We start from the raw sequence: 144,179 nt of genomic DNA on the forward strand, positions 1-144,179 counted from the left end.
AGTAGAATCTTAGTAGCAATCTGAACACTTTGGGTTAAGGGTGAGAAGCAATGCCCTATGCGGGGGAGAAACAGATTATATTTTATTTATGACTTTTCAACTATTCTCTTGAAATGTCTCAGAAACTTTTCTGAATCATGGTAACTCAGATATCAATGTCAGATTTTTTCACCCTGGGGTCCATCCCCCTCTGTATTTTCTAAGGCTGGAATGAAGTCAAACCAGAGGTGAGAGATTCACTGTCTTGTAGATTACCTCTTGGTGAAAAACCTAAGCTTCAGCTCCTGAGAGCAAAGTTCTTTGAAAGGTACCAGCCATACCTTCAGCACAAAGCTATTTTCCAGCCTGTAATTATGAGTAGCACCAAGGATAGCCAATGGAGAGGATGGTGAAGGTCTCAGTCAAGTGTCTTGGAATAGATGCTCGTGTACAAGATATAGCTAGAGCTAGTAAAACCACAAGACTAAAGCGTGAATGGAGGGGAGCCATTTTTAACACAGACCAATTTGAGGTTAGCTGTCTCTTCCATAGGAGTACTATTGACTACTGGGAGTTTGGAGTGTGATATCCATTGAGCAGGTCTTCAGTTTATAATACATTCTTTCTCAGGTAATATAGTGGACTGCAACACAGTGGCCAGATTTGTTCTTTATCCCTCTGCATCCTTGGCCATAGCTGATTCTAGGGCAGTTGTCCCCAAACTTGAGTGTGTATCAGAATCTCCTCGTTAGAACAGGACTTCCTGGGTCCTGTCCCCAGAATTTCTGATCCAGTAGGTCTAGGGTGGGGCTTGTGAATTTGCTTTTCAGAAAGTTCCAAGGCATCCTGATGCTGCTGGCCTGGGAGCATACATTAACAATCACCCACCTAGGAGTAGGCAAGTGAGCTACCTCTGTATTCTTTCTTCCAACGCACCCATCTACCCTCAGCCTTTTTGTGTGTGTGTGTTTGCTGGATATAGTTTCCATTGCTCACAAATAAAATGATGTTAATGAATACTAGAGGGGGGAGTCTTGTCTTTATCCTGGAGAAGAGAGGAGTCAAAGGGGGAAATCAAGGTTTTCTCTAACATCTTAAGATCTGTTGTGTCAAGATAAGAACAGGAGGTGAATCTTACCAATTCTCCCATTTTGTCTCAAACTAAGCAAGACTTTTCTTAACCATTTAAATTATGTAAAAATGGGCAGTTTTGGGTTAATGATGATAGATTGAACATACTCATTTATCCCTCTTCTCACTTGAAACACCAATAAAATGACAGTGACTGGGTTTTTAGCATAATGTATGGCATCAACTCTCAAAGACAAAAAGAAAGGAAGAAGGAATGGTAAGAACACTGGGAGCTAGAAAAAAGATAGACAACTGGTCCCAATTGATTTTAGCAGACCCCAGAAGCCTGATTCATAAGCTGGCAAATGCAGAAGAACAAAGAGGTTTACACTCTAGAGCCCCCAAAAGATTCTGGATTCTGGGAATTCCGAATAGGGTGAAGTTGAGCCTTAAAATAGGCAAAGTGGTTGAAAATCTGTAAAAGCAAAGGGACCTCTAGATCACCCCCACCAACCACATCAGTCAACATATGCTCCTATGTTCTGGCCCATAGTGGGAGGTTTACTTTTGAAGGAAGCCAATCAGGGGGACTCTGGACAAGTGGGTACCAGGTGCAGTTGGAAGAAGGGGTACCTTAGAGACAATGGGTGGGAGATGAAATGAAAGTCAACATACGGAACTTTTATACTCCAGTCCTCTTCCCACACTGACCTCCCAGAATCGTGACCTTCAATTGTGTGCCTTCCAGATGGCAGTATGGTGTTGGGATTTAGAAGGTACTCAACAACCTGGAGCTATTATACAAAAAGCCTGGGAAGGGATGGAGGGGGTTTGAGATGCAGGGCAGGGCTGATGAGGGTGTCCAAACTGAGTTCAAGTCAGCCCTGTTTACTGAGCAGCTGTACCTGCACCAAGTAACAAGCTCTGAGTTCTCATGATTCAGTTGTGTGATTCAGTGTGCCCATCACCCGTGAACTAGAGGGGAAGGTTGGGGGAAGGAACAGCTTGTACAAAGGCTAAGCCAATAGTGAAATAGCATGCTGAGTTTGTGGAATGACGAGCATTCAGTATTGTTGGCTTGGAAAGTATAGACACACAGGGAGTGTGGGAGGAGGGGAGGCCAAAGAGATGCCATTAAAGTTTACGACCCTCTCTTTCTTTCTATGCGGTCTCTCAAAATATATGCACATATTTTGAATCTCCATAAATGTATCCATTCTGGTTTTCCTTTTTTTTTTTTTCCCCATCAAGGGCAATGTTTTTATTTTATTTTATTTATTAAAAAATATTTTTTAAAGATTTTATTTATTTGTTTGACAGAGAGAGATACAGAGAGAGAGGGAACACAAGCAGGGGGAGTGGGAGAGGGAGAAGGAGGCTTCTGGCAGAGCAGGGAGCCCGATGAGGGGCTCGATTCCAGGACCCTGGGATCATGACCTAAGCCGAAGGCAGACGCTTAACAACTGAGCCACCCAGGCACCCTATTTTTTAAAATTTTAATTCCAGTTAGTTAAGGACAATGTTTTTAAGATCTATCTATGTTGCTATGGCAGTAATCTAAACCATTCTTTTGAACTCCTGCCTGATACTTTGTGGTATTTTATGGCATGTAGTTACCTACTTTTACCTACCCATTGTCCCAGGGAAGGACATCAAAATCATTTTCCATTCCCTCCTCTTTCTTGCTCCCCTCCCCTCCAAAAAACCCCCAGCAATAAACATCCCCAGGCATGTTCTCTGATGAACCTGTGTGAGAATTTCTTGTGCTTTATACCCTGGAGAGAGATTGCTGGGTATGTGTATATGTAATGGGGTGAAATATTGATACTTTGCCCTCCAGGATGGCCCATCACTGGGACATTAGTATTTTCACATTCCTGCAAATCCAGTTTTTTTTCTTTTCTTTTCTTTTTTTTTTTTTTTACTCCAAAAGTGTTCTTGTACCTCTTTGGGTTATCCTTACTATTATTTTATAACAACACTTACAGTGAAATGAGACAGATTCTCTAAGTGCACAATATAGTATTGTTAACCATAGGCACTGTGTTTTATAGATCTCTAGGACTTACTCATCTTGCATAACTGAAACTTGATCTCCCATTTCCCCCCCTCCCAACCTCTGGCAACCATCATCCTATTCTCTGCCTTGGTATGAGTTTGACTATTTTAGATATCTCATATAAGTAGAATCATGCAGTATTTATCCTTCTGTGACTAGTTTATTTCACTTAGCATAATATTCTCCAAATTAATCTGTGTTCTTGCATATGGCAGGATCTCTTTCTTTTTAAGGCTGAATAATATTCCATTGTGTACACACACACACACACACACACACACTACTTTTTTTTATCCATTCATCCATCAGTGGACATTTAGATTGTTGCTACCTCTTAGATGTTGTGAATAATGCTGCTGTGAACACGGGAGTGCAGATACTTCTTCGAGATCTCGATTTCAGTTCTTTTGGGTATATACCCAGACGTGGAATTGCTGGATCATATGGTAATTCTATTTTCAATGCTTTGAGGAACTTCCATACTGTTTTCATAGCAGCCGCACCACCTTATATTCCCACCAACAGTGTATAGGATTCCAATTTCTCCACCTCTTGTGCCAACAAAATTTTTAAAACACAGTGTTATAGTTGTTGCTAGTGTGAAATGTTTATCATTTTTCCTGGGTCCAAAATGTCATTTGTGTTTCTTTCATTGCTGATGATTTTGAATACCTTTTTTTTAAAAATCAGTTTCTGAGCTTTTGAGGCTTCCCCTTCTGAAATTGACTGTTCACATCCTGTTGCCATATTTCTATTGGGGCAGCTGTCTGTTTCTTGTTGATTTGCATGATTTTCTAATAGATTTTAGATATTAATCTCTTGTTAGCTACTTAATGAATCTACTCGTTAGCTGGGGAATGCCCTTCAACCGCAAGCCCTGCCTCAAGATACAGCCATAGCTTCTCAGAAACAGAAAAACGACCTTGAGACTTGAGACAAAATAAACTGCCAGTGATCCTCTGTGTGACATGCACTTGCTTATGATCTCCAAGGGTCACTAGGGTCGTCTTGTCATTGAGTCTTCTAGCGTCTGACATCACTCACAAACTTTCCCTTCATCACTTCCTTCACCTGCCTAATCTTTAGCTAAGCACAACATACTACCATCATTACCATTTCACCTTTATTACACAGGCTAAAAAATGTTCTGCTGTTGAAAAATTGGAAAATATTCAAACTGATAACAAATAATTAAAAACCATCCGCAACTCTGCTATTGAGCAATGATGCCCATTAATCTTTTAGGACGGATCCCGCTCCCTGTAGAGAATGGCTGAGAAGACATAAGCATCATTATGATCCATGAGCCTCCTCCTAACCCTGTCTCTCTTGTAGAACTCGCTCCATCTTACTATAATTATTTGTTCAATAACTATTTGTGAATAACTATTATAGCTATTTGTTCAGAGGTTCTTGGGACAGGAGTCAGTGGACTCATGTTTTAGTTCCGTCTCTGATTTGCCAAAGCTCCTCTTTTTTTTTTTTTGTTTTGTTTTGTTTTTTGTTTTAAAGGAGGAGAGCTTGCAAATCATGCCCAGCAGTTTTCACTTTCTTCTGGAAGTGAGTAGGAGCCACCGAAGGATTTGAAGTGGTGAAATTAGCCAGATTAATTTTGGTAGAGGAAGTTCTCCCTGGAAGCGATGAGACATAAGTGTAAGTGAATGAAGATGACATTAATCATGTACCAGCTGTGGTGCTCCAGGCATATTATCCATGGCATTTCAGTGGATCCCTTCAGTATCCAGTGTAGGGAGAATCCTCCACAAGTTAGAGATGGCAACTTGTAACTCGGTGAGGCTAAGCAGTGTTCTCAAGGACACACAGCTACTAAGTGTGGGGGACTTAAATCCAGCACCATCTCCTCTCGAGCATGATTTCTTTCCAGGCACAGAGGCCAGTTCAGAAGGTCCTTCAGTAGTTTAGGCGGTATCAGTTCCTACTTAAGAATGGAGTTCAAGTGCCTAGCGAGCTACATTTTTATAGCAGCAGCATTACTTAGTTGGTGGCGGTCCCCAGGGGTTTTTCCCTATGACTCATACACAGCAGGGGAATCCTGAGGGAAGCTCAGCTTTTACTTCTTGAATTTCAGTCTTGGCAGATGCTGTAGTGACCTCAGATAGCCATTTGAGTCCTTGCCAACAAAGAGATTGGAGGAGGGATCTTGGGTAAGTCCCTTCCTCTCTGGACCTCAGTTTACTTAACCACAAAAGATGAAGGATCTCTGAAGTTTAATTAGAAAGAATCTCTCATAGCACCTAATGTGATGCTGAGTTCTTGTGGAGCTTAATAATGATATCGGTGACTTGTTGGAATTAAACCAACAGAATACCAGTACACGCAGAAGTGATTGAAAATCGGCTGTAGGAAGGGCATAGAAGATACACATTCTTAGTTAGTTAACTTGCATATTCACTCGACTGTACGATTCATGTGGGAGGGATGTGCCTGGGATGGTATGTTTGTTCATCCCACATCTTAGAATCTGTCCCTAGTGCCTTCTATATAAGTGGCCAAACTATTTTGTTGAAGGAAAGAATGAAAAGCAGAAAGGCTACTTGTCTCTTAAGATCCATCCTCCCCTTCTCCCTCAAAAATGCAGGATATAAAAGTTACCGGAAACAGTAGCCCAGGACAAAACCTCATTCCCCAGACATCCTTGTAAGTTGGATGTGGCTGCGTTATGAAATTCTTACCAATGGAACGTACATGGAATTGGTGTTGACATTTTTCTCAGGAAATAGTCTTAATGAGAGAGACATGATTTTCTCCTTCCCATTTGTCCTTCTGGCTGACTAAGATAAAATAGATACATGGAAAAGAGGTTTGGATCTCGGATCACAAGCTGAAAGCTCGGTGTTGAGAATAGCAGAGCAATAAAAGGGATGGAGTCCGGGTATCTGATGATATTCAAGCCTCTGCAGAAACATTAAACTGCTCTGTTAACATAAGCATGAGAGAGAAATATATTTCTCTTTTGTCTTAAAAATTACTGCTTTTAGTATTTGTTGCAGCTGAGCCAAATATAAGGGAACATTCAAATGACACATGATCTTCATAATTTTTCTTTCAAAGAGCAGCCGATAAAAAAATATTTTGAGCCTGGTTGCCATAAACTTCACAATTATATGGCATATCTGATTTGGGAGATGGCCAAGGGATGCCTACTCAGTTGGGAATAGTTGATTTTTAAGAGGGCCAGTAATTTTTGTATAAATACATGCAAGTTTTGCTAAGGCAATAACTTGAATATTTTATATTCAATTTCTAAACTGATCCTTTTACTTTCACTGAAAAATTTTATTTATTTATTTATTTATTTATATTTTTATTTTTTTAAGATTTTATTTATTTATTTGACAGAAAGAGACACAGCGAGAGAGGGAACACAAGTGGGGGAGTGGGAGAGGGAGAAGCAGGCTTCCCGCTGAGCAGGGAGCCCAATGTGGGGCTCGATCCCAGGACCTTGGGATCATGACCTGAGCCAAAGGCAGATGCTTAACGACTGAGCCACCAGGCACCCCTCACTGAAAAATTTTATATGTCTGTTCTTTACTTGAGGTTGTTAATATAAAAGCAACTCATTTGCTGTGAGTGGAGCGGGGTTGAGGAAACATAAAAAGATAGCCAGTTGTTCCAAACCATTTCTTTCATAGGATATATATATATTTTTGCCATGGATTTGAAAAACACAATTGTCATTTATTAAATTTCTACATATTGGTAAACATTAGAAGAATAATGGCTAGGAATTTTATAAAGTTGATAAAAATATAAATCCAGAAATCCAAGATGGTTAACACATCTTCAGCTGGAAAAACACAAAGAAAATCACACAAAGAAACATACTAATTAAATTTGTAAAAACAAGTGATAAAGAGAAAAATCTTAAAACTGCCAAAAATATGTATAGCAGAACAAATATATAAATCCAATTTCTCATCAGCAACTATGCATGACAGAAGAATGGAAAGTGTTGGAAGAAAACAGAAAATAAACCTATACTTCTGTATGTGAGAAGAATATCTTTCAAAAGTGGTAGGCCTGGATTATAAGAAATGTTAAAAAAAATAAGTTCTTCAGGTTGAAGGAAAATGGTAACTGATGGAAATTTGGATCTACAGAAAGGACTGGAAAGCTCTATGAATGGTAAATATAAAATACATTTTTATTTGCAAAGTTCATTAAATGTCTGTAAAAATCCTCAGTGAGTGAAAGCAAAATCATACTAAATGCATACTCTAAATCAGTGTCCTTTAAATGTTACTGTGTCTTCAGAGGTAGAATATATGGAGTAGTAACCAAAGGAGTAGCCAATGGGAGTATCCTTGCCTGGAGAATTTATGCACACATTATGGCAAATCTGAATTCTGAGTGTTTAGGGGTCTTGGTTTTCAAAGGAGAATACTTTCAAGGGAACACAGGGAGAGACCCATTGAACTATCCCACACTGTTTCCAAGGCGTTTGGGGCTCCTTGTGCCAAAGGACCATCACACAAGAAGAGGAGTTGCCATGATAGGGACAATTATTTCTCATCATAGGAGGAGGAATTGCTCAATGGAGGTAAGAAGGAATGTTTGGTCTCCATGTGATCCACTTTGGCATTCCCTTGGTGTTCCTTTGCCCCGTCTAGATAGTAAATGGACAAATGCAGCAGTCGCAGTAAGAAGGGCATGGTGGCCATGGCCTCAGACCCTTCCAGAACTAGTATTCATGCCATTAGCTAAGCCACCAAGAGTGGTAGAGGTTCTAGCTGAGGGTGAGGGGAATCTAAAATGCATAGCAGAGCAGGGAATTATGAGTATCACTTAAAGTCCCAGAAAAAAAGCAGTGTGTAGTGGCTGTAGTTTTCCCATAAACCTTTTAGAATCCTGAAGTCCTCAGAACTTAACATGAAGAAGTGGATCCAAGCAGCACAAGCAGCAGAATCTAATGAATGCCGTGATAAGCCTGCAACCCAGATCTCCTGTCAGGACTGAAGGACTATTTCCTCACAAATGAGGAATCCTGCTAGGAGACAGAATTCAGCTGTCAGCCATCGCCTGCGATTGGCTTCCACAAGAAAAAGCTGCCTCACCCAGGGTCAGGCTTCCTTCCCAGGGGCAGACTGCGTCCAAGGGGCTTGGTAGGAGCTCAAGAAAAAAAAAAAAAAAAAAAAAAGCATGGCTAAGCTGTCGAGACTGGGAATATAAGAGGATTTTAGAGGGGTGTCTGTACCTCTCTGTCAGTGAGGAAGAGGAGAGGTTGGGTATATAAAGGAGTGGGGGAGGAAGGACTAGAGAGATGGTCTGTGGCTGAGAACTACTGGGGCGGGGCGGGGCGGGGCGGGGCGGGGGGGGGGGCAGCCAGAGCCGTTAGCTGCAGGTTCTGCAGGTTACCATTGTTGATGCTGGCTGGCTGAGGGGGCAGGTTGGGGCTGCAATGAACCAGTGCTCTGTTCTCCAACCCTTGGTCTATGACACATGGAGGGGGTGCTTCTATGGCCCAGTGGTGACCCTGGGAAAAAGCATCCCATGGGAATTCCCTTGGGGCCCCTTGGGGCAGGGTGGACATAAGAAAGTTTCACAAGGGACATGTTTAATGTTCAATCTGAAGTTGTTGATACGTAACCCTTTACCTATCTCCTAAGTAAGTTTGTTTGTTTTTTTTTTTTAAAGATTTTTATTTATTTGAGAGAGAGAGAGCGAGCAAGCACAAGCAGGAAGAGGGGGAAGGGCAGGGGGAGAGGAAGAAGCAGGCTCCCCACTGAGCAGGGAGCCTGATGTGGGGCTGGATCCCAGGACCCTGCGATCATGACCTGAGCCGAAGGCAGACGATTAACTGACTGAGCCACCCAGGCGCCCCTCTTCTAGGTAAATCTTCAAGTAAGTGTATCATACTTATCAGCTCTGTGCAAGATGCCGTGTGTGTGTGTGTGTGTGTGTGTGTGTAGAAATTGAGGAAAAGTTGGATTTCTTGTCTGGGTTGTAGCGATGTAGAATAAACAGCACTTGCAGAATCAAGAACCCAGACTTGGAGACATCAGAATATAATCCCTCTTCCCCAGGAAATCTACAGAAACTTTAGCCTTTGCTTTTCCATGGAGCATGGAAATAATGATTTGAGCCACTTTATCTGGATTTTAAAGGGCAGGGAGGAAGCAAGTGGAATCAAGATTACATTTCATTGTTCTGGTGCCTCCAGCAAGATGCCGTTGGTAAGTTTATTTTATGGCTGTCTCTTGCTCAATCAAGTAAGCTGCTGGTGTATTGCTGGTACTTTACACAAATCGTTGAGGCTTTAAGGAAGCAGTTTAAAACAGCAATTATATGAGCAAATGGAGATTCTTATCTCTTGGATACACTCGCAAATAGTTCACTTATGTACTGTATCTTCTGGAATGCTTTTTTATAGACTGTAATTGGATGAGCTAGCTGAGTACAATGCACGGTATGGAAAGGTAAACAGTTAGAAGCCGTGGGTTTAACACCCAGCTATCATGCTAAGTTACTGTGTGAATTTGGATCCTTTAGCCCTCTCTGATATGTAATTGTCCTGTGATATAGATGTGTTAAAGAAAAATGGTCTTCAGGATCTGTCTTAATTAAGACTAAATTAGTTGAGTGAAACAGTGATTTAAATAGGATAGAAATGTCCTCTTTCCTCATGTAGAGGTCTCAAGACCCTTGGTTGCCAACCCATATATTCTACCTTTAAAGACGCAATAATATATAAAGTCACTGACTTAGAGTATGCATTCCATATGTACTGCAAAGTGTCTTTACTCAAGGAATCCTCAAGAACCCAGGAGCCTTTTGTTTTGTTTTTCCAGAAAGAGGAAATATAAAGAGCCAAGAACATACCACTTCTAATGATTAAATATACAAGCTGGAGCCTGCACATACCATTTCAACTCACATCTTGTTGGCTGGACCTTTGTCATATGGCCTCACCCAGCTGCAAAGTTGACTGGGGAACAGTTTTTATTCTTAGCTGCTACAGTGCCAGCTATAACTGAACAGAATAAAAAAATAAATAAATTTTAAAAAATAAAAAATAAGTCAAAATACTTGAGAAAATGTAAAAAAGATAAAAAGCATTTGCAAATTTGGTAGGAAAAAAATAAATAAAACCTGGGGTTCCCTCACTCTGAGAGAAGAGGAGAATGGATATTGCAGAACAGTTAGAAATCTCTGCCAAGAGTTCCTTCCAGAACTCACAATCTAGGATTCTAGGTGTTATCTACAGATTGGGTGATCAAAAATCAGATCATCCTCCATAAGGGCCTTCCTCACTGAGTGATATAGTCAAGATGCCTTGATCACAGAATTAGCAAGTAGCATGTAACTGGGGCTATCCCAGAGAAACAGAACGTGAGCCACACAGACATTTTTTAAATTTCTAGTGGCCAGAGTAAAGACAGCAAAAGCAACAGGTGAAATTAATTCTAATAATATATTGCATGCAACCCAATCATGCAATCAATGGAAAAAGTTATTCATGAGATATTTTACATTCTTGTTTTCATACCAGGTCTTCGAGTTTATAGTTTACACTTAGAGCATCTCAATTTGAACCAGCCACATTTCCAGTGTGCCAGAACCACATGTAGCTAGTGGCCACCATGGAAGACGATACAGTTGTAGATTGTGTCTACTAGAACAATAGCACCATTGTATGCACACATAAATTACTTTGTTATAAAAAGACTCTGCTAATTAATTCATGCAGATTTAACACAGTATTAAAGTCTATGTGAATACGAAAGAGAACATTCTCTTCTCTCCTCCCCCTCCACCCCCCGAGGATTTCTATGGATAAGTGATGTTAGCTATTGGCTTTCTGGATCATCAGAGGTCTCACAGATGACCATACCAACTACCCAAGTCAGGTCAACCTGGCTGGAATCCAGCTCTGCCACTTACCCTGTATGTCACCAAGATTAAGATGTTGAGTTCCTCTGAGCACAAGTGCCCTGCCTGGAAAAATGTTGAGGTGTCTTTTTCTTTTTCTTTCTTTTTAAAAATTATCTCTTGGAGGCTGGACTCAGCAGAAATAATACTGGACCAAGAATAAAGAGTTTGGATTGCAGCTTTACCTTTCCTCTGACTCTGAGACTATCCATCTTGTCCTTCCTCTGGATCTTACCTTTCCCATTTTGGAAGCTAGAGGTGGGGGTGGTATTTTAGATGCTTACCAATTTGTCTTTTTTCTTTTCAGATGAATCACTGCAATTTAAAGTAAAGCTAAAATAGTCACCTTTCTAGGATACGACTAGGGAGATGATTGCTTTCTCAACTTGTGATGACTTCCAACAATTTCATAAAAGAGAGAATTGAGATTTGGAAGGTTGAGATATCCATAGTGGTCCGATGTTTGTAAACAGACAAATTCTTTGGAAAAAGGAGTGGGAGGGGTCAGGTAGAAATACCTCTATGGTAGGGACAGAGCCTTTAGCGTAAGGGTTGCAAATAAACTCTGGGTGATCTCAATCATTGCCGGTGAAAGCGTATATTGAGGCATCTTTCTGGAAGGCAGTTTGGCAACATGTATCAAAAAGACAGAAAATGTGTACATCCTTTCACAAAATAATTTTATGTTTTAGCATTTACGGAAACAATCTGATGTTCACAAGGATTTGTTTATTCATTCAAGTGTTCTTTGCTCTATTACTGACATTTCCATGAAATAGAAATACTCTGACTGTAAAAAATAAAGGAAATAGTCAAAAAGTTAGGGTATAGGCATATGTGTGGGTATTATTAAACCACTAAAAGCCATGTTTTCCAAGAATATTTAGTGATGTAGGGAAATGCTTAACTACAATGTTGAACCAAAGATCACCAACAATGCATACAATATGGTTCTAACCGTCTTTGAAAGTTGCCTTCTTCCCAGAGGGTCCCCCAGACACCCTGTCCTTGTTTTCCTGTCTTCTGACCCCTGTTTTTCCCCTCCTTTCTATGTCCTCTGTGAATCTTCATTTTTTTTTTTTTTTTAATAGCTCAAGCTTTCTTAACCTTGACACTCTTGATATGGTAGGCTGGATGATCCTTTATTGCAGGTGGGGGCAGGGCTGCCCTGTGGTCTGCAGGATGCTGAGCGGCATCCCTGGTGTCGCCTCACTAGATGCCAATGGTACCCTTCTTCCAGATGAGACGACCAAAAATGTCTCTAGACACTGGCAGATGTCCCCTTGGGGACTAAACCACACATCTCCTCCTCCAGTTTGTGGTTAGCCAAGTTTGGTGATTATTCAACTCCTCTTGCCAGTGAGAGGTGGAAATTGAAGATACTTCCTGATTACCATCCCCTCCCCCAGCTGTCTCCCTGTCTCTCTCTCTCTGTCACACACACACACTCACATGCACCTTCTCTCTCACACACACCCCACTCCAGCACATCCTTATACGCTCATATTCATACAAATAGTAATTCACTAAGACAGCTCCGTCCGTGTGCACACTTGGCATTTCCTTCCATGGAGCATTTCCAGCATGATCTCTTTCCACCATGAGAGTAGAGCACTCTTGGAGCACTCTTTGCTCTCTTGGTTCATCCTCTGGTTTCCAGAGTAAATGGAGAAACTCATGCTCCTAGAGCTCAGTGATCGGGAAGTGAAGCTGAGGCCCAAGGTGACTTTACCATTTGTCCCAGGAAATTCTTGTCCAAGCAGATAAAGCTGTAAACCAATAAATGACTTCATCATTAACCTCAGGCACCTCGTTAAACCCATTTATCCTGCTCTGGACAATTGGATGCTCATCTGGACAAACATCCTTCTCAGGACAATAGATTGCTCAGCTGGGCAAACGTTCTTGCTTATCAAACAGCTGTTTACTCATCAACATTCCGCTCAGGGCGCTAGATTTTCCATGACCTCTAATCCTAAACTATTAGGACAATCTACTTGAAACACTCAAATCTGGATCCCCAGACACTATAAATGTTACCCTTGACCTGCCCTTTCGAGACACACAAATACTCCCTCAAGATGGCGTTCTCCCTTATGCGACCAGTAAAAACTCAGCTTTGCCCAATAAATGAAAGTCTCTTTGGGGGAAAAAGCAGTCCTCTGGGGCCTGTCTACTTTTAAAGAAGGGGGGCCATCATAAAGCATGGGCCCAATGATACTTACAAAAAGCCCAGGGGGAAATTTTGACCTAGCAGCTTCTCTGCAGCTTTGGTCAGATAAGATTCCTAAGCGATGGTGTTGCACTGCACTCCACTCCACGAGTAGAGAGAAGCCAACCGGAAGTTTATGGTCTTCCTGCCCACGGCATGTGAGTGCAAGTGGAACAGAGTGAGGGCCACAGGTTTCAAAAGCAGAGAAAAGAGAAAGCACAGAAACACACACACATACTGTGGAATTACGGCTGATTTCATTTTTGTACTTTTCTGTATTACAATTATGATCTTAATGAAGATGTCTTCCTGTTCATCAAAGTAATTACTCTTCTGATTTTATTTTATTCATTTATTTGTAAAGATTTTATTTATTTTTTTGACAGAGAGAGAGACAAAGACAGAGAGAAAGCACAAGCAGGGGGAGTGGCAGGCAGACGGGGAAGCAGGCTTCCCGCTGAGCAGGGAGCCCGATGCGGGACTGGATCCCAGGACCGGATCCCAGGACCCTGGGGTCATGACCTGAGCTGAAGGCAGACGCTTTTGCTTAACCTACTGAGCCACCCAGGTGTCCTACTCTTCTGACTTTAGATAAAACAATAGGTTAATAGAATTCTCTCCTAGAATATTAAAGGGAGATACAGGATATTGGCTTCAAGGAAGGGCCAAAGAAGTCAGAGACTTAGTCCTGGAGATTTTCCTTTTTCTGCATGGTTCAGAAGAGCACTAGCAAAAATAACTATAGGCTTTGGGGGTGTGTCATTTGGACCAAGAATTACTTTGAAGTACGAATGAAAAAGATTGCAATTACTCACCCCCCCCCCATATTTCTTTAATCACCTCATGGCTACTAGGAGATGCACTCAGCAGTGAGAGGGGATAGGAAAGCCATGGGGCATATGACAGGATATAGTGACTAGGCACTAAAGTAAATCATACGGCCGATACCCAGTGACATGGATGGATGTAAAAACTGAGAATGCCCTTGACCCAGTAAGTCCCTATAAAGAAGAAGCCTCTGGGGTTGGCTTCAATCCTACTTAGTATTTTGTGACCATGAGCAAAATGCTTCACCTTTTCACAATAGTTCCTTCACCTGCAAAGGCAAGATACCTGGACCTTGTCCAGGGAACCTCATGGGTTTGTTGCAGAGATCAAGAGCCAGAACGGATATATACATGTTTAGGAGACAGTTCAAATGCAGGGCATTGTGAGAATATCTCTCAATGTTTCAAATGTCTCATTGACTGATATTAACATAGTTTAAGATATTCAGCCCACACTCAATGTAAATGCCAGAGCTAGTTAGCTCTACGGGACTGCTTGAGGCAGAGATAGAGGCATTTGGGGATCTCCACCTTATCTCAGAGCACCCCGGCCTGGCACGGCACCAGAGACCTGGCTAGAGGCCCCCAACTTGGAGCCTGGTTCCCACAGGGCTGTGTGGGGACTGCGTATGCCCATCAAGAGCAAACCTAGAGGAAGGCTTAAGTTCTTAGGAATGCTGGCCGCAGCTGCCCACCATCCATCATTAACAATTCAGGCCTAGCATGTAATCCACAAATCAGATTTTCCAGGGTGGAGTCCGAGAAATGAGAGGAATGAGGAGGAGCAGAGGGGGAGGCACATCTCCTGCATCTGCCATTTATTTATTGCGTGTCTACCAAGGCTGAGTACGTGTTATCTCATGGAATACCCGGAACCAACACGCCGATGAAGTCCATGTGGTGCTTGTACCTATCACAAGCTTCAAGGGTTCAAACAATTTGCCGCAGGTCACAGAGCTCACCGAGAACAGAGCAAGAATTCACACCCAGCTGCACGACTCCCCTTCTGCCTAACTCCAGCTGAGCCACCCAAGGGTAGGACAGCGTCACCAGTAGATTTCCTACTAGAAATTCTCTCCATCACTTGTGCATCACCAGAGGGCAGAGGGCAAAAGAAGGTATGAAGAAATGAGACCTCTAATGTTTAGTGCTCTTATTTCTCCCACATAAGCAGAATTTATGCCTAACTATGCAAAATGCTTAACTATGCAAATCATCCCAGAAGTGGGTTAGGTTTTTATTGGGCAGGTCCTGGGGCTAAATGCTTTTGACTTTTTTTTCTCTGCCACTCTCCACATTTTGATTTTAAGAATCAAATAATCCAAGAATGTCATAATTCAATGTTAACTGAATGACACATGCATGACATTTCACAAAAAAAGACTAAATACCCTTTTTGAGAAAAAACTTAATTTGGGGTGGGATGACTTGAGGCAATAACTTCCCACTTTCCTTTGGCTTTTGAAATACAAAGTGGGGAAAGTCTGTCAAAACAGAGTTTGATAGGTTGGGGAAAAGATTTTTCTAAAATCCCTCTGACATGCTCAGGATATGAATAAGGTCACAGTCATCATTGCTTGTGAACCCACGTGCCCACTAGAAGGAAATGTAGTATTTCTTTCCTTCTTTTTTTTTTTTTTCAGACTCCCCGAATTCTCCAGATCTTCCAAGAACCTTAGATGCTTATTCAATTCCAACAGGATTAGTTCTTTTTCTAAATTCCAAGCCCTAAGGGAGAGCTGGGTTCTCAGCCCCTGCTTCTCCCCACCTCACGGGGGCGCTGCGGTAGCTCAGTCCTGCAGAGCCCGGTGGCCCCTCTCCCTGTCCCCCGTGAGGTGCTTGCTGGTCCAGCTCCTTGTCTGGGCTGCAGATCTTACGTGGTCTTCAGAAGGAATCGTTCTCTTCGGTTACATCCACAAGCCTAGGCATTTTTGTCCACATTGCTACGGTTTTCCCCAAGGGCTGTACCTGTCCTTGTGCTAACTGTGCATGTGGGCTAGCTTGTGTCTCACTTTTCTACAGCTCGCTTTGTTTCTGGTGCCTGTTGCTTGTCTCCGAACCTCTGATGAGGTTCCTGTCCTTACCTCCCTCCTTTTAGAGTTCTTTCTCACTTCGGATCTCAGTGAGCCGCAACGCGGTCTTCTTATCCCTCCACTTCCAAGAGACCTGCTCGGTGCTCCTCGGATGAACTGAGCCCTCTCGTTCTTAGCGAGCTGCTCTGTGGACAATTAGCTTCCATAAGTAACAGCTCTGATGCAAAAATACAAGATTCTGTCCCTGATGCCCCATACCCCACAGTATCGTCTACATTTATGAAACTCAGGGAGCCCAGAACACATTTCTTCTTAAGTGATTTCTTTTTCCATATCTAAATAGAAGAGGGACTAATTTTAAATCCATCCCTTCTGATGGATTCAATCCATCTGATACCCTGTTTGATGTCCTGACAGCACTATATTGGTGATATATTATTCCATGACACTGTGAAAAAGCGTGGCATTTGCAGTCCAAGCGGTCCGCCTTTGCAGGCCGGCTCTCTGTCATCACTTAGGTGACCGAGTCATTGTTACCTCAAAATACTGTTATCTCAAGGATGCCTTCCCTTGCCTCCTGTTTCCCCCTCATGGATCCAACCTACACGCTGCAGCCAGATTGATTTGTCTAAATTACTGCTCTGTGTGACAGGCTTTTTTTAAAAAAAAAAATCCCTTTCCTCTATTTCGAGTTTTCTGCACTGATCGTGCATTCCTTTTGTGCTTTAGAAAATAAAGCAGGGAATGCATAAATAAACCACGAGGGCATACATATGGCAGTTAAAATGGAGCGAACTAGATGTAAATGCAACATCAAGGATAAGTCTCCAGATCTTTTGGATGAGTGAAGAAAGCATGGTGCAGAGACGTTCTGAATGGTTCTGTGTATGTTCCATTTTAGACACACAGAGAGTACAATGAGTTGAGATTTGAAGGGTCCAGGAAATAGCACCTCCCTTCCCTGCCAGAGTTCAAAACCATCCCACTGCAGGGGCCACAGGTCAAGCTCTCTGTGTAGCCTCTTGAAGGGCTCTTTTTTGGGGTTGAGGTGGGGGAAAGGGCATCCTCTGTCCCTTCCCTATGATGGAATAAGCGTGAAGAAAAGCAGAGCACCCTGGCAAATTCTTTCTTGAAAAAGTTCCTAATTCTTTGATTTCTTTTTCCCTCAGAAGAATTATGAACTCTTTCATAAAGCCTGCAAGTGAGTCATGGGGCCTTCTTGGCCAACTGTCCTCAAGTCTTAATGCAGAATTTCTACACTTCAGAATATGGGGCATTTGATAGGCTTGGCAGGTATTGCATTATAGGTGGTTTCTGCACAAAGTCCCAGGTAGTAGGAGACAATCTTGTTAACATTAGACACTGCATTAAGGCCCAAAGTTTTCCCACTGGCGTTCATTCTATACCCAGCTCTTCTGGGTCCAGCCCTATGCTGGGTGCTCAGACATGAACAACACCAGACGCCCAGCTTTGGGGCCTTCAAAGCTGGTTGGAATTACCTCCCCGGTCAGTTCTCTGCAACTGGCCTCTACACACAAGCTAAGCCCCCCAGGTGTGCTGGCACCTGTGTGGAAAGCACGGCATACTTCTCCACCTCCAGGCCTTTTCTAGCGGTTTCCCTCTGCTTGCAGTGACCTTTCTTCCCCCAGCGAACATATGCTCACCCCAAAGGCTGGAGAAACTTTGCCGATGCCTGGTGCACGGCATTTCTCCCATCCTGACTCGAATCTCTCCTCTGTGCATGGCGAACCCTTCTTCCAGTCTGCCTGGGGTCATCCGTGTCTCCCCCATCAGACTAGGAGCTCCGTGATGGCACAGCCCTTGGCTTTTTATTTCTGTGTTTTCTAAGATGCCAGATGCAGTGACTGGCCCTGGTCGGCTGGATGAACATCTAAGTGTGTCTTTTGGGCCACGAGCTGCTTGGCCCTTAGTCCATACAACTGCCTCCCCTCCTTCCTGAGGGTGTCCCTTATCCTGAAGGCCCTGGATTCTCAAGGGGTCTCAGGAGGGGTGACTGTCCAGACGTGTGGAAAGAGCACTGGGCAGAGCATTAGGAGGCTTGGATTTTCATCCCTGCCCTGTGAGCTTCCTGCTCCAGGGACCATTACTTTCCATGCCTGGGCCTCGGTCTCTGCCTGCGGAGGGCCTGTGGCTCAGAACTCTGAACATGTCTCTTGCTATGTGCTGTGCTGCTTTCGGATCAAAGCTCCCCTGTGTCTCTGTCTCTCTTTCCCCTCTGTCCTTCCTCTTAGGTGCATAATAAACCAAGAGTTTACAGTAAAAGCACAGGAAGAGCCGAATGATGTGTTCTCTTCAGGAAAGTACCTGGTCCCCCAGGGAGCAAGAGGCTGTCTCAGGAGCCCCATGCCTCCCGAGCTGTGGCTCCTGAGGGCTTTCAGTGTAGACCTGCCAACCCAACTCTAGACTTTGATGTGGCTTTGACTGTGCATGATACACCAGCCTGCCTGATTCAGAAAGGCGGAAAGGCGTGCTGCTCTCTGCCACAGACCCCAGGGATCGAGCGGTGGCAGTGGTGGTGGTGGTGGGGGGTGGGGTACAGACAGAAGGGCCACCGAAGAGACGGCAGAGATCCTGACTCTCAGCAATCACACCCCACCTGATCCCCAGACTCCATGCAGGACCAACCTCTTGTCCACCGAAGCTCTCCTCAAGAGGAACACAGACATGCTCTTAGAATCTCTGTGCACTTTGAGAAGCCAGGCAGTGCTCAGAGGAAATCCCTGGAGACACAACACATTGAATAATCAGCCCCCGAATCTTCAGAGGTGTCTGTGCTCTTATGAAGAACTGAGGAATCCCCAGTTTGTTTATTTATGTCTTGTTCTTAGTAGAAATGAAGGCAGTGGAGGAGGCTGAAGATATGGTTGCAACTCATGGCTTTCATTCAACTCATTCATTCATTCACTCATTCACTTACTTAGCAAAGATTTGAGGACCTATGTTATACACGGCACTGTGCTGGCTATCGGGGGTACAAGGGTTTTAGATAGATGAGAGATAGAGAGATAGACAGATGAATACGGACACAGATACAGATACAGATCCAGGGATACGGACAGAACTGGGCCCTTGCAAAGCTCAGAATCTGGTAAAGGACACAGCATTCTACAAACAGGCACAAATAATTGTGGTAATTGCCCAGAGGGAACAGACTGGTGAACCACAAACCTATAAAATGGGGGAATTGTGATTTATCTCAGGGGTCAGGCAAGGTTTTCTGCATCATCATTTGCTTGCTGAGCTCCAAGGAAAGGAGGCGGCCAGCCCCCCACCCCCTACTACAAACACCTGTCAAACTAATTGTCGTGTGGGTTCTGAAGTCAGACTGCTTGAGTTTCTCGTTCTGTTTCCACTCCAAAGTAAGTAGTTTAACAGAGTCATGGACCCGGAGTTCCTTCGTTCTCCCTTCCCAGCTACAGCCCTAGAGCACTTTGTTTCAGGTGAAGGGAATGTTGCTTCTCCAGGTGTCACGACTGTTTTGGGGTGCAAAGAACAGAAGGACCAGATCCCAAAGGGGGGCATTTCCTTTCCAGGAGGCTACCCAGGGGCTCTAGCCACTGGATTCTGCCTACATCTCATTGGCCAGAACTGGATCTTACCACTACTCCTAGGGGAAGGGATGTCTAGGGGGAGGCAGGAGGATTTTACAGTGGATGCTTTGCCTCTTTGAGCCGAATCAGAGGAGACTGGGTGGGACACCAACTGTGTCTGCCTGAGCTTGGACTTCTTTTTGGACTATGGACTTCTTTTTCGGTAATCTGTATCTTTTCTGCTCTTTTGTCAACACTGACCAGATTTTCTTTCTGGAAATGAACCTGCTCCCAGGATAGAAGTTCCTGATGTTCTGCCTTCTTGAAACCAAAGAAGGGACCTTTAGGACTTGGAATCCCGAGCAAAAGAGACCAAGATGGAAAAGAGTTGTATATTTATTCTAAGGCCTAGTCAAAACGACTGGTTATTTCCTGTTACCCAGAACCCTGGAATTGCCCAATTTCTGTTCTTTTTACATTGGGTTTTCCAGTCTTCTCCTAGATTCAGTGAGCTAAAGCCTCTGCTCCCTCTTCCTGGAGCAGAAGTGCCCTTTCCCCCACCCCCACCTCCTCTCCATCTCCCCCCACCCCGACCCCCAGCCCCCAGCTCTCCAACTCTTCACTAGAAACTCATCCTAGCAGTCAAGTAGGTTGGCTTTTCTGCTTTAGGTCATTGCCTGTACGTCTGTGCCCCCTGCCTCCACTCTTGACTGTAAGCTCCTTGAAGGCAGGGATGGGTTGAATTCACTTTCAGGTCTAACACCTAGCACAGTGATCAGCGTGTGGGGTCTCTTGATACGTGCTTATTACAGCCGCAGCAACATACTGGGAACTATTACAGAACAGACAAAGCAGAAGGCAAGAGTCTTGGCCATGGAGAGATTCCTGACCATGCCTTCAGAACTTTTCCAGAATCCTACTAGCTGTACAGACTTAGTGACTCCTTATTCTTCAGTAAGTTTTGACTCCTGGAGTCACCCTCCCCTCTATATTACAACAAATTCTCCTCCCCCTCCTCCCCTCCTTTGTTGTCATCTTTACCTTCATCATCATCATCGTAGACTTACATTAAACATTAACTATGTGCCAGGCCTGTTCTAAGTGTTAGGTAAGAGGATGAGCCTCTTGCCCAAGATTATAGCTAAATCAGGGCAGGGTTAGGACTCAAACTCAAGTCAGTTTGACCCAAAACCTGTGTTCTTTTTTTTTTTTAAAGATTTTATTTACTGACAGATAGCGAGAGGGAACACAAGCAGGGGTAGCTGGAGAGGGAGAAGCAGGCTCCTCACTGAGCAGGGAGCCTGACATGGGGCTCGATCCCAGGACTCCGGGACCATGACCTGAGCCGAAGGCAGACGCTTAACGACTGAGCCACCCAGGCACCCCCAAAACCTGTGTTCTTGACCCCCCTTCTCTCAGCTGCAAAGGCTCTGGGGATGGCGGCTAACTTCTCTAGCCACGGTCCCCTTTAAAGTCCTCCCACGAGCTCTGCAGGGCCAGCTGCGTGGTGCACACAGAGCTGTGAGCCTGAGGACCGCGCTCCCGACGCTCAGCACCGAGCCATCCTTCACCCCGCCCTGCCTCTGTTCCACGTGACTCGCCTGACGGTCTGACCCAACCACCTGCCCCGCGCACCAGGCATGCGCCGGGCATGCGCGCTACGTTCTCGCTACCGCAAACGCCTTCCCCCGATCCACTTGTAGAAATCACACCCTTCGCTTAAGACCTCTGTCAAGTGATAGGGGCACGTGAAATCCTCCTGGATTCACGCTCCCTTTAAAAGTTAGGCTTCTCTCTTTTCTAACCCTGCACAGAACGTCTTGGGTCTAAGGAAGCCATGCAGGGGAGGGACCAGGGCCTGGGGAACAGAGGCTGTTGGAACCCCTTACTAGCTTGATGAATTTGGGCAAGTTACTTGGCCTGAGTCTCTTGGTATCTGTAAAAAGGAGATAATAATATATACTTTGAGACTATGACACAATTCTCATAAACGGGCTCATGCCCTTGCCCACCTCACCCCTTTTGCTACCTCTGCCACCCACCCTCTCTCTGAGGCCAACTTCCTAAGCAGCCCACAGGCCTGACTTTCTATTATCTTCCAGAGAATAGATCATCTTGGTGATAATGGCATTAAGAAATGACACCCCTGGCTGTTAATCACTTCTGTCTCCTTTGCGAGAGCACTCATTGACCTCGGAGTAATTTTCTGGCCTCCTGATATCTCGGTGCCTCAGTGGCTGGTGAGAAGCACCCTGGACGTGAATGTCTGCCCCACCGAGGGTGGAAATCCTATCTTGATGGCCTTGCCACAGGTTTATCGGTAAGTCAGATAAAGGGCATTACAGACCGTATGTGGAAAGGGGGAGGATGATGACCTCGGTTTAGTTATGGGGCTTCCTCTGATTCACTGTGTGTTTCTATCAAGGTTCTGCCCCCTCTGGCCTCAGTTTCCCATCTGTACAAGGGGACGGAGGGACTCAATTCCTAAGCAGTGTCTACCTGGATCAACTCATTAGGGTCTGTGCATCTGTTTCAGGGGAGAATGCCTGGCTTTAGAGGCCCCACGGCTTTGGAGGAGGCGTGATGATTGGTGGTGGAAGGGTGATGAACTAGAGGAGTCCAGGATGTGTGTGGGGGTGGGTGGGGGGACTATGACCAATTCAGGGGTCTGCTATGGGACATCTACCTAAGGACAGTCACTGGGAATTCAGTACCACTTTGAATTCTTGAAGACACTCTAGATAGCCTTTGTAAATCACTCTAAAGGCAAGCAGTTGATATTCACTGAGTATCTACTGTATACCTATGTGATACTGATAGGAACTTTACATTTATATTTATATTTTTTATATGGATAGTTGAGTTACTCAAATATTTTATCTCGGCACAGTATGATCTTTGGTCCAAACAGCCTTTCTTATTTTAATTTTTATATTATCAATATTATTTTTCTTCCCTGCTCTCTCACTCCCCTCTCCCATCCTGCCCACACCCATCCTAAAAATATGTGTATATTTTTGAACATGTGTAGGGTTTATGGTGAATGGGTAAGCTTTTAGTTTATATATATGATGCTGTGATATGTATCTCAGACAGTTTCTTCTTCCTTCACTCAGCATTTTAAGACTCTATCCAAGTCATTGGGTATCCTTCTAAGTTGACATTTTTCACCGCTACATGATATCTCAGTGTGGAACACCACTTTGTAGTCTTCATTCCCCTAGAGACTGCAGATATATCACCCCTAAATTCCCAGAAGCAGTGATGCAGGTCTTTCCTGCTAGGGTACTCAGCCTTTTCCCAATGCTTTCTCAAGTCGGACACTTGTTGCTGATGGACATAGTTTTAGCGGCTGCATAGTGTGGCTATTCATCACATGGGATTATGTACTACATTGCATCATGAAGATCCTATCAGTTTGGTGCTAGTAAGTTATTGGTGACCTTTTATGCTTGCTAAATTTCCCCTTTTTTAATAGATCAGGAGCAGACCTCAGGCTAACATTTTCAGGCAGCACACTCTAGCTGAAATTTAATTAAAATGTAATTTTAAAAATTTATTTATTTAAATGGCTTCTTCTATTTTTAATATGCAACTCTGGTTTTCTACTTAAAGAAATGACATTCCATATTTAATAGAATCTAAAATGTGGCTGATTATAAAAACAACATTATTACATATTCCATTAAGAAAGGAAAATAGGGGCTCCTGGGTGGCTCAGACGGTTGAGCATCTGCCTTCGGCTTGGGTCATGGTCCCGGGGTCTTGGGATCAAGCCCCACATGGGGCTTCCTGCTGAGCAGGGAGCCTTCTTCTCCCTCTCCCTCTGCCTGCTGCTCCCCCTGCTTGTACTCTCTCCCTGTCTAATAAAAAAATAAAAAATCTTAAAAAAATAGAAAGGAAAATAATTCTACTAATTAAACTATCATATATCACTCAGGGTAAGAAATATGCCTGCTTTCAAAGATGTTAAAATGTGAACAAACATGCATCCACTTTTGTTTCCTTTAGCAAATAAGGTTATTTAAGCAAAGAAGAGAATTGATTGAATGAAAAAAATAGTTAATAAGTGACAATAGCCATGGTAAGTGAATTTGGTAGAAAGGAGGATGCAGATGCAGGAGTGACTGAAGTCTGGGAAACAATGAATTGTTAAGAGTAAATCTATACTCTGTAACAATAAAAAAAAAAAAAAGAAAGAAAGAAAAACATTAATTTGAAAACAGATATGCACCCCTATGTTTATTATAACATTATTTACAATAGCCAAGATATGGAAACAACCCAGGTGTGCATTGATAGATGAATGGATAAAAAAGATATGGTATATGTATATACATAATGGAATATTACTTAGCCATAAAAAGGATGAGATCTTGCCATTTGTGACAACATGGATGGACCCAGAGGGCATTATGCTAAGTGAAATAGAGAAAAACCAATACCATATGATTTCACTTATATGTGTAATCTAAAAAACAAATGAATAAACAAACAAACAAAAAGCAGAAAAAAAAAGAGAGTAAATCTATACTCAGGCAGGTAGGTCAAAAGTTCCTGCTCCCAGGTACCAGAAGTTCCCAAGTCTTGTGACCTGACTTCAGTGTGGCCACTCTCCCACCCCTCACCTCTGAGTGGCCTTGGGGAGTGCCCAGATCTTGTCCTGTTTCCCTCCCATCTTGAGTCCTTCAAAGCACCTGAATGCTTTCACGTTAGCAACACCTTCACTTTTGCCTGAGTATGAAATAGTGGATCCTGGCACTTTCCTCACAGTAGCCAACTTATCCATGAAGAAGTGAAATGATGAGGAGTGGACATTTCTGACGTTGAGGCACCCACTAAGAGATGTATGTTGACATCAGAGAATGTGCTAGTAATAGTGGTAGAAATAATAATTGCTTTGTTAGCTGTAAGTTCTTTCACTTTTATTTTTATTTGGCCCTTACCACAATGATGAGTAGATATTCTCCCCCTTTTTCAGGTGGGAAAACTGACAATGTTAACTTGTCCCAAATGACACGGTAGTAATCGGCGGAACTGTAAGTAGATCCACAAAGTTACTACCTTTCTATTTATTTATTCATTTTAAAGATTTATTTATTTACTTGAGAGAGAGAGAGAGAAAGAGTGGTAGGAGGGGCAGAGGCAGAGGGAGAGAGCAAATCCTCAAGCCGACTCCCTGCTGAGTGCTGAGCCTGATGCGGGACTGGATCCCAGGATCCTGAGATCATGACTTGAACCGATGTTAAGAGCTGGTCACTTAACCAGCTGAGCCACCCAGGTGCCCCTCTTTCTCTCTCTTTTTAAATTTTTAAAAAGTTTTTTAAAATATTTTTTATTTGTTTATTTAAGAGAGAGAGAGAGAGCATAAGCAGGGTGAGGGGCAGAGGGAGAGGCAGGCTCCCTGCTGAGCAGGGAGCCCGATGTGGGGCTCCATCCCAGGACCCTGGGATCATGACCTAAGCCGAAGGCAGATGCTTAACCAACTGAGCCACCCAGGCGCCCCACTTTCTCTCTCTCTTTTTAAAATTAAACTTCTATTTTGAGATAATTGTAAGTTCACTATTGTAAGAAATGCTAATATAGAGAGATCCAGGAGATGTGCCGCATTACTGGATTTACCACTTTCTCCCATTAGTAACACCTTGTAAAACCGAAGTCCTGAATCACAACCAGGACGCTGACATTAATATAATCAAGATGCAGAACATTTCCATAATCTGTCGCCCGCCTGTGTTGCCCTTTTAATAGACACCCCCACCTCCTTCTCCTGCCCCACTCACCTCCCCATTCCATCCCTGACTCCTGGCAACTCCTGGCAAAACTTCTGTTTTACATTTCCATAATTGTGTTGTTTCAAAAACGTTACATAAGTGGAATCATGCAGTATGTAACATTTTGAGGTTTTTTTTTTTCACTCAGCTTAATTCTTTGGAGATTCCTGCAAGTTGTTCAATGTATCAGTAGTCTGTCCCTCTCTGTTACTGAGATCCATGGTCTGGATGGACCACAGTTTAACCATTCATCTAGTGAAGGACATCTGCCTTCTTTCCAGTTTCTGGCTATGACAAAGCTTCTATGAAGAACCTTGCAGGTTTTTGTGTGAACATAGTCTTCATTTAAAAAAAAAAAAAAGATTTTATTTATTTATTTTGAGAGAGATTGTGTGCAAGCATGAGCATGGGGAGCAGCAGAGGGAGAGGAAGAGGGAGAGATGCAGACTCCTGAGCAGGACCCTGATATTATGACCTGAGCTGAAATCAAGAGTCAGACTCTTAACCAACTGAGCCACCCAAGCGCCCTCCTAAGTCTTCGTTTTTGAGGGATAAATGCCCAAGAGTGCAATTGCTGGGTTGTATGGCAGTTGCATGTTTATTTCTTAAAAGAAACTGCCAAACTGTGTTCCCTTACCACCAGTGTCCAAGTGACCCAAATTCTCTGCATCCTCACTAATACTTGGTTTTGTCACTAATTTTTATTTTGACCAGTTTGATAGATGTGTAGATATATCTCACTGTGGTTTTAATTTACTTTTCCCTAATGGCTAATGATGTTGAGCATCCTTTTCGTATGCTTGGTTGTTGTCTGTATACCCTCTTTGGTGAAATTCTGCCTTTTTAAAGAAGAAATTCTTGAATTGTCTTTCATTCTTCCCCAGTATCCTTTCTTTTAAAAAGATAAAATTGTCCTGAGATAATTGTAGATTCATGTGCAATTGCAAGAACTGATACAGAGATCAGTAATAAAAAGATGAATAATGCAAGCCATGGGCAAAAGATTTGAATAGGCATTTCTCCTAAGAGAATACACAAATAAATGGGCAAGATGCACATGAAAAGATGTGCAACTTCATTAGCCATCAGGGAAATACAAATTAAAACCACAATGAAATAGCACTTCACATGTCCTAGGGTGGTTATAATAAAGAAAAAGACACAAGATAGCAAGTGTTGGTGAGGATATGGAGAAATCGAAACCCTCGTACACTGCTGGTGGGAATGTAAAATGGTGCAGCTGTTTTGGAAGACAGTCTGGCAGTTTGTCAAAAGGTTAAACATAGACTTACCATATGATTCAGCAATTCCATTCCTAGGTATATACTCAAGAGAATCGAAAAGAGAATCACACAAAAACCTGTACATGAATATTCCCACTAGCATTATCCCTACTAGCCCCCAAATGGAAACAACCCCAAATGTCCATCAACGGATGAACAGACAAAGAAAATGTAGTCTATCCATGCAATAGAATCTTGTTCATCAAAAAAAAGAAATGAAATATTGATGCACGCTACCATAAATGCTAAGTGAAAGAAGCCAGTCACAAAGGACCACCTAAAGTATGATTTCAATTACAAGAAATATCCAAAACAGGCCGCTCTATAGAGAAAAGAAAGTAGATTAGTAGTTGCCTAGAGCATGGGTCACGGGGGTATTAAGAGATGACCGATAAAGGGAGCAGAGTTTCTTGTTTGGGATAATTAAAATGTTTTAAAAATATGGTGACGAATGTACAAGTTTGTCCCATGGAATCGTACACTTTACACAAAGAAATTGTATGGTCTGTGAATTGTATCTCAATAAAACTGTTTCTGTTCTTTAAAAAAAATTTTTTTTGAAGATTTTATTTATTTATCTGAGAGAGAGAGAATGAGAGAGAGAGAGAGAGCCCATGAGAGGGGGGAGGGTCAGAGGGAGAAGCAGACTCCCCACTGAGCAGGGAGCCCGATGCGGGACTCGATCCCGGGACTCCAGGATCATGACCTGAGCCAAAGGCAGTCGCTTAACCAACTGAGCCACCCAGGCACCCCAAGTTCTTTTTTTTTAAGCTTTTATTTATTTATTTTAGAGATAGAGCGCACACAAGCAGGGGGAGTGGCAGAGGGAGAAGGAGAAGCAGACTCCCCACTCAGCAGGAAGCCAGATGCAGGACTCGATCCCAGCACCCTGAGATCATTACCTGAGCCCGAATCAGACATTTAATGGACTGAGCTACCCAGGCACCCCAAACCTGTTTTGTTTTTTTCTTAAAAGAAATAATATAGAAATTCTGTGTACTCTTTACCCAGTTTCCCCCATGGTAATATTTTGCAAAGCTATAGTACGATATACTACTGAGACCAAGATGTTGAGATTGATACAATCCACAGCATCTTGCCCATTTATTTGTGTTATTTAGATTTCCCCAATTTTACTTGTACTCATCTGTGTGTGTGTGTGTGTGTGTGTTTAGTTCTACACATTTTATCACACGTGTAGATTTGTGTATCCACTGTCACAGTCAAGACACCGAAGGGAATATTGCCTTTAAAGCTGGGGTCACCCTAGATTCTGTCTGAAGCTGTGCTCCAAAGACCTTTAGTTTGCCCTCCCTGTTACTAACCCAAAGCAAGGAAGCTTGCCTCCAAGCATCTCCTCCTTGCTTGTCAAAGGGCAAGAGTCACAGAAGGCCATGAATTCCCACCCACACCGGAAGAACGGAAGGTTGGGATCACAGGCACCATTCATCTAGATTCTAGAATCACCCACACTTCTGAAAGAGTAGGAAATGATCTTACCAAAAGGAAGAATGTGAATTCTGGAAGGGGGGTACGCCTCCGTGTCTTCACTCCCCGCTTTCTCCTCCCACCAATTTCAAAAGCCATCTACCTCCCAGGCCTGGTGGGTAACTTGTCAGCGCTTTCGGAGATCCGGTATTTATCGGCTTGCCCCTAGCAAACACTGTCAGGGAGAGGACTGGCAATGATTCATCTGTACTAATCCCTGTGTTTTCATCAGCCTTGGGCTGTTCGAGGGGACAGCCCCGGATGCTCTTCCACATCATCATCACTTTGGTTTCTCTCAAAATGTTTGCTCAGAAAAAGCCCAGAGTTTGGCCTCGGTTCTTTCTGGACTTCCAGGGGGATTTCCCATCCTTCTCGGACTCCAAGGGTGAATTTGCTAGAAGGTTTGCTTCTTACCTGGCAGGGCAGAAGGTAAAGTCTGGCTTCTGCATGGATTGTTGTTGTTGTTATTGTTGTTTTTAATCAAAGACAAGCTTGTTATGATCACATCAGTTGGGACAAAGAGCTGTGGGAAGACGTAGCTGGTAACTACTCTCTGTCTCTCAACTGTGATCCCATTGCCCCCAAATCACTGGGCCTGTCATAGCTGACCACCTGCCAGTCCCAGCTCTCCCCTCCACCTGGATTTTATGACTCAGCCATGATTTGACATCTAAAACTTAGCTTATGCAGATCTGCTCCATACAACCCTAACTGTGGCCCATGAACACAGACTTCATTATCTGACCTCCACCCTTGCAAAGCCTCAAACTCTGACACTTACAATCTCTGTTGAACTTCACACTGTGACTGGACGTATCTCCAAAACTGAGTACTACTACTAATTATAATAATAATATCTTGATTAGTTGAGCAACTTTGTGAGACAGATAGAAGCTCAGAGATGCCAAAAACTTGTCCAAGATCACACACTATGGTGATAAAATTTTATAATAACAAATGTAAATTTCTCCCCTTTAATCATGGTTTCCTTGCAACCCCCTACTTCCTTCAAGGTCATTATCCCAGAGGACAGGTACTTGACCTCCTCAGTAAGACCACAGCCTTGCAAACTGGACCTTATGGAGAAGAAAAGGATGATCAACAGGCTGAAGATTCAAGGAGGAGTTGACATTGAAGCTTGAGACTGAAGGTAGTCTGCTGACAGAATTCCCTCTTCCCTGAGGGAGGTCAGTCTTTGCCTTAAGGCCTTCACCTGATTAGATGCAGCCCACCCACATTATGGAGAGCAATCTGCTTTAATGAAAGTCTAAATGTTAATCTTATCTGAAAAGTACCTTCACAGCAACATCTGGACTTGTTTGATCAAATATCTGAGTACTGTGGTCAAGCCACATTGACACATACAATTAACCATCACAGCAGCCAAGAAAAGAAAAGCACTTTAGATAAATGAAAGAAACATCCAGAACAGAAGGTGGTTCTTTCTTCCACTCTCTGCTTGGGGAGCTACCCAGCAGAGCCATCTTGCAGGACATGATAGGGCAGCCATCTCAAAATAATCATGGCAGTGTAGTGCCTGTGAGGCCCAGGGAGGCTTAGAGGGTTAGGGTTAGCCCTCTCCAGCTGCCTTTGGTTCCCGTGTGCTGCAGACAGCTGGGTGCCGGTTAGAAGGTCCATCGTAGCAGGACCTTCTAACCAGTTCTGTACAGAAGGCTGCAGAGATAACAAACCGTGTGGGCTAAAGCCGAATTGGATTCACTGCCAGGCCTCAGAAAGGTCTAGAGGAGGTGGCCCTGAATCAGCCAGGGAGCACCCAGACTTTGCCCAAGCAGAAAGAGAGAGAGAGACACACAAACAGCAGACCTCAAGTTTCACTGGTTGCAGACTTGAGATGCAAGCTCTAGGAGGTCGTCTGCATTTAGGTGGATCAGGGGTGTTGCTTCTGAAACCAGCATTGAACTGGCTTTGTGCCTGCAGCCCCAGGGTTGCCCTTCCATTGTGAGGTTGCATAAACCACGCCCAGGCGCCATCTTGGAGAGGAGTGAGGGATGGCAGGCAGAGAAGCATGATTTAGAGATTGGATCTGTTTCCCCCAGAGAGACTGAGAAGTTCCTAAAGAGTCTACTTAAACTATTGGCTGAAATGAAGTATAAATTATATAGAATTTAAAGTCCACCTTTTATCTGTTAACTAGCATGAGGAACTAGCTTCATGAGAGACGGCAATAGATTTCAGAATTGATGTGTGATTACAATTGTGACCTTGTTATATCAGTAAGTGGTAAATCCAGGCATGAAGACCAGCTCTTCATTTCTCCAAACCAAAGTTTCATGCTGACCCCCAAACAGTGTCACCATGATCAACTGACCCTCTCCATGAGCCTCTGTGACCACTGGCCAACTCCTGCGAGGCTTGATCTTGTCCCCTGGCCACCCCCTTCTAGCATGGACTTACTCTGAGGTCAGTTTAGCCTAACTGAGGGAAGGACATTTTCATCATGCTTTGTATAACCCACTGCTATATTCTGATTACTTTTATTTTGATAAATTTAAAAAAATACAGAAAGGTATAAAGAATAATATCACACGTATTAACACTGTCCAAAGCAACAAATAAATGCTAAGGTTTATCATATTTGTTTCTAGTTTTTTTTTTTTTTTTAACATGAGCAAACCATTACAGATGAAATTACTGTCCCCTTTGACCTTTACCCCTAGACCCATTTCCTTCCTACCTTCCCCAGAAGCTACCAGGTTCATGAGTTTGATGTGGATTCTTCTAGTCCATTTAAAAAAAAAAAAACTTTTATACATACAATTGCACACATCTGTGAAAAATACAGAATATTTGGTGTGTGGTTTTAAAATCCAACCAAAGGGTAACCAAATTATATATAATCTGATAACTACATTTCCCACTCATTCTTAATGAGACTCCATGGTATTGATTTATGTGCTGCATTTTATTTGCTCTCTTATTGATGGACATTTAATTTTTTTTCCTACTTGTTAAATTTGTAACCAGAATTTCAGTGGGCATCTCTGTACATGCTTCCATGGGCACCCATGGATGTCTCTCTAGAGCATGTTCTAGAAGGGGTGCTGCTGGCTTTCTTGTACATGTGTGAGGTAGTTATCACACTAGGGGATCAGTAACTTGTGTGTGCATCTATCTTCTTTCCACCCAGACGTTGAATTCCTTGAAGTCAAAGGCTATGTTTTATTCATCTCAGCGCCTGACACACCATGTTGAGAGAAATGATTAGATGCATGAATGAAAGAAATGCTTCCATCCCTCCCCCTGCTTTCCCAAACCAGCTTCCCCCTCGCCCGAGCATGATGACAATGAAGGGAACTCTCTGCCACAGCTTACAATGTGTGTTACTTGCATTGTCTCATTTAATTACCACAACTTTGTGAGAAATGCCGCTTCACCAGTGATAACACGGAGACTTGGAGAAGTGAGCTCCTGCCAACGCACAGTCATTAGGAGTAAAGGCAAGATTTGAACCAAGGTCTTTCCAAATCAGAGCCTGTGGCCTCTCCCTTCCCTCCGGCTACTTCTCAAACAATGGGATGGGCTCATAATGGAAAGAGTCTGATGTTTTGCCTTCACAAACATGACATCTGCCTCAACAGTTCTCTCCTTTTCCACAAAATCTTTGTTCCCTTAGAGTCTGGGGAAATCACCGTCATTAATTATCCCACAGCTTTGAGTAATTAACCCCCATCTTTCCCTCTCGGGCCTTGAATGCACACGTTAGAATCCTGAAGTGTGAGTGGTTGCTTTGGTATCCGTGAGGGCAACCCCACAGTCCTCCAGATGGGAAAGCGAGACCAAAAACTGAGGAAAGTGCTCAAGGGGACATAGCAAATTAGAAATCCAGCTGAGGTCAGGACCAGGTTTTCTGTGACTGGGTCTGGTGCCCTTTGATCTGGCTTTTGGATTATCTGATGAGGCTGGCTCTTCTCCACCAGGGAGGAGACCTGGGCGGTGCTCAGCTCTGCTGCCTCGCTGATTTCAAGGGCACTGGGCAAGGACTGGGGCCAGGAACAGACATCACAGAAACCAAAGAATGTGCGTTCAGTGAAGTCCAGCTTGGAAAGCACCAGATGCAAGCTCCAAGTGATGCTGAATCCACCGGACTGAGGTCAGAGGAGAAAACCGCCTTGACCGCAGAGGGACTCTATGAGCCAAGCTTAGCTGACTGCTGTTAACTCCATGAGCTCCCTGGCAGAATGCTATAGAAATGCATTGCTTGGGGCGCCTGGGTGGCTCAGTTGTTAAGCGTCTGCCTTTGGCTCAGATCATGATCCCAGGGTCCTGGGATTGAGCCCCGCATCGGGCTCCCTGCTCGGCAGGAGGCCTGTTTCTCCCTCTCCCACTCCCCCTGCTTGTGTTCCCTCTCTCGCTATGTCTTTATCTGTCAGGTGAATAAATAAAATCTTAAAAAAAAAAAAAAAAGAAATGCATTGCTTGCTCGCGTCATGGAACACTGCCATGGGTGGATTTGATCTCTGCTCTGTGCGGTTGTTCAGGGAATCAGGCTCCTTCCACCTTTGGACTCTTTCTTCTCCAACACCCTGCAAAGGCTGTGTCCCAGGTGTCTAGGGAACCAGGGGGGAGGCAAAGCCACTCAGGGGCAGAGCTCGGGCTGGAGCAGGCATTCCTGACTCCGAGGCCAGGGGCTGGTATTTCTACCACACTGTCCTGCCTCTCAACATCTCTGATCCTGTTTGCTCCTCTCTGGAATCGGGGTCATGTGGCCTGCTCTCATCATCCTCGGTATCGTGATTTCAAGGAGTGGAATATGTTTTATAAATGGGGGTGTGGCTGGTAGAGATAAGCATGGCTGTAGGTTCTTTTCTAAATGACAAAAAACTAAGCATTCTGCCCACCCCAACCTGGAGTCCTTTCCCTTCGGGCCCTGAAAGTAGGTGACGTACCTGAGAAACACTGTACACGAATGGAAGGACAGCTACAATGTGACCACAGAGGACACGGTCACTGTGGCTATGAGTCGGAGGCACAGGGGGCATCTGTCCCCAGGCAATGCTGGTGAACCCAGGCTATGCATGCATTCTGACGCCTCTCCCAGCTCCTCCCGCCTGCAGTCCTCGAGCTTACATCTGCAAGGTCAGTTGTTGACCTTGAGCCTGGACTGCAGTACCGTTGGATCTATGCAGGGTAGTTGGTTGGCTGAGGCCTGCAATTTGGAATCCTAGAACTCTGGATTCAAGTCTTGGTTTGAGTGCCCAGTGAGCTCACTTTCCTCATCTATAAAATGGGGAGAATGACTTATATGGTTGTTTTAAGAACGAAATGAGCTCATTATGAAAACTGCTTAGCAGGTTGAAAATAGGCAGCACTCAGGAAAGCTGTGGTTATTTTCATGCCAAATCCAATGTGCTAGTGATATGTTCTGGGCACTGGCAGAAGGGTTGAGTCAGACCTTCACCTTGTGGCTTCCCTGGTGGCCCCGTTTTGGTGAGCGGCCTTCTGCATCAATGTCCCTGCCCATCCCAATCCTTTCCCTGAATCTTCGCTGGCTTAGCAGAGGCCCAAAGACTCCATCTGGTCCTGGTGAGGCCAGATCCCCGGCCACCACTGCCACCGCAAGGCCCGTTGGCAGGATTCCCAGGCTAGGCTCCACCATTTGACTGCGCAGACAATGGAGTCTGAAATCTAAAGCTTTTCCGTTTCCTGTTCACCTTCTGGCTCATATTAACCTCACTGACATGATCTTACACAGCACTCCGATTCTCACTGTAACTATGACGCGTTTCTGTCTCAGCCCATCAGGCCTAAAGCAGAGCCTGAGGCAAGAGCTTGCGAGATGACCCCTGGATGCAGGAGTGAGGGCGAGAGCAGGGTGAGACAGGGAGGAGGGATGGCCAACGTGGGCTTTGCTGTTCGGTTCCCGCTGTGGACAACTGTGGCTTAGTCCCACTGGGGCCCCCGTGAGAAGGCATGCCGAACGTGTGTCCCTCTGTGAAAGGAGAGGGCCCGGGGGCATTCATCCGGTCATTCATTCCTGTCCTTCCTTGGTGGAGGGTCCCCAGGCCTGCCCCACCTCCCACTTGGAAAATGTCCTTGTGTGAGATGGGAGTAGCTTCCCAGGCTCTGAGGAAAGGCCCAAGGCAGAGAAGGGGCGATGCTGAGAGGCAAGCTTGCAGGAGAGCCCATGGCCTGCAGCTGCGCTGACGTCAGGGACCAGGGAAGGCCCTGGAATGTCTGCTGAGGCCATGTCCCTTAGCAAGCAGTTTCCCACTCCCGGCCTTTTTGCACTAACAGTCGCCCTGTGCCATCCCGAAGGGCGAGGTGCCAACATCACCTTCCTAGCTGAAGGAGCCTCCCTGTGGTCCCTCCTTCCCATGACCCCATGATATGTTTCTTTCCGTGAACCTTCTCTGGCAGCCTGGCCAGTGTAGCGTAAAGCCTCCCAGCTCGTGCGTGTGTCCTTGTGTTGGGATCAGTTCAAACAAGACCCGTGCGGGGCTCATTACAGAGAAAGCGAGTCAAGTGTCCACGCCAGGCCGGGAAGCGGGCACCGCAGGCGTGCTCAAGCTTTGGTTGCTCGTCAGGTGTCGGGGTCAGATGCAGCAGGCAAGGCAGGCAGTGAGCCAAGCGAACCAGGCCGCGGGACGTGGGCGCTTCGGGGGAGGCAGCAGGTGCCCTGGATTCTGCAAACTGCATCGTGCAGGCAGGAGACTCTCCCGGGAACGGACGAGGTTCCCCTCCTGGTCCTGCTGGGCCATTTCAAGGGCGCTGCCGTGTATGTGGGTTCCACTCCCGCGGTGGCCACGCCGATGACGTCATTGAAGTTTGGGAGAAGGGGTGACTTCCATGCACACCCCCACAAGGATGCATTTCCACCGGCTGCCGCTCACTCCGAAACCCTGGCGGCAATGGGATTCTGGGACTTGGAGGGAGGTTCTTTTTGGGGTTTGGTGCAAAGGCAGTGTAGCCTGCCGTGGCCCCTGGGATTCTGGAGACTCCGGAGTGCGGAACGGCTGGGCAGTACCTTCTGCGGACCACAGTTTTCCAAGCCACAGGTGAGAGCAGCCACTTCTCTCTGAGACCAGCTCGGCAGGACCGGCTCGGCTGCACACAGTGTGAGTCACCCTCCAGCCCGTGGGCAGGAGCTGGGGCTGCAGGTTCTCCTTCCTCACGATCCTGGTCTCCATTCTCCACGCTGGGGGCGAGGCGTTAGGTCGGAGGGAGCTGGTGGAGTGATGTGTCTGCCTTGCAGGCAGAGAAAACATTAGGGTGTGTGCCCTTTTACCTTAATGGGACTTTTCTCCTTCCAACCCAGTTACAGCAATAAGTAACCTCTTGGCTTGCTTTGTTTCTACCATCGGGTTCTGCCCCTCCTGAGAGTGGAATGTGAAAGGTGGAAGGAACATCGGATTTACTCCTGATCCTGACACTTGGTGCCGGCGCTGTGTGTGATCTGACTCCATCACCAGCATCTGGAGTGTATTCATCAGATTCAGTCGTCTTCCTGGCTACCAGATGACGAGGTTCTAAATTAAACGTTCCATTTTCATTCTGATCACCTTCAATAAAGCACAACAGTGTGGTTTTGAAGTTTCCTAGCCTTCCCGTGCCTCAGTTTCCTCCTCTGTGTAATGGGTACAGCGATATCACTTACCTCACGGGATTTCAGGTACTGTTTTCAGACTAGGAAGGTCTAAATTGGGAATCTGTGTGCCATTTTATATCTGTGATATTCTTCTCGCTTACCCTTTTTTGTTTGTTTGTTTGTTTCAGAAAGACGTGTGGATTAAACAGAAAGCAAGATCAGACCGTTGGGACAAAAAAGAGAACAGAAACCGGTGGAAGAAACTAGAAGGAATAGATTCGCCACAGACCTGAGCCACGATGATTGGAGTAAGTGGGCAATGAGTTTGCCCTTACTGTCCTTGCAGCTAAGGCAGTGAGGGGACACACTGGGTGACATGCATTTCACTTCCTGATTGCAGCATCAAATACACATTCATTTGCAGAAATAAATTCTTGGGTGCAGTGAGGGGGACTAGATGCAGTACGAATTTATTACGTGGGCCCTTTAAGGATAAATGGCTTTGAGTACAGTTTACCGTGTCTGTATGTCCAGCTTTACTAATGAGAAGCTGCTGAAGGTGTGAATCTTCTGTGAATCCTCCAGAAGGTCCGGGGACTTTGCCTTTAGCAGCTGAATGTCTAAGACGAAATCACGGTGTAAATGAAAGACAAATGGGAGTGTTAGCTGTCTTTCCCAATTAGCAGAGATATACTTAATTTTGGATTTCCTTCTCTCCTTCTGCCCCAAACTCTTCCATGGGGCAGCCGCCTGACCCAAGGCACATGACCTCACCTGTCTGTGCCTCCTCCTCAATTAACTGAGTTCATATTAGTTCCAAGTATTGATCAGCCAGGCAAATGTTTACTGATTATTTCCTTTGTGTGAAGGTTGGTCCTAGGGAGTAGAAGGGGCATGCTATTTTGCTGAGTGCCTACTATATGCAAGACACTTTCTGGGACACTTTATTCTTTTCTTTTATTTTATTTTACCTTTTATTATTTTTTTATTTAAATTCCATTAGCCAACATAGAGTACCTCATTAGTTTCTGGTGTAGTGTTCAGTGATTCATCAGTTGCGCATAACACCCAGTGCTCCTCACATCACGTGCCCTCCTTAATGCCCATCACCCGGCTCCCCCATCCCCTCACCCACCTCCCCTTCTGCAACCCTCAGTTTGTTTTCTGGGACACATTATATGCATCATGGCATTTATTGAAATCATACAAGGTTAGTTACTATCATTTCTGATTTATAGATGAAAACATTTCAAGCTCCTAGAAGTTTCACAGCTCCACCAAGCTCACAGTACTAGTTCTGTAGCAGAGCCAAAGATTGAAACCATCGATCAATTGATTGATTCATTCATCGATTTAGCATAGTGCTATCTTCCTCGCCAGGGGCTGCAGCTCCAGAGCTGGCTAAGAGCTGATTCTGGCTCCAGCATACCCAGAGTCTGGCCAGGGAGGCACTCGCCCGCCTCCGTGACTAGCGGTCTTGTTATAATCAATCTCCAACCTCACCATGAAACGCATGCATCATACGATGTACATGAAGTCGCTTACATCCCCCTTGAATGCTCTCAGCATTTAGATTAAGTGGGAAGAAAGGGTTAAGGGGGAGTGATATTGGGGGCCAAATGTTAACATGAGATCCCTGTTTACACTTAAAATCTCCTTCCCAGAGACTGCCGCTTTGTGCAAGCCTCTTGGAACTTCCTAAGTGAAGTTAGGAAGGGGAATCTGACCCCAAGCAATCTCCTGTGGTCAATATCCCCGCCAAGGAGGCGGTGAGATTCTCCGGCAGTGGCTCATGGTTGCAGCTTCAGGTTTCTCTTTCTGTAAGGAGCTTGCTTCCAAGAAACTCTTTAAACCTTGGATTTTTAGGAGATTTAGGGTTTTGCCAACTTGCAAGTGTGGCTCCTTCCTGGCGCATTCCCCAGAGGAAGGGCTTTGAGGAGAACAGTGAACACTGTGTTTATCTCCTGTCTCCCCGAGGGGCTGCCTTCTTTCAATAAATCTGTGTTTTGTGGTCTCTTAACTTTGTCATGATGGGCATTCCTTTTGCTGCATTTGAGACTCAGGCCGGAGGCTGAAAACCTGGAGCAGAAGCTTTTGGACAGCTTGGATGAGACAACTAACTGAGCCAGAGGGGAGAGTAAGTCCATTTTGGGGCTGGAAGGGACATTACAACGCTACTTTATTGAATATGTGAACCTCAAGACCTAGGACCAGGGTCAGGAGCTCGCTGCTTCTCCGATGGCTTGTCTGTTCCCTGGATGGTTTTGGTAGTGACAAGATCTCTTCTTACTTGGGTGCCATTTGTCCCCATGTAGATTTCACCAGGGGACCCTAGTTCTTCCTTCAGTCACCCAATAGGATGAGTCTGCTTTCTCTCATCCAGGACGTGCCTGCAGAGATCCTGAGACCGAGGAGATGTCCCTGCTCGTTATCCCATGTTTTCTCTCGAAAGATACGGTGTTTTCAGTCTCTTCACAATCCGATTGTCTAAGTGAGCACCATTCTAAGGATAGAATAAGATGAATAAGACATCTATTAAGTGAGGACAACTCTCTTTCATCCTGGGCCTGGTTGTGACCTGAGAGCCCTTCCTAAGGACTTGCAGGCAGTTATTGTGAATTGATATCTCAATGAAGAGGTCTTGATTGTGCAGCTACGATGCTCCCGCGCCATGTGCTGTGGATTCGGTGCTGGACACCGCAGAACAAGCCAGGCTCTCGTGCAGCTTAGAGCCTGCTCCAGACCCAGCCCTGTGCTGCACTCAGATGAGAGTGCTGCCTTAGGACTGGGCCTTTGGGTGGAGATGTTTTTTCAAACCCAAACTCTGAGGCTCCCTTGCAGGGTATCCAGGTGGAGTGCGGTCCTCAGCCTCTGCTGAGCTGGGTCTACTGTGTAGGCCAGACCCCTCTCACCCACCTGGGGCCTGCTCCACCCTCTCCTCTGCTCACTGCTTAGAAGGCCTTGATTGTCAGGAAATAGTTGTACTTCTTTTTGGAGAAGCTCTTGAACCCACAATAGGTGAATTTCATTTATGATGCTTCTACCATCCATCCCTGGAAAACTACTCTGTCTCTGTCTTTGTCTCTGCCTCTGCCTCTGTCTCTTTCTGTCTCTGTCTCTCTATCTCTGTCTCTCTCTCTCTCCCTTTTTCTCTCTGTCTCTGTCTCTCTCCCTATTATTTCAGTAAATCTTTAAACTCATGTAAATAAAAGGGTCGACAGTCGCTAATTTTACACACTTCCCATCAACCCTTGTGAAATGATGGTTCTCAGTGTGGTGGTGGAGGGGGAGGGCACAGAGCCTTTGTCCAAAGTTGAAAGGATACCCTCTAAGAGACCACATGTGTGGAAAGTCCCTGGACAAGCAACTTCAGTTGGATACGCACGATGCTCTGCTTTTCAAATGCCTGATATTTATGGTGTTTTCCATTTAAATATCCTGCTGGATTTCTCCCTCCTTGGCTGTGAGACAGTCTCAGCCCCTAGCCTGTCCCTCCCTAGGAGAGGCTGCTGCCTGGGGCTCTCAATAGAGCAATTGCTCTGCTGTTTCTTTAAACCACACGCCAGGTTCTGACCTACTGTGGTAATGATGTGGGTGAGCAGGAACTGGATTTGAATCCATACTGGTTGCATGACAACTTTGAGAAAAATCACTTATCTGAGTTTGTTTCCTCTTAAAATGATGATCTGGGGACAGAGCGAACCCTCCATGAGTTAAACAGAGAATAAGGTGAGGCGAATAGGGCCTGCTTGCCTCTCTTCCTAGGTCTGGTCATGTATTCGGTTAACACGTAAGGACCGGGAGACCACAGAACGGGCTCTGTGCGAGGTGCTGGAGATACAGCAGGGGGCAAACACATAGAAAGTCCCTGTTGTCACGGAGCTTAATTTCTAGAAATCATACCCGTAAGTAAGTAAAGCAGCAGTGAGTCAGGTGGAAATACGAGCTCTGGAGAAAGAGAAGAGTACGGGGATGGGGGGGGCTGGTGTGCGTGTGCAGAGGTTTGCACATGTGGAGGGCACGCGTGTGTGTTCAGGTGGGGTGGGGAGGGAGAGCTCTCATGGAGTGGACGACATTGGGAAGTTGCCTGAAGGCAGTGAGAAAGCCGGCTGTGTGCGTGTGTGCAAGAGCATTCCGGGGAAGGCTCTGCGGTGGGAGAGCGCTGGGTCTGAAGAACGGCCGGCGGGCCGGTGCACCTGGATCGTCCTGAAACGGGGCTGGCATCCGGAGTAGTACTGACGGACAGATCCCTCCGGGCTTCCAAGGCCACGGTCACGTCTCGGGGCTTTGCTCTAAGCCAGAAGGCAAGCTTGGAGGGTTTGGGGCAGCGGAATGAAATGACATGACTCAGCATTTTAACGGATCGCTCTACACCTCTTTGAGGGTGTAGACTGACTCAGGGAGCTAAGCGTTGGGGATGCAGGATCACCGTCTAAGCCAGGCTTTGAGGAGAGAAAGTCAAACAGTAGCAATGATAATAGGAAGTAGGTCCCATTTCCAGAGGGGCCTCGCTCTGTGCTGGAACGTTAAGCGGTAACAAAGGAGAAGTCCTGAGGCTGAAGGGCCAGGGACAAGCCAGAGGAACCAGCCTAGGACAGTAGAAATTGTGGGGGCTTGCCCTTCACTCCCAACAACAAGGGATTCATAATGGAAAGTAAGTTAGTGAGGACACATCACTACAGTGAAGCTGTTGAACATTCCGGAGACGGGTGGTGGTCCTGCAGAATATGCATGGGGATTGGACATGTGGGCCCGAAGCCTTGCCTCCCTGTCCCCCACATTCCTATTCCCTGCACCCCGGTGTACATTTGCAAGAGGTGATAAGCAAGAGGGTTTGTGGTTGTTCACATAAGGTTTTGTGCAGCCGAGGGGGAGACAACAGAAGAGACAGCCCCCCATGCCCTGCTGCCCGTGGACGGGCAGATTGGAGTAAAGGTGGAGGTTTCCCTGGAGGTTTCTAAGAGCCTGGGTCTCCAGCCACCTGAACACATCGCTAGGAGCGCCTCATTGAGTGCCCTCCTAAAGCCAGGGGAGACTGCCATCTGCTGGCTGACCTGAGTATTTTACCCTGATGCTCAGCTTTGAACCACTGTCTATCCACTTCAGAGAGAGAAATGTGTGCTTGGCACTTTCTCCAGGCCAGGTGCTGTCCATTTTTCTCTTTCAGATCATCACAACTTCTCATCAGGGTATATCTTCTTATTTCTAATGTTTAAGGATACTCAGAAAAATGAAGCAGCTCGACCAAGATCAGTCGGTAATTGGAGAATGGGATTCAAGCTCAGCTCTGACTGCAAAGACGATTACTTTAAAGAAGTTATAATCAGGGCGCCTGGGTGGCTCAGTTGGTTGGGCGACTGCCTTCGGCTCAGGTCATGATCCTGGAGTCCCGGGATCGAGTCCCGCATCGGGCTCCCTGCTCTGCGGGGACTCTGCTTCTCCCTCTGACCCTCCCCCCTCTCGTGCTCTCTCTCTCTCTCATGCTCTCTCTCAAATAAATAAATAAAAAACCTTTAAAAAAAAGTTATAATCACATAGGCTTTGCAAACTGTAAAGTGTTATGAGGGAACAAGCTATGGTGGGTGTTCCTCGTGTACCGAATGGAAGAATGGATAAAAGGAATAAATATGCCAAGAGATGCTCCTCCAGGCACTTGGCCTAAGGGGTCAGATCTAAGATTTCAGTCCTAGCTCTGGCACTTCAAGATCAAGTGAACCTCAGAGAAGTCGTTTCACTGCTCTGAAACAGTTCCTTTACCTGCAGCTGCGAAGGTACGGGGCTAACGCAGGAGCTGCTCATTTTGACTGAGTGTGTTGTGTGTGTGTGTGTGTTTCTTTCTGTAACACACTGGAATCTATTTTCCAGTCTTGGTGAGGCTGGAGTGATTCTCAAGAGGAGAGCCTTTTCCGACTTCCTTCCTGAGCTTTAAATTCACTTGCGGTGCTGGCCACGGAGAGAGGAGGACAAGGGGAGGGAGCCCTCTGCTGGCCACAAGTATACCACACGCGCCTGAATCGTGGTGGGGGGCACCTGTGAGGACGTCCAGCACCCCACTGAGGCCAGAGGACAGGCTAGCAGGAGCAAATACCTTTCTAGTATGGGAGTGAGCCTTCCAAAGAGCAATGCTGATTTTGTCACTCCTGCCCTAAACACCATCAGCACCTCTCAGCTGCACTTAACAGGACATAAAGCCTTCAGGGCAAGGCCCCCCACCACCTTCACCCTTTGCCTTCTGCCACAGCCTCGCCTTGGCATTAATCCCATTCTAACCACAGTAACCTGCAAGGAGCTTCCCTGATTGCCGCCCCCCCATCCAAAGTCCAAGGAGCGATGCTTAGTACGATGGGACCCTGCAGGCCTCCGGGTTCCTGGGGCTCATGGAGCCTTGACTCCAGCTCCGCACACCCCTACTGAGACAATGGAGTCGCATCTAGAAGAGACCCCCTGCAAAAGCTGAGAGCAGTTCCGGAACTGGGGTGCGGACGTGGAGCAGCTCTCTGGGACCCCAAGTCCTATGGGTTTTTCCTTCTAAACGTCTCTCAGAACCGTATGCCCCATCTCCACGACAACATACCTACTCAAACCCCATCACCTTTCCCCTGGGCCCCCGCGGCGCCTCCTGTCTTGCAGGCTGCAACACAAAGATGGTTTAGAGAAAAGATAGGATCATAATCCTCCCCTGCTTAGAATTCCTTAGCAGCTTCCCATTGCATTTAGGGAAAAAGATCAAAATCCTTATCCTGGACCAAAAGAACCATCAAGACGGGATTCCTGGCTGGCTTTCTGCACAGCTGGGCCATCTCAGGGCCTCTAGAGATACTCTGCCCTCTGCTTCCCCTGCCTTCTTCCCTAATTAACGCTCACTTATCGTTTAGGTCACGATTCAGATGTTCTTTCTCAGGGAACCCTTCCCGGTCAGGGTCAGGTCCTCGTTAGATATTCTCGTAGTGTCTCGGCTTTGCTTCCCAAGCATACCCTCAGTTGGCTTGTCCGATGTGGTGGCTGTTGCCAGCCTGCCCCTGGCATGGAAGCTGCTCGAGGGACCAGGGCCCATGGTTATTTTGTTCATCTAGTGCTGGGCATATGGGGGGCATTCAGTACTGACTTTTAAACAGAAAGCGAAAAGAGAATCCTGGGGGAGAAGAGAGCCAATCAGCACAGCCCACAGGGGCCCCCACCCTGTATGTGGAGTTGGCAAGGAATGGTGGGAAGAAGAATGGCATGGGAGGGGCAGGCTGAGAAAGGGAGAAGGTGGGATGGATTGTCCCGAAGGACGGGGATGTGTGGGCAGACACTGTGGTGGCCGTGGGGAAGCCAGTCTCTTAGGCTCTTTGATTTTCATTCCTTGTTCAAGGCTAGAAGTCCCTCTGCGGGTATCCATTGGGCAGGGCTCGAGGTATGTGCCCCGGCTCCCACGGGGAGGAGGAGGGAGTGTTTTCCGCTGTGGCTTCCATGGTGGGAGGCCCGAGGGGAAAGAATGGCGTAAGGCCAGCAGGCAGGGACAACAGGGGCGCCCGGAGAGTGGGCCTGTCTGTCAGGGTCCCCGGGAGAGGCAGGAGAAGGACTGTTTCCAAAGGTGCAGGTAGGGAGGAGGAGAGCCTGAAGGGCTCAAGGGGGGACAGTTACCTGACACCTGGACAGAGAGCTGAATGGGCACGGTCAATGGACAGGCGCTGTTCCTCTCCTGGGAGGGAAACTGTCAGCCCCCTGTGATGCTACAGAGGTAGGGCTGGAAAATAAGGACCTTGACACCCCCCCCCCCCATACCCCACTGTCCCAGCACTTCCCATTTTGATAGCCAACCAGAAGCCTGAGGGCTTGTGGGTCCATTGGTATAATCCATGCAGGGTGGCCTTGAAGGGTACAAGCAGGGGGGAAGGGAGGGGAGCAGATGGAGGAAGGACAAAGGGAAGGCCAGACTCCCTGGAAATCCATTCTCAGTGGAGCGCTTCCTGGGAGGCCGCAGTGGAGTAGAATTTCCAGGAGCCCTTTCAGGAGGGAGGAAGTTGCTTGAACAAAGCCAGAGCCAGCGACTGAAGGACTCCTTTGAGGACTGTGAGCTCATGCCTTGACCAGGATGGGGGCAGCATTGAGCGTCTTGGCTCGGGCCCTTCTGGCTGCCCATCCCCACATGGGGGCATCTGCAACCTTCCCAGCGCCCTGGGTTAAGGGCTCCTGTTTGATGGGGAATTTGATTCTGGTGTGGCTTCTGGGAAGAACCTCACCCACTTCATTATGACTGCATTTGCGGGGAGGGGACAGCAGCGGGGCGCAGGGCCTCCCAGGGGAACCGTCAGCAGCGGGTTAAGCCTCTCACTTGAGGCTTGGTTGTTGCAGGAGCCCGTCTGCTCAGGTTTACACAGCAAGGCGAGTTTGCTATGGCGGAGTTGCAGAGGGTGAGTCTTATGATCTGGAACAGCCAACTGTGTATATGACGTGACAGCATTTACTAAAGCAAGATAAACTCAGCAGCGAAGGATCTGGCCCGAGTCGTAAATTCTTCTCATCCTCATGTCTGAGCTATCACATTCCATTTGAATGAGGCCTATCAGCCCAAACATTTTCATTAAATAAGTCCCTTTGCTGAAAATCCCCTAGAGAATTAACTGGGAATTGCTCTCCCCCCACCCCCAACCCACCCTGTTTTCAAAGACAAATGTGTAACGTGTGGTTCTAACTCGATATTTGCCGAGTACGAGCAGATCTGCTGTGCTGGGCAGTGAGTTCCCTCCACCACTAGATGCATTCAGGCCGAGGCTGGGGGACGTGACAGGGGGGCTCTGAGTGGGGGAGGGGGAGATCTTCCTAACAGACATTCTTTCTAGCTCTAAGATCTTGGGGTTGTAGGAAGGATCCAGCAGGACTTCCCCACACTCCATCATTCTGCAACTCACCGCACACATTTCCTCAGGGAAGGAGGGATTTTCATCAGGGTCCCGAGGGAGAGCAAGAATACTCGGGCCAGAGACTGGAGTTGAAATCCTAGTTCTATGATTAATTGGGTGGGTAGCCTGCGGGCAAGTCATTGCACTTCTGTGAACCCCAGTCTGTCATATATAAAGCGATCGTAGAGACAGCTAACACTTATTGGCACTTACTCTACACCAGGAGCCATGTTAAGGGCCTTATCTAGATGATATTTATTTTTTCTGCAGAAATGCTATGCAGTTAAGAAGTGCGAGTATCCCCACTTTATTGATTGGGAAACTGAGGCACAGAGAGATTAGGGAATAAGGGGATGGTGGAGCCAAGATCTGAACTCAGGTAGTCTGCCTCTGGGCATGTCAATCCTTGCTGGATAACAACTGTCTTCTCATCTATATCATGGAATTTCTAGAAGATGGGTATAAAAGCATCTTTGAAACCACACACTCTTAGTCTTAAAAATAATGAGCAAGAAGCTGAATCTCAAGTGGTAAATTTCTCCCAGCCTCGTTCAGCCTTGTTCAAAGAAGTTCTTTCTTCTCTCCCAGCGTGTACGCCCCCTCCTTCTTCCCTTCCTCCTCACTGTTCCTTTCCGTTCCTTTCCAGCATTTCTCCCTCTGTTCAGATACGTTGCCTTCGGTGGAATTCAGGCTCGGCAATGAAAGGCAAAAACAACAGCCGAATTTAAAAGTACTTGTGCTTTTATTAAAAAAAAAAACAACAACAACATACAATCAGGTACTGTCCAGATGTGTTTTGGAAAGGAAGATCTCTTTAAAAATTCTTAGTTTTCATCATCATTATTATTATATTAATAATATTAATCGTATTCTTAAAATCGAAACAGTATTGCTTTTCTGGTTTTTGTTGCATGAAATGTAAAAAAAGGGGCGGGGGACGGCCTCCCATGATGCACACCGAATCATTGCGAACAAAAATAATGATACTCATACAGCTTTGTGTAAAATACAGCTGGTTCTAACACAAACTACCACTGTACAGCCTACCCCTCTCCCATTCCCAGAGCCACCCAAGAGAAGGACAACCACCATGACACCATCACTGGAAGATGTTTGCTGATTCAAACAACAAGCAGACACCTGTGGAGACTGTTGTCTTTGGTGCGTAGGACGTACTTGCAGAGTAGGTGGGGCCAGCGCTCCTGCCATCGCCCCGATGATCCACGGTCAGCTTTAGCTCCTGCCAAATGCCCGGGTGTGGCTTGATGGTTGGATGGGTTTGTACTGAGACTTTGGTAAAATTTGCTTCTTCCTCTGGGCCCTACTCCTCTCCCACCCAGTTAGTCGTTCCTGGAATTTATGCCCGCTTGCGCCTGCCTTCGAGATTTCGGAAGTTGCTGGGTCTCAACTTCATCTCAGCAAACTGGATGGAATATTCGTGGCCCTTCCAATGGAACCAGTTAACGCCCTGTGAAAAAAAGAAGACCTCAGATAGGTTCCCACTAGGCGAGGTGCTCACTGACCACTGCTTGGTCGTCGGGAACAAAGGGAGATCTGTTTGAACCTGACCATTTGGTAGCTCACAGCTGTCTCTTGCCTATCTGTCTGTTGCTCTGTGTAGTGAGAACTTGGAAAGGAGCTGGCTGAACCTGACTCGATTTTTTAAATTTCAGTCAGAAGCCACCTACACTTGCATTGAGCTTTGAGCTGCCGTCATGAAACAATACGGTGGCTAGTGAAACTTGCCATCAGTAGGAACAGGTGCTGAAGGAATTCAGGTCATGATTGGAGGTTCCAGAACTGACTAGCTAGATGCAGGGGAGTCTCTAATTCCCAGGATTCCTGTGGAGTGTTTTAATAAGGGTTTGTGCGGAATGGCAGGAGGAACACAGGCGGAACACCAATCTTACAACCTGACATACAGGATTCAATCTTAAGGCTCTTACTTGAGATATAAATGGTCTTGAACCAGTCATCAAACCTTTTTGGGCCTCAGTTTCACCATCTTCCACCCCCCCCCACCCTTCAGGGTCTGACGGTGCCAACCTTGAAAGGATGCTATGAGGATTAAATGAGTTTGTAAAGGGGTGATCATAGTGCTGGGCACATAGTAGGTGCGAAGCAAATACAACTTCCCTCATCTCCAACAGGGAAACGATTTTTTTTTTTCTCAAGAAAAGATTATATTTGGGTCTGGGGCCCCTAATTCCCTGTGTGACTCTCCCACAGAGTCTACAGATGGTAGAGTCTGCCGTTGACTCTCCCACAGAGTCTACAGATGGTAGAGTCTGCCGTCGAAACCGACAAGGCCCTTTGCCCCACCAGGGCCTCGAGGGGGGTCCACTTCTGCAAGAGCTCCTAGGAGGCCACCACCTCACTCTGACCCCTCTTCTCGTCAAGCAGCGTGGGGCTGTGAGGGGACATGCAGGAGTTAATAGCTGGTAAAATGAGGATTTACTTTATAGGATTCTAATTGTTCAGCGGGCACCGATAGCAGGCAGTCTCTGACTGACGGGCAGGTGGGGTGTGAGAATGGCTGGCTCACCCCATGGGCAAATGTGTCTGTAACTACTCAGTGCTGGTGAAGTACTTGGTCCCCGCACTGCCTTCCTCTGCCCCCCGTCCTCCCTCGGACAGAGGCACCCAGGGGGACGCAAGCCCTCCTTGTTCTATGCTGGGGACGGAGGCTGGAGAGGGAAAGTGACATCACCGAGTCCACAAGGCTGCCGGAGCAAAGCTGGAGCACGGACGGGCTCCCATAACTGCTTCGTGGCCTTTCACATCAGCCCACATTGGAGGGGAGGGGGATGGAAAAAGAAGTTTCCTTTTGGGCATGAGTTTTTGTTTTTGTTTGTTTGTTTTCCAGAAGGACTTTGTGTCACTCTGGTGGCAGGGGACGAGGAAAGAAAGGTGGTACAGTAATGCTAGAGTGAAAGCGTCCTGGGGGCAACATTATAAGACACCCCACTTACATCCCTGCGTCACCTAAACGCCTCCACTTGAATCTGCTTTCCTTCTGGAGTTCAGACAAAGGCTCTGTCTGAGGAGAGCTTTCTGTGTTTGGAATCCACCTGACCAGTGGTCTCCCTGGGACATTCACGGGTTAGCATGTGCTGTCTCGAGGATTTCACCTGACCTGCAGTGTCCCCGAGGTTCCTCCTTGCTGGGAACAGATGTGACACCAGGTCCCGGAGGCTGCTGTCCCCTAGTCTCAGCCAGGACCGACGGGCTGGGGTGCCCGCCTGTCACCCGCGACCGGTTTCCTGAGCCCTGCCCCCGACCCTCGCACTTGGCTCACCTGACTGTGGTTGTTGTCCCCGTACCTCCCCATCAGGTTGACACGGTGACAGTTCTTATACCAGAAAGCCCCCTTGTAGGATAGGGCGCAGTTGGTGATGGCTGAGTCCGTGTCCTTGTCGAAGGTGGAGAAGGATCTGCCGTTGTGGTAAGCCATGGAGTCACCTGCGGAGAGGAGATAATGGATCTGAGGAGTCCCAGTGTGGGGGGGGCGGTTTCCTCGTGGGCTCGGAAGGACAGAACTGGGGTGGCGACTGAAAGATCCTGGAGGGTGGGCTGCCCTTGAACCCTGGACCCAGGATTAGTATCAAACACAGGACTGGAGTGGTCATGAGAGCTCCCCCCGCCCCCGAGGGCTCTTCTTTGCTGTAAACGGTACAATGTGGTAGAAAGAGGCTTGTGGGTGGCTTTGAGGGTCCAGCTTTCACACTCCCTAGTGTGACCTGGCCCACGTCAGGCCTCTTGCTGAGCCTCAGCTGTTCTATTCTAGAAAATGGAACTAGCACATTGATCCCATCCACCTCAGTGTGCTGTTGGGACAATCAATGGATATGAAGGTAGAGGGGTATGCTATATAATAGCTGTGATTGTTGTTACTTTTATCATTTTTTTTTTTACATTCCTTTACATAACGGAGCACAGAGACGGAAAGGCAGGACTGATATTTTGAAGCAAGGTACAAAGGGTCTCAGATGCCTTTTTAACGAGGAAGTGACCAAGAGCAGGTAGGGATGGATGAAACAAGATGCCCTCCTGTGGAGAGCTGGCTGCCACCAGAGGATGCAGCTCTACCAGGGTCACCTTAGTAAGGGGGCTTTGGAAATCAGTGCAGAGAGGCGGTGGAGGCCGCATTCCCGCTGCTCAGTGACTCCCCCCGGATCCCCCCCCAACCCCCGCCCCCGGTAACAAAAACCTTCTTGCCTGAAGCCACTTCACTCAAACAGATATTTATTGCCAGGTAATAAAATGTCAGAATTCTTTGAGGGACGCAAGAATGAAAACAATGTTGGCCCCTGGTTCTCTCTCTTCGCCACAGCCACACTGATCTCCAAAGAGCCTGGTCTCTGCTTAGATGGCCAATCTTTCTCTGGAGGCTCTCCCTATTATGGATGTTTCCTCTCGGGGCTCAGAGAGGCTGGGAATGTACCATAGCTTCTGTCTTTTCTGTTTTCATAGACATAACTGGACGCCACCCCAAAGCAGGGAGGGGTGGTCGTACTGTCAGACCTGGCCCCTCCTCGTTACCAAGCACACCTGTCTGCCACCAAGCCTGCCCCCTGGGTCCACCTCAGGCAAATCACCCAGGTTTTCTGGGTCTCAGTTTCCTCATCTGTGTTATAGCAACAGTGGAACAGTGTCCGTGAGAACTGGAAGGGGGTAACACTTGCGGAATATCCGCCAAAAGGAGATGCTCCCTCATAGGCCTAAATGCGTGTGGCTTCCTTATTAATTTCTCCTCTAATGTGGAGCCGGAAAAGCACACAGAGGTCATTTCAAGGCAATGACATCTGCAAGATCTGGATCTGAGCTAGGTCATGTATCAGACAAGGACCGGAAGGGCCACTTGGCAGGTAGTGAGCTTCTGGTCATGGGGGTCTGTGGGCTGTGGCTGGATGACCACGTGGCAGGGATGTCTTTGAAAAGATGCAAGCAGTTGGGGGATGGAGTGGATTGCCTGCTACTCAAAGTGTGGTCCACAGACCAGCAGCATCCCCAACAGTGGCATCTCCAGGGAACCCGTAAGAAATGCAGAATCTTGGTGTGTCTGCACCAGCCCATTAACAAGATCCCCGGGGGTCATATGTACACAAAAAATTCGAATAAATAATTTAGATGCACTGGATTAGGTGAGTCTTTGGGCTCCCAAGAGACTTTATCCATCTAAAGTTGATATCTAAAAATGGGTAAGAAAAAGACGTATTGTTCTGATTCCCAACCCTACTCTGTGTTTTGGTGACCAAAATATCTACCCCCCTCTGCCCAGTTGCAGCTCTGGATTAGTACCTAATAAGGATTCAGATATTTGTTGATCTGATAAGCGGATGGATTCGAGAAGGAAGGAATGAGGGAGGAATGAGCTAAAAACCCAAGGAACGCTTTTGTGGTTTCGGAGGCGGGGAGTGTGGCTGCCCCCTACCTGCGGTCCCGCTGTAACCCTCCACCTTCAGCTTGTAGCGGGTCTTGGCGTCCCCCACGCTGAACTTGTCGTAGACGGCGTACGCGGTCATCCCGTGGTCGCGCAGGTCCACCCGCAGCTCGTACTGCCCTTGGGCTGTGATTTTGTGCAGGTTGTCCAGCCCTGTGGAGGACAGGCGAGGGTTAAAGAAGCAGCACAAGTGACTGAGGGCGATGCTTCTACCGCATCCACCCTGCGGGAGCAGCGGCTGGGCTCTATAAAGAGGCTCGCCTCGCATAGACCGCGTCTGGCCGTTTGCGCTCTCGTTGGCACAACACCAGGCGAAATATAGGACGTTTCTGAGCCTCAGGTAAAATCAGGGCGACATCTTTGCCCTGCCCACCTCCTAGGGCATTGTGAAGCTCAAAGGAGGTAAGGTGGAGAAAGCACTTTTAACCTCCAAAGCTCCTTGCAGGAGAGAGGCAGTGGACGCTAACGGGGTGGACATTCCCCAGTGTAGGCATTGGAGCGCGGAATAGTGACCCCTGCAGGGAGACTGTGGGAAAGTAGGAGCTACATGGATGGACGGACATATGGACCGACGGACGGACGGATGGATGGATGGATGATGGCTTTGTGGTGTTGCTTGGGGAGATTTCAAGTGGCAGCTCTACTGCTTATTGGCTAGATTCTTGTGAGCACGTGACTTCATTCCTCTTTTCCCACGTGTAAGGAGGGAATTTTCTACCTTCCATAGGTGCTGGCGGGCTCAAGGTTATGGCTATAAGGCCCATCTCAGCACCTGGAGCCCAGGACGGAAATAGTTAATAGTATCAGTGAGGATGAGTCTGTAAGTGGTTCAGTGAATGACTTCAGGCTAGGCTCATTCTTCAGGTCTGGTTGCGGGCTCTCTCTGAACCAGATTTTTATTTTTAATGACCTAGGGACTTTAAAGTCTTTTCTATGGAAGAGTTGATATTCCATGTCTACTACCAGAGCTACTGTTTCCTCCTAGGCCTTCTCTCCCACAGGTTGCTGTGGGTTAGGAACAAGGAGGGCAGATATGGGCACTTGGGACACACACAGTCAGGGCTGCATTACCAAGCCAGAATTCTTCTCTGTGGTCCCCAAACCCAGCAGCATAGGCTTTCCAGTTGCGATAGAAATCCTCACGTCCATTCTTGCGTCTCAGGAACACCTGGAACATAACCAATGAATCAGGGCACACTTCAGCTATCGGAAGAAAGAGAAGGCATCTTTCTGAGAGGAAGAACATCAGAACTGTGGGAAAAGCACCAGTCCCCAGCTCTGTCCATCACTAATTTGCTGTGTATCTCTGGGCAGGCCACCTCCACCTAAAAAATAGGGATTAAAAATACCACCCAGCTTTGGGTGATTATGATGTGTCAAGGTCGGCTCATCACTTGTTCTAAATGCACCACGTGATGTAGGATGTTGATAGGGGGAGAGGCCATGCACGTGGGACAGGGAGTATGTGGGCACTCTCTGCACTTTATGCTCACTTTGGCTGTGAACCTAAAACTGCTCTAAAAAATAAAGTTTATGGGGCGCCTGGGTGGCATAGTCGGTTAAGCGTCTGCCTTCGGCTCAGGTCATGATCCCAGGGTCCTGGGATCAAGCCCCGCATCGGGCTCCTTGCTCAGCAGGGAGTCTGCTTCTCCCTCTCCCTCTGCCCTCCTGCCTGCTCTTGCTCTTTCTCTCAAAAAAAAAAAAAAAAAGGTTTATTAATTTAAAAAAAAAATACTACCCAGCTCAAACAGTATTGGGATTGAAATAATTCACATAAAACTCTTAGCACAGTGCGTGGTAGATAGCAAATGCTAATTAATCCACATAATGGGCTCCACGACCACCATCATTTTTATGCATCACAGAGCTGTTTGAGGATCAGATCAGATAAATTACAAGAAAATTATTTTCTCCTGGTTTTTATCCCCGGCTTCCTCCTCATTCCTTTGTTTCAGAGATGGTTCCTGAGCGTCTCTGGATGACAGGCACTATCTTGCAAAACCTCCAGACAATGGTGTGTGAGTGCAGCCCCGGCTGCGCCCTCTGCCCCCAGGCCCCAGGCCTGAGAGCTCCCAATACTCACGATCCATCCACCCCCATCAGAGGTCATGTCGCAGAAGACTTCCAGAGCCTGGGCCTTATCACCATTCAGGTAAATGGTGTAGAGGCCAGAGGTCGTGTCTCCATTCAGCATTGCTTGGGAGCAGTCCCTGGGGAATGGGTACAGGAGTCCACCTGCGGGATCAGAAGGAAGAGTGGCCCTCTTCGAGGAGGAACATTGGTAGGAGCTTTCAGATTGCAGCTCCACTGCGTACTGGCTGCATGCCTATGAGCAAGCAACTTAACCTCTCCGCAGCTCTGTTCTCTTGTGTGCAAGATGGGGGTAAAGCCTATTTCGCAGGGGTGCGATGAGACTTTTGAGGTTATGGATCTAAGGCACCCAGCTCAGTCTCTTATACTCATGGAAGTCGCCAATGATATCGGCGGGAGGAGAGCTGAGCCACTGTGAGGAGCGAGTATCAGGCTGACCTTGATCTACCTTGAGCAGCCAGGCAGCACCTGCTGAAGACCCAGGTACTGGCAGGATGGCTGGGTCTCTAGCACCAGTCGGTGGCTCGCTGTGGATCAGGGCACTCGACGGGGCATCTAAAAACCATGCGTCCTGACTTCTTCAGAGGATTTGGGAGCCAAAGACAAGAATTCTAGTCTTGACTTTGCACTCCCTTGCCTCGGGACACTGGAGAAGTCATTTAACTGCTCTGAGCCTGGGAGTCTTAGAGGGACCCAACAGAACGCCTGGAGAATCTCCAAGTGCGCTAATGTGATGTAAAAACAATGTAAAACTTGACAGAAATGGACGGTCTTGGGGCTGTGCTGAGCAGGTGGGACAGGGAGCTGGTGGTTCTGACCTGACCCCCTTCACCTGAGGCTGCGTCATGAGCTGTGCCCTTGTTTATGTCCCGGCCCTGGTCTGGGAGCTTCTTTAGGGCACACTCATGTGTCTGTGCTCCCAGCACCAGCTGTGAGGTCTGGCAAAGGGCTTTGGCTTCTGCAGCTCCCTCAGCAGGGAGAGTGACTGGAGAGTGTGCAGTGACTGGAGCCAGACGCAAAGGGCAGGAGGCGGCCGGGGATGCACACCGGATATCCTGCGCTCAGGGCTTTCCAGAGGCCCACTCCTCCCTTCCTCAGGAATGCGTGCGTCCTCTTAGTTCACCAGAGAAAGGCCTCACACGTTGGCCATCTGCGGACAACACCCAGTGGCAGGGCGCAGGGCGCTTCCCAGGGCCCGGAACCCCTGAGCCCAGATCTGCCTCTCACTCGTGCTAGAGCCTGGAGTCACTGAGTCTCTGGGAGCCTCTGCTTCCCCCGCAGAAAATGGGGCCCGATGATCCTGCCAGCTCGGTGGGAGGACTGGTTTTGATTTCGACTACGGACAGGCTTTGTTAACAGGACCCGGCTTCCAATGAGCCCGGCCCATGGGCCACACACTGGGGCTAGGAGTTCAGACACTGCACAGGGTCCTTGTGAGGAAGGGCTACTGTGAGTCCCACTGTATAGATGAAGAAACTGAGGCTTGCAGAGTGGCAGTAACTTTCCTAAATCACCCAGAGCAAGTGGTGGAGATGGGGCTTGCATCCAGAGGTCTCACTACTGGTCCTCCTTCCCTTTCACCACGAGGCCCTTAACCTCCTGCACCCACATTCCTCGGGCTCTCAGAGAGTGGCAGGCACTGATCATTTTAAGAGATTTGAGGGAAAAATTCAGTCATGGTCAGAGAAGTGGAGGGTCCGTCTTGTCTCACAAAGTTTGATCTCAAGGCCCCGCTGCACTCTGAGCCCCTTACTTGTGGTAAAGACTGTCTGGATCAGCTTGCTCCTCAGGGGCCCATTCAATGCCTGGATCTTGGCCGTGTAGTGGGTGGAGGGGCTCAGCTCCGCCAGGCTATAGGAGGTGGTTTCTGGACCCAGAATGACTTCCTAAGGGCAGAAGAAAGAATGTTACAGTTTTTTTGCCACCCAAATCCTCAGGGTACAGATGACACATTCATTCATTCACCCATCCATTCATTTCTTCATTCAAAAGAATCCACTGAGCCTCACTCTATGTCAGGCTCCATGCTCATTTCTGGGACATCAGAGATGGGGGGAGTGCAGCATAAAAAAGGCACTGAGGCCAGAAGGGGCAGAGGAGGAGGTAATGACCTACCTGAACCACACTTGGTTTTGGGTGGCGCTGGAGTGGTGGAAGAAGTAGGCAAAGACCAGATTACAAAGGGCCTTAAGTGCCAAGCTATGGAATCTGAAGTTTATCATAATAAGGAATGCGGACTCCCAAAAGGTTTTTGAACAAGTGAATGAAGTGAACCCAGCTTAACATGGTAGCAAGAGGAACCACACAAAGGACAAAAGGTTTAGGTTTTCAGACCAGTTATATCAGCGGTCCCTAATATGGCTCTTTTTCACAGGCCTCTGGGAAGCTTTAAGATAATACAACGCCTGGGCGCCATCCCAGACTGGCGGCATCGTAAGAGCCAGAAGTGGGGCTCTGCCAGGTGCATATCAAAGAAGCTCCCCGAATGATTCGGATGCAGTCAGTGTGGGGATCTCTTGAGTCAGGGGATGACTGCAGTAGCTCAGCAGGCACAGTGGAAGCCTGAGCTGACCCGGCTTATCTCTTTCTAGAACAGAGATGTCCAGGAGAGGCGTGCGTGCGCCTCTGCGGCCAGACTTCCTCTCACCCCCCCCCGTAGTTTGTGACTGCTCACGGTGTTACTGTCCAGAGAACATTAGTTCCAGCTTCCAGGAGGTCTTCCTCCTTTCCAAATCCTCTTTCTAGCTTCCCATGCCTGCAAATTCACCTTTTAGCAGATGACCTGGGTGTCTGGGATTGGAATTCAACCTACACTGCTAGCAAACCCAACCCAGCGGTGCCTGCTGCCTGCAAACACGGCCGACAAGCTGTGGGCAATAGTGAGTCAGGGTGGAGGCCCCTGCAATGCTCTCTCGCATCCTCACGCTGGGCAGGTGAGGTTATCCTGATGCTTCCCATGAGGGGTGGGGGGCTGACTTCCAGAAAAGCTGAGGGACTCACTCTCACTCCATAATGTGTTGGTGGCAGAGGTTGGTCCTACCTCCTATCTCCCCACATCCTGTCCAGGACTCTCTCCTCCTACATCAGGTTATTTTCTTGAGTGAAACATACACAGTTGGGGACTGGACATGCAGGAAGGTAAGTCAGTAGGCTGACATCGGTGACCTGGTGACCTTTATGTTGCCCCCAGGTCTGGTCCCTGGGGAAGGATCAGGTATAAAGCTGGGTTCGTTGACTTACTTGGGGATACAATTACCGCTCAGCTCTCTAGGCTGCTGTGCAAAGTCCTTTTCTAGGTAATCGGGGTAGACTGAAATGAGGCTCAGGACTCAGGTAAACTCAGTCCTAGAATGCCTGCTGGGAAGCAACTTGTAAGGCTGGTGAGTCCAATGCACTCATTTTACAGATGGGAACACGACACCCAGAGAAAGTAAAGGACTTGCCTCCATGCATACAGTGAGTTAGTTCGTTGTTATGCCAACTCAAAGAAGGGCCACGGGAGTAACTAGAAATGTGTGTCCACTTCTAGTTAAACATGGCGGATTAGACATGCCAGTTTAGCTCTACTTTCTTCTGAAACCCCCTGCAATGAGAGTGAAGGGATAGGAAGCACAAGTCCATGAGGATGAAGCAGATGACAGACGAGACAGACAGAGGCATGCAATGTCCACAGAATCCTGATGGATGGAAAGGGATGCGGTGGGGTGACAAGTGAGGGGGCAGGCTGGGGATAGTTGGCTGAGTGGGTGGGGCCATCCTGAAGCTGGTTGATGAATGCTGCAGGGCCTAGCAAGTTCAGGAATGGGATGTGTACAAAAACAAAGATGCCTTTGAAGGCCAGTGTGGGACATGGCTGAACAAAAGTTTGTTTAACAGCTTAAATAAGGAACAGATTCCAAGCTCTCCCATCCCCCCCACCCCCACACCAAGTCTGGATGACTGTCCTTCCCAGTCCAGATGAAAGGCTGAGGTGTACTCTCTGGAGACACTGAGCCAGAGAGAAGACTCTGGATTCAAATCCACCAGGCTCCGTGGAGCTACACTGGAAACAGAAGGGAAGGTGTGTACACAGCGGGGGCCCAGGCTCTTCCTCGGGCTATGGTCCTGGCAGCTTGGTTTGAAGGGGTTGGAGGACCCTCTAGGGAGGTGGATTAGCTCAAGAGAAAAGGCTTACAGAACTGCTACTTGTGAGTCCCCCAACAAAATTGCTGGGCACTTGCTTACTCTACGGTGAGCCTCATTAGTTGACAAGCCCTGTGTCTGCCATCGGAACTCCCAATAAGCTGTTTCATTCTTGGCTCAAGTACAAAAGGACCATCGGACATTGGGCGGAAGTCTCCAACATGAAAGATAAAGACCCAAACCAAACAATAGCAGTGAAACAGAAAGAAAGGAAAAAAAAAAAGGAACTTGGAAGAGACACTATGCAGGTTGTAGAATAAAATATCATCCATCTTAGAGATAAAGAGAAGAAGCGGAATACAAACAATACGCTAGAGAAAGATGGATGAGCAGGGAATAAGGAAAAGATCTTAGAAATGTAGAGTGTGATGACCAAAATAAAAAGTTCAATAACAAGTTCAGAAAATAAAGTTTAGAGATCAAGTTCACTTGTGTGAAAGGAAGGGTTAAAGTTATTTTGAATTGGAAAGTAAAAGAAAAGATGTTCATGGGTAGAGAATATCAGTAACAATTGCTGTAAATAGCATTAACAGTTGTTGTCTTAGGAGCGTGGTGATGTATGTTTCAATATATAATGGAATGATGCCATCTGCGAGATTGTATATATGGCAAAGATGCTCAAGAAGCCTCTGGCTTTTGCTCAATAAAACATTAAAAGACCAGCATCCAGCTCCTAAAATGTCCTCAAATCTTGTGAGCAGTGGTTCTTGACCTTGGCGGGCAATCAAAACTGGAGTCTGGTTAAAATGAGACAGGGAGGCTGGAGCATATGATTCAGAAGGTCTGGCATGGCATCCCGTCCCTGTTAATTTTTTTTTATTTTCAGCTTTCTAGCTGCACTGAGATGGAGAAACAGCCCCGGGGTGATTCTTCTCTCCGCTGAGGATCATGTACATGTTTCAAACAGTAGCGGGGAGTTTATATACTTCAAGATACCTTGACTGTACCATCGATGGATTCATACACCAATAGGTAGCCGGTGACAGATGCCCGGGGGGGTCTCCAGGTGAGGAGGGCAGTTTCTGACTGAACCTCAGTAGCAGTCAAGTCTCTTGGAGAATCAAGGTCTGCAGAAGATAAGTCATTTGTTAGCAAATGTGTCAGCAACTCTAGGACAAAACTCCCTTGGCTGGGTTATCAGGAAGCCTGGCTTCAAGTCCTTTCCCTACCATTGACCTATATGACCTTGGGCAGAACCTTCCCCACCCCGTAGATGAGGGGGTTGAATCATGCGATCTCCAAAGACAGAATTCTCTGTGGTTCGTTTCATCCCAAGGGCCAGATTTTCCCGAGCCCAACACACTCTTGATTGGCCTTGGGTGGATTTGGGAAGAAAGACACAGCTGTGAACATAATTCCCAACCTCTCTTGCTCCTCAATAAGTGGATAGATAAATGCTGATATTGGCATTCATCCCTACTGAGAGGATGCTTCTTCTCTTTCCCTGCCTGCTACAGTTTGTAAAAAGATCTCAATGTATAAAAACCCAACGGACATTTAGGAAAACGTGCCTGAAAAATCCTTCTCTTAAAAATATTTCCCTGCCTAGAACAGGGATCATTAAATACTGGGTTGAGGGCCAATAGGGACCGGTTTTCCACTTTAAAAAAGCCCTCCTCTTAAAACCGTTTCTTAGTCCGGGGGAGAACAAGGTCATTTCAGTTCAAAAGGAAATGGTGTGTTTCTTAAGGTCCCGATTGAGTGGGCACTGGTGAATTTAGCTGATGTTGATGTCATCACATTGCAAGGACCTGACTTGAGAAAGAAGGGGTTGGAGTTTAAGATGGAGGCCGTGGGTGGGCGTCTTCCAGCTCCTGGCGTCTTCATACCTGTTGTGAACTTGGTAGTGATGACTGAGCTCTTCTGGGGCCCTTTCTCTGCAAAGATCCTCAGCGTGTACTCCGTGGCAGGCTCGAGGTCGGTCAGAGCGTACTCCACCGTGTTCCCGGACACTGTGCGTGTAATTTCTGGCACTAAACATGAAACACACCGAGCGGTGACCACTCCCCGTGTGAGCCGTCAGCACGCTTGGCACACGGCGCACACACCTACTTCTAGCACAAACTTTCAGTGACCCTGTAGAAAAGCAGGTCTGATTTCTGAAATGACTCACACCCTGTTCTCTCTCTTGAGCACTCACCTCATACACAAAGGATTTATCATATGGAGACTGGATTTTTCCAGGCACCAAATCAGGAGGAAGGGGGCCTGGGGGTCAGGAGGTGTTTCCACATGGTGCTGGCCGGGGGGAGCTTTGCAGTGGAGGTGCAGGAACGAGAGCTGCAGCTAACGTCTCCAAGCCTCGGGCTGCCCAGATTTAATGTGTCTCGTTACTTGCTTTCCCCTCTTTTTCACTTACTCTCATGTCCTTTTATAATCTGACAAATGTTGTTAAATCACGAGGCTGGAGAACCACAAAAACTGGGCAGCTGCAGACGCTCTAGAGCCTGGTTAGTGCCTCGCAGACCCACTGGGTCAAGTCCAGTGGTGGAAACCAGAACATGGCGCCAGGTGCGTGTGTTTATTTCCTGATCACAGGTGACCGACCACCTTGGCTGGCCAGGGACTGAGAGATTTCCCAGGGTGTGGGACTTTCAGTGCTGGAATTGGGAAAGTCCTGGGTATCCTGGGATCAGTTGATCATCCTGTTTATCATCCATGAGACCCCATCTCCTGGACCAGGCCCCTTTCTAGGTCTGCATCTACTAATCCCATAATCCCTGTGAACTATGCTCTGGTTTACTGTAGATACAACATCACCAGCTTCCCTGACTCGGAGGAGTTCGCTCATGGGGAATATTTAAGAACTGAAGAGATGAATGAATAGAGGAGTAAAAAGAATAAACCCTGAAATCTCTCTTCCCTCACTCTCCAACTTGCTCTATGCTCATAAAGAACTCTCTTAGGTAGTGGTCCAGGGGGGGGAATGCAGATTTTCAGAGGCCCCAGGCACAGGTTATGGCATCCCTTCATGTTGTCACTGCAAGTAAAACAATCCTAAACCATAAAATAGGAAACTTACACGTGCTTTGGGATTCAGATAGTAAAGTCTTTTTCTAGGGTAGCTCATTACAAAAGCATGAATTCATTCACTGAAAAACAATCTCTTTCTCCTCTCTCTTACTTGTATTTGATCTTACGTTTTGGTGGCCGTGATGTGTTGGTGCCCCAAACAAGTGTTTAGTCGGCTAAATAAGTATATTAATCAGCACAGATGTCTGCAAGGACAAGGAGAAATAATTTCTGATTTCTCAATTGCATCTGTTAACTCCTCTGTAGCCTCTAAGAGGCCCAGCCTCCCCAGTGCCTCCTGAAATAGCCTGTTTAAGACTCTAGATTTTGAACTCATTCTTTGTAAGAGATGGGAGCTGCTGCCTAGAGAGGGAGGCTCACGGTGACAGGCAGGGAGACTAGCAGGAGAGGGGGGGACAGGCTAGGGAAACGCATGCGGGCTGGAAATGTGCCCTTTGTTTTCCTTTAAATGGCCTACCGGCCTTCCTTGGTATAACCACAACATTGATGCTCTTCACTTGTCAACAAGCAGAGGAGGATGGGTGAGGCTTCCCTTGCCCCCCTCTGGCCAGGCCCTCCACACCGACGTACGCAGCCGCGGCTTCAGCCCATTAGTCTCTTCTGAGAGCCTCAAGAACATCACTGGCCTTTCCAAGCTTCCCGTGTATTTTTGCTTTCCTGGTCCAAACGTGACAGGGAGGAGGGAACAGCAGGACAGACACTCCTCCTGGTGGGGAGGGTCTTAGACATGGCCTTACCTTTCTCCCCTGTGTAGGAGATGACATAACTATCCACGGGGGCAATGGCTGGCTGCCACATGGCCAAGGCTTCTGTGTCGCTGATGTTGGCTGTCACCAGGCCAGATGGGCCATCCAGAGCTGCAAAGAAAGATGATGATATATTGAAGAGATAGGCAGTGGTGGGGTCAGACACCAGCCCACAGCTGCTCGGCTCTCTCACTGCCCCTGGACTCCTGGTGTCGGGACATGGCGCCTGGTGCGCACACAGTTCACGTCCTGAGTCTGGAGCCAGGGCGCCCTGGCTTTGAGTCATGGTTTCTTCCCTCGCTGGCTTCTCTTGGGTCTCTGTTTCCCCACTTGTACAATGGAGATCCTCATTCTGCCTGGCTTTATCCTCAGGGTTATTCTGATGCTCACATGATAGTATAGGTGGAAAGGAGCTATATAAACTGGAAAGGGCTGAATGTATGATGAGGGTTATCATTATAGTTCATCACTGTTCCCAGGGAAAGAACTTACAAAAACAGGGAGCCTCCCAGAGTCAAGGCTGCCCGAGGCTCTTCTGGGCTTTGAACGATAGCTCCAGTTAGGGGGCTGGTGGGCAACACGGAGCCAGGCCCCAGAGGCTGGCGGGCCCCGGTTCTATCGTGGCTTCTCTGCCTAGCGTCTGTGTGCCCTTCTCCAAACCTCATTTCTTCAGGTGTCAGAGGGCGGCTGCTAGAAGGATGAACGAGACCTTGCGTGTGTGAGATGTGCTGGGGCAGCGCTCACTCACGGTGGCTGCTATTAGTAACATGACTATTAACGTTACTGGAGTCTTCAATATGATTGCCAAGTGACTTGTACTGACAAAGGGCGCTGGCCCGTTTAACCGACCCCTGTGATGACCCAGCAGCCCTTTCTCAGAAACTAACCTAAAGAGGACTATTATCCTCTTGCATTTGCATTTATGACTCAATTACTCTAGGACAACGGCCCTGGGAGGCTGGAGGTCAGCTGTCATCAGCTCATTTCAAAGATGAGGCTCCTGAGCCCCAAGAGATGTGATGACGGCCCAGAGAAGCAGAAGGAGGCAGAGTACTTTTGGGAGCCCACATGGTCAACTCCAAGCTCCTTCCTGCTTCAGGCTGTCTGTACAGAATCTCCTTTAAATGCCCAGGACAATGGGCCTTGGGAGGGAGTGCATCCAGCATTTGCAACCGGAAAGTCCATGAATGAAAGGTTTCTATGGGGGAAATAAGGGCCTGTGTGGCAGGGCGGACAGGACTCTGGGTTCAGATGGGATGTTATAATTGCATATAATCAACTTTTTTCGACTATTAGGATATTTTTAAAATTTCCTATGAGGCCCATTTTTTGGATCCCTTAATGGATTAGACTGGATAATTGCTCGCCTATCAAAGGATAAATTGTTCAGAGACATGGCTGCCTGAAGAGAAATTTTCCACTTCATTCTCCGTCAATGCAGTTCATTATTTCCCCCTCCTTACAGTATGCTGTACAAATCAGGTTATAATAGGAAAACAATCCTCTATTTTAGAAGAACACAGGGTTTGGAGTGAGACTGACCTAAGTTCAAATTTGCTTCAGCATTTACTTTACTAGTTAGGTGGCCTTGGCCAAGGTATTTCATTTCCCTGGATCTCAGTTGTTTCCTCTGTAAAATGGGAATGATGTAGGCATTTGCATGGTTTAAATGCAAAGGGTTTAGGGACAGTGCCTGGAATAGCTATCACCATTACAGAGGGTTTCCTCTATAGGCAGGGAGGGAAGGAGGTGGATTAACGTGCACAGTCATTTCCACTTACAGATGTTTTACATAAATCATGTCATGTGATTCTTATGGCACCCTGCAAAGAAAGCAGAATTGTACCCATTTTACAGAGAAGGAAACTAGATCCTAAAGAAATTAACTGACAGCTCATGTATCTAGAAGTGGTAGACAGGGCAGTATGACTCCCAAACGTGTGTTCTTTCTTCCACACTAACCCAAGAAATGAAGGCCCAGGGCAGTTAAGGATGAAATCAAGGGTTCCTGCCTATAACAGGCCAGGGACGGGCCAGAAATGAGGTCTCTGGTGCTCCAAATTCAGTCCATTTTCCACTAGGATTTCCCAAATAAAAGAAATTTTTTCCAGTTGCTGAGTCATGAGCAATAATGCGGAAGGTGAGAAAAACACCTGTGCTGAACGAGCCTGAGACTGGTTCGCTTTCCTCGAAGCCCTTCATGGCGATGACGCTGACAAGGTACTCTGCTCCAGGTAAGAGCCTCAGCAGCCTGGTCTGAGTCTTGGTTCCATCCACAGTTACCACTGACGGTGTCCCTGGAACATGGCAAAAGCAAGATCGGGAATGGTGAACCTCACTGAAACTTACTGTTGCCCCAAGAATGGGTGTATCCGATTTGGAAATGAAATTATATCTTGATCCAGTACCATTTTCTTGACTTCCTCTCATTTGCTCCTATCCTCTGGCATAAGAGAAGAGGTCTTACTTTTTGTATAATGCTTTTTTTCCATCCGTGCAGATGCCAAAAACCAAGCCAGGAGGGGAAGAAACATGAAGTCACAATGTGCTAAAAATGGCAAGTTTCCGTTCGGTAGAGAGCTGGCATGTTTTTATTTATTTATTTTTCCCACAAAGAATATGAAAAGCTCACTATGTAATGTATATCTGGTCTATTTAACCCATTGTCTTAGGTTTGGGTTAAGCAGATCTGACGGTGCATCCCCCCTGCCCCCACCACGGTCTTTGTTGTGGCCCTTGTGCATTGAACTAGAACTCCCACTTCTACTAGCAAAGTCACAACTCCCCATCTCTACTGAGACAGACAGATTTGAGGACCAAAGGATAAAACCTCACATACATCCAGGTCAGGCTCAGCTTTTCAGATGAGTGTGCTCAAAGAGAAAAGGACCAGTGTATTTAGAGTCTCTGCCATTGTGTGAAAACAACACTGGGGTCCATTTCTTATAGGAGTCGAGGGTTTCAAGGCTGGAAGAGGGTCTTCATAAAATGACCCTTCGCAAGGCAGTTCTTCCAAGGATCTTACAGCACTTTACAAATGAAACCTACAGATATGGTCTCCAACAGAAGGAAGTAATTTTCTTTGGTCATATTTGGGAGGATGGGAGTTATCAGAGTCTCCTCACTACCCCACTCAAACCCTCCAGGCTGCTCCTTCCAACCCCTCCTTCCAGGGCCCTACCTCCTGCAATGGGCACGTAGGTAATCCGGAAGTTCTCCACCTGGGCAGAGGGCGCCATCCAGCTGACAGTGGCCGAATCCTCAGTGATGTCTGAGAAACTGATCTCCTTTGGAGAGCCCATGGCTGTCAAGGAGAAAGCACAGGAGAAACCCAGAAATAGTCAACTATCTTGCTCATCAATGATTTTTCCTGGATTCCTTATCTAGGAAAACTCAGCTTCTAGAGTTCGTGTCTGAGCCAAGCCTTTAGGATGGAGAATGTGGTGATCTGTGGTCAAGTTGTGACTTGATAGAGACGATTGTTCTCGCAATCAGGTACAGGGCCCAGGGCCATGGAGCTGCCATTAGGTTTCACTCAAGTAGAATGTTAACACCACAGCTGGTATCTGAGGAAGTGAGGCTGGTGGTTTCACAGCTTGGAATATGCCATCCTATAATTTTTCAGTTTTAGCATTTTTTCCAAACCTTTGCTTTCTAGTTCCTTTTATTAAATGATACCAAGACTTGACCATTGTACGGTTCTTTGTAACTGATAAGGATTAATCCTCATTTAGAAACCCCTGAGAAGAAAGTGTGGTAGCCATTTTATAGAGGAGGAAACTGAGGCTTGGTTCTCCAAGGCATATTGTTGTGGTGTGACCTTTCTGGGCCCAGGACGGGGCAGCAGAGCCAGCCCAGCCGAGGGATCCTGGAAATGACACTGACATGGAAACTGACCTCGACGAACCCATTCCCAGAACTGGATGGAGGTCCAGAGCCGGGAGAGCAAGAAAAATGAACACGTCCTGTGCACTGGGTCTACCTGCAGGGAGAACCATGCCCATGGGACAGTTCCTGCTACATAAATACCATCCCCCCAAACCCAGGTTCCGTTGGCTTTTCTCTGTGTATTTTTTGGCTTCTCTCTTTGCCCTCTTCAGCTGACCATGTTTAACCAGAGACATCAGGAAAGAATTTTCAGGTCTCCAGGGAGCTCATTTCTCATCTTTTCCCTCTCCAACCCACGCTGATCATTAAGTTTTAAAACCCACAGCCCACTTGGGGGGAGATGTTTTTCCCCCTCTCCATTTCTGTTTCTCTCCTCTTTTGGCTTTCTCCTGTAGCCTTTCCTCCTGGTAGTCAGACTCTGTGGCTGACGGGGGTTCTGCCCTCTCCTTAGAACCGAACTTTGGAAACCACAAGGGCTCTGGAGCCTGGAAGATGCCTTCACTTCTGTGAGCCCCGGTGGGAAAAGTGATGCCCACCTACAGGAATATTTTCAGGATTAGCAGAGCTAGTGGGTGTAAAACCCTTAACAGAATCTGGCAGATAGTAAGAATTCAGTAAACGTGATTGTTCTCTCTTTATTTCCTTCCCCATAGAACTCTTTTTCCCATGGGCTACCCTGGATTTTGCAGTAACTCCCGGGAAAGGGCTAGATAAGGTTGGCTGAAAATAAAACCCAGTGAGGTGTGTAAATGCAGGTACTGTGGCTCTCCCGTGGCTAGCCTGGTCCACGCTGCCCTTCACTCTGACTGCAGACCTCAGCACATTTTAGATGTATCTTTGTGGCCACAGCTTTTTTCTCTAGATGCCAGGTTTTCTCATCTACAAAACAGCAATATTATCTGCCCTGTCTTAGAAGCCATAAGAATTAGTAGCGTCATACATCATGCGCACCTGAGGGCCATGCTTGATCAGAATGGCAGCAGGGAAAAAGCTATGCATAATAACCTGACGGAATGGCCCAGTAGTGATGGGAGTCCAGGCTCAGTGCTGTGCTATTTTTGGATGATAGGCCTTCCTCCATGTGGAAGGCTATTTATTATTTTAGCGTATCTCCTTCTGCCATAAATATAGTGCCCATAAGTCTCTAGCTCCACAGTACAGGAGATGGTCAATGGGAACCTGAAGATAGAGCCTCACACAGCAACTAAATCATACTATTGAAAAGTTGAGAGACACAAGCAAGGCGATGCCTCTATCTCTTTTCCCAAGTGGACACTTGGTTTTCAATAAAACCTCCATTAGGGAAACATTTGGATTTGCTAAAAACTCCCAAGGAGGTTGAAGAGGGCTTCGATCTGCAATTTGCATAAAAAGTTGCCACCCCAAATCTGGAGCCAATGTCCATGGCTTTAATTATATGGCCACGGACAGTCATTTTAAAAAATGTATTCTCCCTTCAACGTTTTCATTGAATACTTCATATGTCCCAGGTCCCGTATGAGGCTCCAGGGACAGCTACTGGAGCCAGTATGGTTTAAGAGCAAGGATTTTGGGGTTAGACTGACCTGGGTTTGGATTCCATTCTGGCTTTCCTAACTAAAAACACCTTACCCCCTTAGGTCTCAGTTTCCACATCTGTGAAATGGGGCTGAATGCGGCGCTCCCTTGGTCTGGCTGTGTCATGGTGACTGACGGAGATAAAAGGGTGTCAGTGGCCCTGCTCACGTGGCATGGAGCGCATGCTTTATAAATGGTGGTTACTGTCTTTATGCCTCATGGGAGTCGGAGCCAGAGGCACTGAGCATAAAGGGCCTGGTTCATATAGAAGGGAAGACTGCCAAGCAAGGTCTCTGCAGACCTGCAGAGTCAGGCCCCCGGACACAATGCCATTGCAACTAGGTGGTGTGTGGTTTCAAGTGCATTCTGAACTGGAACTGGGCAGGGGAGTTGCGAGGTTGTCTGGCTGGGAAAGGACCGGTGGGATGGGAGGGGGGCACCTTATGGGAGTTGGGAGAAGGGGCACGGACTACCCCCACTGGCCTCCGGGGTGGAAGGGAGTACCAAGGCTGTGCGTCTGGGGGCGGTGACGGGGACAGGTTAAGGAAGCTTTTCAGGCTCCTCACTAAGCACTATAAACTCCAGAAGAGAAAGACAAAGTCATCATTCTCTGTGGTTGGATTTTTAACTATTTTCTGTCTATTCCGGGGCCCCTCCATTTGGTGCACAGAGGCACATTGGCGTTTAGCTCCCCAGAGGCAAAAGATGCTCCTGGCAACTCTGAGCTTTCCAAAGAGGGACCATGACTATTGGGAAGTGGCTCAGACCACAGAAGGGAAGAGGAGCCATTGCAAAAACAGGGATCAACCTAAGTATCCATCAGTAGGGGACTGGTGAAGTAAATAAGGCATATGGGATTATCTCTCAGATCTAATAAGCGAGAAACACACATATACCAGAGTGTGGAAGAGTGCTCTCCGCAAAAAAAATTTAAAAAGAGTATAGATGTAAGTCTAATTTTGTCTATTCGTACAGACAAGAAACTGGTAATATTGACTACCTGTATACAGAGCAACTAGGGAGCAGGGAGAGAGTTGAATAGAGACTTTGCTATATGTCTTTTTTTAATTTTTGAGTTTTGAACTGAGTGGCCCATTAAAAAATAAAATTTACACCCAAACATAGTAACAATTAATATTGTTACAATGGGCAAGGAAACAAAGTACTTGACATTCATTATCTTATTTAAACCTCATGGCTGAATTCTGAGTTAAATTCTACTTGCCAGATGAGGGGACTGAGGCTCAGAGAGGAAAGGAGAATTGCCCAAGGCTGCTCAGCTGGTAGAACAAAGCTCGTGGACTCCCAGAGGTCTACCCAGAGGCTCCAGACCAACCAGGTGCACTGCCCTTAACTGGCCTCTCTGCCCTGGGCACCTCAGGGCAGGCAGCCTGTGTTCAGGGAGTGAAGGAGACCCTGCAGCAGCTTTTATGAGGATAAAGAGGAACAGAACATCTCAGAGAAGGGTTTACAACTGTGCAGGGAAGGAAAGAGGAGGAAGGTTGGAAAAACAAGAGGGAAACTTTATAAGACTGACGAGGTGACGGTGGAATTAGACATATGCTGTCTAATGGAGTCACCTGTCCTGTCCTCTCCAAGTACCTGAGCAAGGGGTGCAGGCACACGTGTGCACACGCATGTGCACATACATGCACCTGCAAGTGCGCACGCGCACACACACACACTCTTGCTTCTCTCTGGCTGTGAAATACAAAGCCCCAAAACAAGAAATCAAAGAAAAGGCTGAAAGAGCAGGGTCTTTCTTTCTTTTCTTTCCCTTCTTTTTTCTTTCTTTCTTTCTTTCTTCCTTCCTTCCTTTCTTTCTGTTTTTACAAAAAAAAAAAAAAGGTTCTTGATTATTCATTGTTTTTTTTGCTTTAGAACTGCAGGGCCTCTGGCAAAAAAGATTGGCAAAACAAAATCAGTAATCAGAAGTAAACTTTGAAAGGCAGTGTTTATAAACCAAGGTCAAAATCAGGCTCCGTCTGTGATCTGAAGTTGTTTTATGGGCAGCCACAGGGAGGAGGAGACAAGGACCCGCATCCCAGGGGTAGGGTGTCCAAGTTAATAAGAAACAGGGTTTTTCCTCTGACTGGACTGCCCTCTGCACTTCAGCGTTTCCTCCACGCCCACAGACACTGATTACGGTTTCTGTAGGTAGCTTCTCTGAGCTCAGTGTCCTGCAACTTGATATGATAATATACCCATCTCTGCACAAAGAGAAGGTTTTGGCTAACGTGCTCTATGCCCGTCAGAGACGGCAAATATGTACATTCACTGGTTATCTGTCATCCAGCCTGCTTACTTTTAATAGTATTAAAATAAGTATTAAAATAACCACATTTGGGTTCTATACCAAACCTGGCCGTGCGACAGGAGGCAAATCACATCTTTGTGGACCTGACCTCAGCTTCTTCCTGCACGAGCGGAGGAGGCTGGGCTACACCCTTTCTTAATCCCTTTTACCTCTCCCTGTACCTTTGATTCTTTCTTCTGATTTCTCTTTGAAGCAGTCTGTCTCTAGGGAATGCTGTGTTTCTCCTTGTCCCTTAGTTTCAGGAAGGAATTCACCACACCTGTTAGAGGTCTTTGCCTCTAAAGAGTCCTATTACCAATCAATTTTTTTTTCTCCTTGAAACAACTCATATGGAAAAGGGTTTGCACTTCCCCCTCCAGTGCTTTTTAGAGTTATGAATGTCTATCGTATAAAATCATGAGCTTTATGAAGAGCAGCCCTTGACCTTTCCAGCCCCCTCCTTCGATCCTTCCTGAGCATGGTACTGATTATTCACACGTAGCAGCTGATAAATATTCATCTTTCTAGGTGGAGGTGCCACTTCTCCATTATCCCCTGCACACTGTAACGTCAAACATTTGCCCAGAGGTACTTTTGCATTAAAAAAAAAAAAAGATAAGATAATAGGCCGAAAGAAGTGTCTTTGGAATTTAAAAATTGCACTAACTGTAATGATGATCATGTATTAATGAAAATAATGCAACTCTAAATAGTTTTTATTTGCCAAGCCCTTGCTATGCACCAGATCCTCTGCTATGGGCTTGCCATGAATTATCTCATTCAATCCTCACAACTCCATTAAATAAATGGCATCAGGGTCCTCTGGCATAAAGACTCAGCCAAATTATCCACACTCACACTGTCTATAATTGAAAGAGCTTGGCTGCATTCAAAGCTCTTGCAATTTCCCAGCCCTGTGAGAGAAGACCCCCGAGTCAACGACTTTTCTTGGTTCTCTCCTGTTTATGTACAGTACCTGTGGTTGCTAGGGCTCGGACTGGTTGGGATCGCTTTCCACTGCTTATTCCATAGAGTTCAATTTCATACTCAGTGGCCTCTCTGAGACCAGTTATGTCCCTGGTTCGTTCGGGGGCAAGTAGGGTTATTTCCAGTGGCTCAGACTGCTTTTTGGTATCTCTGATTTTGAGAACAAAATTGTCGAAGACCCCTTCATCAGCTGTCCAGGACAGACGGAAACCATCTGGGGTGGCATCTGAAACCAGAAGGTTGTCCACCTCTGGCTCGGCTTCTAGAGGAGGAGAACATGGTGGGAGGAGGAGAGAGAACATCATTTCCCAGCCCGTGCAGTCTTCTTCTGCAGGGGGGGTTATCAGTATGCAGTGGCCCTGGCTCTCAAGGACAGAAGTGTCCTGAGATCCCGAAAATAAAATCATTCAACATAAACAAGTAGGTCCAGGAGAAGGGAAAGATGGAATTCACACATCCAATACAAGCCAAGTGGATGCTTGCATATGTGAGTTTTGTCTAAAAGCAATTCTATAAATCCACATCTGGACTCCGCTTTGGCCCCTCCCATGCATTATTAAACAAAGTTCAAAGCCAGTAACTTGTTTACATTTGCTGTCTTCCAATGGCTGAGTGCCCATCCTCTGTGAGACCTTTTTCTTTTCTTTTTGAAAAGACAAATAAACCAGTATTAACGATCTGTAGAGTTGCCCATGATGATACTGCTGATTATATTTCCCTTGATCCTGAGCAAAATGGCTTTTAAAATGTTACAAATGTTACGGTCTTCTTGCATTTTTCTTGGAACTGTTGTACTCAAGAAGGCTCCTACTCTTGACTTTGTTGAGTCCAGAGGGTAGAACTGAGGCTTGGAACCTCTTATGCTCCATACTTTGGACTCAAGGTATATGATCTTGGCTTGCCTTCACTAGACAAAACTCATTGTCAAGGTGAATTTAGAGCTGAGTTTCCCAAAGTGTACTCAGAGCAAACTATTCCTGTTTGTTCTTCTTCCTTAAAAGGTATCTGGTGTCAAATAAGTTTGGGAAATACTGCCTGGGTAAGTCCCTCTCAGGAGAGACACATGCACATTGGGATATTCTGTAAAGCCTTTTGTCAAGGATCCTATCAAACTATGTTTCCAAACTTATTTGAACATGGAACTTCTTCACCAAGCAGGACCTTTGGATATCCTACGGAACTAGTAAAATCTGGAAAGACTTTGGGAAACACAGATTTTTAACTGTTAAAGTTGTTAATGCTTTATGTCTGAAGGAATTATTATTAGTCTTGAGAAAATTATGGATTTAGTCTGTGTCAAAGAATCTCTATGACATTAGTATTGACCAACATAATAAGTTTGCAGTTGGGTTTCCAATAATGAGCCCACCTGGTAAGTTTATCAAGATCCACAGTTGAGATGTTGAGATGGCAAATGTTGTAAAAAATAAGTTTCTGAAATATACTCATTGGTATATTTCTTTTGAGAAGGCTGAAACATAGCTGAGGACCAGTCAGGATGTACACGGAAGAGAATGATGTGGAGTAAGCACACAACAACTATGGACAAGACATGGTCTGAAAGATTTGGGATGCCAAGTGGCAAACATTTCGACCTTCTCATTTCTGGAGTGGGAGAAGAGGAGTGCTCAGTAGAGACACAAGGCAAGGGAGAGTGTGGGGGGAAACACAAAAGAGCAGGCCACATCTATGGGTTACATAGAGAAAATGGACAAGGATGTTAAAACCATGGTGATGTGGTAGATGGATTACACGGAAGAGAACCAAGGAGGTGAGAAAATGGCTCACTTGAATCCAAATACCTGTAACAATCTCAGCCCTCAAGGGCTTGGTTTGGTGCCCTTGGGTGAAGCCAGAGACCATAACCTCATAGCCAATGCCAGTTATGAGGCCTCTAAGCTCCAGCTTCCTCTGGGTTCCTGAAAGTGTGAATTCCTGGGGGTCCAGCAGCTTCCCAGAATCCACCACCGTTACTAGGAAGCTGTCAAAGGCATTCTTCGATGCCATCCAGGAAACTGTGAACCCGTAGGGATTAATGTCGGAAATGGTTAGGTTTTCCAGAAGGGGCAGGGCCTCTGAAAGAAGGGAGGAGTGAAAATAACTCAGGTTAGCAGCACTGACCCTGCTGAGATAGCACACGTCTCCACGAATACCGACAGATACCCAATCAATCACTAAATGTGTTAAATTCTGAGAAAATGAATATTTAGTAAAAGCTTATTGGGCGCCAGATGATATCTCATGTCAGTCTCTCAACAGGCCTATGCGATAGACGTTACTCCCATTATGCTGGCAAAACACCCTGAGTTTCAAAGAGGTTGATTGGTTTGGCCAAAGTCACAGAGCTAGGATGTGACAGAGCAAGGTTTTTAGCTGGGTCTTACTCCAAAGGCCATGAATTTTTCCCTATAAAATTGGATAGCTTATGTTGGTTTTGGATCCCTTTCTCTCTCCCACTTTCTTCTGAAGGTCTTGAAGGAAATCAACTTTTTTTCCTCCCAAATATACTTATATGTACTTTCTTTTTGGTATACTTCATATGTTTATCCCACTTCTGGTTCGCATTTTGAATCAAGTTGATGAGGCCCATTAGTGACATATATCCTCATAAGCTGAACTAGAGGGAGGGGGTAAGATTTTTTTCATGTGTCAGAATTAACAAATCATGGTTGTGGCCTAGTAAGGAATATTAGGATTTGTTAATTCTTTGGCTGTTTGTTTTCCTGGATAAAGTCAGGAGATAAAGACATGTCTGGATATTTAGCAAGTTCTGTTGTCATCTATTCATTCATTTACCAAACATCTGTGTCCCAGGCACTCTTATTTCTTAGGTGCCAAGGGGTCTTCACACACTGGGATTTCCAAAAGGACTGAGCTTATATCACTTAAGTTTCTAAGTGCCATTACTTCCCAACTGACTAGGCTTCACATCCGTTTTCCTATATAAATAACACTGTGAAGTAGCTATTGTTACCTGTCCCCTCACCCCCATGACATCTAAAGAAACGGAGGTCAATAACTTATCCAGGATCACACATCTACTGGATGGCTAAGCTGGCCTCCCACCCAGGCCATCTGATTCCAAGCTCAATGCTCTTTCCACACCCTGAGCCAACGTCTAATTAGTCGACTCCATCACGGCTGGCAAGTCTGGAGGCATAAGTAGGATTGGTGTAGAAGGCCCAGCGCCTCTAGCAGAACAAAATATGGTATTGGTGAATGTGGTTTTCATTGGAGGGGGCGTGGGGCTGGGAACTCCATGACCAAGGTTGCTTTAGCCCCACCTCATTTAGAGGTGCCTTTTCCATTGCTTCTAAATAGAAACGTTCAAAGAGATAAATGACCTTACACTGATACCCGGAACCTAATCCACGGGATGTAAAGAAAAATGTTTAAAAAAAAGATTTTGGTGATTGAATGAACAAGTGAATGAATGCCCTCATTCCTGAAGCAGAGATTTAAATTTTGTTGTAGCTTGGACCTGCACTTATTTAACACACTTGCTGTTTGTTTTGAGGCTTTTTTTTTTTTTTTTACCATGTAAGGCTCTCTCCCAAATCGTAACTCTATCAAAGGCAGAGATGAAATCGCATATCCTGTGCAAAGAGGCTTCTCTGTCTGCAAGACAAGGGTCTCAAGTTCTGTTGCTGAGTTTTGTTTGGATAAATGGCGCCTCTCTCTCGGTAGCTAGCCCTTTTGCACCACCACCCCATCAAAGCAGTGGATTCCAGTGAAAAGGAGGGCGTTCAGGCTAATTAGTCAATCAAGGGCTTGTTATTTATAGTCATTCATGTTCAGCTTTTTTTTTTTCTTTTCCTTTTTAAAAAATATGCTTCTTTTAAAACTCAGGGTCTTTTCACTTCAAGGATTAGCTGAGACAATGCTGTAACCAGATCTAGGATTCCCAAGACCAGCACTCCCAGCCTGCCTCTCTCCTCTCTGTTCTGTGGGAGGTCCTGCTGGAGGTAAGGCGACAAGTAAGGGCCTGACTGACCAGGAGCCATTCCTCCCCTCCTGCTCATCTCATGGCTTTGGGACAGGACAGAATGGAAGTCCCCACCGCTCCCTCCCCCGCCCCACACAGAAATGAGCATGTTCTGCATTTGAAGACTTGTCTGAACGACTGAATTCACAGTAGGCAACGGGACAGAAAATATAACCACTTTCTGGTCTCCCATTAAAACATGTACGTGTTCTCTTAAAAATCATAAGAAAGTCATAGTTTCATAACAACAGTTGCTGAGTTTCTGTCTAGACTTGTGGCTTATTTTTCAGAACACAGCTCCCCTCCTATTGCTAGGAAATGGAAAGAACCCAGCATCTGTAAGATGCCTGCTGGATGCCAGGCCATTAAAGTTCATTGTATCCATTTAATTCCTGAGACAAGGGCTGCCCCAAGTAGCTGTGGGTGTCCTTTCTTCATTCATAAGGAAATTGGAATTCAGAGCAGTTAAACACCAGCTAAGGTTATGCAGCTAAAAAGATGTGGGAGAAGATCAGAAACCACTCAGGCCTGATATCAAAACCCTCATGCTTCGAGGTCATCACGGCTGCCTCCAATTAAATACTTAATTGAACGTATTAACATATCTTACTGGCAGCAGTTTAGATGCTGGGAGAGGCCTGGTTTAATGTGAGAATCAGCAGGCAAAGTCAGTCTCCTGAAAATTATCATTAGTGGAAGGCAAGAGACTTCTAAATATTTCCTGAGGTTTGTCAGGCTAGAGATTTGGTAAATCGACACCATTTGCAGTCTTTGCCATTGATTTGGGATAATCTCAGGCAAGAGAATGGAAGGCCACATCTTTATGCAATTCTTACATAATTCAAAGAGAGGTTAGAGGTCACATTCAATAAATGGGTAAACTTTAATTAAGTTTGGATTTATCTGCTATCCTAGGTCAAACTTTCAGTAATCTGTTGTAGATGTTGATTTAAGACAAAGTTTTTTTTTTTTTAAAGAAAAAGATAAATTACTGCATTTCTGGGGCAGGTAGTTTATAAACTGCCTTACACAGCATGATTTATGGACAAAATTCCTGCTCTTGGCTGTTACTTAGAACTCACTCTTCAGCCAGAATCGCTAAAATATGGATCAGCCCATAAAGCTAGGCAGGGAAATCCCTGGAGATTTCATGCAGCTGTCGAATACACGGTCTCCATTTCCCACAAAGGGCTGTGAAATACCCATCTTTGCCATAGGATCTGCTCTCCCTTCACTTAGACATTTACATCTGGGGTGAAGACTGTATTTGGGGTTGAATTTCCCTTTAGAATGTCTGTCACCTTTCCCCTGCTCCCCATCTCAGAATTCTAAACAGACAAGCAAGAACCTCTAAATGAGTACCTGTCATGACAAAGGCAGTGAGGGGCCTGGTGGGGTCCCCAGCCGAGGTGGTCCCTGCCACACTAACGTCATAGCCAGTGTTCTCCACCAAGCCCGTGACGTGAGCGTGCTGTGTGTCTCCTGAGACCGTGAATTGCTGGGGCTCATAGAGCGAGTGAGAATCGCTAACATTGACAACAATCTTTGCAAAAGGCCCGGCTCGAGTGGTCCAGGACACGTTGAAGCTGTCAGGAGTAACACTGCTAAGGATTAGCGTGCCCAACTGTGGCTCTGGCTCTGAAGGGAAGGGGACATGGGCGAAAGAGAAGGAGATAGACATGATTAGAGGAAGCAGTGGATTTTCCCAGAATGTAGCCATAGGACATGAAAGTGCCAATCCCTCCAAATATTTGCAGAAACGTAGTGTATCAGGCTGTGGCTACAGCTGCTTGACTATAATGCTAGAGAATACATTGCTTTCTCTGCAGGCATGGATGTGCATTCTTTACAAGGACAGACATGACCATTTGCTGGCCATGTATGAAGACAAGTGAACAAGCCATTAAAATGGTAGATAGGAGTAACATAGAATATTAAGGGTGCATTTCTAAGGTTTGCAGTGGGCCATTAGCTCCGTAAGATGTTCTAAGAAAAACAGCTTTATAGTGAAGTATTTATGGATATTCTATCTCACCCTGGAGATTTACAAAGCATGTTAGCATTTTATAGCCTCCGAAATGCTGGTTCTATAAAGAAACCTACTTAATTTTGTGTAGCCAGAATTTCACAAACTTTCTGATCAATGGATACCCGTTCTGAGAAATATTCTTTGAACATCTCAAGGAGCTGGTGCTCCACTGAGCACAGCTTAGAAAATGTTACTTTGAAGTTTCCTTATTTAGTCTTCTTTTGATCTGTTTGGATTATACAAATTAAAGGCTAATATCCATACAAGAGAAATTCTCCATAGTATTTAGAAATCTAAAGGTTTCTTATACACCACAGGGAAGTCTGCATCCTACCCTAAATACAGCAAAGGTAAAATGGCTTTCATGAAATCATTCCTGGTGTATGCAGAAGTTAAAAGAAAATTTAGCTAGGTGTTGCATTTTCTGCCTAGGAAATTCACTTACTGGATAATTAGCAAAGATAGCTGGTTCCCCTGGAGGTTAAGTTTCTCTTCTCCCTTAGGGACTAGGAGATCAGTGATGAAGGGAACTCATTTTTAATGTAGGGGGCCTGCACCACTAGTTTCAGCTGGAATGTAGATGGTCTGACCTCCTCAATGCACACTTACCAAGTAATACTACCACTTAAATAAGCTCAATTCTGACTGTATTTTAGAAAGAGGCAGCAGTCCTGGAGGCTTGAGGTACCAGGGCCAGCCTTTAGGGTTAGGAAGAGAAGCAGACTATTTCCTCCAGGGACTTGGGAGTTGTGTGCCTGGAGCTCCAGGGTTAGGAGGAAAGAAGGGGCTCACCTGGAGAAACTTTAACTGGACAATTGCACAGTATAACTTGATGCCACAAAGTCTCCAAGGGCAACACGGATCTGGCTCAGAAGCAGAATATAGCTGTAAGGGACAGCCCGGCATCTCCTCCTTAGCAACTCATTTGAGAAGCTAATGATGCTATAATTTTTAGCCACAACGTTGGCAAATTACTTCAACCACACTAAAGGTAGAACCCTCCAAATAGGCCTCTGTTTGCTCTTTCCCTGTATTTTGCTGTGGGAGCAATCTCTCCAAGTAAGGATGCATGTTAGGACTCTTCTCATGCCCCTGGACAGAGACTGGCAGTGGGAACACATTCACCATGCAGAGTAAGACCTGGATTCTCATGGCCAGCTTGACCTCCAGCTGTCTCCCAAAGGCTGCAGCCAAGCTGAAAAGTGAGGAGCAAGAAGAACCTCAGAGAGACAGAGAGGGAAGGTAGGAGCAGTGTTCCATGCAAGCTGGGACATCTTTCCCTCCCCAGTTCTGACCCTTCAAAACAATTCCTGGACATGCTGTCTACTTCCAGGAAACACAGATCTTTTCAGAAATTTAATGCTCTGAACGTTCACCACATGCACCAAGATTTGGACAAGATGACAGATGAAAGAAGACTGACATTTCGTGATAGGTGTCAGTAGATGACAAAGCATGCTTCATAGGGTAAATGTCAAAAGAGAACAGTCTGTTTGTAGGGAAGGCAAGCAAATAGAAGTCTCAAGAACATGATGAGACCACCGGGTCCTCTCACGTGTGTTAGGGTTTTTTCTCTGCATGCTACTGGCACTGCTGTTTAGAATCTTGGGGGAGAGAAAGAGGATGTAGAACATTCTGATCAGGGGATGAAAAGTGGCATGCACGCACCTCTTTGAATATGACATAGGCAAACTTTGATTAGACCACAGGCAGATGATAATGGGTGGAACTGGAAACGATTATTCAAGATCAGATGGAAGGACGATTTAGAAATTCAACCAAAGCGAGTCAGGTTAACTCTATACAAACACACAGCAACTCCTGATGTGAGTGCCTATTTAGGAAAAAGAGGTTGACATTGAAGTTCCTTAATTTGGGGTGAGAGCTTTTTTTTTTTTAAGTTTTAAGGCTCTAATTTGGGGGGCTCTATCAAATTTGAGAACGATCTGGAGGAACTAGGAGGATGAAAAATGGGTAGTGAGTGATTTTTCTTTTTTTTTTGGAACGATCCTCAGAGAAAGTTTAATGGAGAGAGAAGAAGCCGTCGTGGGAAATACCTGTGGTTGCCTGGGCCATCAGAGTCTGAACACGGTGCCCGCCCATCAGCCCGTGAAGGTGGGCAGTGTAATTAGAAGAAGCTTTGAGGTTGGTGATGACAGAGCTGCGAGATGCTGCGGGCACAGAATGCACCACCGTCTCCTGGCGGGGGTCAGAATTCCTAACTTCTATAAGAAAGCTATCAAAGGTAGCCTCCTGGGCTTTCCACGAGAGGGACACACTGGCCCAGGTCACATTTGAGATAGTGAGGTGGCTAAGGAGAGGTTCGGCTACTAAAGCAAGCAGAAAAAAAAAATAATAATGAAAGCGCGTCAGTTTAAAACACGGTTACAGAGTCAAAAACCAAAACACGTAAGACTAAATCCATAAAGTTTTAGACTTCATCCTTTGATAAAGGCACTGGTCCTGTGTTGAAGCCCAGTTTGAACCAAGAGAAACGAATGGATGAGGTTGGTGGTTTTCTTCCCTAGGTCTCAGTGTACTGAAATCTGGCGGGGACAACCGCTCCATCACCCGGCTGACAATTTGTAGTCTCACGTAGAACGAGGACAGACCCTCCCTCAGCCATGGGTGGCTTAAGTGATAGATGATTTTGATGCTATGATGGGAACTCTTTTCTTGGATTCACTGATTCACTGTCCAAAATGTGCTAAGAATGCTATTTTGAATGGATAAGCTTCTCCTTTCTAAATTCAGATAGAGAATTCTCTTTTGCTGCATGCCAGAGAGCATCTCGTGTAGTATGTATATCACAGACACTACAAATTTAAGTAAGAGCAGCTTATGCTTTGGTTGACCAAGTTCCTTATTTACACATGATTACTTCTCTTTTTGAAATCAACCATTCACTCTCTGGGGGCAAGACAGCATGCTCAGGTCTTGGCTCCCAGAGGTCGTGATGGAATCTGGGCGTTCCGAATGGTACCACTTCCTCATGCACCCATCTGATTAGTAATCTGCTTTTTTTTTTTTTAACATTTTCGCAGTTGAAAAAAAAAAAAAGCACCAACACAATTTCATTAAATCACTGGGATCCTTGGGTATTTAGAGGCCACAGATACTAGGGTAACACAAAATATAATTTTTAAGACCTCTTTGACTGATGCAGACATCTTTCCAAATCAAGGACAACTCTGGCTTTTTAGGTACGGAAGGGCAGAATTTTTTTCTCCAGATTCCATATGGCAATCTGGACCAGACTACGTTTAAGGCTGCACATGTCCTGGTCAGTAATAGATCAGGCAAGGGGCTTCATGGAAATCCACCATTTGGGCTGCTGTTGGAAGAGAGTTATGTTAAGCAGTGCTCCAGCCTCGCATCCTGGAGGAGTTCAATGCGTTATGGTTTGTGCCTCAGTGGGCGAGAAGGAGCGGCTTCGCCTTGCAAAGAAGATTCTGGAGACCTGGAGAGAGGGTGTCAGACATGGGAGAAAGCAGATGTACCTGTGGTGGCCGTGGCACTGATGACTTGGGTCCGGATGCTGGGAGCGAGTCCCGAGAGGTAGATAACAAAATGATTATTAGGGTGTAGCCCTGAGATGTGGGCAGTTCGTTCAGCACCAGAGATATTATATTCTATCGTCTCCAAGAACCTATTGGAATCAACAATTTCAATGGTAAAGGTCTCGAAGGCCCCATCGGTGGCTGTCCAGGAGAGACTGAAGCTCTCAGGAGTTATGTCAGAAACAGTTAAGTTTCCAATTTCAGGTCCTGTGGCTGAAAAAGGGGGTAGGAGAGAAGAAAAAAAATCGGGGGTTAATGATTTGGCTTGTGTTTTAAGACTGAGGTTGTTAATAGAACCACGGCTAGGTAGAAGGATCTGCCGGTTCAGTGTTATGGTGAAATGCAGCAGGTGTTACCCAGCGGTGCCGATGGGAAAGAAAGAGGGGCGTTTGTTAACAGGAGAAGACCAAGAGGAAGGTTGCGCAGTTGGATTTCCCTGCTCTGGAGCTGCCTTACATGATCAGGCTGGCTGAGATCCTGCCTGTGAGAAGCCGTCTAAATGATGTCAGCAGGAACTGTGGTGCCTAAGCTCAGATGCTCCAGGGAGCCCCACCGCAGGGATGCTGGCCATTGCTCAAAAGATAGGCATGCTGGCAGCTCCCAGTCTCTTGAATTGCACTCAAGAGACCCCAAGTTGGCTCCCTCCTGGGGTCATCCTTTGCTTTGAGGGAGCTCCCATCTATTTAAATGAGGACTAAGTAACTCTGATGCCATTACCCTCCCAAGGTGGTACCTCGAGGCTTCTGCCTTTGTGACTTAAAGGAAACCGGCAACTCATCAGTGTGGTTCTTGGTATTGTCTTCATACTCCTGACAAGGGCCGGCTGTTTTCATATTCTGTTGGAATAGCTCGTCCTCTCTTAACTGCTTCTACGTGGGCCAAGAAAGCCACTACCGCATGGCTAACCAGGAGAGCTGAGCCGATGCAAGGCATTCAGGTCACCCTGTTCCACCAAGAGATAGCATTCTGTCTGGGAGACGGTCCTACCAGTGCACAAGAACTTTGTCATGCAGCAGGAATAAAACAGGCAGAAGGCAGGCAGAAGCAGCGTGGGAAGAGCTAGTATTGCTTCTCTAGCAGGGAAGGAGAAGGCCTTCCCATCCCATCAGATGTGGTGAGACACAGATCAGATGGAACTACGACCCTTCTCCCCTCCTACCAATTCATCAGAAACAAGACTGTTGCTATCATTAAAAAGAAACACACACACACACACACACACAAGTACTAAGGGCACCCAAACCACAAGATCTGCAGGAAAGATCAGAAATGGCAGGTGATTTCTCTTGCCTTCTGGGAAGGGATGATTTATGATCCCTATGTCAGATCAAAGGGCCCTGGGTCCATCCAGGGCACCTCAGTTGCAATTTCTGGGCATTTCAAGGTCATCATTCATACAGTGGCTGTCCATATTATGTTTATCTCAGCCAGAATGATTGAAATGATCAAGGCTAAAATGCAGAGCTATGCTTTTGCTAGGATCAAGGAGGTTGTATGGGTTTATATGGAAGTTTAGTTGTAGTAATCATCTAAAAGTGGGGCAGGCCCCTGCAGAACCAAACACGACAGCTCTGCTGAGCGTCCACCCAGTGGAGGCATGTAGGAAGGGAAGAAATGGGAAACAGCGCTGGGGAAGGCTGCTCACTGTAGCAGGCTCCTGGGGGGTTCTGAATGCCTTGCCGCTGGAGCCGAGGGACAGGTCAAGTTTAACGCACGGTCCTGGGTCGGCGCTGGGAGTGTGTCACGCCAAGGCCAACCCTCCAGGGAGCACCTCTTGATTAAAAGAGCAAAAAGGGCATCAGAGATTTGAAATTCATAGCCTGGGACATTCCTTACTTCAAATGCTGCTGTGTGGACTTCTAATGAATGGTTTCTTCTTTGGTACTGTCTCCAGTTGTAATTGTGCGATTTTTTTTTTTTTCCTTTTTGGTCTAGCTATTTGCTAATTTGATGTTCTAACAATGACTCAGTATCTGAGAGAATTGCCCAGAGGAGGGTAATTCAGTTTTCTCATTATACTCAGCGCATTTTAAAGAAACATTTAAATTAAAACATTTCTTTTAAATGCAAGAACCACAGTGCCCATACATACCCTTGAGGGATTTGGGATAGTAAAGCACCATTTCCAACTAGCAAAAGGACTCTCTAAAGTAAATAATCTGTGCTCAACCAGAACTCACACGTGGCAAGGGGCGGCTTTTAGTTATATTCCAGCCCTGGAGAAGAGAATTAAAACCATCCGGCTATCTCCCGGAACAGAAAGCCATCATTCAGAAAGAGAGGGATGGTAGGACTAAGTAAAGGCTGAGAGAGGCTGAAGCCTGGAGGTCAGAAAAGGCAACATCTCTATCATTCATTTTCGAAATGGCAGAGGTTTGTAGACCAAGGCACAGTTCACAGGGACGTCTCTGAGCATGCACGCCAGCCACTAAGCAACAGAAGGGAAGGACTCAGACATAGAGAAAAGCTGACTTTCTGCACAGTCTCTTGGAGAGGAAGCAGGGCGGCTTGGGGAGGGGCATCGGCAGTAGGGAGGAGGGTACCTGTGGAGGCCTCGGCAGAGAGCACCGGTGTCCTATAGCCCCGGATCACCCCGTAGATGGTGACTCTATAAGGGGTGGCCGCCTTGAGGCCCGGGACGTCCACAGCCCGAAGGCTGCCGGGAACCGTGAGGTTCTGAGCTGCCTCTACCCAGTTGGCTTCCTGCACCTGAATGACAAAGTGCTCATAGGCCTGGTCAGTTGTGGTCCAGTTGAGTTTAAGGCCATCCCAGCCAGCCTCGGTCACGGTTAAGTCCCCCAGCTGGGGGAGCTCCTCTGAAGAAGGACAGAGAGGTATTTGTCAGTTCCGCAAACCACAGAAGGAGGAAACCAAACGTCCCACAGCCCAGCTCTAGGGAAGACAGAAAGAGGCGTGAGAATTTTTGTGGGCATGTGTGGTCCTTCTTGGTCTCTGGACATTTATTTCCAGCTTGAACGGCTGTGACCTGGCCACAGCTTTCTTCAGGAGTTGAAAATGGTCAGAAAGGGGAAGATCCGCATGGTTCATCCTTGAGATGGCAATGCTATCTGGCGGACCACTGAATAGCCCACCTGGGAGGTCTCTGGGCATGCATGGCCAGAACCTAAAGGGCAGCTGGAAAAGTGGGATTGTGGGTCAGGGTAAGGGGGGTAGGGACGGTTAAAAGTGCAGGCTTTGCAGGCAGCTGGGCCTTGGTTGGAATTCCAACAATATTTATCACCCGGGTAGTCTTGAACCTATCACCCAGCTCGTTCCCGAGTCTCACTCTCCTCACCTATATAGGGAGCTGACAGTGCCCTATCATTGGACCGGGTGATGGCTAAATACCATTTATAAACCCCGGAGCGTCATACCTGACCCACAGTGAGTGCCCAGTAAGTGGCAGCCCAACAAATACATCATTGTTTAGATGCTTCCCCTTGGCACTTCTCAGCCATATTGGAGACAATTATCTGCCTCTTTCATGACTTCACGTTGGAGGGACTGTCTTATTGCTGGCCACCTACTACCGGACTGGCTTTATAAAGTGTACGCTGTCTCAGTCTGGACAAGTCTGCTGTTTTATCTCTGGACTTTACTCCGCTTTCAGGGATCAAATGTTCTGTGCTGGATTCTTGGCTCGGTTCTTTCCCTCCCACCTTCTGCGAGTACTCTGTGCCTGGATGAAGAATGTCTGTACCATGAAACAAAGCCATTTGTACAAGATGAGTGCCCACTTTTAATTAAAAGTGATTATGTTTTGCTCGGTAAATGGTGCAGAGCAGGGCCCACTATTTATCTTTCTACCACGTAGGAAGGAAATTTAACGTAGTTCTTTTTGCTGATTTAGGAAGTCTGGATTCTGAACATGGCAAAACCCACTGCTTAGTGGAACACCTCTCAGGATTAAATGCAATCTCAGACTTTTCTCTTTTAACAGGCTGAAGGGGCCATGGATTCGAAGTTAGAAAAGGAAGTATCTGAAGGGACTTCAGCCACAAAAAAAAGTGCGCCCGAGGTACTTATTCTCAGGTATTTCAGGACTCAGTGTACTGTGAGAGTCTGAGCAAACTCAGCCTGTTAGAGGAGCTGATTCAAGCTGTACCACATGACTTTGGTGCTTTTGGGGGCATCAGTGCAGTAAGTCCCCTCTGCCTCCCTAGCTCACCAAGAAGAGCTGTCCATTTACCTGTCATGGCGTGGGGCAAAAGGAGTTCTGTTGCTCAAAACAAAAGTTTACATCCCATAGGTAGAGACCCATAGCATCCCGCATCCAGATCACATGGGCCTCAAAAGCCCCTTTTGCTTTGGTGGATTGCGACATCGCTTTTCTCATTTTTGGAATTGTGTGTAGTTTCTAGCAAGGACCAAATTTACTTGGTATATGTGAGCAAGAACAACAATTTATTTGAATTAGGTTATTTGGGTGGTATTATCAAAACACAGGATGTATAGAGAAGGGCATGGACTGAGGGCCCAGCATAAAAACCCTACCAAAAATTTGGCCCATTTGCCCTTTTCAAGGCTGTTTCTAAACATCTCACAAACAGCATAGCATTTCCTATAACAGATGGAACAGCATTATTTCCAGGGGACAAATTGGGATAAATTGTTTTTCCTCCCCAAACTGAATGAAAAACATTGAAGTCAAATGTGGCTGTTCTTTCTTGGAAATGTGCTTGCTGCCCTGAGTATCTGTTAAGGGGAGAGAGACTTGGACAGTTTTGGCCGAAGATGGCCAGATCACTTCAAAGCTTATTCCACAGTGATGTACTACAAGTTGGACGGCAGTCAGTGACTCTGAGGCCACTCGTGATAAGATTTCTCTAGAAAGTTCTGACCTTATTCTTGCGCCACAGCCTACTGTTTCTGCTATTTTCATTAGGATACGTTGCTACCTGATATATTTACCTATTTGCTGTTCAGTATTTACCACAGGATGGGAGCTTTGCTAAGCACTTTTGGTCATGGTTTCATTCACTGCTCAGGACAATGTTCTGAGGTGGGGTATTATCTCCTAACTGAAGGTGAGAAAAGAAGGCTCAAATGTCAAAAGAAATGTCAAACGACAGACCCAAGAACATCCAGCCAGGAAAGTGAAATTCCAACCCAGACCTCCCTGAGTTCAAACTTGCTTTCGCACGGCCTGTCAGGAATATTGAGATAAAACTCAGACGCATGGGGAATGTTCTCGATTCCAAAGAGAGGTTGGCTCAGTCACGTCCCTGGTGTGGGAGGAGGGTCCTATACCTGTGACGGCCTCCACAACAAGGGGTGGAGTGCTGCGGCCTCTGACCTGGCCATGCAGGGTGGCCGTGTAAGGAGTTCCGGCCCTGAGGCCCGGGATGTCCACAGAGCGCAGGCTGCCAGGAACCGTGAGACTGTGAGCTTCCTTGGCCTGGTCAGCCTCCTGGATCTCAATGATAAACTGCTCATAGATCCCATCGGGGGCGGTCCAGTCCAGACTGAGGCCATCCCAGTGGACCGCGGTCACTGTGAGGTTTCCCAGATCTGGAACCTCCTCTGCATGAGGACACAGAGTAGCTGAGTTACTAAAAAAGGTAATTGCATGCCGGGGTTCAGGTAAGATGACACTTTGGCTGGGGTTGGGACGAGTTGTCTGGTTAGTGTTGATTACAGATGCATGATCTATAGCAGGTGTTGAGCACACTCTGACTGTTGGCACTAAAAGCCAGGGTTTTTCTCTTCAGTCTCTGGGAATGAAAGATAGTTCTAGGAATTGTTCATAACTTCCATTCTTAACATATAAATGGGGCTTTGGGGAATCTTGGTGTGTTCTTAAAATGAGCTCAGACCACTTTTTTTCCACTTGCAAACTGCGCTTTCCAACTCCTCGGCTATTATGACTGAAACTTGCTTTGAAAGAAAAGTCACCTCTCACTTTTGTAAGGGGAGAGTAGGTGGAATTTTCCATGGAATTGGCTACCATGCTAGACTAGGACTTGGCCAAATAAGGGATATGACATTTGGAGGGAAGCAGGGATGATTCACCGGTGTTCCCCAGTGGAGCTGGGGCTGAGCCAGCTTAGAGCAGGAAGAGTTTGATCCGTCCCAAGCAGAGACACAGGGAGGAAGCAGAGTAATGAGCTAGACTGGAATACCTGTCAAGACTTCAACAGAGAGAGGAGTCGTGCTGAAGTCCTGCGTGACCCCATGGATGGTGACGCTATAATGAGTGGCTGCTTTGAGCCCAGGCAGGTCCACGGACCTCAGTCCTCCCGGGACTGTGAGGTTCTGGGCTGCCTCTTCCGCGTCAGTCTCCTGCACCTGAATGAAAAACTGTTCATAGGCTCCTTCCGGAGCAGTCCAGTTGAGTTTGAGGGCATCCCAGCCCACCTCGGACACCGTGACCTCTCCCAAACTGGGAGGTTCCCCTGGAGAAGGACAAAGAACGAGTTTAATGATCAAATCACACAGCAAGATTCAGGGAATCTTGGACACCAGAGTAGGCTTTAGATTACTTAAAAATACAGGACTGTCTTTAGATAAACATGCATCATGCAGCTTCCTGAATTAGAGAAATAGAGCAAAGAACATGAGGTATAGAAAAATATTTGTCATCTTATTTTATTCAAGAATTGCCCCAACCTTCAGTGGGCAGGGAGATTAATTTTCTGATTTTTCTTTTCCTTTTAAATAGAATGCCTTCACATCCCTTACCAGGAGGGAGTCTGTTTGTGAAGCTAAAGAGCCCTGCCACTGGGGCTGTGTGGAGAGCCCCCAGGCAGGGCTCTGCACAGCCCCAAAGGGTGTTGTTCACAGGGGGTGCGGTGTCAAAGGTGCCCCTGGAGTCGTACAGCCTGACGGCTCCCCTTTATTAGACACCACAGCGCTGTAACTTGGGGCAGAAGAAGTCCATTCAAAAGTGAGTTGTGTCTGATGATCCGTGGGTAGTTTCCTGTTAGGGACAACAGAAGCTAGAAACGGAAGGGTGAGAGAGAGATACCTGTGGAGGCCTCGGCAGAGAGCACCGGTGTCCTATGGCCCTGGATCACCCCGTAGATGGTGACTCTATAAGGGGTAGCCACCTTGAGACCCGGGACGTCCACAGCCCGCAGGCTGCCGGGAACTGTGAGGTTCTGAGCTGCCTCCATCCTGTTGGTCTCCTGCACCTGAATGACAAAGTGCTCATAGGCCTGGTCAGCTGCGGTCCAGTTGAGTTTGAGGCCATCCCAGCCAACCTCGGTCACGGTGAGGTTTTCCAGTTCAGGGGCATGGCCTGAATAATGACAGAGATGGGTCAGTTAAACTGTTCCTCAAAGCCCTTTCCTTCTGGGAACCCAGAAATGGCAAACCCGTTACCAGTGCTGAAAGGCCTGTGGCGGGGGCCGGGGCAGGGCTGAGTGCCATGTTTCTCTCACTGCATCCCCTAGCGCTGCTGTCAACATCAAAACATCAACAGAAAACTCCATATAATACTTATTTTGCCCTGTGGCCTCTTTGGGTGTGTCTTTTGGAAATGGTATTTTCCTACCGACCAGTGTCCTGTGGATCTAGAAAACTCTACACATCCATGTTAGTAGTGCTCTAGGCTTCGGTTTCCATTTTGGAAAGTGTCTCTCATCATAAGGATGACATCATAAGGAACAGCCTCCAGCTCTTCTCAGGATTTTTGGTCTGAGCTGCTCAGCCTTCTGTATTTTGAGAAAATTGGTTCCTCTTAATTCCCTTCTTTTTCATGCTTCCTCAATCTCCATCTCGTCTGGGAGGTTTGTTTTATAGTCTCTATGCTGAAATTTTTGTCAGTTGCCGGGGCTCAAGTCAGTTTACATAAAACCACTTCAGGAAGATCAGAGATAAATTAACACAGTCCAAGTAAGGCTGTACTGAGGAAGGGGAGGAGTCTTTGCAAAACCGTCCCTTACTGGAGAGAAAGACTGAGGCCTGGGACAAACAGAGCTTATCAAGCTCAATTAAAACCGAAGGTGCCATCTTCATTCATCTCCTGAACACACAAAGTACAGCAACAACACACCTGTCTGAATATGCCTTCCAGGTGATAATTTGCCCAGGGCTCAGCTTAAGCGGGCTTTGCGTGACTTAGGAAGAAAGGATTTTTCTCTGGAAATGGATCCTGTAAACAGAGCAAGAACTGCCTCGAGCTCATTTAAAAGAACAAATGTTCCTCTCTTTATGCCTCCCATTGGCTACTACTTTCAAAAGAGCCCCATGTGCGCATTAAAGCACGCTCCTAACCTGAAAATCCTAGCTTGATTGGATTGAAGATATCCTTTCTGAGGGAAAAATGTTTCTTTCCAAGAATCTATTTAATTCAGACTTTTCCAAATTCTGGGAAAAGTTCTTCCTTAATGTTTCATATTGACAAAGTTTGCAGTCCTGCAAATCTTGTTTGACCCGGAACAGGGGTCTGCAAACTACGATCTGAGGGTCAGATCTGGCCTGCTCCCTATTTTGGTAATGAACTGCTAACAACAGTTTTTATATTTTTTAATGGTTGGGGCAAAAATCCAAAAAGAAGAATGTTTCATGATATATGAAAATACAAATGAAATCCAAATTTTGGTGTGTAAATAAAGTTTTACTGGAACACAGCCATGCTTGTTCATTCACGTGTTGTTGATGGCTGCTTTTATGCTAAAGGCACCCTTGAATAGTTGTGACAGAAAGCTTATGGCCTGAAAAGTCTAAAATATTTACTGTCTGGCCCTTTACATAAAATGTTGGCCATACCTCATCTTGAACTACATTCTACGGGCTCCTCATATAACCCAAATTCATGCCCTGAAGCTCACCCAAAGCAGTTCTTAACCACATAAATGTGACTGTGATGAGAAAGAGAGGACCCAATACATCTCATTTGGGGGAAAGAAAGGGAGAGTCAGCCATCCTTAAACCCACTGGCCCTTGGAGGCCAAGAGCAGTGCTCCAGATATAACAGTTGTCGTCCTTGACCTTAGGATTTAAGCACAACTAAAATCAGGAGTGTGTCCTTTTCAAATATTCTAGTAGTCCTCATGCATGAAGAGATATAGGACAAAAACCAATCTAAGCAACTCTTTAAGGTTAGGGAAATTAATCCTATTATCCACAAATGCCCCCTATGACTCATCCCACTTTCCTCTTTTTTTTCTCCTCCTGCTGTCAAAACTGCTTGTCAGGAACTTGGATGGCATTGACAATTTTCCTCTTTATGTGAATTAAGTCTTTGTCTTTCCTTCTCAGCTAACTGCTTTTTAAGCTGTCTCTCTAATTCAGACATAAAGCCTTTTTCCCCCCCCATGAAAACAATGTCAAGAACCATTGTTGCAGGCGAGGTGAGGAGAGTTACCTGCCTGGGGCAGGGAGGAGTGGGTTATGGATGGTTTCTGAAAGCTCTTGCAGTAAAGATGGATGGAGAGAGAAAAGTAGGGGATGCGCAGTGGGAACTACGTCTTCCTGAGGAGAACCATCTTTTCTCTTTGGATCGGCTTTTTTTTTTATATGCCGCTGACACTGATATGACACACCCCTCGTGCCCTGCTTCTTCCGTTCTTTTCACAGAGTGATTTTCACATAACGTCATGTTGCTCATAAACAGTAATAATCAGGGTGATATTTCTACCAAAACCTTTGACTATTCTTCTATTTTTTTTTTTTTTTTTGATAAGCAGGTCAAGAAAGAGTATCAGTTTATCTTGAGGGAGCCGTGCTGTGACTGTTTCTGTCATGGGTGCTGTTGGTGCCCCCACCCCCCGCCCATCCTTTCACTAAACAAATGCTAGTCAGATAAGTAAAAGGTGTAACTTAAATGAATGGAATTGATAGATAAATTGAAGGGAAAGAGATAATTATGAAATTAGAGGGAATGATATGAATAAAAATACAGTGGACAATAGCAGAGGTGGGGACTAAGAAGTTTCACACAAATGCAGAGTCTACATTTCAACAGCAAATGACACACTGGTAGCCTTACTGTCCAGAAGCCCAGTGTTTCCGCTGTATAGTTCCACACTGCATTTCTTGGCATTTCTTTATGAAAAGGCTGTTGTCTTTTTCTTACAGCTGTGCACTGGCATCTAACCCTCTGAACAATGTCAGTGGGCCTGGAAAATCAGAATTTCGAAATCCCATTTCTACACTCATGGGGGGTTGACCAGCTGGCCTGGAGGAATTTCCGGCTTTGCCAACTTTAAACTTTCAGATATGCCAACTTTAAATCTTCCACCATCTTGTAGATGGTAATTACCAAATGCTAGCTGATTAGGAATTCACTTTCAGTGTTCACTGATGGAAGAGAGTGATTCTCCGACAGCAGGTGGATGGCCAAATTCAAGCCTGAGGACCCTACAGGGTAGATTTAATAGCTTTGATCTCATCTTGTAAAGTCAAGATAATTAAAATTAAAAGCCTTGCCTGCCTTAAAACTTTTCAGTGACTCTTTATCACTGTCAAGAATGGAGTCCAACAAGCCCCTTAGCACGATATTCACTGCCCTCTGGTGATGTCTCCAACCCCATACCTTGCTGTTCTCCCACTCCATCACAGAGCAGGACTGGACAGCTTGTGTTTCACTAATAGGAAGTTGCTCATGCCTGGGAGCATCTCACATGCTGTTCCTCCTGCTGGAAATGTCATTACCCGCTCTGTACTTCCTTTCTTCTTTTCCTCTTTGAGGACTCAGCCAAGTGTCATGCCTTCCAAAAAGCCTTCTCTGATATCCTTCTTTCCCTTTGCTCAGGTCTGGAATGGGTCCTTGTTTCTGCTCTCATAGCTTCCCAAACTTCCCTCTAAAACAGACTAGTTATATTCTTATAATTTTGGTTTTGGTTCTCTCTTTCTCATTGCAGTGTGCATCATTGTGTGCCTTCCTGTTCTATACAGACACCAGCATTGCCTGACCCACAGCAGTTAAGTAATAAATATTTGTTGGATGGTTAAATATTTGAATAAATTCGGTTTGCTCCATGAATAAATCAAAATGGCATCACAGCAGAATGTTCCCTATTACTTGCAGCTGTGACTATAAGCAAAATTACACCTTTCTGCTTCCCAAACTCATGAGAATTACTGGGGTATCACTGTTGAGTCTTACGCTGGTATGGAAAGATGCTTTATTGGCCTTGTGTTTTACATATTCTCTCTGCTTTATGTCCCTACCGCTCACAGCAAATTCATGGCCTCCACTTTAAGCAGGGTTTCATTGAGTTTATCAAAATATAAATGCAGGGGGTGGGGCATAGGGGAGATGCCTGGCACACACTAATTTTCCTCAACTTTAATGGGGTTCTACCTTTCTCTCGCTTTCCTTCTCCCTCCCTCCCTCCCTCTCTTTATCCCCCCTTTCCTTTCTCCTTCCCTCCTTTCCTTCCTTCCTTTTCTATCTAGAGTAAGCTTAACTTAAGACAACAGAGTAACTTCCCTTCCCTTAATCCTAAACAGAGAGAATTTGGGCTGTTAATGCAGAAGTAGAAGGAAAAGACCATACCATGAGATTCAATGGAAACAATACCACTCTGGAGTAGCTGGGGTTCCCAAATCCTCATGAAGCACATATCTTGTGCTTGGCTGTGTCTAAGGCACTGGGGATGATGCAGCACTGAATAAAGGAGACAGAGTCTTTATATTCTGATCAGTAGTAGGAGGCAGGTCATAGGTAAATAAACCAACTACTGAATAATATCAGGCCAGATAAGTGTCATGAGGAACTCTACAGCAGCATAAAGGGGTAAATCGGGATGGAAACACCATTTCAGACTGGTGGCCAGAGAAGTCTACTGAGAAATCACTTGAGCAGGATAAAATGAGGGAGATGCCAATGAATAACTGGGAGAGAAGTGGTATTTAGATAGCAGGAATAGCATGTGCAAATGCCCTGAGGTAGGAGCAGGCTTGGCATACTCAAGGAATAGCAGGAAGGCCAGAGTGACCTGGGTGAAATGAACAAGGGGACGAATGGTGGGAGTGAGGTCAGAGAGATTGGAAGGGTCAGATTCTATAGGGCCATGTAGGCTGTGGTAGGGTCTTTGGATTTTATTTCAGGTGTGATGGGCAGCTGGCTTACGCATACTCTTAATTTGATTCTGCATCAGGGAAAAAGTTTACCCGTTGGCTCAATTCCATGGCTAGAGCTCTGGAATTCCCTGGGGAAAAAATGCTTTGGGGGCAGCCAATTCCACATATTCTCCATAAGACCCACGGATAATGAGCAGCACTGTGCAGACTTCTGCCACTAAGAATCTAGTGATGGGGCCACCCGGGTGGCACTGTCGACTGAGCGTCCAACTCTTGGTTTTAGCTCAGGTCATGATCTCAAGATTGTGGGATCCAGCCCCGCTTCAGGCTCTGTGCTCAGCATGGAGTCTGCTTGAGATTCTCTCTCCCTCTCTGTCTCCCTCTACCCCTCCTGCTCATACTCTCTCTCTCAAATAAATAAATCTTTAAAAAAAAAAAAAGAATCTAGTGATGCAGAACGGGGAGTCCCCTTCTTCTGAGGTTTGAACATCTCAAACCTCAGGCCCTTTGGTTTGACATCTCAGGACTCAAAACCACATGGTACACTTGCCCAAGAGCTCCCATGTGATCTGTTTCTTTTTTCTTTCCATATGTACAAGGCCAAGTGCCTATACGTGTACTTATTTCCATAATCCACAACACAGTCCTGTTTGCCTTTATGTGTTTGTGCAAAAGCTTCCGCCCATTTTAAGCCTTTCCTGATGCTCAGAAATCATCCTGTGCTCCTGCTGCACCCTCTGTACACACAGCTCTAGCAAGCGGAGTGTAGTGTTGTTGTCTGTCAGTCTGCGTATCAGCAAGTTCCCTGGCAGCACAGATCTGTCCTGACTGATCTAGTGTCCACAGCACTTAGCGCACGGAGCTCAGCTGTAAACATTACTGGTTAAGTAAGGTAGAAGACTTGAAAAGATAGAATTCGAGAGACAGAAAGAGATGTCCACCTCACTTCTAATGAAATAAAATTGTCCTATGGAGAAAGCCCTAGGGTAAAATATTCTGGAGACTATGGGGGAAGAGCCAATTAAAGGGAGTCCGCATATTTTTCCTAAAATGAAGGACGTCTTTAAATAGACAACATGATTTATTTGGAAACCGTATTAAGGATGTGTGGCTGGGGAAATGAAACCACTGAGTCTTTGGGACGCCAAAACTGGGCTCTTAGTCAGAGACAAAGTAATTCCAGCCTGTGGTTCACTTGAAAGCTTTCGTCTTCCTGGGCTGCTGAGGCCTGGGGCTTCCCCACTGGAGATAGGAGATAACCTAGCTACAGCCAGAGGGTAAAATGAGTAGAAATAGGAAACTCCTTGATATAGCATATGTCAAACTCAGGGAAACGTGGAGAGAGAGAGAGAGAAGGAAGAGGAGGAGGAGAGGAAGTAGAAAGAAAGAAGAGAAAGAAATGTCTTCTCTCGTGTTTGCAGATTCATTTGCTGTTCCTTGACACCTTATGATAAACTCATGTTTATAAGGCGGAAACATTCAAATCTCTACCATAGATTTATTTCTTTTGGATTCTGTTTTGCCCCTCCCTTATCTAGGATTGAACTGTCCCTCCAGAGCACCCTTGATGCTCACCTCATAGCTGGGTGGGAAGCAGTACAGGCACAGAGGCAATCACACTGACCACCTGAGCTCACTTCAGACTCTCTGAAGAGGCTGCTCTTTGTCTACCAAATATCCCTTCTCTCTCTCTTATAAACAACCACAATTTTATGTGGGCAGCAACAAGCTGAGCCAGTAGACTACCTTTCCTAGACTTGCTTATAGTGTGGAGTGGCCCATGAAATATGAGTAGAATTCAGTGGTGAGGTTTCCAGAAAGACTCATCTAGGAGGTACTCCTTCTTAGTTTTGGTTCTTCCTCCTTCAGGCTGCCTAGAACACAGATGTGAAGGCTGTACTGTGGCAGCCATATTGTGACAAGGAAGTGACTTTGGGAATGGAGCCAAGGACTAAGAATGGTGGAACAGAAAAAGAGAAGGAGCCCAAGTCCCTAATAACTTGAAACTGCTACGCCAGCCCTGAACCACCTACCCTCAGATTTACCTTATGACAAGAAACCAACTTCCATTTTGTTGAAGTGACTGTTTTTTGAGTTCTCTGTTATTTGCAGGGGAAGGTACTCATAAATGACAGAGTCTTCAAGGTATCTCCAGATTTGCCCAACACCACGACCCCTTTTCTGCTTATCGAGATGGAGTTGGACTAACATCTCTGCCATGACACTTTCTCTGGCTGCCCTTGATTCTCCCAATCACCCCCTTTCCTTGATGGCATTCCATCTAACATTCTGATATCTAGTCTTCCCCACGGACAGTGAGCAGGAGCACATGAGTGAAAATAACAATGCTAAGTACGTGACCCACTTTCCCCTTAAATACCAGCACACTATGTAGTCAGTGGGTTCTCAATAAAGACTAATTAAATTGAGACTAAAGACTATTACTTGTCAAGCCCTGAAGAAGTAACATTTTTCACTGATACCTCTTGAATAGTTTGGGGCCACAATTTTATGCACATATTTTTCATATCGGAAGAATGGATTTTTTTTTTAAATTATTTTTTCAACTTAGCCACTGAGGAACTGTGGCAGCAGGTATGAGGAACAGGATATTTGGGCTAGAAGGAACACCGGAGATCAGGATTTAGCTGTCATGGAAAAACCACGTTCGCCTCTTAAAGTCTAGGAGAAAAGAGAAAATGAGGAGGGCGCTGTGCAAGGCTCAAAGGATCATATGCAACTTTTCAGGTAACCTTAGAGGGAAGCAAAAGACCTGGAATAAAAACATTTAGTGGGATGGGTGCCTGGCTGGCTCAGTTGGTGGGACACGTGACTCTTGATCTTAAGGTCGTGAGTTCAAGCCCATATTAGGTGTAGAGATTACTAAAATAATAATAATAATAATGATAAATAAACTTAAAAAACATTTAGTAGGAAATAACCAAAGAATTATTACCAACATCTTGGTAATCTTGGAAAAAAAAAAGTGGAAAGTAAATTAATTGTTAGGCTAAAGAGGGAGGACAAAAAATAAACCATTTAAAAGACCCTGTAAAATGCACAAAATTAATTAAAAAAAAGAACCAAAGACAAATGCAAACCCTGATGCTTTAAGTTCTCCTAGGAAGAAATATTTTAAAAACGCCAGTGATTTCCCAACAAAAAGACTTTGCTGAATCAGCTGACAGAGGAAAAAAGAAGTAAGTAGCTCCTTCAAAGTGCTATGCCCAGAAAGTTGTGCGTATTCCCACCTGGTTTTCCCTTATGGAGACAGACTGACTTACGGGTCTGCAAACCTCAGAATCAACAGAGAGTCTGGAGGGAGCTCAGAGGCTGACCTCACCTGTGGATGCCTTTACTCGTGCGGGTTTGCTCTTGTGCCTTCCCTTCTCCACGGTGAGGAGGATGCTGTATTCTGTCCCGGGTTCCAGGCCTCTCAAGACATAGGAGGTGGTGTCTCTCGGAAGCTTCACTTCCACTGGCTGGCCCGAGGGCAGGCTGTAGTTGAGGCGGTAATGGTCAAACTTGGCCGAAGGCCTCCTCCAGAGCAGGGTCAGGTTGGTCTCCGTGGTTTCAGAAACCCGCAGGTCCTTGGGTGCGTCCATGTCTGGGAGGAAAGCAGAGAGATGAACGGGCCTCGGGCTGGGAGGCAGGGCTGCTTTTGGGGCTGATAGGCAGCTCTGGGCTAGCATTCCAGCTCTGCCCTACAGGGGCTGTGTGACTGCAGGTGACTTTCCCGTCTGGGTCTGTTTTCACCTCTCTAAGATGCCGTGGGACAGTGCCGCATTGGAGTTTTGGAAGATTAAAAAGAATATAGTGGTATATATCCATACCATGAAATGCTACCCAATTAAAAGCATCTAAAAAGAACCGACTGTTGACACAGAAACAATCTGAGTAGACCTCAAGAGAATTATACTGAGTGAAAAATCCTATCTCTGCAGGCTGCCTTCTCTGTATGATTCCTTATATACAGCATTCTTGAAATAACAACATTACAGAGATGAAGATTAGGGATTGCCCAGGGTTAGGGAGAGGGGGAGGGAGGGAAGTGCCTGTGGCTACAAAAAAAAAGGGGACAAAAGCGACCTTAGTGATGGAACTATTCTTTGTCTTAACTGTACCAGTGGGTGAAAAAAGCTGCTTGGGAAAAAACGGCGTAGGACTAAATACACACACATACAAAAATGAGTTGCATGTATCACTGGTGAAATGTGCATAAAGTTGATAGATTGTATCAATGTCAGTTTCCTGGTTGTGATATTGTTCAATGGTTACACAGTTATTAACCATTGGAGGAACCTGGGCAAAGGGTTTAGGGGGATCTCTCTGTATTATTTCTCACAACAGCATGTGAATTGACAATTACCTCAAAATAAAAAGATAAAAAAGGGTGTGTGGGGGGCACCTGGGTGGCTCCGTCGGTTAAGCATCTGCCTTTGGCTCAGGTCATGATCTCAGGGTCCTGGGATCATGCCGGCGTTAGGCTTCCTGCTCGTTGGGAGTCTGCTTCTCCTCCTCCCTCTGCCTGCCGCTCTGCCTACTTGTGATCTCTCTCTCTCTCTCTCTGTCAAATAAATAAATAAAATCTTAAAAAAAAAAAGTGTGTGTGTGCAAGTGCTCAGCATTGGGTCCTGCATAATGAGGACCCATGAGGCATGATCTACATCCTCTTTGCACACCAGACCCCTTTTCTTCATGGTGCCTGGGGAAAGTAAGGAAGAGATTGGTGGAGAAATAGAGGGAAGAGTTTTCTTTTCTTTAACACATTTTCCAGGGATGGGGGGAAACTTGAGGAAAGAATCAATGGCTTCAAATCATACGGCTCCTCATCACTCTCATCCAGAGACTGGAGCTTCATGGGTAAGAGCAAAGTCTGTCTGAAACTATGTTTCTGCTACTTATCCTCTGTAGGACAAAACTACACTATAAAAGTCAGGTGTTTTCTAAAAGAAAACCTCCCAGATGTGTTTTGATTAGTCCAAGGTTTATACATACATACATACATATATATATATATATATATATATGTATGAAATGGAACTGATTACCAACTTAAGTTTGCAGATTTCTTATAAAATCTGGTTCCAATTTCTCTTAAAAAAAAATCTCATTCCCCTTAAGGATCATTTAGATGTGGCGTGCTTATGTTACTTTTGAATTAGACATCTGGGCTAGATGATCCTAGAGGCCCCTTTCTTCTCTGTGCATCTACTGTTTCTTTCAAAATAGGTTTTCTGCCTCCTGGGCCCCAGCACTCTGTCAGCGCCAACCCAGCGGTGGTGGGGATCCAGGGGTATCTCACCTGTGGCCGCGTTGATGGTGGCTGGATCGCTCTCCTTGTCTGCCTTCACAGCAGACACTCCGATCCCATATTCAGTTCCTGGCCTCAGACCTAAGGGAAAATGTGCAGGTGGATATTTAGCCCCAAACTGGGAAGACGTTCAGAGGATCATCAAAATAGCCCTGAGCTGCCTGTCGCTGGAGGCTATGATTTCTCAGTGTCTGGTATGTTGTACAGACTGCCTTGCTGAAGTCCAAGTGAGAATTGCTGGGAACTGCACTTTTTCTCTACGTGGACGGCTGCAAAATGGCGACACCCCCCCCCCGCGGGCGGGCTGGGTCTGGGATGCAGAGCTTACCTGTGAGCGTGGTTTTGGTGGTGGCTTGCTGGCTCCTTGGGACTTCGACCTCAGCATGGGCACCTCCGGAGATGGGTGCATACTTAATTCTGTAACTGTCAACGGCCGCCTTGCCATTCTTCCATTCCAGGGTAATGCTGTTGTCTGTCTGGGAGATGCGACGGAGATTCCTAGGGGCATCCAGGCCTGTTTGGAAGAGGATGGGACATTTGCATCGAAAACACCAGGCGCTAGGAGCCTGGGAATCAGACAATTCTAAGTTGAGACACGAAAGGCACCTGCCATTGGAGAAAAATGACATCTCCCCCCAACCCATCTCAATACCTGATGCACAGATCTAAATAAATACTGCATATCGGGCACCTTTCCCCATTATTTTGTCTTATTTTATTTTATTTCATTTTTTTTCCTTTCCCCATTATTAATATGTGTGCTATTTTAGTCATTCACACGCTCCTCAGATTTTATGCTTAAAAAAACTATACAGAAACTTACAAATAAGGTCTGTGAGTGTAAGAACTGGTCTGTTGTGCCCATCACTGTATTTCTAATAATTCATACGGTGCTTCATAATGTGCTCTGAAAAAATATTCATTGACTCAAAGATTGATGGACACTTTGGGACTTTTAAGAGAATGCCACAGGGGCGCCTGGGTGGCTCAGTCAGTTAAGCATCTGTTTTCAGTTCAGGTCATGAGCTCAGGGTCCTGGGATGGAGCCCCATGTTGGGCTCTGAGCTCAGCAGGGAGTCAGCTTGAGGGTTCTCTCTCTCCCTCTCTCTCTGCCCCTACCCTCGCTTGCACTCTCTCTCAAATAAAATCTTAAAAAAAAAAAAAAAAAGAATGCCACAGGCTAAGAGGTTATGGGCATCTTTGTCATCCATGCTTTCCATAAACTGTATTTTATCATGAAAATATTTATTTGAATCTTATTTTAATCAGAACTTCTTTTGTCTGAGATTATCAGACCAGCACCTTATGTTTTTGTTTTTTTTTTTAGAAGCTTATTTGGATATAGTTTTCTTTAAAAAGTTAATCAATTGCTACAATATTTTTAAATAAACACTGAAAGGAATGAAATTTCCCTTTCTACTTTCCTACTGTCAAAGGAGCCTGGAAGATACCAGGCAGCACGGAGTGGGAGCCAATCTTTCCTGGCTGTTCACAGGGGAAGGCCCATTACCTGTTGTGAAGGTCTCCTTGGCTGGGTTGCTGGACATGTCACCCCTGCGGGAGATGAGGGACACCTCATACTCGGTGTCTGGCTTCAGGTTCCCAATGGAGTACTGGTTCTCATCGTGTGTGAGATCGATGGTGGTGCGGTCGCCGGGCACGTCTTTGATTCCATAGGAAAGCTCAATGCCATCAATCTCGGCCAGGGGCTTGAACCAAGTGATCAGGGCCGTGGTGTCCGTGACATCTTTCACCTCGATCTGGCTCGGGGCGTCCAAGCCTGTGACGGGCAGACGGCAGAGTAGTTTCAGAGATTGGGGCCGGGGCCAGGGGCTGAGCAGACAGGGGCTTACAGCCATCCAGTTCCAGGTGTGGATAGTTCAGTGCCTACTAACCATCTGACATTCTTTTGTCTCTCTGTGTCTCCATTTCCCATCTGACAAGCTCTAGATAGGGATGATGACAACTACCTTGCAGGGTTTGTTGTTTCTTCGAACATGAAAGGAGAATGCTTGCAAAGCACCTAGCGCAGAGCCTGGAGCGTGGCAGTTACATGATAAATGGTCATTGCCCTGTTATTATTATCACTACAGTTCTCATGAGTTGAAGAAACATGCTTAGGGCCTTTTTCATTTAAAAAAACATTGATTTATATCTGAAACTAATGAGGTACTATAAGTTGGCTAACTGAATTTAAATAAAAAAATAAAAAATAAAAAATATTGGTTTAGGCTCTCTGGCTTTTTATTAGGCAAAACTCCCTGGATGGATAACTTTTCCATCAGAATTATGGAGCCCAAAAGTGAGGCCACCCCTGGCTTGGCCAGGTATAGAGAGTTACTTGTGAGGCAAGAATTCAGGAAGAAAGTCATAGCTTGTCCCAAGCCTTGCCATCTTTGTGCCTTCATCTCAGTCCTCCTCCTGCCCCACCCACGCCCCTTGTGTTGTCGTGTTGTGCGTGTGTGTTGTGTTGTTGTTTTGTGACAGGAAGCATGGCATGCTATTTCTCACCTCTTGGCCCCTGCACTAGCTCTTCCTTTGTGTCTTCTTCCCAAGATTGCCCCTCCCCCTCTAAAAAAAATCTCCTATTCATCCCTCAAAACCCCACTTACATATCACTTCCTAATGAGAGTCCTCTTTGACCCTTGTTATAATCAGGTGAACACAATACACCCTCCCCAACAAGTATAAAGTTTCAGTTTATGTAAGATGAGTAAGTTCTAGAGATGTGTTGGACAACACAGTGCCTGTAGGTAATCATACTCATTGAAAGAATAGATAGAATTCATTCTAAGTGGTCTTAGCACAATTAAAAATAAGAGAATCCTTGCACTTTCTTCACTGTTCTGTAACATATTTCTCTACAGTTTGTGTTATTCAACTTAGATAAGGTCTCAATTCATTTATTTAGAGTGGGTCTTTGACCCCTTTTAATCTCCAGCAGAGCGTCAGACTTTGTCATTTATGTCTGAATTCTTTTTTTCTAATTATAAAAACAATTTTAATGCAAACATTAAAACAGACCAAGAATTTGGCAAGTGCCTAAAATTAAGATATTAAGGCATTTAGCCAATGTTTATTTCTTCAATTTAAAAATAGCTAAGTTTGTGTTTTCAGCTTTGGTTGAGGAGACAATATCAAATGAAAGGAACTTCAGTGTTATATACAGAACGGGAAGGAGGAATAAGTCCTATCTGACTATGAGAAACCTGCAGAGTCTTTTCTTTGAATTCTAAGTGTTAACCCATCAGTCTCAGCTGACGGACAATGAACGCATAGAATTCACAATGAAAACAAAGCTAGAGTTCAACAGTGCAGCTGCCTGTCCCGTGTTCTTACAGGTGCCAGCAAGCACCCAAACCACACCTGCTACTGTCCTTAGCAGCTCTTTCCTAAGAAGTTGGGATTGAGTCAAGCTCACTGATTCTTCCCCCTCCCCAGATTTGGGACCCTTGAATAGAGGAGGCAAGTGCTGCCGTGGCTTCCTAACATGCCAAGCACAGTGCTCTGTCATGCATGTCTTAACTCTCATGACAACCCGGCAAGGACACTATAAACCCATGTTCCTGATAGTAGGTCATAGGCTTAGAGAAGTAGAACTTCACAAGGTGATGGTGAGCAGTGAAGCTGGAATTCACACTCAGGTCTGTTTGGGTCCAAAGCCCATACTCCTGCTCCAGTAAATGTGAACGCCTCTCAAAAGCATCCAGGTGCCAGAAATGGTTGGTAATACAGCCTGATAGAGACAGATACCAGTGGGAAGGAGCCAAAAATGCCTTCTCACCCAAACTTTAAGGTCCTTTAAACCTGGATAAAGTTCGGCTATCAGCAAAATGAACACGTAAATGTCTGCCTCTCAGTGCTGATATTTATGTGATTAGGGAACTTTAGGTGTTGGGATGTTTGTCCTGCAAGAAGAATAAAGCAGCTAATCCCCAGAATTAGATTAAAAAGCAAGGGGTAGATAAATTTTATTTTGTAGTTTTGGTGTGCCTTCTCTATAGCAGGTAAGCATTTGCTGGATCTTTTCTATGCCTTTCTGGTGATCTAATGATTTTTTCCTGTCGATACCTGCTCTCTACCTACCACAGAGGGATGGTGTCAGAATGATGGAAAACACTTGCCTATAGGGGAGACAATCTAGGAGTTGGCTCTGAGCTAGGCAAAATGTGCAAATATTTAAATGCAAGATGTTCTTTCTTGTCATTAGTCAACAGATTTAACTTTTCCAACAATCTCCTGCCAAAAAGAATCAATTCCTTAAACAGTTGGCACAGATGCTATCTTGAAGAAGATAAAAAGGTTTTCCCAAATGGCAATGCAAAATAATTTTATTTATTTATTTATTGATGTTTAAAATTTTGCTTCTTGGTAGAACAACTCCAAATCCAGATTTTCTTTGTCCCCCTCACCAAAGGATCCAGTAGTGCCAAATTCTATTCTACCCCCGAGGAGTTCTGACATCTTTATTATTGAATGACATTTAATTTATGTTCCTATTGGAGATACAGGATGAACATTCTACAGAGACCAGTTCCTCGTCAATGCTAGTGGTAAAGGGGGTGAAAGTTATAAAACTGGATCCTCGCTGATAATTGTGGCCCTGTGAAGGCCCAAGTGTTCACCACGTGATGTTTGTTAAACTGATTTCACTTCCCTAAGCCTCAGTTTTTACTCTTGGAAAAGTAATAACAATAGTATTTTCCCAACCTCTTTCACAAGACTGGTGTATCAGATTAGATGATGTGGTAGGTTATTTATAATGGTCTCTCTTATTGATCTTCCTGTATCTGTGCCCCTTTGAGATGTTACTTTGAGGCTCCTTTCATCAAAGGCTGGATCTGTTTCCCCACTCCTTAAATCTGGACTGGCCTTGAGATGTGCTTTGACAGAGTGATACAGTGTTCACCTGCCGTGTGATCAGGCCCAGGTTAGCATACTGAGGCCACCTGAGGCCAGCCAGCCCCCAGCCCACACAGATGCATCAGCGAGCCCACTCAAAAACAGAATTGCCCAGCTGAGCCCAACCCCAAATCATCAATGTGCAGAACTATAGTTTTAAGCCACTAAGTTTGGGGCTTGTTTTTTATGTAGCAAAATCTAGTTGATGCAGAAGCGATAGAAGAGGAAATATCTTCAAGCAGAGGTGCTATGGGGTACACTCAGCTTTATCAGAGGGTCCGTGCTATTGAAGGTGATACTCACGGGTGGTGGTCACCCTCTTCAGGCCCGGGCCGCGGGTATTGTTTTTCACAATGTGCAGCGAGATCTCATATTCTTGCCCAGGAGCAAGGCCAGTCTGCCGGTATGTGGTCTCTGGCCTCCTCAGGCTTTTGGTGATCTCTCCCTCATCTTCTTTATTCTGAAAGATAGGAGCACCTTGGTAAGACCTAAAGGAGGTTCCAGCCTCTTCTTCTCTGTGGCTCGCTCCTTCTGCATCCACTCCTTCACTAAGCTCTCCCTTGGCGGCAGATCAGCATGGCAGGTGCTGAGGACGCACAGAGGATAAGGACATTTCTTGAGTTGGCTTCTCCCTCTTTCAACCTCTCTATTCACTCCTTCGACACTCAAGTCAAGGGCCAGAATGTGAGAGCCAAAGCAGTCTAGAGCCACAGATTCAATCCTTCCTTTGATAGACCAAGAAGCGAGCATCAGAGAGGTTGGGTGCCTGCCCCATTGGCACCCAGCTAGTTAGTGACCGTGCCTGGGCTCGGAACCTAATTCCCTGCCTCTTATAAGCTCTAAGGCCCAGATAGAAGGGATACTCCATCTCAGATATGCCTGGAGGCATCTGGAGACAGAGCTCATTTGTTCTCTTCTGAGTAGAGATTTGCCAGACTATGAGGAACAAGGGGATGGCTCAGCATCTATATGAGCTCACAGCCCTAAGGGCTATGCTTACGGACTTATTAAAATCACTTAGAATATATATGCAAACATGTCGGGGCTAACTAACCACAGCCCTGTTCCCCACCAGAAGCTAAGGAAATAAAGTTGATATAAAAGTCTGTAGAGCCCTCGGACTGTCATTTAGATCCTTGAGGTCAAATATGCCCGCTCCTCTGTGCTCCTTACCATATTCCGGAAGATGATCTCCCACGTTTCAAAAGCGATGTCCAGAGGATCCCACTCCACTTCCACAGATGTCTCCTTGATAGACTTGAACTTTAGGCCTTCAGGTGCGGGCAAGTCTGTCAGGAAGAGCAGAGGAAAGGATGGCTGCATGTTGGGGGGGGCGGTGGACACAGCGGTGATTCCCCTAAACCCCACCAGTGGGTGCCCCACCCCCATCAGAGCTGGATTCTATTTCCGACTACTTGTGGGATGCTGTTTACTGCGAGGCAGTGTGACAATTAGCATTAGGACCCACCATACGATTAAATCCTGGCGATTTCATCTGGTGAAGCCATATGAACCCAGGGTTTGGAATCAGATGGACCTTGGGCTCAAATCCAAGCTCCACATTACAAGTTTTGTGTGCATGGGCAAGTTGCACAAAGTGCCCCAAGCCTCAGCTTCTTCACTCGGGAGGAAGAGGTAAGTACGCCTGTTCCTGGGAATGTTTTGAGGACTGAGTGATACGTTGCATGTCGACCGCTGGGCACAGTTCCTGGCGCATTGCGCATTTCAATACGTGGCAGCCAGGGGCACCTGGGTGGCTCAGTCGGTTAAGCGGCTGCCTTCGGCTCAGGTCATGATCCCAGGGTCCTGGAATTGGGCCCTGCATCTGGCTCCCTGGTCCGCGGAGAGCCTGCTTCTCCCTCTCCCTCTGCCTGCCGCTCTGCCTATCTGTGCTATGTCTCTGTCAAATAAATAAATAAAATCTTAAAAAAAAAAATACGTGGCAGCCAATGTTATATTTGCTAAGCAAAAATAAGGACCAATTTCTAGCCACAACTTGCTTTTTAGGTATGAAGGGAATTATACTGTTGTTGGATTCTTTTTTTTTTTTTTTTTAAAGATTTTATTTATTTATTCATGAGAGACAGAGAGAGAGAGAGAGGCAGAGGGAGAAGCAGGCTCCCAAGGAGCAGGGAGCCCGATGCGGGACTCGATCCCAGGACGCCAGGTTCATGACCTGAGCCGAAGGCAGACGCTTAACCATCTGCGCCACCCAGGCGCCCCACTGTTGTTGGATTCTTAAAGGAATAACTTGAACCCTAATGTTTCTACTTTTTTTTTTTTAATATGTGGACAATGAGCTCCATAGAAAGGAAATAGTAGAATAAAATGGGTAAGAGCATAAACCTACAACCAGACTTCCAGGGTTAAAATCTCATCTCCACAACTTATTGAGTCTGATTTGGGAGGAGCTGCTGACCATTTAGTCTCAGTTTTCTCATCTGTAAAATGGGTTAATAATTGTCCCTATCTCAGAGTTACGGTGGGTTAAATGAATTACTAGATGACGGGTTTCTTTTAAAAAAATTCAGTGGGCTTAACTGGATCCCGGGGTCTTAATTGGTGCAACGATGAAAGGACAGCTATGCAGCTATGGGGGCAAAGGTGAGGCAGTGACCCGTGGGGGCAGGTCATGCACCGGGCAAGCCAAGGGCAGTAGAGGCTGCGGGGGTGGGGATGGGTTCTGGGCACTCACACGTGGCCACCCTGGCACTGACGGGAATGCTCTTCTGGTTTTCCAGGATGGCAAAGACGCGGATAAAGTACTCCACACCAGGCTCCAGCTCCCGGATGGTGGTGGACGTCTGGTCCCCAGGCACGCGGAACTGCATTTCCAGGCCGTCCTCGTGGGTGGGTGTGTACATGACCAGGTACTCCGTGACCCGCATCTCGTTGTCCCAGGCCAGGTTTACGGTCTCTTCCGTCACTTCTGTCACGATGAGGTCTTTGGGAGGGGACACTGGCAGGAGGATGAAAGGACAGCTTGGGTCAGGTGGTGTCAGTAAGGTCCTCTATAAATTCTCTCTCTAGGCTGCTTCCCCTCACTTGTCCCCTCCATTACCAGTCACAGAGCCCTAAAATCCAGCTTCCATTTCCTAAAATGAAAAACTCGTCAAGGACCTTCTGCTATGATCCAACTTGAAAACTTTTGGTGACCTTCAGGCTAAAGTGCTGAGTCTGCAGTGTGGCTGTCAGGCTTCTTTGTGACCTGATCCCTCCGACTTCTCTACTCCCTGGACCTTAGTTCAGATTCAGGCCATTTGCATGGGCACAGGCAGCCTGAACTTGGCTCCCTGCTCTGAACTTGAGGTCATACATCGTTAGTGCTGGAAAGGTATCTGGGGCTCATTTGGTCCCATTCTTTCATTTTCTAGATGTGAGAGGGGCAGAGGGACTGGCCCAACTTTGCTTATCTCATCAAATTTGGGACCCACACCTCCTCCCTGCCAGCCTGGTGTTCTTTCCAACCAGGCTTCCCTGCCTTGGGCCCATTAAACACATTTATTTATTCATATCAATGATACCTTCAATCGGGGCAGAAATTCTCTATTACAACAGGTATTAAGTCTGGATGGATGAGAGGAGTACAAAGAAGACCCTCAGTGAACATGAGCATTATCGTTCTTTGTTGTATTTTCACTCAATCCATGTTTATTGAACACTTACTGTATACCGTGCCTTGTGCTGTCAGATTAGCGCTCCTTGAAGGAGCTCATAATCCTCGGGGTCGAAGGCAGTTACGAATAATGAGTTAAGAGATGAGTCCACCTCGTAAGCGATTAATTAGCATTTACTCTCTGAGTGTGCATGTAAAACAGTTTGTTTTAGGTAATCTCACTGTCCATTCAATTGAGCTGAATTTTTGCTTCCCTCCAAATAGAGAGATTTAGGTTATTTTTGGTACCTTGTCAGTGGGGAGGAGATGAGAGGGCTCATATTTAGCAAAAAGGCTGTCTTCATTTCATCTACCTCACCACGGGTGTTACTGGGTGTTACACTCGGTAACCAGATGGGTAGACTCAATAACAGCTCTAGAATGTACGAGCTAAGTGTTCCTGGGACAGTTCTATGACCCCCCTGAGCCTCCGAGCCTTCAACAGGTAGCCCTGTGACAGGTGAATAACCAAGGGCCCCTGCTAAGGTGTGTGTGTGCACGGCGCACGTGGGCAGGGGTAACAGGACACCTAGCTCTCCAACCCGCACCAGGGCCCGCTCCTGAACCAATGGTCAGTGGACTCACCGTCGGAGCAGTCGTCCCCGGCGTGGCCCTCGCTGCAGATGCAGCGGCCCTCCACGCACAGGCCCCAGCCGCTGCAGTCGTTGGGGCAGGAGCGCCGCCTGCAGTCAGGGCCCGTGAAGCCCTCCCGGCAGACGCACTGCCCATCCTCGCAGCGGCCCCGGCCGTGACAGTCGCCGGGACACCTCCGCTCCTTGCACGCGGCGCCCATGAAGCCCTCGTGGCACACGCACTGCCCGTTCACACATTGGCCTTGGCCATGGCAGTCGCCGGGGCACGCGAGTTCCGCGCAGTCGGGGCCGGTGAAGCCGTGCTCACACTCGCACCGGCCGTCCGCGCAGCGGCCGCGGCTGCTGCAGTCCCCGGGGCAGCGCAGGTCCCGGCAGTCCTCCCCGGTGTAGCCGTCGTCACAGACGCACATGCCGTTCACGCAGCGGCCGTGCTGGTGGCAGTCGCTGGGGCAGCTCATGTCACTGCAGTCGTAGCCCTGGAAGCCCGGCTCGCACGCGCACTTGCCCTGGACGCAGCGGCCGCGGCTGTGACAATCGTTGGGGCACCGCAGCTGGCCGCAGTCCTCCCCGGTGCGGCCCTCGTCGCACACGCACTGCCCGTTGACGCAGCGGCCGTGGCCGCTGCAGCCGCTGGGACACTGGAGCTCGCCGCAGTCGGTTCCCGCGAAGCCGGCGTCGCACTCACATCGCCCGTCCGTGCAGCGGCCGTGCTGGTGGCAGTCGGCGGGACACCTCTTCTCGCTGCAGTCGGGACCGGCGAAGGCCGCCTCGCACACGCACTGGCCCTGCTGGCAGCGGCCGTGGCCCGAGCAGGCGTTCGGGCAGCTGAGCTCGCCGCAGTCCTCGCCCGTGAAGCCCTGCTCGCAGTAGCAGGTGCCGTTGACGCAGCGGCCGCGGTCGAAGCAGTCGTTGGGGCAGATGAGCTCGCCGCAGTCCTCGCCCGTGAAGCCGGCGTCGCACACACACTCGTTCTCCACGCAGCGCCCGCGGCCGTGGCAGTTGTTGAGGCACAGTGGCTCGGCGCAGTCGTCGCCCGCGAAGCCGTCCTGGCACACGCAGCGGCCGTCCACGCACCTGCCGTGCTCCTCGCTGCACGCCACCGGGCACACCTCCTGGCTGCAGTCGGCCCCCGTGTAGCCTTCGAAACACACGCATACCCCGCTCATGCACTTGCCCTGGTCGTTGCAGTCGCCGGGGCAGGCCAGCTGGCCGCAGTCCTCCCCCGTGAAGCCCTCATCGCAGACACACTGCCCGTCCAGGCACTGGCCTCGCAGATGACAGTTGCCAGGACATTCGGGCTCTGAGCAGTTGGGGCCTTTCCAGCCGGGTTCGCACACACAGCCGCATCCTTCGGCGCTGAAGTTCCCGTGGCCGCTGCAGAAGGGCCTGGTGTCCAGGCGGCCTGCAAAGAGAGCGCAGAGGCTGACCCCTGAGCCTAAGCGGCTGCTTTCTCTGTTACCACCTGCCTGACCCAGATTCCAATGCAGCCGCAAGATGGTGGCACCCTCAGCTCCCATCTGGCTTGAAAACTAGTGGCTTCATGTATGAAATCAGAGGCAACTGACATCCCATTAGAGTAGGTGCGAATTCTTAACCTGTCCTCTCAAATGTAAAGAGCGTGTACTTACATGTGTAGCTCTGTGTGTGTGTGTGTGTGTGTGTGTTTTCCACCCACCCCCCAACCCCTCCTGGGAGAGGATCCATAGTTTTTATCGAATTTTCAAGTATTCCCATGACCCCCGTGATTACAAATCATTGCCGTGTGGAATGTATTATGCTGGGCTACATAGTTTCTCTTGTACCTCGCCAAGGTCAGGCACATAAGAGAGTAATTGTTTCACACAAGAAATATTTGTTGAACTGAACTCAATTCTGATTCTGGCTCAGTAGCTGTGCTGCATTTGGAAAGGGAGTTAGATGCTTTGGAGATCTGTTTCTTCATTGGTCAGGTGGGACCAATCGCCTGCTTCCCTGGGGTGTATCAGGGTTAAGTGAGGACATTACAGACCTACTGTTGTTCTCATTGTGATCTTCTCTTGCAGTTTTTTGGGTTGACTCAAGTCGGTATGTGGGTTTACGTGACCGAACTTTCTGATTTTCCATTATTGAAATGAGGCAGCATAGGAATGGCTTTCTAATTCTGTCGGTACAGCTTATAATGTGGCTTCACCCCCACAACACTCATGTGCGTCTAGCTTTTTCCCTCCCCATCCTGAAGGCTGCAGGGATGGGTGAATCTGAGGAAGACATGGTCAGGGCTGACATGACTCCATCTCTTTGAAGTCTACATCGTGTGTTGGCTCAGCTTGCAGGAGTGACTGGTGTAGTCTCCATGGAGCCAAGGAGAAGAAACAAAGCTCACTCCGTTTTCTCTGTACCCAAATACAGTTGTATTACTATGTTTTATCTCCTTCCTAACAGCAGGGAAGAAGGCAATTAAAACAAATAGTTTGAAAGGTGAGAATCATACGTTTTCATGTATGGTAGCCACTAGACACATGTGGCTACTAAACAATTGGATTGTGGTTAGTCTGAATTGAGATTTGCTATAAATGTCAAATACATATGGGATTTCAAAGACTTAGTTTAAAGAAAGGAATATAAAATATCCATTAATAAGTTTTGTGTTGATCCCATGGTGAAAAGTGGATAATTTGGTTACACTAAGTTAAATAAAATAATTGATTAAAACTATTTTCACCTGTTCCTTTTTCATTTCTTTAATGTGACTATTGGAAAAGTTAAGAATACATATCTGGCTCACGTTATATTTCTCCTGGACAGCACTGCATTAAACAACTATTTCAACCCATTCTTTAGCATTAATTCTATTGTGTAACTCCCATCTGCATTTTGCCAGGAAGTTGATGGAAATGGAAGATAAAGTAATTTGTGCCTAAAGAAAACATTTTCTCCCCCCTTGGACACCTAGAGCATGTCCTATAGTCCTCTCCACCTACAATGATTAGGTCTACTCTTGAAATAACTTATCAAAGTGCTTTCTGGTCATTTTGTCAGGGTGGCAGAAATAAAGATGTTCAGCTCTGATTTGAAGCTGCCAAAACTCCTATAGCCCTGTCAAGTCTAGGCAGTGAAGATGAAGACAATTCTAAAGTGGCAAAATCCCTGAGAAAAAGATGCACAGGATACAGGTTATCACGGGGTGGGGGTGGGGGTGGGGGGGTGTGGGGGGAGCGTGAGCTCTGGAGACCACAAGCCCACTCAGAGATCCTTTCTCTTATTACTCTTGGTGTCTTTTTGTGCCAATTGGTTAACTTCTTTGAGTCTCAGCAGTTAGATCTGTAGAATGGGAGTATTAAACCTTATCTCAAAGGGTTGTTGGAAGGGTTCAATCAGGTAATGAATTACAGTGCCTGATGCATGAAAGAGGGCTCAATGTATATTGTGATGATGGTTGTTGCTGCCATAAACTGAAACGTTTTTCCCAGTTCCCCGACTTTGTATTACCACAGGCAGCGCTGTGTCTTTGTGAGAACACCAGGGTGTGAGATACTGTGGTTCAAGTCCTCACTCGATCACTTGTGGCAGGACCGTGAGGAATCCCACCCTTCTTCTGGGCCTTAGTTTTCCAGCCTGGACAGTGATGTGATGAGGCCATATTAGCACCTTTCAGAGAGTGATCTTGGGTCAGGAATTTCATGATATGGTTCATAGGTTTTGGGGTAGAGAATGTGTAGATCTCACAGTCAAATAAATGTTAGAAACTGGTCATTAAGGTGAAACAAGGTTTTTCCAAGCAAGGCTTCTCAGAGGTCTAGAAACTCCTCTGAGAAACATTTGTCACCAAGACTCTCCAAGAGCAGAACAGAGATGGTTTACATTCTGCACATTTATCTGACCATAAAATCTCTTCTCAGTGAACACTTTGTGAGGCCAGCTCCCCGGGGAACCTGTTTTGGGAACAAAGTGGCGGATCTGGCCGTGCTCATCATTTCTCGCATCTGGACAGTGAGGGGCTGGGCGTACCTTCCGCAGGCTGGAGACAACAGCCAGCTCCTGTGGTGCACTGCTCCCGCAGGGAAGACACCAGATTCTCCAGATCCTCCAGTCTGCTCAGAAGCTCCTTGACGTCAGGAGCCGCGGCGCAACCGCAGGCCCGGCGAGGGATGTTGATGCGGTGTGTGAAGATGATCTGGTTTTCCCCGTCGCCCGTGCGCTCCTGGAAGCTCTCGCTGGGCTCTGATGGCGGGGCCAGGTCCTTCTCCCCACTGGCTGATTCCAGATCCACGGAGCACTGGGACCCGACGGGCAGCTTGATGTTGTAGACGTGGTTAAACACCACCGGCTGCTGGTCCTCCGGCAGAGTGACATTGACCCCGCTCTGTCGCTTGTGCCGGATGACTTTCTTGAGGACCCCACCTTCGGTAGTGAGGGTGAGCGAGGCTAGGAGGATGCCTGCCAACAGCCAGGTCACGGCCCCCATGGCGGAGGTGGGTTTGGCTGGGGCGTTTCTGTGCACTCACTCCTAGGGTGTCTCAGTCTCAGGCAGAAGTGAGGGTGTGAAAGCACAGAGGAGAATCCAGATCAGTGTGTTCCTGATCTTCCCGAAGGAATTCTCTTCTGCAAGGAAAGGAGGGAAAGCAAGCTTGTTAGTATCCACTGTTAATCGACTCTATTGAGTATCATCATTCCAACTGAATTTTGATGTTCTATCTCCTGCGTTTGAAGCTCTTCTGATACTCCTTCAGTATTCACTGTAGTGTTGATACCAACTAGTCTCTAAAAGAATATTGCCATCTTGAAGGAATGATTTCACTCACTTTTCAACTTCCGGAAATACAGGGAGATGGCAGGGAATACAGAAAAGGGCAAAACTTTGGAATAGTATAGACCAGACCTGGATTTGGATCTCAGCTCTAACTCTGTGCCTTTGGGTAAGTCATGTAACCCTTCTTTGTCCTATTTCTCTTTCTGTATAGTGAATGGCTAATGTTGGGGTTAAAATAATGATATAAGTAAAAACATAAGTAGAAATCTTTCATAGATTTACGAATCCCTTCAATATTTACTCAAGCCCACTGAGTGAGTCATTGTAATGCTATGAGGCCATAGTCGCAGTAGATGTGTTCAGTAACTCCTGCCTCTTATTATTGGTCCTCCAGTCCATATTTAGCAGCATCTGCTGGTTTCTCTCCACTCTGGGAGACAGAGGTTCAAATGATGAATGTGCTAGAAGGCACGGCGAGCTTTAATTCCAGCCCAGCTTCTTAATTGTTGTGTGGCCATTGGAACAATACTCTACCTCTTTGAGTCCCGGTTTCTCTTCTCCTTATTTCTAAAACCTTAAAAAGTCAAGTTTTTTGGAGAATCTGACAGAACGTTTCTAAACCAGTTGTCCAAACTATGATCGAGGGCAGGAGAATGTCCATGAGCCTCTGAGGTCTTCTCCAATCTACAAGTACTTACACTATTCTCACTGAGTGTTATGGACTAAATCCTGTCCTCTCTTCCCCCCCAAATTCATATATTGAAGCCCTAACCTCCCATGGGACTGTATTTGGTGATAGGGCCTTTAGAGAGGTAATTAAGTTTAAATGAGGTCATAAGAGTGGGTCCCGAATCTCTTTGTGCTAGTGTCCTTAGAAGAAGAGGAGCACCATGAGAGAGAACTCTCCCTCTCCCTCTCCCTCTGCTCCTGCACAGAGGAGAGGTCATGTGAGGACACAGTGAGAAGGCAGCCATCTGCAAGCTAAGAAGAGAGGCCTCACAAGAACTGAATTTTCCAGCACCTTGGGTGGTGGAATTCTATCCTGTAGAACATGTAAGAAAATAAGTTTTTGTTGTTTAAGCTAAAATAACAGTCTGTGATATGTTTCTATAATAGCCTGAACAGACTAATACACTGAGTTTTCCACAATAATCAGAGTTCTGTGGAGATAGAAATAAACATAAGACTAAGTGCCTACCCTCAGAGGCCTTAACAATAGAATTATAAATAAAATGGAATCACACATTCAATACTTAAGGAACAAAGCAGGAAGGAATGCAAATTACTGATTTTGTGGTATGGAATTTGAAAAAAAATGAAAAGAATTGTCAAAGAGTGGTAGTTGGAAAGGACAGAATTCAAGCTGAGCCTTAAAGAGTGAAAGGATTAGATACCAACAGTATATGGAGGAGATTATGCTATTGTGAGGCAGTTCTTACTTGGCTAAATTGTCTTAGTCATCTCTCTTATGACTATTTATCAGTATGGACAATCAAGGCAACAGAGGCAAGGGCTGTTGTCGAAGGTGGTTGAGAAATTTTTGAGTAGATAAGAAGACATGGCTAAACCTTAGATGATTATAATATTGACCTAATATGCTCTGGATGCATGTGGGAATGATATATACAGGGAATGAAGTCATTCATACCACTCTTTAGTTAGAAAATACACCAGAATATAGTTCAAGAAAATAGTTGAGAGGTATTTGGTTTTTAATCAGTCACTTTGCAAATTGGCGTTTTCCTATGCCCATGCTATTCTTATACTTTCTCCTTCAGAGTTAGCTACGTATGTCAATTAGATTCAGTATTTGGAATACTTATCCTATAGAGGTTCTCTAACTTTTTTTTTTTCCAGAAAGATTTTAGCCCAACGATCAAATGCATCAACATGATCCCACGTGATTGCCTCCTGCATGAGAACAGAAAGTCTGCGAAATCTGGAGAGGGATTATGGCAGGGAACACTGAACTGAGAAACATTTCTGTAGGACTGAGCACGGGTCTGGGGACCTAGAAAGCACTGGCTATGTATTTAATCAAGAACTTTCTATCCACACATCCCCATCACATCCTAATTATATTCATACTTGATATTTTACCAACTATCCATGTAACAGCTACATAGGGCGTCTACTCCCTGGTTAGGCAAAAACAAACAAAACCCCAAAACAACAGCAACAACAAAAAAAGGAAACAAACACTTCTTTTGAGTATGCTTTTTTATTCAAATTAGTTTCCTAAATAAGAATGTGTGAATCTGCAATGTAGGCCAGCGCATTGAATAAAAATGATTATGAAGAAGAGAAACTTGGTAAGTTCTTTTCTTTTAAACCAGCATAGCCCATCTTATTTGTTTACTGGACAAATATTCATTAATTGCACACTCTATTGCAATCACTTTAACTCTCTTTGCCTTCCACAAAGTCCTTCCTTCCACCCTCTTTCCATCAATTCTTAGCTTTTTCTTTTCTTTCTTTTTTTTTTTATGAGCAAGGGCCATAGGCCAAGCTTGAAATGCTTTTGGACTTTTATCCAACACTTTTTTGTGTGTTGCTAAATGACTTAAATTTCCATCTAAAAGGCCATTAGAGCTACTGGTTGAGATGCTGAGGCAATGAGTCTAGGGTAGTAATGACCAGAGTATGGGTTGAGTGAGGATTTTGCATTGCCCTATGTAAGAGACTTACACTGGCACAGCCAAATGCTGCATTGTTTGGTGGAAGGACATGTGATTCTTGAGGGTTGTGTATTTCCCATTGGCTCATGGTGGTCTGAGGGCAGGTGGCTATTTTTTGTACTTTGGAAAAGACCCATTACATCTTCTGTGTGGAGGAAAGTGCCCAGGCTTCAGAATTAGACATACCTGGGTTCAATGCCACTCACCGGCTCTGTGACTTTGACAAGTGACTTATCTTCTCTAACCGTGACCTTATTTGTAAAATGTGAGTCGAAGTCTTTCCAAAGGGAATCATGGATTAGAAATCATTACAGAAAGCACCCAGCACAGTGACAGGCCCATAGTAGGCACACATTAAAAAGTAGCTGCTATTTTGTTGCACTCCTAACAACAAAACGTAGCCATGAGCCCAGGCCAATAGCTTCCTTTTGCTTAAGCTTGAGCTTGACCTCCGCATTGAATCCTGTCTTAAACTCTGTAGCAACCTGGATCTAGATGAAAGAGGCACTGTAGAAATTACTGATGGGGGGGGAGGTAAACCTTATGAAGATAAGTTTTCTAGAACTGGAAATGCCAGAGAGGAAAAAGGGAGCAAATAATAACCTTTAAAAATGTAAAGTATTCTCATGCAGACAACTGGCTGGTTAATGTCTCCCTTGAGGATAGACCTAAGGATAATTATTTTGGATTGTAGTTTATGATAATTTAGGTTAAACATGAAGGGTCATGTTCTGACAGTAGGGCTTTTAAAATTTCAGAATTAACGACTTATTCTATAGAGACTCCTTAAAAAGCACAAGCAGATTCTTATCTTTATAAGAAGTGATCAGGCAATAGAAGGTCTGGAAACTATCTTGTAGGAGGAATGAGTGTGGACTGTGTGATTATCCTGTAGCTGAAAAAGCCAGGGTTGAGAGGGACAGGATGACCACGTATAAATCCTAGGGAAGCGGGAGCTGGCTAGTCCCTTGTGTCCTCAAAGGACAGAACAAGGGCTGATGCGTGTTTATGTTGGGGGTGCGGAGGAGGGTTGGTTACAAGAAGCCAAATTTCAGCACAAGAGGAGAAATATTTTTCTACTTGGAACTCTCCAACAGAAAGGGCTTTTTGAGCCCTTTATAGCACGGTCCAAGGCACTGGAATGTAGACACACTGTCTTGGGTTTGAGTCACTGTTCAACTTTCTCTTTCTTGGGTAAAATATTATCTACCATCTTAAATCAGAGTCACGTCATCATTAAAATGTGATATAGGGGTTCTCAGAAAATTGTTGTGAAAAGTGCACGAGATAATGTGGGTCGTAGGGACGGCACAGCCTTAGCAGAAGGAGCTCATCAAAGGGAAGCTTTTGTAATGATAAGTATGGCCTTCAATTAATATCTTTTCTAGAATTTTCTTTCTTTCAACTCTTGAAATCTACCTTGGCATATACAGATCTGCTTTTTAAGCAAAGATGAAAGTTCTGCAGTGAAGTAGAGAGTTCTCTTTCAGAGTTCCCAGACAAATATGCTTTGGAAGATACGGATGTAGATATAGATCCAGGTCTGCCTATGTTTTATGATAAGATTAAAGGATCTAGTTGAGTATCACGGTTTGTAAAAGAGAACAGCAGGAAGAGACACAGCCTTTGTACTGGCTCAACATAGATCACTGGGGTTACATGTTTAGGACAAAAGGGCTGTTTCCAAGCGTTGCATGTTGCCCTGCTCTTTATCCTGTCTCAGCATATATTCTGGGTGCAGAAAAGTAGAGCAGAGCAGACTTTGCTTTGTATCTTTATCAAAAGCAATTTTTAGGTCCAAATTAACTGCTGTGCTTTTTTAAAATTTTTTTGTGAGACTGTTTAGGTCCCTCCATTCCTGTTAGTTTCTCAAAACAAAATTAATCTGGAGAGGAAAAAAAAATACCGTAAACATTTCCCCATGAGGTAGAAGGTTCAAGAAGAGGTAGAAAACTTTGAATTCATTGGTCTAGAGCTGCAGTGTCCAATATGGCAGCCACTAGTCACAAGTGGTTGTTAAAATGAAAATTAAATTAAAATGGAAAACAATGAAAATTTCCATCCTCAGTTGTACTATTCACAGTCAAGTGTTTTACAGTGGCATGTGGCTAATGACTACAATATCAGTGCAGCTAAAGAACAGTTCCACTGTTGCAGGAAGTTCTGTTGAGCAGGATTGGTTTAGAGGACGGCTTAGTGATCTTAAATCCATGGTACAGACGAGGAAACTGAAGCTCAGAGAGGTCCAAGAGAGTCCGTATGATGTTGCTAAGTGTCCTGTCTCATGAAAATGAGGTGAGTACCTCAGGTACAGATGGCAGGGGACTAGTGTAAGAAGATGCTGTTATGTGGTAACTCAGCGAAACATAAGCAAATGTGTGCATGCAGGATAATCTCCGTTATGTTTTTGGACCTTACATGTTCAAACATATCCAGGTACAAGTGAGAAATGACCTTTATGGCTATTGTCCTCTTCAACTCTGAAGGGACATCCACCTTGCCCCAGGCCAGCATATTTCCCCCCTGCTCCCCATCCTACCCTTGGGATAGGAAACGTTTTCTTCCCTTTTTCTTTCTTTTCTTTTCTTTCTTTCTTTCTTTCTTTCTTTCTTCTTTCTTTCTCTTTCTCTCTCTCTCTTTCCTTTTTCTTTCTTTTTCTTCCTTCCTGCCTTTCTTTTTCCCTTCCTTCTTTCCTTCCTTTTCTTTTTCTCTTTCTTTTTCCCTTTCTTTTTCTTTTTCTTTCTCTTTCCTTCTCTTTCCTTCCTGCCTTTCTTTTCTTTTTCTCCCTTTCTTTTTCCCTTCCTTCCTTCCTTCTTTCCTTCCTTCCTTTTCTTTTTTCTTTTTCTTTCCTTCTTTCTTCCTTCCTTCCTTTTCTTTTCTTTCTTTCTTCCTTCCTTCCTTCCTTCCTTCCCTTCCTTCCTTCCACCTTCTTTCCTTCTTTCCTTCCTTCCTTCTTTCTTTCTTTCTTTCTCTTTCTTTCTACTTTAGAGCCCCAAGTTCTCCATGAGTTTCTTCTGCTCAAATCAAACCAAAGATAAGCTATTCCAGGGACCACTCTGGCCACGCCTAACATCTTATTCTGCTCTGCTTCACCCTTCTCTTGGAAGCTGGTAGAACTTGTCAAAGATAACTTATGGCTTTCCTTCCGTTGACCCATACACTACTTTTCTCCAGAGTTTTTGAGAGGACTCAGTCTCTTCCCTTCAGCAATATAAACCATTCTGTTGATGAAGCAGCTGGGTGTGAGAGGAAGAGCCTGATCATTGGACAGAAACAGACCTATGTTAGAATCCAGCTTTTCCACTTAGTAGCTACTTCTTGTGGCCATTCATTCACCCCCTGAGTCTCACTTGCCTGGATCCCCTACATGGCTATACCTATCTCTGTTTCATGGTGTTTCAGGAGAATGGAATGAAGTGAGATATATGTTAAGCTACTAGCACAGCATCTGGCATACAGTAGGTGCTTTATATATGGTGGCTAATATTAATATAGAAGCAATAATAACACTGGTCAAATAGAGAATGGATCAGAAAGAAAACTTTGCATCTAGAAGGGATGGGGTAATCAGGGAGATACATCATGATTATCACAACAATATAACAGATAACAACAGAGACTGGTCAACCTAAGTCTATGCCATGTTTAAAGTGGAGGGAGGCTGCATTCTTCTGGGGGGCTTAGGAAAAACACATTGAAAGAGGTACCCTCTGAGATGGACCTGAAGGATGGGTGGCAGTTTTGAGAAGTGGATGGATACAACTGCAGTAGGTGGACAGAATTCGAAGCCTGTGGAAGACTAGAAAAGGAGCGGAGAAAAGGCAAGGGACTTGGAGTGCAGGGTTGATAAGGAGAATAAAGAAGATGACACATGCATCCCTTTGCAGCTCCCTGCTAGAGGCAGAGGTGGGGGTACTGTGGATGGAATACTGAAGGTTAGTTCTCCTGGGGTGTCAAAGACATGCAGGGGAGCAGAAAGGAGGGAGCACACAGAGTTGGTAGAACCATGGTAAGGAATAGGAGGAGGACATGCAAGGTCAACTTGAAGAGCTGGCACTGAGCCCAGGAAGCAACGTTGTATCTAAGGATAGGTGTCTAATTGCTCAGCGTCCTCTGTTGAGGCGTCTGTCTGTAGTCCCTGGTTTCCAAATACCTGGCATATTTAGGGTTCCCCCCTCCAAATTTAAAGAGATTAAAATAATGGTCCTGAAGCCTATTTTTTTTTTTTTTAAGTGGGGGAGGGTGTTAAACTGTTAGGACTTCATTACCGTTGCAAGATAAAAATTAGTTCTTGGTTCATCTTCTCTGGCATTAGATGATGCCAGTGTAGGATCATTTTCCAGATCTTGGCATTATAGATTTTTATTCAGAACATGACTCTGAGGTAACACTTCATTTAACAGGTGAGGAGAGTATGGTCGGTATCGTGGCAGCCGTTTTCCAAGGGCTTTCTAGTTAATAATTTTATACTTTAAGGTGCCTCTTGTCTGGTTATCAGATCTGCCCCCACCCCATCTCCAAGAAGAGCTGTTTGGTAGCTAACCTTTTGGAAGCAGCATGACATAAACTATCCGTTATTTTTAGGAACCTCACCACAGGACAAAGACCATTGCTGGATGAAGGAATCAACAATCTTTGAATTTTTTCCTAGTCACAGCTGGAGAATAAACAATTTCATTTTTAGATAAAGATAAAACTTCCAACTGGCTAGAATCGTATTTCAGAATTACTTATGACTTCATTTTTAGTGGCTCCCAGAATATATCTATCTTGTTGACTTTGGCAAGCACATGAAATATCCTAGGTTGGGGGCAGCGAGGAAGATTCCTACTGTTTAGAAATGCAGATGAATCTCTTTCCAACGCATTTTGGCAACACATGAGGCAGCTCACACCAAATTTTTCTTCTTGCTTACAGGCAAGAGAAGAATTTTATCGAACACAGTCATTACGCATGGGCGTTCTTAAAGGTTCTAGAAATTCTTCACCCCTTGTCCTTCCCAACATCCATAAATTCCTTCTTGGAATGTGTCAGGGAGAGAGAGGGGCCAGGAAACAACCTTAAGTGTGGATTTTTTCCGAGGACATCTGATCCTTAACAGTTAGTGGGGCCAGCACAACCTGTCTTGAAAGAATTAAAAGAACCTTTGACTGCCAAACCAAAGCACCACCAAGCCCTAGGTGTTTGAAATCCAGCACTGAAAAGCATTTATCCATTCAGGTAGCATGGTGACTTAGCTGGTGCCCAATTTGGATGCTACTGGAGCCAGCAATCATCCATCCCAGAGGCCTGAGAATGAATTCATTTGAAAAATTACTCATTTTTGCATTCAACACAGATGAATTGAGTGAGTGCTAAGATAGCCCAGGGGATACTGAGGTGTTTCAGAGACCTGTGATGGATCATTCTTGTTCTCATTAAATTCATGGGCCAGTTAAGGAAACAGACATATCAACAGATAATTACAGGGAAGAATGATAAATGTTAAAATGGACAGTTATCCAGGGAGAGTCTGTGCAATGTTGGAGAATATCTGTTCTAGAATCAGGCAAGTACTATTGAACCCTGGTTCTGCCACTTGCTCTCAGTTTGACCTCAATGGAATTGCCATTTTTGTAGGTCAAAAATGGTTGGATAGAAGGCAACTTCATATGGTTCCATCTAGTAGCTGTGACCTTCGATATGTAACATTCCCTCTCTGAGCCTCACCTTTCTTGTTTGTAAAATGGTAATATTAGTATCAACCCCACAATAAAGTTCTTTCAACTGCAAGTGGGAGAAAATGAGATTAAATGAGATAATATTTGAAAATATTGAGGATAGCACCTAACAGGACAGAGATCTCAGTAACCTGTGTGTGTTGTTACTGTGTGATGGTTTGTGTCCTTGGTTTAGAGAAGGCAGTTATTGGAAGGCTAGTCTCTGAAGGATGAGAGATTCGTAAGGGAGGACAGGGGAGCCCCCTCTTGCCGCTTTTTCCTTGGAAGTGTATCATTGTTAGTGCTTCAGTTTGTCAAGTGACAGGGATACTCTGAAATCCACAGGGGAGTGAGGAGGCTGAGGCTACAGCCCTGGTTTTCCTCCTGGTTTATCTGTTTTCGTTCAGTAGCAAGAAAAGGCAAATCTCTGAGGCTAGGGTGGGGCTCTTTTCTGGGAGGTCAGTACCCCGGCCAAGAGGCAGTGCTCCTTCTGGGATGGATGTCCATGCTGCTCTGCCAGGGATTTCTCCAGAAGAGGCTGCTTGTGGTGTAGTCTTTTAAGACATTGCTCCTGACGGGAAACGTTTGGCTCAGCTTCTCGGCACTTTCCACAGACACAGACAGACATGAGATGATAGAGTGAAAATCAGAGTTGAGCAGGGCTTAGAAGCAACTGTAGAAAACCACTGAGTCGGGGGGGTGGCAAATCTGTGGCACCAGAACACATCCTTCTAGTATACGTGGCAGGCATTTCTAATCAGCACTGATACATTTCCACAGAGCCCCACTTCAGAACTGGTATGAATACATCGCTCCAAGCAGCCACATCTGAATCAGGACAGGTAGTACATGCCTTGAAAGGGAATTACTGAACTGAAACATCAGAGAAGGTCTGTAGCTAATTAGTGGTAAAGTTGATATTAAAACCCAGAGATCCTCCCTCTTGGTTAATGAATTTGATTGAGGTTTCTCTCTCCCCCCCGGGCTACTGAGAGCCCTTCAAAAGTAAGGGCATATGAAAGGCTTCTGGTAATTCTTAGTCTGAGGTCATTGTAAAGGTCCCCAGAAAGACGTATCAGCAATAGGATCTTGGAGAGACTCTGTGTTAAGAGATTTCCAGGTTTCTTGGTCCTGTAAGGTTTCTTCAGTTTTCCATCCATCCACCCACCCATCCATCCATCCATCCATCCTTCTACCCATCCATCTTTTCAGTACATATTTATTAAATACCTACCATCTGCCAAGCCTTGAGTTAACCATGAAGGATACAACAATGAAGAAGATCAGCATGTTCTAATCATAAAGCCTACAATTTCCTCCTAAAAGTTCACAAATGCAGTTTATTATTTTATTATTTTTTATTTCGAAAGAGAGAGAGAGAGCATGCGGGGTAGGGGGGCAGAGGGAGAGAGAATCTCAAGCAGGCTCCACCTCACAATCCTGAGATCCTGACCTGAGCTGAAATCAAGAGTCGGATGCTCTACCAACTGAGCCACCCAGGCACCCACAAATGTATTTGATTTTAAGTCCATGTACTATGGATTTAATATCTGTGATATTCTTTTATTTTTATTTTGTGTGTGTGTGTGTGTGTGACTGCAGATTGGGAACATGGCGCAGACTCTCAGGCTGATAGCAAGATTATAAGTGTCAAGATTCTTTTAAGGGCTGCTTTCTCTTTACTTACAATGGGCTGCACAGTATGCAGTGTGCTAGGGAGACTAGGCAGGGGAAGGACTTACTCTCTGTTTCCAGAAATCTCAGAAACTAGAATATACATGGCAAGGTTCAGTAGCAGTGCTGGTCTGAATGAAGGAATTGAAGAAAGTGTCAGTCTGAGCATGGAAGTTCCCAGAGGGCTTCCGGGAGGAGGAAATTCTTAGAACTACCAAATATTGATTGAAAAGGCCTTGGAAGATAAAGAAGAGCTTGAAATCATAACAACAGTGATAATAAAAGTAATAAAAATGTCATCTATGACCATTCCCTGTGTGCTTATTTTGCCAGTTAAGCATCTTACGTTTCCAATTTTAAAATCCTCACAAAATGATATGAGGCAGTATCTTTATTATTTTGAAGATGAGGAAACTGAAGCAGAGAATAATTATGTGGCTTATGTAAGTTAAGATATTTATTAAGTAGTGGAGTCAGGATTTGAACACAAGTCCATCTGAGTCCAAAGTTAAGTGCCCTGAACCACGGTCTTCTACAGCCTTTTGGGCTGGAGGGCCAAGGAAAAAAGTTATGGTTCAAGACCAGTCCCAAGCTCTATCCCCATAACTTTCAAACACCCAGCTCAAAGGGGAAAATCTTTGGAGATGCTGCCATATCTCAGTTGTCAATGAGAGAGGGTACCAGAAGCCTCGAAGGCTGCTCGAGAGCCCCTTTGCCATCTCTGAATCTATTTGTCCTTCAAGACAGAGCTAAAAAAATCATCTATTATTAGAAGTTTTCTCGGGTAATTTTTTCCCTCTGAATTCTCCAAGTTCTTGATTTGATATGATTTCCATCACGTGTCATTCTAAAATTGATTTTGAGTGACTTTATTATGTATGTACATCTTCCTCTTTTAGAGCATAAGCCAGTTCTATCTTGTATTTATATTGGACTGTAAGGAGTTAGATTGTATGGACTATGTCAGCTCCATGAAGGCAGGAACTACATCTGAGCCATTCATCTAATACCCAACACCAAGCTCAGCGTCTACAACAGTGAAGGCACAATATGTTTATACTTACGTGAAATAAAGCTGAATATATTTCTTGATTTGAACTTACACATAGCAGGGTCTCGTATGCATGGAATGACTGAATGAACAAATACTCTTATTTTCCTGATAGCTCTAAGGTAATTAGTTCTCCAGTGATCTCTTCTAAGACAAGATGTATCAAGGAATTCATCATAGCTGCACTCCCGGCATTAGTTCATTTTTATTCACTCAGCTGCTCAGTGAGTACCTACTATGTGCCAGAGACCACACTAAGCCCAGGGGTTACAAGATGGTCAAGACACGCTGGGCTCCTTCCCATGAGATTCCAGGCAACACCTCAAGGGTTCTTGAGAGCCCAGTACTGTCTGCTTTGAGATAGATCTTCCATAGCATCACAGTAAACTCAACTAGACCGTTGGCAGGAGGTGAACTCGACCAGGACTGTGATGTCCTCAGTGTAAAATTCTGGTTTCCATGTGAATGAGGCCTCCTGGGTTATTAGTCTCCCCATGTCACTGTGGCATTTGTTGTTGGAGTTAGGTCACTCTCTCTCCTTTTGAATTTTGACTTTTCACTACATATTTCTCAGCTCCCAGAGATCTGAGGCTCTCCTGAGACCATGCAGTGGGGAGTGCAGTAGATCAAAGGGCTAGAAGATGAGCTCTGAGGCACAGTCCTGCCAACCACTCTCTGTGGGACCTTGGGTAGGTCCCACCAACTCTCCTGTCAAATAAGCAAGAGTGTGTGTCCCCAGTCCTTGACTCTTGGGTTCTAGGGACCCGTGATCCATTGCTAATTTGGCAATATTTCTGCTGAACTTAAATTTGGACTTCATTTTAGACCCATGTCAAGTAGCCAATATTAAGGATAGCCCCCTGCCCCCCAGATTATGTTTCTTTCTTTAGTTGTTTGGCTGAAGGGCTGGTGTTGCTTTGTGGCTTCCTTCTTGCCATCCCCCAAACAGAAGTTTCCTTACCAACCCAATTAAGCTCACAAATCTTAATCCATAAAATATTTCCATTCAGACACAATAATGAGGTTCATATTTGTGGTTTAGTATACCTAAGAAAAGCTCAGATGAAATATGACTAGATCCATTGATACATTCAGACCACAAACTGCCCTGGTGTGGTCTGGTTTCAATTTTTGAAATAAAAATTCTGCAGAGCACTTGCTTTCTCTCTCCTCTTTCTTGCCTAGACAGAAAGGAAAATAAAAAGAGGGTCTGACCAAGTGGCAACAATATAGTTCTTGTAAAGTTCTGGAAAATTGTTTCAAATGTAAATTTCAGTTCATTTCCTATTGGAACAATGACCTCCTCTGGCCTTCATCCAAATTCCAGGAAATCTAGTTGACTCTACTGCAAGTAGGTTCTTGAGCTCTTCAGCCAAAATGAAGAGATCAGAGATTTGTCTAGGAAGGATGGGTTACAGACTGACTCAGACCTCAATGTTAAATAAGAGACCTTTTAAAAAGGGCACTGGGACATGGTGACCCCTGTGAAGCTGTTGTAAGCTACCCAATGCCAGAGATGTAGCCTTGAAAGACTCTGAAAATTTTTAAGGAGGCACTGTGATAAGATAGAGAAGAACATAGCCTTTAGAGCAGGAGATCAAACTCTATACAATTCTATAAATAAATTCTGTAACTTTTCTGAATTGTGGCTTCTTCAGCTGTAAAATCAGGATATTTCCAGGGTTGTTGGAGACAGAGAATAGAATGATAGAGTTATATATACCCCCCCCCAAATGTTAGCATCTGTTCTGCTTTTCTCTCCTCTTCCTCTGTGGCTTCCCTTATTAGGGAGCTCCAAAACATCGGACATACTAAAAAATAGACAGTAATATTGTAGAGGTGGTTGAAACATTGACTGAGAGGTTGAACTGGTTTGGGACAGCAACGGAGTTTCCGCTTACGCATCAACCTCAGTGAGCTGATACGGCCACCTGGCACCATGGCCTCATTTGGACTCGGGGAAAAAGTGCTGTGATGGCTTAGCAATGAACACCATGGGTCCCAAAGCGAGGGATTATTGCTATGTGTGCCAAATATTTGGCATAGCAAGACTAGATGGCTTTGGCAATCTTTTCCAAGCCAATGTGCTGATATTCGAATGAATGGAATGCCATTGCTGGCCTGAGTCAGAGGGAACCAGATGGAGTCTCTGACAATATAAAAGCCTGTATGAATCAAGTGCAGTAAAGTTTGATGCATTTTGATAGAAGTTGACTCCTGAAATGAAACAATGCCTCTAAGATTCGAAGCAGGAAACCGGACTCTCAGGGAAAACTACCACTGCTCCGGCAATTAATTTGTGTGATACCCACACAAGGAAACATACTTTCATTGTCTGCTCTCTCTTTCTCAAATGGGGCCATTTCAATGCTTCAATAGTAGCTAACACTGAGTGAACACACCTGCGCCAGGAATTTCACTACCTGTCTTACTTGGGTTATTTTGTTGAATCCTCTCCAAGACCGATGAAGTAGCTACCTTTATTTATTTATTTCTTTGTCTGTTTGCTTACTTATTTTTCAGTTTAAGGATGAGGAAACTGAAGCTCACCCAGCTCCAGCTCACAGGGCTCGAAAGGGGCAGCAGGGATTTAATTCAGATGGACTGACTCAAGTGTCAGAGAGCCCATTCCTACCCTCGGCTTTGGGGTCATCCTTGACTGTTGTCCAAGTGTGGTCAGGGTCCAGAGTAACTATTGACAATGAAAGACCTTTACTTCCAGAGAGAGTAGGGGAAGCTGCACATGAGCCTGAAAAATAGAGAGATTTCCAACCCCTGACTTGGGTTTAATTAGCTGCATAACGTGAGGGGGCATTTTGCACTTGACCTTAGCCAAAAGGCGGAGAAGAGATTGAGGGGGCCTTTTATAAAGTGTAATCTACAACATGTTGGCAGGTATTAATGCAAGGGAAACAAAGTTTTCCTAGTTAAACATATTTGAAAAATGCTGTTTTAAACCAAACAAATTATACAGCTTTGTTTACTTCAGGGTTTTCCAGGGTCTTTAATGGGTTTGTGTTCATCAGAAATCTCCAAGAGGGGGAGAGTTTATAGTGTTTTCCAAACCTATGTGATTATTTTGTGTTTGAAGTATGTCACGGGATTCGGTTTGGTGGCACTCAATGTCCACCAATGTAAACCATGAGTGAGACAGGCAGTGTCACATGTATTCTGTGCCTGGAACTTTACAGATGCCCTTTTTATTTTAAGGTTTATTTATTTGAGAGACAGAGAGAACATGAGCAGGAGGGTCAGAGGGAGAGGGAGAGAGAATCTCAAGCAGACTCGGTGCCGAGTGGGGCTCAATCTCATGAACCTGAGATCACAACCTGAGCCAAAACCAAGAGTCAGATGCTTAACTGACTGTGCCACCCAGGGGCCCCTGCAGAATTGTGATGGCAACCTCAGGAGTTAGGAAGTGCTGTTCGTATTTTACTGTTAATGAGAGCTGAAAGCTTCGGAAGGTGAAATAACTTGCCCAGCCAGTAATTATTTGATTTAAAATTAAGAACTCAGTCCTATAATTCTAAATCCTATGCTCTTTCTGCTATACCAAGTTATCTTTTTAAGCAAGATTCATTTTTTCAGTTTAAACAATTAAAATTTATGCAACAAATATCAGAGGGATACCCAATATCACTCATGCAAGTAGAATTGTTGGATCCCTAAAATGGGGCCCCTTAGGAGGGTGGGGCTGGGGAGCTGGAGTGCACATAGCGATTTTACGTAGTTTTGAACTTGAGCGTAGGCACAGAGCCAAATGTGCTATAATATCTATGTCTCAGGCAAATCTTTAAAGCCCCTGGAAACAGCCTACTCTCTTTGAGTCTGGCCTGGACAGAAAGTGAGTAAGTGAGAGGAAGATAAAGTGAGAAGTAGCAGACAGAGGAGCTTAACAAATCTCTTCTTTCTGGAAAACTGGCCCTCATGCTATGTACAACTAAAAAAAAAAGAGTATTGTTTCCAAAAAATCAGTCAAGGCGTGAGTCTTTCAGAGGGTCTAGAAATTACAACTTTCATTTTTGAAAGAACGGACTTATATGAACAAATAAATAAATAAGGAAAACTGGGGGGGAGGGGGAGTCCCTTCTGGACAACAACATTTAATTCAGCATATGGCAGGGAAGTCAAGAAATTCAGCCTGAGAGAGATAAAAGGCAGAGGGGGTTCCAGGGGAAATCGAGGATGAATCATATAAATGAATAACTCTTCTGTCATTCTTCGAAGTTTCTTTCAGCATTATGTTTTTGGAGGGGGACTTACTAGATGAGCCTTTATTTCTGCTTCAATCTCTTTATATGTATAAGTATAATAATATATACCTTGCTAGGTTGTGGTGATTGGCAATTACGTATCTAAATTTAGCACACTGGCAGGGGCTGTAAATTTATTTCTAAGTGACAGTAAATATTTTAGGTTTTGCAGCTAGATGATCTATGTCACAAAGACTCAACTCTACAATTGCAGAGAAAGTAGCCATTGTCGTGGCATAAAGGTCAAATGAGCACTGTATTCCAATAAAACTTTATTTATAAAAATAGGCTGCCACCTGGGTTTCCTGACCCTTGCTGGAATATAGTAGTGAAACCAAATACAGATTGAACTGGACAAGAAGGAAACTAACATTTTGTTGAGAGCCTACTATGTATCGTTTTGTGCCATACCTTATGCTAGAAGCTGTTTATACATGCTACCATTTATCTCGTCATTTGTCATGACAACCTGGTGAGATAGGTATTACTATGCACACTTGGAAGTCAAATCGAGACTCAGGGAGATTCAGTGACGGGTTTAGAGGGACAGCCAGCATTTGGACCCTAACTTGTGACTCTAAAATGTGTGCTCTCAACTACTACCTTGGGCTGATTCATCAAGCAACTTCCTGTAGTTCATTTTAAGGTGAAAATTTAAATCAGCGCTGCTCAATAAAGAGAGAGATCAGAGCCCGAGCAGACACCTTCACCTTCCATTTCCTAGATCTTTAGCAGCAATCTGGTGGCTGTCTGTGTGTAAGCACCGAAATATTTGACCTCTGTCTCCCAGAGCCTCTGGCTGGACCTCAAGTTTTGTACACTTCCCCTCTGGAGAATGCTTAAGCCAAGGTGTACTGTTTGCAAACACTGATTAGTTTTTAGGCAGATGTTGGCAAGTTTCCTTTGGCCTGAGATGGGATTCCAGAGTCTGCGGCAGCCTGGCTGTGCTCATCGATCATCTCAGCCAAAAAGAGTTGCTAATTAGGGTGACACCCTGCTTCTCTTTACCTCTAGAGCTAGGTTTTCTTGCTCTGGGCATGCCTGTTTCAGCCCGAGTGGTTTGCTGGGCTTTTTACCATAGGTCTAGATGAGTGAGAGCAAATTTATAGTCCTTTTAAAAATCTATGAAGCCTTGTGCTCCAGTGTAGAATTTACCAGATTACATTCCAAGATGTTTTTAGGTACATGTCCTGTGGAAAATGGCATTTATGGTCAAATAACTTGGGGGACACTGGGTTAAATGAAGCTGGATAGGTTAACTGCTACAGGATTTCTTAGATCATGTACTCTTCTCCCCCAAATCTCCCATTAGCTTCTAATCACACTCAGAATAAAATCTAAACTCCTAGCCACTACCTACAGAGCTAATTTCTCTGTTTTATTCAGATCTCTGCTTAAATGTCATCTCCATGTCTCACCCTATTTAAAAGAGTACCCCACTTACCACCATCTCATTGTCTGCTCCCTTACTGTGTTTTATGTTTCTTCTTAGCAAATACTTGCCTGAAATTGTACTCACAAGTTTATTTGATTCCTTGTTATCATCTATCTTCTTCCACCCTAATATAAGCTCCATGAGGAGCTTAAAAGGATCTTGCATGTCCTCTTATCTACTTTATCTCCACCCTTGGAATATGAGCTAAGAATTCCCAAGAACAGGACACAGTGCCAAGGGTCCCCTAAACCCCTTTGTCCACAGAACACTTTTACAGTTGCATCTCGCAGGAATGCTGCTCCACAGGCCATAGTTTCGGGAACTGTTTGTCTAATGGAGCCTTATTACCCATGACCATTTCAATAACAGGTAGCAACAACGAACGTCTAAAACATTTAGACCCATATATACAATGGAATATTGGGCAGCCATCAAAAAATGAAATCTTGCCATCTGCAACGATGTGGATGGAACCAGAGGGTGTTATGCTAAGCAAAATAAGTCAATCAGAGAAAGAAAATTATCAGATGATCTCACTGATATGTGGAATTTGAGAAATAAGGCAGAGGATCATAGGGGAAGTGAGGGAAAAATGAAACAAGATGAAACCAGAGAGGGAGACAAACCATAAGAGACTCTTAATCTCAGGAAACAAACAGGGTTGCTGGAGTGGAGGTGGATGGGAGGGACGGGTGGCTGGGTGATGGACACTGGGGAGGGTATGTGCTATGGTGAGTGCTGTGAATTGTGTAAGACTCATGAATCACAGACCTGTACCCCTGAAACAAATAATACATTATATGTTAATAAAATAAATAAATAATAAAATATGTTAAAACATTTATACCGAAGTGTCAGTTTTGTGCTAAGCAATGCACTCACCCTTATACCATTTAATCATCACAATAACCTTCTGGAGTAGGTGCTACTATTTTACCTTTACTATGGATGAAAATGAGGGTTAGAGAAGTTGAGTAACTTGGCCAAGATCACGTTGATAAGAACAAGCACTTGAACCCAGAACTAATGCCAAAGCCATACTTTGAACCATTAGCCGATCCTCCCCCTGTGCTGTGAATTTCTCCACGTCCTAAGATAGAGAGCTCTTTGTCTCCATCCCTCCCTTGAGTCCTTCCCTTTCTGTTTGTAGACTGATCCTTGTTACAACCTTCAGATACTAGGATCTCTTGTGACTCAGCCTCAAATCCCTAGACAGGTCTCCTCTGTCCTTGGTACTGGTTTTTCCAAATCCCAGGCAGGGCATGCTTTGATCCCAGAAGCCTCCTCTGAAAACAAGGGCATTCCTTGCAGTCTGTGTCCTGAGATGGTTTCCTGTCCCAGAACAGGGCTGGCTTCCTGCTGTCATAAGTCATGACATCACTCTGCACAGTTGAAAGCCCAGAGGCCAAGACATGAAAACAACTTCAAGTTCTGGGCTTTCTAAATAAACTCTAGTGAGGAAGAAGTCCAAATCTGGGACACAGCAATAACTCCTGTCTGTGGTTGAAGATTAATTTTATTCCAATTGTGCTCAATTCAGATGAACCAGATATAAATTCTCCTTTCAAGAACTTCATTGGCAGGAGCAGTTGAACTATGAGCAGACAGGCAGTTCCAGAATGATAAGGGTGATGGCACAAAAAGATATGGGGTAGAATGGGATGACAATAAAGGGACAATTCATCTACCCGGAGGAGGTAGGTGGTTCCTGAACTGAATTTTAAAAGATTATGAGTAGATGAAAAACAGGGAAGGATATTCTAGGAAAGAGGGAGTGGCATTTGCCAGGGTATAAAAAGCATGAAATAGTTGGTGTTGAGAGCATGGATTACAGCTGAAGTACAAGGTCTGTTTGGAGGCCGGAAGCCAGACCATGAAAGAAACTGAATTCCACGTTGGAGATCTGAATTTTTCCTGTGGCCAGAAGAGAATCATTTGGAAATCTTTAAGCCTGGGAATGTTTACCTACAACCCAGGTTGAGGGACAGATTGAAAGGAAAAGCTGGTGGGATGGGAACCAATGGGAAAACTATTGCTATGGTCCATCTGTGCGATGCACGACCTGAACTAGGATGATGAGGGAGGGGGTGGGGAGGCAGTGAACTGATTTACTTGTTAAGGCAATAGAATCCACAAGTTTGGAATATGATGGTGTAGTAAGGACAAAGTGGAAAGGGAGAAAGAATTAATCCTAAATTTTAGTCTTCATAATATCTGCTAAAAGAGAAATAGGTTGGGGAGGGGAGACAATGGATGAGTTTCAGATTTTGTCACTTCGAATGTCTTGCCTTTGAATGAAATATATTTGAAGCCACTGCCTTGGATGATCCTGTCCTGAGATATTCAAGGGAATTATGCCTCCCCAATGAACTAGGACATCTAATGTGAAACACCTGGCTCCACCTTATAAATGGATGGAAAGCTTAAATAAAATATAGCCCACTCTAGTGGCTGCCATAATTGTTGATTGCCCATCAACAGAAGTGCAGGTGTGGGTTGGGTGAACTTGTTATTGATAAGAAGTTGTCAGAAATAGGTGGCACTGGAGTGCTGGAATGGCAGAGAGGCTCTGAGATGGGCCCCAATGATACTGCCCCTCCTATTCACATCTTTGTGCAATTCTCTTCCCTTGAGTGTGGGATGGCCTAGTGGCTTATTTCTAACCAACAAAATATGGCTAAGGTGATGGGTATATCACTTCCACAATTAAGCTGTACAAAATTGTGATGTCTGTTTGCCTGCAGGCTCTCTCTCTCTCTCTCTCTCTCTCTCGTTGGCTTTGATGAAACAAATGGCCATGTTGGAGAAGTCCGTGTGGCAAGGAAATGAGAGTGGTCTTGGGCCAACAGACCTCGAGAAACTGAATGTAGCCAACAACCACGTAAGTGAGCCTGGAAGCTAATAATTCCCCAGTTGAACCTTCAGATGAGACCTCAATTCTGGCCAACACTGTGAGTGTAGCCTCAAGAGAGACCATGACCTAAAATGTCCAACTAAGCTATGCTCAAATTCCTGACTTACAGAAATTGTAAGATAATAAATGGGTGTTATTTTAAACCACCAAATTTCATGGCAATTTGTTATGCAAGAGATAACAAATATAGTGGACGCTTGCCTCAACCCCTGTGTGCTAAAGATGTTCAGAAAATAAGACTCTGCTAATTTTCCCTTCTTAAATAATATATTAACTCTGACATTTTTTTTATATTGTCCCTGGCTTCCAAGAGCAAGAGTCAGAAGACCTCGGACTGAGACCTGACCCTGTTGCCAACTGGCATGAGATCTTAGAAGGACTTTTTCCTCCTCTGAGTCTCAGTTTTACCATCTTCCAAATAAGAGGAGTTAAACCAGGCCAGCAATTTGCAAAAACTTTAATTTTTTTTTTTTTGCCTCAGAACTCTTTCATCAAATGACATTTCATGAGGAAGCTCTGTGCACAAAACAGATAAAAGTGAAGGGGCTTAAATTAAAATAAGATTGAATGGAGCCCCTGCTTGGCCTCCCCCTCTCTCCATGGCAGCCCCCAAATCACCTTGGAGGGGTCTTTTCAATCCGGTCTCCAAGCCCCTTGCTTAGAAGCTGCTGAAGAGCTCTTTCAATTTCAACATTCTATAGGTTCTCAGGAAAAAAATTTTTTAACAAACTACCTATAAGTTAGAACACTCTACTGTGACATCTCTGTATCAAGCCACCTCTGTATGACCATCCCAGGACCCAGGGCACAAGTTTCCCAGAGAGCAGCCAGCTTCCCTTGGGGGCAGCACCAAACGTGCAAGTGCCCAGCATGAGCTGATTTTTACTTCCCTGAGCTCCCCAGCAGGTAGGTTCTCTCCCGCTCCTTGCGTACTTGCCTCTCCCAGACTGTTTCTTCCCTAAGTGGAAAGTCATGGCTTTCCTGTCTGGATGCATTCCCATGCTTTATTGGTATTGCTGTTGTTGCTGTTATTTTGTATCTTGGTGCCTAGACTGGATGCAGTGTTTGGGAGAGGTTCTGCCTGGCAGAGAGTCCAGGGCTGCTTTAGGCTCTCTCGTTCTGGCTCTCGTGTGTCACTTCTGCAGGGAGGCCACATGCGTTCCTGCTGGACCGCATGCCTAGAAAGTTCCCCAGTGCACTGCTATGAGCCAGGAGTGCCTTATGCTGCACATGTAGGCTTAGAGTTCTGAACAAAAATATACTGACTTGCGCTCAATACTCAGTCCCCACCATCTTTCTTTCTGTCAAGTATGGTTTTACCCCTGAACACATCCCTGGGTGATAAAATTTGAGTTCTCCTACTCCTCCCAAGGATCCCCTTGCCTGAAATCCACCTTTGGCAATTCTCTTATCCGTTAAGCATTGCCCTCTCTACTGAGCTACCCTTTAAAAATGTAAACATTCCTCTGGAAAGTAGCCTGCTGTCTTTAACCTCCTTATCTGAACAATGGGAAGAAGATCTGAAGGGCTAAATGGCACAGGAAAGAGGCGCAGTTGCGGGAGATGGGCGCGCCACCACTTTCACTTTTGCAAATGACAACCTTTCTAGGCCTCAGTTTACCCACCTGTAAGGTTATCTATAGTTGCTGGGACAATCTGAGAGTGAGGCACAGAAAAGTCATTTTATACGTTTATAAACTTCTGTGCATCCTACTTTGTTAAAAACTGACCCAGCAGAGGAAAATGCTTCATAAGCCATGGAACACAGTCCCGAAGTAAGGCAGCGCTGTGCTGTTGTTCCATTTCCTTTGGGATGGCAGAGAGTTTCTTCAACAATAACTTACTGAGGGCCTGGTACCTGTCAGCAGGTGGCTAGACTCCTTGGGGAAAATGAGCACCAGCAAGACACAGTTGCGGCCTCTCTGAAGGAGGAAGTCAGAGATACCACCAGCGGCTGCCATGCTGAAGAGAAGAACACGGGGGTCTGAAAGACGAGCTTTTGATTCTTTCTTAGCTTTGTGGTGTCCAGCCCTCTCTGTTGTCAGAAGATGAAATAGAATTAAGGTGCGGAGTGTGACCTGCGTATCCTAATGGTTATAACCACGTGTTCAGGACTTGGAGCTGGGTTTGAGTTCTGGCTCCGACATTTACTCTCTGTGTGGTTTGGGGGAAGCTACTTAAATGTTTTTAGCATCAGGTTCCCCATGTTTGAATGGTGGGGGGGGCAGTTACACTGGCTGAACTGTTGATGATTCAAAGGCAAAATGCCTGTAGAGTTGTTGGGAAATGTTAGCTATTACAGTCACCCCAAAACCCCAGCTAGAAGACCTTTTTGGACCTGTTCATGTAGAAGTTCATAGCAGCCAACTCATCTCCTCCAGGGCAAGAGTTAACCACTGGTTAGTTCTGAAGCAAAGCTATCGACTTTCAGAGCTTACAAAATCTCTCTGGCTCCTGACATAGGGTGTTTGGGGGGTGGGGGTGGATGTTAAAGGACCAACCAAAACTATTCAAGTTACCATGGCTACATAATTAAGAACCTGTGAATTTCAGGAAATTTCAAAAAATCTGAGACAATTTGGCATGATTTTTTTTTTCATTTCCATTCACAAATAGACTAGAAATGCACGTGAAAGGGCTTTTCCTCACATAGGGTGCTTTCAGTGTGGGCATTTTGCTTTTATTCCTTGATGGAGGGTCAGAGGATGCAATGATAGTGCCGAATGAGGTTGCTGCTAAATAGAGGCCAGAAATATGAGACAAGGCAGAAGGAAACAGAAAAACAATTCTAGGCTTAAGGGCATTACTGAAAGAAAAGTCTGGTCACCAGGGTTAGAATCAGGTAGGCACACAGACTCTTCCCTTCTACCAAGAAGCCACACGGAATGTGCAGCCCCTTTACGGTAGGTAAGGCCATTGTTGCCTTTGTTTGGATGGGATTACGGCCTGGAGATGGCAGGATTTTGATGGGGTTTTCCCCCTTGGAAGGGAGCCTTTGTTTCATGTTTCCCACATGTTGAAGATCTTCAAATTGGCCGGGTTTAGATGCACGGGAATCCCCTGTGATCTTCTCAAAGCGAGAAGTGATTGAACCATCACCCTCATCTCTAAGACTTCAGGGGAATTTGGGGCTTGGAGCCTACAACCCTTTATTTCCTGATCGTCCTGAGGTTCACTGCCCCAGGGCCGGGCACACTGATCTCGCTCTGTCCCCCCATCAGCCCTTTTACACCAGGTGCTCGGTTCACCTGGCTCTCGGAGAGGGTGCGGGTGCAGGGACGGTGCTGCTTCTCCAAGCAGAGTTCCAGCTTGCAGAGCACAGCAAAGTCTGTGCCTCCTTTCCTGGGATGAAAACCAACAGTAATGACCTGACCGCCTCCTTTAGTGTCGTTCTTTCTCTCTCTCTCTCTCTCGGGGCTGAAATTCGAACTTTTCTGTTTCCAGGCAGAGAACTGCACCACTATAAGCTGACCTTTTCTGAGCACCAGGGAAAATGATATATGCAGGGCTATTCTGTAAGGTCAACAGATACCAAGGCCAGTCGGGGGCATCTCTACGGTCTGGCCAATCACTGAAAGAGATCATTCAAGGTTCTACATGGGGTCAGCCCTGCCTGACTTCGGGAAGCAATGCAACACAGTGGAAAGAACAGTAGAGTTTTAGTCAGAGAGTTTGGGTTCAAAGCCAACCCTGCTCCTCACTTACGGAAAGCCCTCATGTGAGCCACTTACCTTCTTGGGGCTTTTGCTCTCTGTCCATAAAATGGAGTGAGTGATTTATAATTTGCAGTGTTAGAGTGAGAATTAGATGAGGAACGACAGACAAACCCTCCTATCATGCATGTGATACACAGTTAGCCCTCAATGTTAATTACCGTGTGTATGTGTTTTATCCTCACCACAAGGAATTGTGTATTTGGGGTGAGCTAAATGTCTGGTGCCTACTTTCTACTTTTCAAATTGAAGTGACTTCAGTGTGGAGGGCCTTGTGCTTTACACCAGCTAGATAGTTTTCCCTGTAACAAAACATGGCTGTGTGTCTATAGAAACCCAGGGGAAGGAGGGAATAGGTATTCTTAGTTCATTGTGAGCCTCAGAAAGGGTAGGATTAAAGGGGATATGTTTTTCATTCTGTCAGCTTGAATTCCCTTTCCAAATTCCATTCTGGTTATATGATCAGGCTACTGCTGTATTTATGGGTGGCCACAGTCTGGCTGGAGGGATAGATTTAGTCAGAAAGGAAGTTTTTTTCCTTCTACAGGCAGCGAGTGCAAGAAGCAGCAGCATTCAGAAGGAACACGGTGAAATGTGCTTCTGATTTGGGGGTCATCGGGACCTGGGTCTCAAAACTGGCTCCATCACCCTGCGTTCTAGGACTCCAGAAACATTATTCATCTTCTCTACTCTTCAACCTATGTCTTTGCCCAATAGGCATGGTCCGTTTCTCAGAGACGTACTGTGGATGTTTAGTGAGTTGACGTACACAAGAGTAGACTCTCCATATATTTTGGCTATTGGTATCATTAAAATTAATTAAAATAAGCGTCCTTTGTTAAGCATTTTATACTTCACACATTCGTGTCTACTGTCCTACTCGGGGAATAGTATTGATTCCTGTTCCAGGTGGGCCCCGGAGGGGCAAACATCCCCACTGAAGTGCAAGATTGCGGCCTGAATGTACACTGCCTTGCTTCATGATTTTTAACTGCATTTGTGTCATTCAAGGTTCTGTGGAAATGTCCCAAGGGCTGAGAACCATGGGGTGAGTTTCAGACCCTCCCCTCCCGCTTCAACCAAAGTAGCCCCACATCTACCGGTCATATTGGAGTCCTGCCATCAATTTCATTTAATGAATATTTCCATGGCTAAATATAAGTTTGAAAACCACTGTCTGAGAACATGAATTTCAGATAAGTCCTTATAAATTGAGAAGCAAGAAAACTAAGAAAAATCTCCATTTACTGAGCCCCTACTATGTGTCAGGTACTGAGTCTGCCATATATTATCTCATTTGGATGTCACAAGAGTCCTGAGAGATATAGATTGTCATTCTCTATATGGACAACAACACCGAGGGCTGGAAGATCAGTAACTTCCTTGGCGGGGAGGAGACAAGCAGCTAGAAGAAGAGATAGGGAAGCTAGGTTTTTCAAACAAAGCACAGACAAAAAAAAAAATCTTTAAAGACTGTAGAGTTGGTAATACCCCTTTTAATCCTTATCCGATGCACACTGTTCTGAGCAAACCAGAGATTATTCATATTGCGCGTTTCTTCCCCAAAACGCCATCACCTACCTGAAACACGTATGGTCAAAGCACAATCACATCTACGGCAGTGGGCTCAGATGCACACGATGCCAGGACTTTCCAGAGATTTCTTTAGCGCTAAACCTAAAGTTCCTCTCCCCAGTCCTCAGCAGGGCTTACCATATTGAAGGACAAGGCAGAAAGCTGGCTGGGGTGGGTAGCAGGTTTTATTTCTAAAGCACATATGGGAAAGCTTCATAAAAAAGGGGAAAAGGGGGGCGCCTGGGTGGCTCAGTTGGCTAAGCGACTGCCTTCGGCCCAGGTCATGATCCTGGAGTCCCTGGATCGAGTCCCGCATCGGGCTCCCTGCTCGGCGGGGGGTCTGCTTCTCCCTCTGACCCTCCCCCCTCTCATGTGCTCTCTCTCTCTCTCTCATTCTCTCTCTCAAATAAATAAATAAAATCTTTAAAAAAAAAAAAGGGGAAAAGGTCCACAAAACATGAAAAAGAGGCATTCATTCTTCAGGTGGGGCTCCCTGTCCCGCTCTCACTCTGGACGGAAAGCATTTCCAAGGAGTCCCCCGGCAGCACCGTACTTCATAGCTGACAGCTTTAGAATCTGCAAACGCCCAAACTCAAAACCTTGTGCATTCTCGAGTCAGAACTCGACATTTACATCCAGCCCTGGGCTGCTCCCTTCCCCCTAACTTGTGCCCAAACAACCTCCTGCTTATAAAATACGGCCAAGTCTCCGACCTGTCAGCCCACTGAGACACCCTCAGACCAGTGAGATAGAAAGAAGGGGATTTGGGGTAGAGGGTGAGGAACACATGAGAAACAATCCAAGATCGCCTCTTTTAACTTCCAAGGTGATGGCAGTGTTTGACAAATGACAATGATTATCCCAACTTCCGGTTACTGAGCACTCACTCTCCCAAATGCGTTATGCCCCATTTCCTCCTCATAATGACAACAGAAGTTATTGTCCCCATTTTAGATAAGCGGACACTGAGGCTCATAGAGGTTGCAGATTCTCATCTTTGATGGTGGTGGTGGGGACACCAAAATGACTGACCCTTGCCTTCAAAACCCGAGCTCTGAATCCCCTTACGACGATGAAGAAAGAGAGGAGCTCCTGTGCCCTTCTCAGAGTCTGCCAGGTAGAGCTTCCCAACTCTGGGGCAAGGGGTTTCTCAGGGCTTTCTGTGATGAGAGGCGAGAAGGGGGAGGCGATTCTAGAAAGACTCGCGGTACTGCTGGCCCCAAGCACCCCCAGACATGCACAGGTACCCAGCCCAAGGATCATTGAATCGCGAGATACCCACGGGGAGTGCCCCTGCCCTTCAGAATGGAAGCTGGTGTCCACCCCTCCCACCTTGTAGTCTGGCCCTAGGAGTCCCCTCCTCCCTTCTGTCCTCCAGCCCTCATCCTTTCTGTGTCTTACCACAGGGAGGATGTGGTGGGATGAGGGATGGATACAAAACTTTTGTAAACTGCAAGGTGAGCGCTGTTTAGATAGACAGTTTTATCGTTCTCTCCATCATCCTCTATCAACCTTCCCTTAACCTATCCCAGAGAAAGGCCATGAACGATCTCCACCTTCAAATTCTACCTCTCTCCCCCTAAAACAAAAATATTCACAGGTGAATCAGCCAGGCAGGGAGTTAAGAGAAGATTCTTACTTTTCCTCTGGAGAACGCAGAGATAAAAACTTTACAGAAAGTTCCTTCCACGTGCGACTGTTCGCAGAACTCAAACAAACCCCCCAAATCTACAAGACTGGAAGGGGTAAGTAGAAGACAGTCAACGTGCATCTGATCGTCACAAATACCCCATTTTGCCAGCAGCGAAGACACAGCGAAAGTTTAACAATTATGAACCCACAACTCCTTTGGTACCAGGAATGCAAACAGTGTGCCATAATGATCTTTGGTGATGGGGGTGAAACCCACTTACCTTTCCGGAGTTGGGAAGGACCTAGATCCTTGAATGAACCGGCTGCATGGAGTCAGTACCTGGCTGTGAGCAGCGGGGCTCCCACGTGCGCTGCCCCTAGGGTCACCCCCAGCCGCACAGTCTTTGTGCAGAAGAGAGGCCGGCCGGTGTGTGTCTGCGCTCGGCTCGCGGGAGAGCGTGTGACAGTAGGCAGGCTGTGGCCAGCGAAGCCAGCTTTGGCTGGCTTATATAGCAGCTCCTTCCTCTGTAATGGGACGCCTCGCCTCCAGACATCCTTTCCTACTTTTTCAGTTGGTGAATTAAAGGAACAGCCCTCCCAGCGGAACAGGGTTAGCTCATGAAAGACGCACTCACTCCCTGCTGCCTGCCAGGAAAGGAACCCATTTGCATACAATTTATGGCGAAAGTAGGAATTCCACCTCCCCCTGCCTTCTGCCGCCTCCCTTTCTCCACCCCCGACCCAGACCCAGAGCAGCTGTTAGCTAGGTGTGATTTTTGCTTTGCTCCCCGAACGGATTTTCTAACTGTGAGACAGAAGCCCAGGGAGCGAGGGGGAGCAGGATCGGCAGCCCTTGGCTCTCCTACTCAGGCGGGCTGGAAACGCGAGCCCGGGCTCGCCTGGGCTCTGGGCAGCAGCTGCCCAGCGTCACCTCCGAGAGGAAAGGGGCCGAGCCCAGTTCCTGGAAAGAGGAGATAAAGCCCTTCAGAAGCCTGGGGGTTTGGGTTTCGCTGGGCGGGCGGAGAGATAACCCAGGATTAGTTCTCAGCAGGTGGGGTGTGCGGGGACCACAGATCTGCCGGGCTTGGTCTTCTCGGGGAGGGAGCCATGCCCAGCTGCCCTGAGGCTTCACCGTCCCTGCCCCAGTGCCCTACCAGGGGCAGCTTTTTGGACAATGTCCATGCCCTGTGAGTGGGCCTGTCTTCTAAGCAGCACCTCCTGGGGAAAGCTCTCTCAAGTTTTCTTCTCGGTGCTCAGTGCGGAAAGGTGTCCAGCACAAAGCAAAAAAAAAAAAAAAAAAAAGGTAACAACTTAATCTTTGAGACATGAGCTGCGCCTTTGCTCTCCAGCCTGCTGTGGATTCTTTCCAAGCTCTGAGTCATCCATTCGTTTGGTGGTTAGCATGCACTGAGGATCCGCAGGGCACACACAGGCATCTGAGGCAGTGGGGAAGCAGCGAGGGCACGGCACCCACGTTTCAGCTTGTCACAACACACAGTAGTTTGGGGATAGTGGAGGGAAAGGACAAATCATGTAACCTGTGGCTATCGTTGGACCCACCCTTCTTAAGTCTATAGTAGCTGCTCCACGAGGTACTTGATGGATATTATTTCATTACAGGCTTACTCACACCAAGCAGGTGTCGAGCCCTGTTGACAGGCGAAGAAATGGAGGTTCAGAGAAGTAATGTAAGTCCACTTAGGGAATACACCTGGGAAGGGTTTAGATGACAACACCGGACTCCATAGTTCTTTCTACTGTGCACCACTGTCCAGGAACATTGTCAGATGATATTGAAATGTTTTATGCCCTACTGAATTATAATACTGCTTGTACAAAAATCACTGCCATATTTAAATATGGAAAATATATTTCTTTGTTCCATAAGAGCTAAAGGGGAGATCCTTGTGGGTTTTTTTTTTTTTTTGGTTCATTACTAATAATGGTGGCTTCAATCATCTGCCTGTTTTTAATAATGAATGATATAATTCCCATACTTGTTATTATTGCTGTGGGCCTCAGTTTAACCATCTGGAAAAAGTGGCACGAGGTTCGGTCATCCCCATGGTTGCTAAGGCTCTGGCATTCTGGGTTTCTCTGCTTAAGTGACCCTCCCGGACAGCAAGAAAGCCCATAAATAGTCATGTCATAAAACAGCTCATTTGAACTTTTGAACATTTTGGCTGATTCAAATGTTGGTTGTTTTGTAAGTTTTTAATTCTGCGTTTTAGCCGAAGTATGTTGCAGTAGCACGAGACTGTGTCTTTCAACTCGTAGTGAATGCTTCCTTGCCTCTTGGTTTCCCAGATTCGACCAAGTTTATCTCCCAGGGTTAGGGAATAAAACATTAGAACAGTATGTAATACATTTCACATGGCATATAGGCTATATTTACATACAGCATGTAATCAATATATATTTGCGAATGTGTGCGTATTTAACTGCGATAAGCATGCTAGAAAACTGGGTAATAAATATGACTTCTGGGAACGTCCAAAACCTGATCCCCCCCCCCCCCCCCACTATTCCACAGCCATTGACTAGGGGTCAACTACAGGTGGCTTAGACAATCAGAGGGAAAACAAAGCCAAATATCACCAGACTGGTCCTCAAGGCAGGAATAGGCCAGTGGAGCAAACACATAAGAATACGACTACGCATTAAGTTACTATCATGGAAGCATATTCTGACAACATAGAAAAGAGATGGCTAGCTTTATTTATGTATCTTTAGAAGAGATAGGAATTTTAGGAAGTTTCTCCAAAACCCATGTGGCATCTTGAGCCACACCCTGGCTTTTGAGTAAGGGAGGGGGGGGCAGACAAGGACTCCTTTCCATTTTCCATCCCTGGGCCTTTTGCTGCCTCCGTTCCAGGCACATGGGTCTGCATATGCTCTCCCATAGCTGAACCTTGGCTAATTCTGTACTCTACCTAGAATCCTCACCTCCGCCTCCTCACATCGGCTTATCATCCAGTTCTGATCCAACTTCACCATAGAGCTTTCTAAATTTTGTCCACAAGAAGTGCTTCCAAGCACCGTAGCATGTGGGAATTCCATTAGGACATTCATTATCTGTACATGGTAGATGGAGGTCTAGTTTTTTCCCCCTTACACTCTAGGCTTCCAGAGGACATGGATCACGCCTGCTTTCTCTGTGGTTAGTACAGAGCCTTGGGTATTGCAGACACTCAGGAAATACAGTTTATTGAATGAATACAGTAATGGAGGAACAAGTGAATGTCTGACATGCTGTGTTTTATCATTTTAAAATCATCCTTTTTCATTCCTAGAACATGAGAGGGAAACTAGATGATCATGTCCAACATACCCATTGCACAGATGAGGAAAGGGGATTCCAGAAATGACTTGCCCAAATGACTTGCTTTCCACCCTAGACATCACAGCAGAGGGTGTTTCTAGAATTAATACCCATTCATCCTCCTGTTGGGCAGAGCCACACCTCTTGGCAACCAGCTCTTATGGTCTTGTCCTTCTCGATACTGTAAGCGCTTTCTTCCCTGTGAGAGGGTGGAGTGAGAGCTTGTAAACACCTCTGCATGGAGTCCTCTGCCAAAGACTGATGCTGTTGTTGCTTGTTTGTAATCCTCCCTCACCGGCTGCTAGTGGAGGCTGTGGCTTGGAGGCCAGAGGCAGCATAAGGGTTTGCCTCAGTTGAGATCATTCTCATTTCTTTGAAGGTCTGTGAAACGTAATTTTTTTTTTCCCAGATAGATCAGCCAGTGAGTGCAATGTCAGCCAGGACTAGCATTATCTGAAGCAGTCAGGCATCTATTTCCTTGAGAAGTCTGGCACCCCCTTCCCACAGGACCCTTTGCTTCCCACCTGCTTAGCCACTCCATCACTGTTTCCAACCTTCTCCTCTTCTTGGAATTCATCTAGTGTGCTAACTCCTGCCCAGAAATCCCATGTGACTCTACAATTGCCAGAAATCTCTCCCAAAGCAACGAAGGAGCTCTGACCCAACACAATGGGATAGTGATTCAATTAGATGCATTTGTTTAGAGTCAAGGTTCCCCAACTTGCTGTCTGCAAGTCTTTGTTCAGTGATCTTCGCCATCTCTTCTCATTTTTCCTAAGACAACAAAGGACAAAAAAGCTCAAAGACATCATTGAATGAGTCTCAAGCTAGAGCAGAGCTTTCCTGCTTGACGGGATAAGGCATAATCAACCAGTAGGTAGATTGTTTGGTCAGCATTGCAGAAGGGATGGAGCTTTGGCTTAGAGTGGGTTTCGAGTCCTGATGCACATCAACTTACTGTGTGACTTTGGGCAAATCCCTTCCTTGCCTTAGCTCTTAGTGTCCTGGTTAGCAAACAAGCCACCCTAAGGATCTTAGCAACTTAAAAATTTTTAGTAAAATACTCAAAGAAATAATTTAGAGGGCTCTGAGACTTTGCACATTCAATTCCCTGTCCCTAGAACAATCTTCCTCCCACTTTGTCCACATGGCAAATTCCTCTATTATTTCTCAAGATTTACTCTGTAGTACTTCCAAGAACATTTCCATGAGCTTCCATTAAGAGAGAAGGGACCCTTTCTATTCTCATCCAGACTTTCATTTTTCATTTTTAGCACATTATACACTTTACCCCATTAGACCATGAACACTTTGACGGTACGTACGATGTCTTTCCTCTGCTTATTAACAGATCTGTTCATGGTTGGTTCTTAACGCCATGTCACTTGCTAATTATTGTGAATATCATTCCTGCACATCATGGTTCTTAGAATGGCACAGACCCACAGTAGATATAGGAGGTATACAATAAAAAACCCCAAGTTTCTTGGAATGATTTACTTGACGATTGGAGACTTTATTATTATCACTGATTTACTCATCTATTCCCCCACTGAGACTGTGAGAGCTCCTTTGGGACAAGAACTCAGCTTTCCATCCCAAAGCACTTGGAAGTCAGTCCCATAAAATGACTGACTAAACTGATTCACTAGATGATGGAAAAGGCATAACACTGGTAATTTGGGTTTTCACCAGCTTGACCATTTACAAGGTGAATTACCTTGAGGAAATCATGTCCCTTCTTTGAAACTCAGATTCCCCATTAGTGAGACAGATAAAATTCCTATCCCTAGTACCTCCCAGCGTTGGTTTAAAGATGAAGGAAGAGAGTGGAAGAGAAACTGTGATGATTTAGACAGATTTGGGGGATAATGAATGATTTTTCCCCCTAAAATCCCAATCAAAAGCTCACACTTTGCATCACTGAATTGCACTTATGGAAGCATGAATCCCACGTTCTATCTCAAGTATTTCTCCAGGGTTAACAGGGGAGAAAAGGGAGTTAAAGCCACCTGGTGCTGTCTTGTCTTCTAATACTTTCTAAAGAGGGCTTCTTAGCTGGAGGCCCAAGGGTAAGAGGGAGGGTTCAAAAGATTAGCATTGGCCCATGCTAAGTTGGAAGGTCTAAAGTTGTGGATTCCCTACAAAGGGATGGCATGGATTTGGTTTCCATCCTAATTCAACCACTAACCAGCTAAGAAAAGAAGTGGGGCCTGGGCCATATTACATAACTTGTGTGTTATAGGTCCCTCATTTAGGCACAATAAGAACTGATACTTCTTAGAGTCGCTCTCAGGATTAAAGGAAATACACTTAGTCAAATATTTATGCTTGCTACACTCTGAGTAATCTCAAAATGGTGGTCATCGGTTATTACAGACAAGTCATTTACTCTACTCTGAGCCTTTACTTTCTCATCTTTAAATGATAGAAAAGATCATCTCAGAGCCATGTCCTAAAATAAAAAGGGTTCACAAAAAGAGTGTATAGAGATTGAGATATACCTTGAAACTCCTGGGTTGACCAAACTGAGTGCACTGGTTACTTTATTTACTCAAACAGCCCACATAGGTTTCCCCTCCACCCTGCTAGGCACATGCAAAACACACACACACACACACACACAGAAGCTCACGGAGTATTTTCCTGAAGGGATGCTTAGTGTTGGTTTGAGAGATTATTTATCTGGAAGAAACAGTGTTAACTTCCTTTGAGTAGTGGAACTACATTTGCCTATCCCTTCTGTAGTGGGCTTTAAGGCCCCTGTTCTGCCATGGCTTTCCAAGTCTTTGCGCATTCTGTTTCCTCAGTGATGCTGGAAAACTCTCCCCTATTTGGAGTCAGCTGGATGGTATCACTTGCCTCAGAGCTGGAAGCTCCCTTGGCAGGGCCTAGAGGTTGATGGACTAGTATGGGGTATGGGGTCACTCTCCTCCATGGGGAGCACCTGTGGGCTGGCCTTTGTCCTGCCTGGGCAGTCTCACCTCTAGTCCTTCCCTATGCCACAGCCTCCCAACAGCAGGAGCAGTGGCAAATACACCCACTTATATTTGCTAATAATATTACAAAGCATTAATGTTACTTCTGTTCTCACACCTAGGTTCCCCTCATTATGGGGGGGGGGGGACTGAGGTGAGGAGAGGTCAAGAGACTTGCTTAAAGTCACATAACCAGTGCGTGGGTTGACAGAGGGTCTCCCCAGGCAAAATACTGGGCTCCTTGGTTTCCACTGTGGAAACCATCTATATGGAGTATTATTTCATCAGTTTTATGAGGTACAGAGGCATAACAGAAGAAGCCCATCACTTGAAATTGTACAGACTTGGGTTTAATCCCAGTTCTGCCATTTATTAGCGTGTGAAGTGTTTCAAATGCCTTCACTGCTGTGAGCCCCATCTGGGTTGTTGCCTGTAAAATGGGGGGTGAGAATACTCACTTCATCCAGTGGACAGGAGGACTATGGTGGGCTGATTCCCCCACCAAAGATGGCCACAACCTAATTCCCCAGAACCTATAAATGTTACCTTATATGGCAAAAGGGACTTTGCAGATGTGATTAAATTAAGGATGGTGTCATAAGATTATCCTAGATGCAATCACAAGTGACGTTATAAAAGGGATGCAGAGGGAGATTTGACTGCAGGACAGGAGAAGGCAGAGTGACCATGGAACAGAGATTGAAATGATGTGGCCCCATGCCAAGGAATGCTGGCCCCTACCAGAAGTTGAAAGAAGCAAGGAACAGATTCTCCCCTGGAGCCTCCGGAAGGAACCGGCCCTGCGGACAACTTGATTTTAGCCCAATAAAACTCATTTTAGACTCTGCCCTCCAAAACTGTAAGAGAATAAATTCTTGTTCTTTTAAGCCGCTAAATTGGTGCTGATTTGTTATAGTAACCATAGGAAGCGAATACAAGGACTCAATGGGATGATGTCTCTGCCTGGTGCACAGCAGGGCCTTAAAAACGGTCATTCCATATCACTGGATTTTCAAGTATCTTCTTATAGCAGCTCCTTGGATATGACTTTTTAGGTACTGTCTGGAAGACAGGGAAAGCAATGGAAGCTGGAGGGAGCTCAACCTCCCCCATTAGCCTGACAGTTTTGAAGTGGCCTCTTGATGTGGGAGTTTTGCAGTGTTGAGTGAGTTAGTCCAGACACAGGGGTAAAACTGGACTTACACATCACATCCTTATCATTCCAGAGTCAGCCTGACCCTCATAAGTGTCAGGTTTATCTCGGTATCTGCTTATCTATAACTCCGAGGACTCATCTGCAGCATACTTTGTCAAGCTGAAAGAGCTAAGAGATCAGTGTACTCAAAGAAGAGATAAGAAAAGGAGGCTCCGAGCAGTGGTCTGCTTTGCCCACACACTGTGAATTGTGTCAGCTGAGGCTAAAATCCAGCTCTGCTGATTCTCAGAGCAATGTTTCATATGGAGGAAGCAACTTGTCCAGATTTCTCTAAGACTCACAGAAGCCAGAGGAATTTATTTCTTAGAAAACTCTTCACACAGAGCTGCTTCTTTAAAAAAAGAAGAAAAAAGATTTTATTTATTTATTTGAGAGAGAGAGAGAGCATGAGAGCGAGCATGAGAGAGAGAGAGCACACAAGCAGCGGGAGCGACAGGCAAAGGCAGAGGGAGAAGCAGACTCCCCGCCGAGCAGGGAG

The 144,179-nt window shown here is 45.8% G+C and overlaps 1 protein-coding gene across 1 annotated transcript; it reads right to left on the bottom strand.

Annotated features, from left to right (window-relative positions):
• Positions 1–45,324: 45,324 nt before the first annotated feature.
• Positions 45,325–109,276, bottom strand: TNC (tenascin C). Its single transcript, XM_021691170.2, has 27 exons — positions 108,820–109,276; positions 104,825–106,234; positions 103,280–103,543; positions 101,758–101,873; positions 100,888–101,044; positions 97,193–97,462; positions 96,011–96,196; positions 95,674–95,763; positions 93,712–93,975; positions 85,363–85,635; positions 84,518–84,790; positions 83,646–83,918; positions 80,939–81,211; positions 78,336–78,608; positions 70,624–70,896; positions 68,811–69,083; positions 63,275–63,397; positions 62,247–62,390; positions 60,085–60,204; positions 58,144–58,287; positions 57,251–57,381; positions 53,886–54,018; positions 52,125–52,276; positions 51,113–51,209; positions 50,033–50,194; positions 47,897–48,060; positions 45,325–46,066 (listed from the first exon to the last, which is right to left on the bottom strand). Exons 1-27 carry the CDS (start codon positions 109,274–109,276, stop codon positions 45,956–45,958), a joined length of 6,606 nt encoding a protein of 2,201 aa, XP_021546845.1. The 3' UTR covers positions 45,325–45,955.
• Between the last annotated feature and the right edge of the window lie 34,903 nt (positions 109,277–144,179).

Source organism: Neomonachus schauinslandi, chromosome 13 (genome assembly GCF_002201575.2).
Source record: "Neomonachus schauinslandi chromosome 13, ASM220157v2, whole genome shotgun sequence".
Taxonomy (NCBI): domain Eukaryota; kingdom Metazoa; phylum Chordata; class Mammalia; order Carnivora; family Phocidae; genus Neomonachus; species Neomonachus schauinslandi.

Excerpts from the sequence above, each read along its gene's own strand:
- TNC (XM_021691170.2), bottom strand. The coding sequence starts at position 109,276 with ATGGGGGCCGTGACCTGGCTGTTGGCAGGCATCCTCCTAGCCTCGCTC. Across the intron at positions 103,544-104,824 it reads CGGGGACGACTGCTCCGACG|TGTCCCCTCCCAAAGACCTC; the intron begins GTGAGTCCACTG and ends TCCTCCTGCCAG. Across the intron at positions 48,061-50,032 it reads GGGTTACAGCGGGACCGCAG|GTGACTCCATGGCTTACCAC; the intron begins GTAGGGGGCAGC and ends TCCTCTCCGCAG.